At 38.2% G+C, this 113,231-nt stretch overlaps 3 protein-coding genes across 3 annotated transcripts; 1 reads left to right on the forward strand and 2 right to left on the reverse strand.

Annotated features, from left to right (window-relative positions):
- Positions 1-4,001: 4,001 nt before the first annotated feature.
- Positions 4,002-15,755, reverse strand: LOC131927076 (actin-like). The gene is made up of 13 exons (XM_059282734.1): positions 15,717-15,755; positions 12,930-13,073; positions 12,244-12,336; positions 11,654-11,794; positions 11,004-11,064; positions 10,714-10,865; positions 8,158-8,238; positions 7,046-7,238; positions 6,399-6,541; positions 5,863-5,978; positions 5,447-5,593; positions 5,026-5,125; positions 4,002-4,222 (listed from the first exon to the last, which is right to left on the reverse strand). Exons 1-13 carry the CDS (start codon positions 15,723-15,725, stop codon positions 4,070-4,072), a joined length of 1,533 nt encoding a protein of 510 aa, XP_059138717.1. The 5' UTR covers positions 15,726-15,755; the 3' UTR covers positions 4,002-4,069.
- A 1,428-nt stretch (positions 15,756-17,183) lies between these two features.
- On the reverse strand, positions 17,184-89,483 carry LOC131927074 (mucin-2). Its single transcript, XM_059282731.1, has 7 exons — positions 89,344-89,483; positions 87,880-87,934; positions 84,955-85,035; positions 84,423-84,617; positions 83,153-83,173; positions 77,352-79,131; positions 17,184-17,431 (listed from the first exon to the last, which is right to left on the reverse strand). The coding sequence occupies exons 3-7, from the start codon at positions 85,033-85,035 to the stop codon at positions 17,184-17,186; spliced, it is 2,325 nt and encodes a 774-aa protein (XP_059138714.1). The 5' UTR covers positions 87,880-87,934; positions 89,344-89,483.
- Positions 89,484-90,558: 1,075 nt separating this feature from the next.
- Positions 90,559-96,889, forward strand: LOC131927075 (serine/threonine-protein phosphatase 4 regulatory subunit 2-A-like). The gene is given in 10 exon segments (XM_059282732.1): positions 90,559-90,648; positions 90,650-90,698; positions 90,817-90,898; positions 92,898-93,068; positions 93,270-93,363; positions 93,619-93,656; positions 93,768-93,960; positions 94,326-94,448; positions 94,819-94,951; positions 95,347-96,889. Coding segments are annotated over 10 exon segments (2,079 nt in total). The 5' UTR covers positions 90,559-90,573; the 3' UTR covers positions 96,468-96,889.
- Positions 96,890-113,231: the final 16,342 nt, after the last annotated feature.

Genomic DNA, 113,231 nt, shown 5'->3' on the forward strand with positions numbered 1-113,231 from the left:
TTGACCTTTCAACTCTAGGCTTTATATCAGCCACAGGTCAAAGGTTAGCTGCAAGAATCCTAACATTTTTAACTGCTCAACTGGAATGTTAACACACTATGAAATTCATATTCACAGGGAATGTTTTTGAGGAAAAAAATTCAAGCTTTTACATACAAGTGAATTTGCAGGAATTTTTTTTAAACAGATGATTCACAAAATGCCAGTTCAAAATGGAATGAATATTCCAAAAAAATCAAATTCACTGGAATCATTTAAAAAAATATGTTGTACAAAAATACTGGCTTAAATGGAATGTTAAAAACAAGCCAAATTCACTAACATCCTTTTTTAAAATTTAAGCTTTGCAAACAAATTAATTCACTGGAATTGTTTTAGTAGATGTTTCACAAAAATACAAGCTTAAAGTGGAATGTTGCAAACAAACTAATTCACTGGAATCATTTTTAAAAAGATTTTCCACAAAATATATCAGCTTAAAATGGAATGTTGAAGAGAACTATACAATGATTCTGTCTTCACAACTATGCTAATTTTATATGGAATTGATAAAAATTAAGTTTAATCATAAAGGGAGTGGGGGTATGGGTGGGGTAAAGACTAAAAGACTTGAACAACTGAATACATCATAAATGCTCATGTTACGATTTAAAATCAAATAAATGTAAGGAAAATACAGGCAAATTTTTTTTTAAAAACAAGTTTCAGCTGACACTAACATAAGCAGCAGTTTAATTTTGAATGACTAAATCAAAAACAACCACAAAAACTACCGACTTGGTCTCTAACTAACTAGCATCTTTAACTAACTAACTAGCACATTTTACAATACAAAAGTGTATCATCACAAGTGGTAGTCCAAAATTTATTTTACACCCCGCCCCCTGCACATCATGTAAATTATACCCCAAATTGCCACACAATCATTAAAAAAAATGAATTGCTAAATTACATTTGTCATCTTACCCCCCCCTACCCTCCTGCTTTGAGCAGCACAAATCTGACCCCCCCCCCCCTCTTTATCTCCCCCAGACCTGATTTATGCAAGAGCCCAAAGTTTAAACATGTCTGACCACTTGATGTGATACAAAGCAGTAGCGTAGCGAGGTCGGGTGTCACCCGGTGCGGCACTTAATGGTGTCACCCCCCCAGAGGCGTAGCGACCCTTCCAGGGGACAAACTTTCAAAATTTCGATTTGTACCCCCCCCCTCTCAAACTTTCAATTTGCACCCCCACCCTCAAACTTTCGATTTGCAACCCCCCCTCAAGTTTTTCTCTATATATTTTGCTATTTTTTGCCTTGGTGTCACCCCCCTAAATGGTGTCACCCTGTGTGGTCCGCACCCCTCCCCCCTCGCTACGCCTCTGATACAAAGGTTGTGTTTTTATATAAAATAATGTGTTTAAAATACATGACATCATACAGCTGCTTTAAACACATCATATCATAACAACATACAGAGCTCAGGCTTCAAAAAGTTACTTCTGTTAAAGAAAAATATTTCAAGAATTAACCAACTTGACATTAAAAAATATATTTCCTCAAGCAAAATAAATAAAATGTACATCTCAGATCTAAATGCAAGTTTCCATACAAGTTTATCAACAATTAAAATTTTTTTGTTCCATTAATAAAACAACATTGAAAAAAAAAATTTACAATTTTAACAGAAAACAAATTGTTTAAGTAAAACATAGGGTAAAAAATAAATATTACATTTGAATAGAGAAACTTATGGGAGTCTATTGTATGGTGTAAAGACAAAACAACAGAGAAACACACGAATGGATGCAATGCTTGCATTTAAAAGCAAGGTTTTCCAAGTAATTTTGATATTTCAAATTTTATTATATATATACTAGATTATCACAAGTGCCTTCAACTAATCTAGTGCACAAAAATCTGCTTATTAAAAACAAAACAAAGAACTACTGTACTTTTTAAAATAATCTGGTAAACAATTTAAAAAAATTTAAAAATATATTTCTTTTGAAGGATATGAAGTGCTTAAAAGAATTTGGTTCAACAATTTACAGCCCACACTACAATTACATCTTAAATTTTGAACAATAGATGCCAATGTCTGATAAAAGCTAACATTTCTTATCTAGACACCAGGGAACCTAAACACTACCACCAGCCATGGATTAAACCTAATTCACATTTTGATCATTGCAGGTTCTCACCAATGTAAGGGAGATAACTCAACATTTTAATGTCAGCTTGGTATGAAAGTCAATTGTTCTATCAAAACACCTGATCTAAATCAAAATGGGTGTAGCATTAAAGCAAGCAATAAAATATTTTTAAAAAAAACAATCATTAGATATTTAAAAAAAATAACCATTAAATATAAAAAATATATAAAAAAATAACTACCATAAAGTAAGTGTTAGCAGCCTCCAATGTATAATTTAAGAACATTTACACTTCGGACAGAAGACCTTTAGATGGTTAAGACCCAAAACAGTTTAGGTCAATTTTTTACATTTCAGGATTGAAAGGTTATGTGTTTAAAAAAAATAGTACATCAATACAAATATTAATGTTTAACCACGTTAAAAACAAACAAGTTGATAAAATACTTTTTAAGATAAATCCAAGGAAATTAACATAAAAATACTCAGGCGCCAAAATAGTAAAGTCGTTTTCATCAATTCTTTTGACATAAGGCAAATACATCACAACGTGAACAAAAACAATGTGCTTGTCCTGGAGGATGGTTAATGGGTTAAAAGTTATTTATAAATATGCTAGGAATACAAATGCTGAGTTAAAAAATAGCATGAGAGATTCCATAGGCATCAAAGGTAAAAGTTTGTATCACAATCTGCAGGGGATAATGCAGGAGTATCTTTCCAGTTTTTATTTAAATTGGGATTGTAAAATTTATCGTTGAACAATAGTGGAATGTATTAAAAAAATTCTATAAAAATTTGCATTACACAAAAGTAATTTAAGATATATATTTACATGTTATCAAATTAATAATAATCTTTTAACTGGGTAAAAAAAAAATTATAAATCAATTTATTGAGTGTCTAACTTAATTTATTTCTGATTTAACAATTTAAAAAAAAATAAATAGTATCTTTTAAGCTCTAAGTACAAGATAAACCATCTTACCAATAAGGATATGCAAATTAGCTAGGTCGATCAAGCGAGAGGGCTTATATCTTTTATCTTTTTATTTAGAAATCATGACCGGTGAATGATTAGGATAGTGAAGAGTTTAAAACAATAAAGGAAAAAATATGGGAATTATGCTGCCTCATACAACTCAGCAAGGAGAAAACGTAGCTGAACACATCACATCATATGCACCACTTCAATAGCACATCACATCATATGCACCACTTCAATAGCACAACACAACACGTCACATGCACCACTTCAATAGCACATCACATCATATGCACCACTTCAATAGCACATCACATCACATCACATGCACCACTTCAATAGCACATCACATCACATCACATGCACCACTTCAATAGCACCTACAGCACAACCACAACATTCACTTGCACGGTTTTCTATTATTTACATTATTTTATGGGGTTTTTTCCATCACAATCAAATTTTCATCAAAACATCTCCTTCACTTGATATAGAACTAGAGAGAAGATCTACATCAACGTTAACTATTTACATATGTACAATTCTAAGTTTCTATGGACTGTGAGGAATGACAGTGATACAACTAATCTAATGTGAGAAATGAATGTGACACATACACTAAGCTTATGTGGACAACACATCAACCTACTACAAATCCCTTTCAAGACAGCTGCACAAATTTCCACACCAAATTCTAAACTTTCTTCGCACTTTATGCACAACACATCAATCTGCTAATAATCCCTTCAAGACAACTGCACACCAAATTCTAAACTTTTAGTGCACTTTGCCATACATACATTGCTATAAAGAACTAAGTTCCAGTCCTAGCCCATGGCATTTAAACAAAAATTGTTCTAGTCTGTTGTGGATTGTGTTGAGACCATGGAATTTAAACAAAAATTGTTCTAGTCTGTTGTGGATTGTATTGAGATACCAACTGGTTACGATGCAGGCGCCTGCCACTTTTTGAAAGCCCTGACGCCATTCTTCTTCCACTCCTCTCGAGAGATGGCCATGTCTTCAAACTGGGGCATCAGCGCCACGGAGCAAGCCCCGACGTAGGCGGCGTGGTACCTTTGAGGAGCTGCATGCACCTGCAGGCAGTACAACACTTACTTAACACACCTGACATGATATTTTGCTAATCAACGTAGGAAAAGAAGTGGAATATCAATTTTAAAAAAAAAAGTTTAATTTAACAGGAAAGAAAAATATTTATATATTCTTGCACTGTCATCAAACATTTAGCATCGTGCCAAATTTCAACTCAATCAAACAACAGGAAGTGGGTTAGATTAATATTCCAAAATTTGCAGAGACACACACATACTTAAAGAATGTATAAAAGCCTTTAATAAACTGAAGTGACAACTCAAAAGTAGCTTCTTCCCCCAAGTGATAGTCTGGATGGCAGAAGATGCAAAATGCAATGACCTCAATTACTGCGCAATGAGCTAGAGGTTCCGCAATGGGCTCATATTACTCATTTAGCCTTATTCTTAAGACAAAACTGTCTGTACCATGTGATCATGCTAGTAGTCAGGGGTTGAGTATAGTTATAGTACATCTAAGTAAAGAGTGCTAGTCAAAAAATTTAGTATAAAAAATATTTTATTAAAAATCTTTTGTAATAGCCTCTAGTATTTATTTATTTATAGTGTTAATCCCTGTCCCTTCAACACAACACATAGGCCTAAACATCAAACATTTAGATAACAAAAAAAAACCCCCTGGTAATTGTACAGCTATGTGCATCTTCTTCCAGCTAGAATCAGGCTAAACAATTTTTTTGAGTTGCATTTAAATGAGTTATTTCCCTTAGAACACACATACCAGGTTACCTCTCTTAGATCAAGCCCCAATGTTTCCCTCCCTTGATTCAACATCCAATATTTACCTCCACTGGCACACCTGGAGGTGCCAGTTTGGTCAGCTCCTTCTCTAATCTCTCAGCAAATCCTGGCAGCATGGTCAGACCCCCACTCAGGTACACAGCCCTGTAAACAGGTGAGAGGAAACATCACAACCAGACAGGTGGCAATTGTAGCATCACAACTTGGCCCTTTTTACAAGCTTTTATTGAATTCACAACGTCTGTTTGTTTTTTTGTTTGTTTGTGGGTTTGTGGCAAATCTCGTAACTCAATTTTGACCCACTTCTAATGCAGCGATTTCGTTCAAACTTTCCAGATATGTTCCGCTTCAATGACAATACAAGTCTATCTATTTTTTTAATTTAATAAAAATTAGATGTTTAACTAGTCATTAAATTAATTAAACTGACTTAGTCTGGCCTACGCCAGACAGGTAAAGCCCCACCTCCACATGTGCCTCCTGTTGTCCATGGGACAGGTCTGGATGGCCTGGTGGATTAACTTCTGCAGCGTAGGATAATCCATCTCCCACAGGTCGGCATTAAAAAATCCTTCCGGGCTCTTAAACCTGCTCAGGTCGTGCTCAACACTCCTGGGGAGAGATTCAAGGTCAACTTGTTCATCAAGGTCAACATGTTCCTCAAGGTCAACATATTGATCAAGGTCAAAAAAATTAACAGTATGACACAAGTGATGTAATCGAATGAGTAAATACTTTTTTAGTTTTGATCTTGAGCAGATTAAATTCAAACAGTCTATACAGCTTTAGAAAACAAGTTATTTTAGCTAAATAACTAATGAGATTTTCCAAATTCATGATAATCCTGAAATTGCGGTAAAAATCAGGCGCAGACTACTGACATGTAGGACCCGTCAGGTAGACTGAAGGATTTGAACTCTACAGTTGATCTGATGGTCTCAGGGCGACTCCTGCACCACTCCTCTTCCTGCTTGTAGTCCATGGCCACATAACAGCTCTGAGATGGGAGAAGACAAATTAATGGCTTTTACGGTCGTCTTTAGTTGAAATAGTATACAGGTAATGTTCAGGCAAGAAAATTCTACACTCTATTTCCCCAACACTCCTTAGTCATCAATTCCCCTACTCTAAAGAAACCCATCTGCTAATTACAAAATCCACTACCTCAAAGAGACCCACTTGTCAATTAAAACCTCTCACAAAGAAACCTGAACGTTGATTATCACCTCCCCATACCCTAAAGGAACCCATGTAATTACCTACGCTAAAGAAGCCCACCAAATGACCACCCCCCATCCCTAAACCTAAAGAAACCCATCTAATTACTAAATAACCACCTCTCCTAGCCTGCAGAAACCCACCTGCTCCATGATGTACCTGACTAAATAACCACCTCTCCTAGCCTGCAGAAACCCACCTGCTCCATGATGTACCTGACCAGCCACTGTTCCGTGCTGGACATGAACTTGTAATTGTTGCCCAGCAGTGAGGTCGTCAAGGACTCCAGGACCTTCTGGGCACCAAAAGGACAGCGGGACACACCACCCTCAATAACAAAACCTGGGAAATATAGGTTTAATGTGACACACCGCCCTCAATAACAAAACCTGTGAAATATAGGTTCAATGTGACACACCGCCCTCAATATAACTTCTTTCTTCTTCTTCTTCATTCTTAATTTTAGTGTTGGAGTGGATCACCTCCAACACAATTAAGTATACGTGTCATCTAGTTATGCACCATTGAGGCCATTGACTCCGATTTCAGCCTGCTTTTTTTTTGGATTTGCTTCCATAGCATTTGTCCAACCAAGAACAAACTACAAGGCAGCAGTTGTTTGATTTTGGAGTTGTCTCTCCTAGAAGAGTGGCTGTCCCCAGCTAATGAGCATTATCTGCCTGAAGGTTTGAACTTGAGACTTTTCGGTTAAGCAACCATGAGCTTTACTGACTGGACCACGCCGACCCCACCCTCAATAACAAAACCTGTTAATTAAAAGTTCAGTGTGACACAGAACCACTATAAACAACATGTTAAAATGTTTATTGTATCTAAAATACAAACCGTCAAATATGGGCAGTATCTCTATCCTGTGACCAATGTCCACTATGATGCCTGAAGTGGCCTTGTATGAGTACAGGGACAACAAGGCCTGCTGGACCATACAGACACCCCTACTGTTGAGCTGGTCCACCAGCTTCTCCATCAGGCCACGCTTCAGCGCATCTCCCAGATTCTGAGGGGTGCTCAGCATCACCTGGGTAAGTTTGAAAAGGGGAACATTTTAATTTCTGCATACAGGAAAAAATGTTTTATAAAAATCACAATTTAGAAGAGGATTTTTGACTTTAAATAGTCTAAAGTTTATTGAAAGATATTTGCTACTTATTTTATATTGTTTTTATTTTAATCAGCAGAATAGGCAACAATAATGTCTTTTTATGATGACACAGATGTATATTTCATATAATTCTACAAAATAGATATTTGGAAGTTTACACATATTTTTCATTTCGTGATTTTTGTTTTTATGTATATCCTGTTATTAAATGAATGGAATTTTTTTTACTGACAAATAAAATTAGGCAGACGTAAAATTACTTTGAATTAATATATAAAAATAAAGTAAGTCTCCGCGGCTTAGAAAATAATTACATGCAGCCAAGAAAATAGTGTAATCATCATATTTCAAAATACAGGAACAATATATATTAGTCACTCAGGTTAGACAACCAACTTTAAAATTTAAGACAATCTATATATATAATTCTCTTCTGGGAGCCGCTAGAAAACAAGCTGCAAACGCCTAGAAAACAAGCTGCAAACGCCTAGAAAACAAGCTGTAAACACGCGCTCCCTACCTCCCCACCCCTACATGGTTTTAGTGAGCTGTTTTCACTCTAAATGTTTACAAGCAGAGCCAACGATTTTAAACGTAGGGGGGGGGGGAGGGAGGGGGGGGGGGGAAGGAAGGGGGGGGGTTATGGTCCTTAACGAGCTACTTATAGTGTTTTAAAGAAATATTTTCAGTGTCAGCGTTGGTACTGTCGAATTCACAAATTATGAATTACTGAAAATTAGAAACAACTAAATAGCGGTGTATGTTATGCCGCGGGCCGGCTCGTATTTTAATAATGCTGTAGGGAACAGAGCCTAGACATCTGTGAAAAACTTACCCAATAATCAGAAGAATTAATTTTCAGATCCTCCACAACTTTTTTAAAGATCAGCCCCATGTACTGGAGTTCAATATTAAACTGGAAAATAAAGAATCAACACTGAGTTACGTCCCTTTAATTCTAGAGTTTTAAACCAAGCATAAATCATATCAAACCAGAGGTACAAACAACAATTTGGCAGTCACAGAAATGTTGAGTCTGCAGTTTTATAAAAACTCTTCTTGGAAGCTCAATAAAAAATGTTCTAAGTATTTTATTTTAGAAAGCAGTCCCTGGCCCTAGTGTATAGTGCATGTAAGAAATGAGTTATACAATATTAGGCCATGCAAAAGCAAACATAAAAAACTATATAAACCATTTATATGTGTTGCTTGTGCTGTAAATATCATACAAAGTTAAATAGAAAAAACTTGAAACTTTAAAAAAGATTTCAGTAAATCATATTTTACCATCTATAAGCTAAAAATAAGTGAATAAAACATTGTATTTAAACAGTATAGAGCAGGGGTCGGCAACCTTTTGAAGCGGAAGAGCCAAAAGTTACAATTTTCAAAATTTCCCTGGTTTTAAAGAGCCACTAACATTTTTTTATTTCAAATATTTTTTTTTTTATTAAGATTATTAGTATTTGTTCAAGGAGCTGGAGAGCCGCATCTTGATATCAAAAGAGCCGCATGCGGCTCGCGAGCCGCAGGTTGCAGACCCCTGGTATAGAGTTTTATTTAAAACCTAGCACAATTATTAGCATTTATAAAGCAACATAAAAAGATAGTTTTTGAGTGTTTTTTAAATGCAACTATTTGAAAATACAAAATAGCACTTTGACAAAATGATTTGACAAAGCCTATTCACATTAATCTAATTTTTTTTTAAAATAAGGTAATGTTTTACTATCTATAGCTAAGCATGTATCAAAACTCCTCTCCACTAGTTAGACTACTTGGATGTGTATACACATATATAATCCCATATTTCATTGGCTAAAGCTAGCCTTTTAACCCATATATATATCCAACAGTACCAAGTGTAATATGTTCCTAAAGCAAGTTTTAAAACAGAGTTTTAATCAAATTGTCAAGAAAATAACATCTTAAGTAAAAAAAACTGAAAATTAATTATGGTAAAAGCTTGTTCAAATATGGCATGGCATCAATGTTAATTAGCTGCTCAAACCAATCTGCTTCAGAGTTAATAACAAATGTTTAAAAACATTTAAATTTGTGATGTAATAATTGAAATAAATAAAATAATTGTTAAATTAATACATTTGTTAATAACAAATTTTAATCTCTGAAAATATTTATAAATTTAAGGAGGAAGACATAAGAAAAGGGAGATAGGGTGGTTGATGATGTATGAAATAGTGGAGGGAAGTGGGTGTGTTTTGTGGAGGATGGGGGAGAATGGTGTGTTGGGAGGGTTAAAGCTTCCAATTTCTTTACTCAAACTAGTTTTTTATTCAAGTAGTTTTTGCAAGGTAGTACATGCATGTACTTGTATAAACAAACAAAATTTAAATAGTTACATCAAGTTTACTCTAGTTATACGTCACCGTTACATCCAGTTTACTCTAGTTATATGTCACTGTTATATCCAGTTTACTCTAGTTATATGTCACTGTTACATCCAGTTTACTCTAGTTATATGTCACTTTTACATCCAGTTTACTCTAGTTATATGTCACTGTCCAACAAGGCAACAGAACAGACAACCTTAAATAGCGGAGAGAGAACGAGGAAGTGCAGGTGTCACAGAACATAGACCAGCCTGCGGAGCGCATGCTGCCAATACAATACTGCATGGATGCAAAGTTTAAAAATAAACAAAATGTTAAATTAAAAAAACTCACTGGGCGGATAATTGTCTGTCAGGTTTAAACAAAAATTATTGATTAGACTCTTGAGGTAAATAAAGCAAAACAATGATAGACAACTACAACCTGAATTAGAATAAAATATCTCAACTGAATTAAAAGAGAATTTATACATAAACTAAGAAGTATAAAGTGCATCTGAAAAAAGGATTAGTTTTAAAATTTTAACTTCAGGTCTGAAAATATAGAAATAATGTATTTAAATTACATCAAGTAGGATTAAAAAATTGTAACATTAACATTTAACATGGCGTTAACTACGGTAACACACTGCTGAACCGACTCAGCTCTAAACAGTACCTGACCTCAGTCAGGGCACAAAACTTGAGGCTGAACTGTTCTCACTAAAGCAACACGGTGAAACAAATAGAAAGTGATCTCCATCTGCCAAATACTTCAACTTCTCCTAGTCACTTTCTATTTAAAAGATGGGATGATTATAGATAACGGTGTCCGATAATGAAATCTTCTTTAAAAAAGGGGTGTTGGGTTGTTAGTAGTATTGTAATCTCGACTAAAATTATGGTTAGAAATTAGGGTTATGCGTACGGTAGGACCAGGGTTGGGGTTAGTTAACTACCAGTAACCTAACACCCCTTTTTTAAAGAAGAGTCCATTATCAGACACCGGTGCCAGATTTTTCACAAACCCAGAGCCCAAACTAATATATTGAGACTCACTTGATCTACTTTGTTGGACGGCCTGATAGGGTGTACTATCTTACAGTGGTTTCTCACGTCTGGCCTTAGAGCTTCTGGGCCAATGGCCACCACCTTGCCTGTTTCTTTGTCTACGGCCAAAACACTTGGGAAAAATATCTCGGGTAAGCTGGCTATAAAAATAATGAAAAAAAACAGATTGCCTTTATACAGAGTAAAATAAAATCTTCTGGTAAACATTTTTTTCTAAAAATTATTAATTAAATTTTAAGAAAAACAAACATTTAAAATTTTTAAAGGAAATTAGGTACCTTGATTTCCAAGTATACCTGCTCGAATAGCACTGCTGCCAAGGTCAATAACTATAACATTCTGAAATAGAATAAACAGAAACCTCACAGGTTTATACAACAAGCAATTTAGTGTCAAGACACAGAGGGTGTTTTTACTAAAGTGACAATTTAAAGGAAAAATTCATAACATCTGCAAATAAGGTTAGAGAATAATTTTTGCAATACAAAGCAAACAAGGCTTCCATGTCTTTGTACCATATCTATCAGTTAAGAGCTTAGTAATCATCCTAACAGAGTTTTTAGATGTTTGTTTCATCAAAAAATAAATTCATAAAAAAATTACTTGTTTTAGTAACAAATATAACTGTTTGTGTAACATTTACTTGTTTTAGTAACAAATATAAATGTTTCCGTAACATTTTCCTTTTTCAGTAAAAATAATTAATTTGTTCTGTAAAATACTTATTTGTTTCAGTAACAAAATTAATTGTCTCTGTAACACATTTACTTGTTTCAGTAACAAAATGAATTGTTTCTGTGAGTCACTTCTTTGTCTCCTTAACAAGTAAAATGATCTAGAATTTAATGACCCGTTTGAGAACCACCAACAAAAGGCTTTTGCTAGGACTAAAAAAACAAAAACAAGGAAGATAATCAGGAAAAAATACTTTGCTTGAATTCTTGGTGGACTTTAGCACTGGTCGCACAAATGTGGCCCTTGTGTTGTCTGCTGTCTGGGACTCCAAAGCAATTTTCCACTGACCGTATTCCTTCTCAGTCGGACACCTGACCATCAGGTAGCGGCCCCTCTAGGGAGATGGTCAATAGTTTCACTTTGTTAGTCACGCAAAGAGTATAGGTTGTTTGTAAGCTGGGCTATAAGTTTAACTTAATGTAATACTATGATAGAGGGATTTCAGCTTAACTAAAATTTATCTCTAAACTAGAGGAAAGCATAAGTATGTGGACAAAAAAACAAACATGAGATTACATAAGATGAATAATTAAATTTAAATTAAGTAAAGTTAACAATAAAACTTGACTAAATAAGGTAAGATAAACAATACAATTAGACTAAATAAGTCAAACAATTTTACTTAAAATAAATGAGTCAAAAAATAAAATGAATAATTAGGTAAACGATAGATAAGAGTAACAAAAATACAAAATAAGACTAAGTTTAACGATGACTAATCAGACAGTGAGAATATCTTCTACATACAACATAAGCAAGAAACCAACGAGGCTGTTAACTTACCCCATCATCAATGCCCAAAACTCTGGAACCCATGTCATGTATTTGTCCACCCATCAACTGAATGGTCTCACTGGGGTCCTCTCTGTTGCCACTCTAAACACACACACAAGTCATTACATTTTAAAACAACCCACGTCATGTATTTGTCCACCCATCAACTGAATGGTCTCACTGGGGTCCTCTCTGTTGCCACTTAAAACACACACAAGTCATTACATTTTAAAACAACCCATGTCATGTATTGTCCACCCATCAACTGAATGGTCTCACTGGGGTCCTCTCTGTTGCCACTCTAAACACACACAAGTCATTAAAACAAGCCTGATTAAATTAACTAATAATTTTTGGAGTCTGTGGTCAAATCTTGTGTCCTGAAAATAAACCCTTGGAAATTAACCCCACTATAAACCCCATGTGAACCCTATGATAAACCCACTGGATCAAACACTCTTGTCAATAAAATCCATGAACACAAAATAAATAGTTCCACTTACAGACAAGATGATCCAACGCTCATAGTGTGATAACTGACTCAAGACTTTCAAATTATTAATCAAATGTTCTACATCTTAACCACATACCCCTTACTTTAAATTAACTTTACCTCAGTTGGTTTGTATTTGATAAGCAGGACTTGGGTTGAGATGCCATGAAACACTAATAGTGGAGTTTAACAGACAACCTACCTCATAATAATAAAGCCATCCATCTCTAGCCCGGAAAAAACGTCTTTTCCAAGTTTTCAGCAGCGTTGCTTTCTTTTTGTTCATGGGCAGTTTCTCCATCAGACCCTCCATGGTGATAAACTGGTGGGAGATATCTTCTACAACCTGTGTACAGTGTGGTAGGGTGTGAACATGATGACTTTATACAGTGTGGCAATATGTGAACATGGTGACTTTATACAGTGTAGCAATATGTGAACATGGTGACTTTATACAGTGTGGCAATATGTGAACATGGTGACTTTATACAGTGTGGCAATATGTAAACATGGTGACTTTATACAGTGTGGCAATATGTAAACATGGTGACTTTATACAGTGTGGCAATATGTAAACATGGTGACTTTATACAGTGTGGCAATATGTAAACATGGTGACTTCATACAGTGTGGCAATATGTAAACATGGTGACTTTATACAGTGTGGCCAAATGTGAACATGGTGACTTCATACAGTGTGGCAATATGTAAACATGGTGACTTCATACAGTGTGGCAATATGTAAACATGGTGACTTTATACAGTGTGGCAATATGTAAACATGGTGACTTTATACAGTGTGGCCAAATGTGAACATGGTGACTTCATACAGTGTGGCAATATGTGAACATGGTGACTTTATACAGTGTGGCAATATGTGAACATGGTGACTTTATACAGTGTGGCAATATGTGAACATGGTGACTTCATACAGTGTGGCAATATGTGAACATGGTGACTTCATAAAGTGTGGCAATATGTGAACATGGTGACTTCATACAGTGTGGCAATATGTGAACATGGTGACTTCAGTGTGGCAATATGTAAACATGGTGACTTCATACAGTGTGGCAATATGTGAACATGGTGACTTCATACAGTGTGGCAATATGTAAACATGGTGACTTCATAAAGTGTGGCAATATGTGAACATGGTGACTTCATACAGTGTGGCAATATGTGAACATGGTGACTTCAGTGTGGCAATATGTAAACATGGTGACTTCATACAGTGTGGCAATATGTAAACATGGTGACTTCATACAGTGTGGCAATATGTGAACATGGTGACTTCATACAGTGTGGCAATATGTGAACATGGTGACTTTATGTAGTGTGGCAATATGTGAACATGGTGACTTAAGTGTGGCAATATGTGAACATGGTGACTTCATACAGTGTGGCAATATGTGAACATGGTGACTTAAGTGTGGCAATATGTGAACATGGTGACTTCATACAGTGTGGCTATATGTAAACATGGTGACTTAAGTGTGGCAATATGTGAATATAGTGACTTTATATGGTGACTTTATGTGGTGAACATGGTGACTTCATACAGTGTGGCAATATGTGAACATGGTGACTTTATACAGTGTGGCAATATGTGAACATGGTGACTTAAGTGTGGCAATATGTGAACATGGTGACTTAAGTGTGGCAATATGTGAACATGGTGACTTAAGTGTGGCAATATGTGAACATGGTGACTTAAGTGTGGCAATATGTGAACATGGTGACTTCAGTGTGGCAATATGTAAACATGGTGACTTAAGTGTGGCAATATGTGAACATGGTGACTTCATACAGTGTGGCAATATGTGAACATGGTGACTTTATACAGTGTGGCAATATGTGAACATGGTGACTTCATACAGTGTGGCTATATGTGAACATGGTGACTTCATACAGTGTGGCAATATGTGAACATGGTGACTTAAGTGTGGCAATATGTGAACATGGTGACTTTATACAGTGTGGCAATATGTGAACATGGTGACTTTATACAGTGTGGCAATATGTGAACATGGTGTTTTAAGTGTGGCAATATGTAAACATGGTGACTTCAGTGTGGCAATATGTGAACATGGTGACTTTAGTGTGGCAATATGTGAACATGGTGACTTAAGTGTGGCAATATCTGAACATGGTGACTTAAGTGTGGCAATATGTGAACATGGTGACTTAAGTGTGGCAATATGTGAACATGGTGACTTTATACAGTGTGGCAATATGTGAACATGGTGACTTTATACAGTGTGGCAATATGTGAACATGGTGACTTAAGTGTGGCAATATGTAAACATGGTGACTTCAGTGTGGCAATATGTGAACATGGTGACTTTAGTGTGGCAATATGTGAACATGGTGACTTAAGTGTGGCAATATGTGAACATGGTGACTTCATACAGTGTGGCAATATGTGAACATGGTGACTTCAGTGTGGCAATATGTGAACATGGTGACTTCATACAGTGTGGCAATATGTGAACATGGTGACTTCAGTGTGGCAATATGTAAACATGGTGACTTCATACAGTGTGGCTATATGTAAACATGGTGACTTCATACAGTGTGGCTATATGTAAACATTGTGACTTCATACAGTGTGGCAATATGTGAACATGGTGACTTCAGTGTGGCAATATGTGAACATGGTGACTTCATACAGTGTGGCAATATGTGAACATGGTGACTTCAGTGTGGCAATATGTAAACATGGTGACTTCATACAGTGTGGCTATATGTAAACATGGTGACTTCATACAGTGTGGCTATATGTAAACATGGTGACTTCATACAGTGTGGCTATATGTAAACATTGTGACTTCATACAGTGTGGCTATATGTAAAGATGGGGACTGTCTAACTGCCAGAAACCTATGTCCTCCATGCCAACTCCCACCAACCCATCTACCAACACCCACCAACCCATCTACCAACACCCACCAACCCATCTACCAACACACAGGACAAGTGAAGAGCTTACCTCATCCATTAACTTGATAGCATACAACTTGGAGATGACTGGACTCTGGGGAATGAGTTTTCTGTTACTTTCTCTCTACTGGCCATACTAGCACTTATTAAGATATCATTCAATTGGGATTAAATCATTATTAAATTAACAAAAAACATACAGACTGTTGGGGATTTAGTGAAATATTTTAGTTGATATTGAAATATGAAAGAAAAAAGGGCTGGTGTATAATACTACAGATCTAAACTAGACAAGCATTTGCAGGGAGGACACAATATTCTAACTTAAAAGTTTTAGAGATCAAGTGAGATGGAGGTTAAGGGTGATGGAATGGCAGCATGGAGAGAATGTTGAAAGTTGGGAAAGTTCTGCTCTAGGTTACTTAAAGACGCCAAGAAGAAGAAAAGCCTTAAATGAACTTAAAATTATGTATATAGGTAGCTGGCAGTTTCAGTAGAATGAGATAAAGGAATGGAAAACAAGGTAATTAAAAAGTCTAGTGACAATTTTAGCGCAATTTCCTTATATATTTAAAAATAGCTCTGTCGTAGCGTAAATCAAGAGCAGGGTTAGTAAAACCATTGGTTAGTTATTAAAACGTTTTTAATTAATTTTTTTCAGTATTTTACATGTTTTATTTACAATAGAGTTACATGACCAAAAACCATTGTGTGCCTACTGAACGTGATGGCACAGCCATGGAACGCGATGGCGCAGCTATTGAACGTGATGACGCGTGTGGTGTGGTTGGAAAAAATGCCTACTAATTCGTTCCAAATTTTAATTAATTCAAAATTTTTTTTGTGACCGAACGAAAGGATATTTTTGAAAACTTTCTTCTGCAATATTGTTCTAAATTATGGCAGGAATCGATTGGTACATGTTTCAAGTTGCTTAGTGGTCTGGTTGCCGAGATATGGGCCAAAAACTGCATTTTTTCGAGGTTTTTTGGCTTTTCCGGAAAATCCATGAAAGAAACCCGTAATTTTTATGGCCTATGTTCATCCTCGTAACTTGCTTAACATAATTGCTTTTGGAACTAGTCATCGATATTGCTTTGTTGAGGAGGAGATACGACTTAAAGCCCGGACACACATTCATCCATACATTCATCCATCCATTCCCAGAAATGACGAGTTAATAAACGCAATTCTCCAAAATGGAAATTGCGCTAAAAAAATAACAAAGGCACAGAGGGTAGAAGTAAAGGAAAAGTAAAAAGCAAATGGAAGAAACAAAGAAGTAAAACTGAGAAGGAAGTAAGAGGAAAAATATAAACTGAGAATGATGTTAGAGGAAAGAAGTAAAACTGAGAATGATGTTAGAGGAAAGAAGTAAAACTGAGAATGATGTTAGAGGAAAGAAGTAAAACTGAGAATGATGTTAGAGGAAAGAAGTAAAACTGAGAATGATGTTAGAGGAAAGAAGTAAAACTGAGAATGATGTTAGAGGAAAGAAGTAAAACTGAGAATGATGTTAGAGGAAAGAAGTAAAACTGAGAATGATGTTAGAGGAAAGAAGTAAACTGAGAAAGAGACAAAGAAAGAAAGAATAAGGGGGAGATGAGGTATAACGAGAACTGACTGGGTCCCAGTCTCTCAAGTTCATCTTGGACAACTGCTCGTCGTCCTCCACGTCACTCCCCCCATAGGCTGGATGCTGCGTCTTCTCAGGCAACACAATGCTGGACTTGATGGGGAAAGATCTGCTGCCATCTCCAATCTCTGGAAACAAAAAAAGGTGGTCTTTAAAGCCGTGGTAGAGTGGTAGAGATATGGATGGGGAAAGATCTGCTGTCATCTCCAATTCTCTGAAAACAAAAAAAAAGTGGTCTTTAAAGCCGTGGTACAGAGGTAGAGATATGGATGGGGAAAGATCTCCAATTCTCTGAAAACAAAAAAAAGTGGTCTTTAAAGCCGTGATTGCATAGCATGGTAGAGTTGTAGAGATAGGAAAAGATCTGCTGCCATTTCCAATCTCTGAAAACAAAATCTCAAGTTCAGATCCCATGCTGGTGTCTGTAGGCCAGATCTAAGATGACTCAGCTCATATGAGTACCTGGCAGGAATGCAGGAAAGTAAATGGGGCTAGGTAGGATGCTGACAGCAATTCTTTCAGGTGCTAATGGCAATGTTAGGATAAAATGTTTACCTTAAGGAACATCACTTTTCTAAATCTCAATGGGATATTGTTGTTTATTTTCTAAGGCAAATAATTAGTACAATAACTTAGTTCACTAAAAGTCTTGAAGTTTAGTCAAATAGTTAGTATGGTAAGAGCTTTCTAGAAGTTTAGTCAAATAGTTAGTACAGTAAAAACTGTCTAGAAGTTTAGATAACTTGGGGTCATCTGGTATCAATTTAAGGGGGGACGGGGACTGATCAGTAGTGTGTTCCCTTGAAATCTAACATTAACAGGATATGAAAAATAGGCAAAAACTTATCATTTTGATTTATCATTTAACACTGGGTTGTAATCTAAGCTGCTCCAACCAACTGAACTAGGGGTGGAGGAAAGAAAGTCTCACTAAATATTTTTTAGTAAATAATTTTCTAATTTAACAATTCTTTACAAAGTGAAAAAGTAAAAGTAAATAATCTTCTTTAGACCTAGCCATCCATTTTGCAGATGAAGTAGAGTTCATATTTTTCTCGACCTCAGCACATGAAGGGAAGGTGAGGTCAGCACTTTGCCCATCTGCCTTTACTTTCCCAAACATGAGTTAGGTACCCATCAGAGCTGGGTGGACTCAGGGACATTCTACTGACTTGAACCCAGCTTTGAACACGGAATCTTCAGGTTAGCAGATTAGCGCTCTAACTCTTAGGCCATGTCGTCCCATCCATTATAAAGTATATTCATTACAAGTTGACAAAATAAACCATAATTAAGACTCTAACTAATTTAGGGCCTTTCAGCAACAAATTATTACATATGCTGTTTTTTTTTTGAGTTTTTTTTATTGAGAATATTGGGGATAGCAATATGCAAAACCTGGTACAAACACACATTAAACTAAGCATTCACAAGTCCTTGAACTGATTTTTTAAATTCAGCTAAGTCTTTACTATTTAAACTAGAGTCTAACAATAATCTAAAATTTCAGAAGTATAAAGATTAAACCAACAACACAAGTAAGGCTTTTTATTATTTATGTTTCGTAATAACAATAAACAAGTATCGCCTTTTTATTTAATTACTGCACGAACTATTACAATTTTAATGAATATTGGAAAAAAATTGTTAAATGTTGTTTCCCTTGGTTGCTGTGAATTTATAAATGGGAAGTAACTAACACAAATTAATATTAAATTTTAACTTGAAAGAAATCGATGTGAAGTTTAAAAATAAGCCTTTAATTCACGGGTTCCCAACCTGGGGGTCGCGACCCCCCTGGGGGTCGCGAAGGTCTTTCTGGGGGGTCGCCAACTGGTATACTAAACCTTAGTAATTTGAAACGAAACATAAATATTTAGAAGAATTTTTGAAATTCGGCTTCATTAACATCACTGGAAATGTAATAGGAGAAGAAACAAAGCGCACTGTACAAAGTTGTTCTCAGTCACAAATCTATAAAATCTTCGAAACTAAAACGTCATTTGAGACGAGTCATTCGGAACACACCAAAAATATATGGATTTCTTTCGTCGATAAGAAGCTAGTTGCAAACGCCAGAGACTTGATCGAACAGGAAGTTTTCACCAGCATTAGTGCAAGCGTCAAATAAAGTCGCGATAGAAAATGCCAAGCAAAAAAAAAAAAAAAAAAAAAACAATAGGAGAAAATCTCATCAAACGCTGCATGTACGTAAATGTTAAATAACACATTTTTATTGAAATTAAGCTTTCACCATTGTCTGCTTTTCAAGTTGATAAATCAACAGACGTCAGTTCGTTTTGGCAGTTGCTGGTCTGTGTCTATATTCATGCGGATGATAGCAAAGATAAAAGAGTAGCTCTTTTGTGAAGACAGCATGGAGAAAATAAATATATTTTTTGAAACTGGATGATTAAAATGGGTTAGAACGGCTGTGGGGGTTTGTACGGATGGTGCGCCATCTATGTTTTGCTTAAAATCGGGCTTTCAGAAAACAGAAAAGATTTCGCTCCCTAACCACTGCCCTAATCAATCGACATCAAGAGTCCATTGCTAGTATAAGTAGTAAATTATATAAAATCTGGAGCCTTCAAAAAACTGAGCAAAAACATTAATATAGATCACGAGGTTTTGCTCTTCTACACTACAGTACGCTGGCTGTGAAATGAAATGTTGTAAATTGTGTTTTTGAATTGAAATCTGAAATCAAATTGTTCTTGTGAGTGCAAAAGGAAACAAGACTTTTTGGTATACTTAAAACGACATAGAGTGGTTGGAGAGAGTATCATACCTAGCAGATATGTTCGAACATCAAGATAAGCTTAACCTGAAGCTTCAGGGAATATGAACGAATATTTTCACTTTCCATGATAATCTCGGGGCATTTTTATCAAAGCTGCAAAATCGGTAAAGAAAACAAATCTTTGGAATATTGTACATTTGAGAAACTCTGCTGTGTGGTAGATGAATCTGATTGTGAGATAATTAAAATTTTGAAAGAAGCGATTTCTGGGCATCTTGAATCTCTTGAAAACGAACTGCATCGCTATTTCTCTGAGCTGAAAAAAGAAGAATCTGCATTTACGCCTTACCCATTCTCTTCTTCCCTTGATGTTACCAGCATTCCCGATGAATTACAAGATAAATTCTTTGATTTGCAGAATGATTCCGTGTAAGATGAAAAACTGCAGGCACAATTTTGGTGTAGTATTCACCATTAATACCCAAACGTAAAATTGATTGACTTTTCGAGAATATATTTTCAACACTATTCTTCGATTAAAAACAAAATTAAGATAATTATAATCACATAGGCTGGCGTTAACAAATTTTTTTTAAAAAATTAAAAACTTAACCACGAAGGTTTAGTGAATAGTATGCAATTTTACTCATGCTATTAAAACAGTTATCAAGAGTATTTCATATTGAAAGTCTACTAGAAAATCTTATTTTAGTGCTTATTAATTTCCATACTAATTTCGGCTTTTTAATTCTATGGGGGTCGCGGGTCACTTACTTTTTATAAAAGGGGGTCGCCACTCGAAAAAGGTTGGGAACCACTGCTTTAATTCAACAAGATATACTTTTAGGTGTAAAGTTATAAAATTATTTGATAAAAAAGAAAACTGACACACCTTAGCTAAAAACCAATTCGTTTTCGTTTTTTTTTTTTAATTTTATTTTTGTTGGTTTTCACGTTTGAGCTTGAATTAAAAAATTGCTACTTGAAATTTAAAAAAAAACAAAGTAAAAAATGTTGACATAATTATAATACTTTGCTATTTCAAAAATTTAATAATCTATAATTCTTTTTTTTTTGCAAATAGCCCCCCTCCCCTCCACTTAAAAAATCCTACGCTTTGACAAAAATATGCATCTGTCCAATTCACTGGACAGCGTTTTATTTGTTTGCGAGCGCGCATGTGTGTCTGTGTCGGGTGTAGAGGGGGGGGGGGGGTCTTAAAGCCAGACAACCAATGAATTTCTAATGACGTGAAAAGCCGAGTGACCAGGGAGCCCGGCCCTCACTCAGTGACCCGGCACGTGCCGCGGGGATTGAGTTCTCTGAGTGGCCCCATCTGTTGGGTCAGTGACGTGCATCAGCCTGCTCTGCTGGGTAAATAAAGACGTGCATCAGCCTGCTCTGCTGGGTAAATAAAGACGTGCATCAGCCTGCTCTGCTGGGTAAATAAAGACGTGCATCAGCCTGCTCTGCTGGGTAAATAAAGACGTGCATCAGGCTGCTCTGCTGGGTAAATAAAGACGTGCATCAGCCTGCTCTGCTGGGTAAATAAAGACGTGCATCAGGCTGCTCTGCTGGGTAAATAAAGACGTGCATCAGCCTGCTCTGCTGGGTAAATAAATCAAGCACGTGCATCAGCCTGCTCTGCTGGGTAAATAAATCAAGCACGTGCATCAGCCTGCTCTGCTGGGTAAATAAAGACGTGCATCAGCCTGCTCTGCTGGGTAAATAAAGACGTGCATCAGCCTGCTCTGCTGGGTAAATAAATCAAGCACGTGCATCAGCCTGCTCTGCTGGGTAAATAAAGACGTGCATCAGCCTGCTCTGCTGAGTAAATAAATCAAGCACGTGCATCAGCCTGCTCTGCTGGGTAAATAAAGACGTGCATCAGCCTGCTCTGCTGGGTAAATAAATCAAGCACGTGCATCAGCCTGCTCTGCTGGGTAAATAAAGACGTGCATCAGCCTGCTCTGCTGGGTAAATAAAGACGTGCATCAGCCTGCTCTGCTGGGTAAATAAAGACGTGCATCAGCCTGCTCTGCTGGGTAAATAAAGACGTGCATCAGCCTGCTCTGCTGGGTAAATAAAGACGTGCATCAGGCTGCTCTGCTGGGTAAATAAAGACGTGCATCAGCCTGCTCTGCTGGGTAAATAAAGACGTGCATCAGGCTGCTCTGCTGGGTAAATAAAGACGTGCATCAGCCTGCTCTGCTGGGTAAATAAATCAAGCACGTGCATCAGCCTGCTCTGCTGGGTAAATAAATCAAGCACGTGCATCAGCCTGCTCTGCTGGGTAAATAAAGACGTGCATCAGCCTGCTCTGCTGGGTAAATAAAGACGTGCATCAGCCTGCTCTGCTGGGTAAATAAATCAAGCACGTGCATCAGCCTGCTCTGCTGGGTAAATAAATCAAGCACGTGCATCAGCCTGCTCTGCTGGGTAAATAAAGACGTGCATCAGCCTGCTCTGCTGAGTAAATAAATCAAGCACGTGCATCAGCCTGCTCTGCTGGGTAAATAAAGACGTGCATCAGCCTGCTCTGCTGGGTAAATAAATCAAGCACGTGCATCAGCCTGCTCTGCTGGGTAAATAAAGACGTGCATCAGCCTGCTCTGCTGGGTAAATAAAGACGTGCATCAGCCTGCTCTGCTGGGTAAATAAAGACGTGCATCAGCCTGCTCTGCTGGGTAAATAAAGACGTGCATCAGGCTGCTCTGCTGGGTAAATAAAGACGTGCATCAGCCTGCTCTGCTGGGTAAATAAAGACGTGCATCAGGCTGCTCTGCTGGGTAAATAAAGACGTGCATCAGCCTGCTCTGCTGGGTAAATAAATCAAGCACGTGCATCAGCCTGCTCTGCTGGGTAAATAAATCAAGCACGTGCATCAGCCTGCTCTGCTGGGTAAATAAATCAAGCACGTGCATCAGCCTGCTCTGCTGGGTAAATAAAGACGTGCATCAGCCTGCTCTGCTGAGTAAATAAATCAAGCACGTGCATCAGCCTGCTCTGCTGGGTAAATAAAGACGTGCATCAGCCTGCTCTGCTGGGTAAATAAATCAAGCACGTGCATCAGCCTGCTCTGCTGGGTAAATAAATCAAGCACGTACATCAGCCTGCTCTGTTGGGTAAATAAAGACGTGCATCAGCCTGCTCTGCTGGGTAAATAAATCAAGCACGTCCATCAGCCTGCTCTGCTGGGTAAATAAATCAAGCACGTGCATCAGCCTGCTCTGCTGGGTAAATAAAGACGTGCATCAGCCTGCTCTGCTGGGTAAATAAATCAAGCACTTGCATCAGCCTGCTCTGCTGGGTAAATAAAGACGTGCATCAGCCTGCTCTGCTGGGTAAATAAAGACGTGCATCAGCCTGCTCTGCTGGGTAAATAAAGACGTGCATCAGCCTGCTCTGCTGGGTAAATAAATCAAGCACGTGCATCAGCCTGCTCTGCTGGGTAAATAAAGACGTGCATCAGCCTGCTCTGCTGGGTAAATAAGCACGTGCATCAGCCTGCTCTGCTGGATAAAAATATCAAGCACGTGCATCAGCCTGCTCTGCTGGGTAAATAAATCAAGCACGTGCATCAGCCTGCTCTGCTGGGTAAATAAAGACGTGCATCAGCCTGCTCTGCTGGGTAAATAAAGACGTGCATCAGCCTGCTCTGCTGAGTAAATAAAGACGTGCATCAGCCTGCTCTGCTGGGTAAATAAAGACGTGCATCAGCCTGCTCTGCTGGGTAAATAAAGACGTGCATCAGCCTGCTCTGCTGGGTAAATAAATCGAGCACGTGCATCAGCCTGCTCTGCTGGGTAAATAAATCAAGCACGTGCATCAGCCTGCTCTGCTGGGTAAATAAAGACGTGCATCAGCCTGCTCTGCTGGGTAAATAAATCAAGCACGTCCATCAGCCTGCTCTGCTGGGTAAATAAAGACGTGCATCAGCCTGCTCTGCTGGGTAAATAAATCAAGCACGTGCATCAGCCTGCTCTGCTGGGTAAATAAGTCAAGCACGTCCATCAGCCTGCTCTGCTGGGTAAATAAAGACGTGCATCAGCCTGCTCTGCTGAGTAAATAAATCAAGCATGTCCATCAGCCTGCTCTGCTGGGTAAATAAAGACGTGCATCAGCCTGCTCTGCTGGGTAAATAAATCAAGCACGTCCATCAGCCTGCTCTGCTGGGTAAATAAAGACGTGCATCAGCCTGCTCTGCTGGGTAAATAAATCAAGCACGTCCATCAGCCTGCTCTGCTGGGTAAATAAATCAAGCACATGCATCGGCCTGCTCTGCTGGGTAAATAAAGACGTCCATCAGCCTGCTCTGCTGGGTAAATAAATCAAGCACGTGCATCGGCCTGCTCTGCTGGGTAAATAAATCAAGCACATGCATCGGCCTGCTCTGCTGGGTAAATAAAGACGTGCATCAGCCTGCTCTGGTGGGTAAATAAAGACGTGCATCAGCCTGCTCTGGTGGGTAAATAAAGACGTGCATCAGCCTGCTCTGCTGGGTAAATAAAGACGTGCATCAGCCTGCTCTGCTGGGTAAATAAATCAAGCACGTGCATCAGCCTGCTCTGCTGGGTAAATGAAGACGTGCATCAGCCTGCTCTGCTGGGTAAATAAATCAAGCACGTCCATCAGCCTGCTCTGCTGGGTAAATAAATCAAGCACGTACATCAGCCTGCTCTGCTGGGTAAATAAAGACGTGCATCAGCCTGCTCTGCTGGGTAAATAAAGACGTGCATCAGCCTGCTCTGCTGGGTAAATAAATCAAGCACGTACATCAGCCTGCTCTGCTGGGTAAATAAAGACGTCCATCAGCCTGCTCTGCTGGGTAAATAAATCAAGCACGTGCATCGGCCTGCTCTGCTGGGTAAATAAATCAAGCACATGCATCGGCCTGCTCTGCTGGGTAAATAAAGACGTGCATCAGCCTGCTCTGCTGGGTAAATAAATCAAGCACGTCCATCAGCCTGCTCTGCTGGGTAAATAAATCAAGCACGTGCATCAGCCTGCTCTGCTGGGTAAATAAAGACGTGCATCAGCCTGCTCTGCTGGGTAAATAAATCAAGCACGTGCATCAGCCTGCTCTGCTGGGTAAATAAAGACGTGCATCAGCCTGCTCTGCTGGGTAAATAAAGACGTGCATCAGCCTGCTCTGCTGGGTAAATAAAGACGTGCATCAGCCTGCTCTGCTGGGTAAATAAATCAAGCACGTGCATCAGCCTGCTCTGCTGGGTAAATAAAGACGTGCATCAGCCTGCTCTGCTGGGTAAATAAGCACGTGCATCAGCCTGCTCTGCTGGATAAATATATCAAGCACGTGCATCAGCCTGCTCTGCTGGGTAAATAAATCAAGCACGTGCATCAGCCTGCTCTGCTGGGTAAATAAAGACGTGCATCAGCCTGCTCTGCTGGGTAAATAAAGACGTGCATCAGCCTGCTCTGCTGAGTAAATAAAGACGTGCATCAGCCTGCTCTGCTGGGTAAATAAAGACGTGCATCAGCCTGCTCTGCTGGGTAAATAAAGACGTGCATCAGCCTGCTCTGCTGGGTAAATAAATCGAGCACGTGCATCAGCCTGCTCTGCTGGGTAAATAAATCAAGCACGTGCATCAGCCTGCTCTGCTGGGTAAATAAAGACGTGCATCAGCCTGCTCTGCTGGGTAAATAAATCAAGCACGTCCATCAGCCTGCTCTGCTGGGTAAATAAAGACGTGCATCAGCCTGCTCTGCTGGGTAAATAAATCAAGCACGTGCATCAGCCTGCTCTGCTGGGTAAATAAGTCAAGCACGTCCATCAGCCTGCTCTGCTGGGTAAATAAAGACGTGCATCAGCCTGCTCTGCTGAGTAAATAAATCAAGCATGTCCATCAGCCTGCTCTGCTGGGTAAATAAAGACGTGCATCAGCCTGCTCTGCTGGGTAAATAAATCAAGCACGTCCATCAGCCTGCTCTGCTGGGTAAATAAAGACGTGCATCAGCCTGCTCTGCTGGGTAAATAAATCAAGCACGTCCATCAGCCTGCTCTGCTGGGTAAATAAATCAAGCACATGCATCGGCCTGCTCTGCTGGGTAAATAAAGACGTCCATCAGCCTGCTCTGCTGGGTAAATAAATCAAGCACGTGCATCGGCCTGCTCTGCTGGGTAAATAAATCAAGCACATGCATCGGCCTGCTCTGCTGGGTAAATGAAGACGTGCATCAGCCTGCTCTGCTGGGTAAATAAATCAAGCACGTCCATCAGCCTGCTCTGCTGGGTAAATAAAGACGTGCATCAGCCTGCTCTGCTGGGTAAATAAATCAAGCACGTGCATCAGCCTGCTCTGCTGGGTAAATGAAGACGTGCATCAGCCTGCTCTGCTGGGTAAATAAATCAAGCACGTCCATCAGCCTGCTCTGCTGGGTAAATAAATCAAGCACATGCATCGGCCTGCTCTGCTGGGTAAATAAAGACGTCCATCAGCCTGCTCTGCTGGGTAAATAAATCAAGCACGTGCATCGGCCTGCTCTGCTGGGTAAATAAATCAAGCACATGCATCGGCCTGCTCTGCTGGGTAAATAAAGACGTGCATCAGCCTGCTCTGGTGGGTAAATAAAGACGTGCATCAGCCTGCTCTGGTGGGTAAATAAAGACGTGCATCAGCCTGCTCTGCTGGGTAAATAAAGACGTGCATCAGCCTGCTCTGCTGGGTAAATAAATCAAGCACGTGCATCAGCCTGCTCTGCTGGGTAAATGAAGACGTGCATCAGCCTGCTCTGCTGGGTAAATAAATCAAGCACGTCCATCAGCCTGCTCTGCTGGGTAAATAAATCAAGCACGTACATCAGCCTGCTCTGCTGGGTAAATAAAGACGTGCATCAGCCTGCTCTGCTGGGTAAATAAAGACGTGCATCAGCCTGCTCTGCTGGGTAAATAAATCAAGCACGTACATCAGCCTGCTCTGCTGGGTAAATAAAGACGTCCATCAGCCTGCTCTGCTGGGTAAATAAATCAAGCACGTGCATCGGCCTGCTCTGCTGGGTAAATAAATCAAGCACATGCATCGGCCTGCTCTGCTGGGTAAATAAAGACGTGCATCAGCCTGCTCTGCTGGGTAAATAAATCAAGCACGTCCATCAGCCTGCTCTGCTGGGTAAATAAATCAAGCACGTGCATCAGCCTGCTCTGCTGGGTAAATAAAGACGTGCATCAGCCTGCTCTGCTGGGTAAATAAATCAAGCACGTGCATCAGCCTGCTCTGCTGGGTAAATAAAGACGTGCATCAGCCTGCTCTGCTGGGTAAATAAAGACGTGCATCAGCCTGCTCTGCTGGGTAAATAAAGACGTGCATCAGCCTGCTCTGCTGGGTAAATAAATCAAGCACGTGCATCAGCCTGCTCTGCTGGGTAAATAAAGACGTGCATCAGCCTGCTCTGCTGGGTAAATAAGCACGTGCATCAGCCTGCTCTGCTGGATAAATATATCAAGCACGTGCATCAGCCTGCTCTGCTGGGTAAATAAATCAAGCACGTGCATCAGCCTGCTCTGCTGGGTAAATAAAGACGTGCATCAGCCTGCTCTGCTGGGTAAATAAAGACGTGCATCAGCCTGCTCTGCTGAGTAAATAAAGACGTGCATCAGCCTGCTCTGCTGGGTAAATAAAGACGTGCATCAGCCTGCTCTGCTGGGTAAATAAAGACGTGCATCAGCCTGCTCTGCTGGGTAAATAAATCGAGCACGTGCATCAGCCTGCTCTGCTGGGTAAATAAATCAAGCACGTGCATCAGCCTGCTCTGCTGGGTAAATAAAGACGTGCATCAGCCTGCTCTGCTGGGTAAATAAATCAAGCACGTCCATCAGCCTGCTCTGCTGGGTAAATAAAGACGTGCATCAGCCTGCTCTGCTGGGTAAATAAATCAAGCACGTGCATCAGCCTGCTCTGCTGGGTAAATAAGTCAAGCACGTCCATCAGCCTGCTCTGCTGGGTAAATAAAGACGTGCATCAGCCTGCTCTGCTGAGTAAATAAATCAAGCATGTCCATCAGCCTGCTCTGCTGGGTAAATAAAGACGTGCATCAGCCTGCTCTGCTGGGTAAATAAATCAAGCACGTCCATCAGCCTGCTCTGCTGGGTAAATAAAGACGTGCATCAGCCTGCTCTGCTGGGTAAATAAATCAAGCACGTCCATCAGCCTGCTCTGCTGGGTAAATAAATCAAGCACATGCATCGGCCTGCTCTGCTGGGTAAATAAAGACGTCCATCAGCCTGCTCTGCTGGGTAAATAAATCAAGCACGTGCATCGGCCTGCTCTGCTGGGTAAATAAATCAAGCACATGCATCGGCCTGCTCTGCTGGGTAAATGAAGACGTGCATCAGCCTGCTCTGCTGGGTAAATAAATCAAGCACGTCCATCAGCCTGCTCTGCTGGGTAAATAAAGACGTGCATCAGCCTGCTCTGCTGGGTAAATAAATCAAGCACGTGCATCAGCCTGCTCTGCTGGGTAAATGAAGACGTGCATCAGCCTGCTCTGCTGGGTAAATAAATCAAGCACGTCCATCAGCCTGCTCTGCTGGGTAAATAAATCAAGCACGTACATCAGCCTGCTCTGCTGGGTAAATAAAGACGTGCATCAGCCTGCTCTGCTGGGTAAATAAAGACGTGCATCAGCCTGCTCTGCTGGGTAAATAAATCAAGCACGTACATCAGCCTGCTCTGCTGGGTAAATAAAGACGTCCATCAGCCTGCTCTGCTGGGTAAATAAATCAAGCACGTGCATCGGCCTGCTCTGCTGGGTAAATAAATCAAGCACATGCATCGGCCTGCTCTGTTGGGTAAATAAATCGAGCACGTGCATCAGCCTGCTCTGCTGGGTAAATAAATCAAGCACGTACATCAGCCTGCTCTGCTGGGTAAATAAAGACGTGCATCAGCCTGCTCTGCTGGGTAAATAAAGACGTGCATCAGCCTGCTCTGCTGGGTAAATAAATCAAGCACGTACATCAGCCTGCTCTGATGGGTAAATAAATCGAGCACGTGCATCAGCCTGCTCTGCTGTGTAAATAAATCAAGCACGTCCATCAGCCTGCTCTGCTGGGTAAATAAATCAAGCACGTACATCAGCCTGCTCTGTTGGGTAAATAAAGACGTGCATCAGCCTGCTCTGATGGGTAAATAAATCAAGCACGTGCATCAGCCTGCTCTGCTGGGTAAATAAATCAATCACGTGCATCAGCCTGCTCTGCTGGGTAAATAAATCAAGCACGTGCATCAGCCTGCTCTGCTGGGTAAATAAGCACGTGCATCAGCCTGCTCTGCTGGGTAAATAAAGACGTGCATCAGCCTGCTCTGCTGGGTAAATAAAGACGTGCATCAGCCTGCTCTGCTGGGTAAATAAAGACGTGCATCAGCCTGCTCTGCTGGGTAAATAAATCAAGCACATCAGCCTGCTCTGCTGGGTAAATAAAGACGTCCATCAGCCTGCTCTGCTGGGTAAATAAATCAAGCACGTCCATCAGCCTGCTCTGCTGGGTAAATAAATCAAGCACGTCCATCAGCCTGCTCTGCTGGGTAAATAAATCAAGCACATGCATCGGCCTGCTCTGCTGGGTAAATAAAGACGTCCATCAGCCTGCTCTGCTGGGTAAATAAATCAAGCACGTGCATCGGCCTGCTCTGCTGGGTAAATAAATCAAGCACATGCATCGGCCTGCTCTGCTGGGTAAATGAAGACGTGCATCAGCCTGCTCTGCTGGGTAAATAAATCAAGCACGTCCATCAGCCTGCTCTGCTGGGTAAATAAAGACGTGCATCAGCCTGCTCTGCTGGGTAAATAAATCAAGCACGTGCATCAGCCTGCTCTGCTGGGTAAATGAAGACGTGCATCAGCCTGCTCTGCTGGGTAAATAAATCAAGCACGTCCATCAGCCTGCTCTGCTGGGTAAATAAATCAAGCACGTACATCAGCCTGCTCTGCTGGGTAAATAAAGACGTGCATCAGCCTGCTCTGCTGGGTAAATAAAGACGTGCATCAGCCTGCTCTGCTGGGTAAATAAATCAAGCACGTACATCAGCCTGCTCTGCTGGGTAAATAAAGACGTCCATCAGCCTGCTCTGCTGGGTAAATAAATCAAGCACGTGCATCGGCCTGCTCTGCTGGGTAAATAAATCAAGCACATGCATCGGCCTGCTCTGTTGGGTAAATAAATCGAGCACGTGCATCAGCCTGCTCTGCTGGGTAAATAAATCAAGCACGTACATCAGCCTGCTCTGCTGGGTAAATAAAGACGTGCATCAGCCTGCTCTGCTGGGTAAATAAAGACGTGCATCAGCCTGCTCTGCTGGGTAAATAAATCAAGCACGTACATCAGCCTGCTCTGATGGGTAAATAAATCGAGCACGTGCATCAGCCTGCTCTGCTGTGTAAATAAATCAAGCACGTCCATCAGCCTGCTCTGCTGGGTAAATAAATCAAGCACGTACATCAGCCTGCTCTGTTGGGTAAATAAAGACGTGCATCAGCCTGCTCTGATGGGTAAATAAATCAAGCACGTGCATCAGCCTGCTCTGCTGGGTAAATAAATCAAGCACGTGCATCAGCCTGCTCTGCTGGGTAAATAAATCAAGCACGTGCATCAGCCTGCTCTGCTGGGTAAATAAGCACGTGCATCAGCCTGCTCTGCTGGGTAAATAAAGACGTGCATCAGCCTGCTCTGCTGGGTAAATAAAGACGTGCATCAGCCTGCTCTGCTGGGTAAATAAAGACGTGCATCAGCCTGCTCTGCTGGGTAAATAAATCAAGCACATCAGCCTGCTCTGCTGGGTAAATAAAGACGTCCATCAGCCTGCTCTGCTGGGTAAATAAGCACGTGCATCCGCCTGCTCTGCTGGGTAAATAAAGACGTGCATCAGCCTGCTCTGCTGGGTAAATAAAGACGTGCATCAGCCTGCTCTGCTGGGTAAATAAAGACGTGCATCAGCCTGCTCTGCTGGGTAAATAAATCAAGCACATCAGCCTGCTCTGCTGGGTAAATAAAGACGTCCATCAGCCTGCTCTGCTGGGTAAATAAAGACGTGCATCAGCCTGCTCTGGTGGGTAAATAAATCAAGCACATCAGCCTGCTCTGCTGGGTAAATAAAGACGTGCATCAGCCTGCTCTGCTGGGTAAATAAAGACGTCCATCAGCCTGCTCTGCTGGGTAAATAAATCAAGCACATCAGCCTGCTCTGCTGGGTAAATAAAGACGTCCATCAGCCTGCTCTGCTGGGTAAATAAAGACGTGCATCAGCCTGCTCTGGTGGGTAAATAAATCAAGCACATCAGCCTGCTCTGCTGGGTAAATAAAGACGTGCATCAGCCTGCTCTGCTGGGTAAATAAAGACGTCCATCAGCCTGCTCTGCTGGGTAAATAAAGACGTGCATCAGCCTGCTCTGGTGGGTAAATAAATCAAGCACATCAGCCTGCTCTGCTGGGTAAATAAAGACGTCCATCAGCCTGCTCTGCTGGGTAAATAAAGACGTCCATCAGCCTGCTCTGCTGGGTAAATAAAGACGTCCATCAGCCTGCTCTGCTGGGTAAATAAAGACGTGCATCAGCCTGCTCTGCTGGGTAAATAAAGACGTCCATCAGCCCGCTCTGGTGGGTAAATAAATCAAGCACGTGCATCACCCTGCTCAGCTGGGTAAATAAAGACGTGCATCAGCCTGCTCTGCTGGGTAAATAAATCAAGCACGTGCATCGGCCTGCTCTTATAAATCTCGTGTATTCGCTCATCTACTTAACCTTTAATAGTAGCTATCTACTTATATGTTGTCCATACATCTCGTTTAGTAGCTATCTAATTATATGTTGTCCATAAATCTCGTTTAATAGCTGATCTACTTAAAAGATGTCTCGTTTTCAGCCGTTAACTTACACGATGTTCCCTTTCGTACCTGCCCGTCCACGGGGTAAGTGAAATAGTTCACCAGTTTCAGTGATCCTAGCATATGAAATGATAGTGTGGTCATCACAATGTCCAGCAGTCTTTACCTTCCCTAATGTGAGCCAGGTACCTATTAGAGCTGGGTTGACTCAGGGACGATCTGCGGGTTAGATTCTTGAACCCGGATTCGAACTCGAGACTTTCCAGTCTGCAGATATATGTTCTACCATTCAACCACGCTGTCCCCTAGACATACATGTTTACAAAAATGTTAGACCCCCCCCCCCCCCCACTAAGCAATAGACGTCACTGAAGTAACCGTCATTTCCAAAGAAAATCAAAAACTTTTCATAAGCTTAATTACATCTATGCGATAGCAGAAGCATGCCTTACACCCCCACCCCCCTCCACATCAAACATAAACCAACCCATCTCCCTAGGTGAGTAGTTATTTATGTAATACGTATTAAAACTAAAAAAAAAAAAAAAAAAAAAAAAAAAACAACCCCAAAACAAATGGAATCAAATGACGCTCTGAAGACAACACATGAAGTTTGACCCACCTCTCTTCATAAAAAAAAAAAAAAAAAAAAAACACCCACCCAGTCAAACCAGCCAATTACTCTTTATATTAGTGAATCACTCAATGGTTTATTCGATTCTCCCTGTCCTCTTCATCCACAAACCCGGTCTATGTGACTCAGACTTAATAATGTGTTGAATTCTTCCTGACCCCCATTCCACCCCCCCCCCCCAACCACCTCGCTTTATGTCAGTAAAAACAGGTCAATACTTTTTTTTTACATTCTCTCTCTCCCCCCCCCCCCCACCCCCTCTTATGTCAGTAAAAATATGTGAATAATTTGTTGCATTCTCCTTGACCTCCCCACCCCCACCCCGGGGCTACCACCAACCACGTGACCCCCCCCCCCCCCTTACACGGGTTGCCCCCACGGTGGCCCGTGGTTTAGGATGTCCCCCGGGACCTGACAAGCTTTGTGTGACGCGGGCAACCCGATCCCCGGGACGGTGGACGACTTGTCAAACTCGTTCAAAAACCTGACCCGTTGATGGAGACCGGGGTGGGGGGGGGGGGGCGACTACCGAACAAGGGGTGACTTGTTTTGTTCTAATGAGCTCACACTAGACTGGTGTAAAATGTGACGGCACCATTGTGAAAAGTGGCTAGAGGTGTCAGTTGTTACAGGAGTTTTTTTTTTAGCCCTACGCCCAGACCCCCTTTCCCCGACCATCGCTTCAGCAGTTACAGATTCGACACAACCCCCCCCCCTCCAGACTCTTATTCTTTAAGCCCCAATTTAGTTGAGAACCAAGTCCATACTCCTGTCTCCAAAATATCCCAATGCCATAAGCCTCCTTTCCCCAGCCATTATTCTCTAAAACTCTCTGTGTTCACATCCAACTCTAACACATTGAGGCCACTAAGAAGCCTACCCTAGCACACCCAGAAGCCTACCTTAAGGACACCCAAAAGCCTACCTTAAGGACACCCACAAGCCTACCTTAAGAACACCCACAAGCCTACCTTAAGAACACCCACAAGCCTACCTTAAGGACACCATCAAGCCTACCTTAAAGGCATCATCAAGCCTACCTTAAGGACACCCATAAACCTACTTTAAAAACACCCACAAGCCTACTTTAAAGACACCCACAAGCCTACTTTAAAGACACCCACAACCTACCTTAAGGACACCCACAAGCCTACCCTAGCACACCCACAAGCCTACCTTAAGGACACCCACAAGCCTACCTTAAGGACACCCACAAGCCTACCTTAAGAACACCCACAAGCCTACCTTAAGGACACCATCAAGCCTACCTTAAGGACACCCACAAGCCTACCTTAAGGACACCCACAAGCCTACCTTAAGGACACCCACAAGATAACCTTAAGAACACCCACAAGCCTACCTTAAGAACACCCACAAGCCTACCTTAAGAACACCCACAAGCCTACCTTAAGAACACCCACAAGCCTACCTTAAGGACACCCACAAGATAACCTTAAGAACACCCACAAGATAACCTTAAGAACACCCACAAGCCTACCTTAAGGACACCCACAAGATAACCTTAAGAACACCCACAAGCCTACCTTAAGAACACCCACAAGATAACCTTAAGAACACCCACAAGCCTACCTTAAGAACACCCACAAGCCTACCTTAAGAACACCCACAAGCCTACCTTAAGAACACCCACAAGCCTACCTTAAGGACACCCACAAGATAACCTTAAGAACACCCACAAGCCTACCTTAAGGACACCCACAAGATAACCTTAAGAACACCCACAAGCCTACCTTAAGAACACCCACAAGCCTACCTTAAGAACACCCACAAGCCTACCTTAAGAACACCCACAAGCCTACCTTAAGGACACCCACAAGCCTACCTTAAGGACACCCACAAGATAACCTTAAGAACACCCACAAGCCTACCTTAAGAACACCCACAAGCCTACCTTAAGGACACCCACAAGCCTACCTTAAGGACACCCACAAGCCTACCTTAAGGACACCCACTAGTTACCTCACCCACATTTCTCTCCTTCCTACCCGTGGAGGGGATGGGGCTATAAGGTGGCCTATTGTCAAGGACAGCAACAGAAGTTCGACACAAAAAGCCGCGCTTGCCCTACAACAATTTATTATGCATACAGTAACATAAAGGAGCACTTGAGACACAGGGATCAAGTTGAGTTGGGGTGAGGGGAGGAAAAAAAAGCCGTATTATCAGGTGAGATTTTAAAACATTTTGAAGAAAAATAATACTCTACGCTGGGGTCTGCATCGCTACAAGGCAGTTGTATTGTCCAAGTTAGCTTAAGCCGCAATGGTGCCAATCGGCCCTCAATATTTAGTTCATGGCACTCGATATTCAACAAATGGCCCTCAATATTCAGTTTAAGGCCCTCGATATTCAACAAATGGCCCTCAATATTCAGTTCATGGCCCTTGATATTCAACAAATGGCCCTCGATATTTAGTTCATGGCCCTCGATATTCAACAAAGGCCCTCAATATTCAGTTTATGGCCCTCGATATTCAACAAAGGCCCTCAATATTCAGTTCATGGCCCTTGATATTCAGTTCATGGCACTCAATATTCAACAAATGGCCCTCGATATTCAGTTCATGGCCCTCAATATTCAACAAATGGCCCTCAATATTCAACAAATGGCCCTCAATATTTAGTTCATGGCCCTCAATATTCAACAAATGGCCCTCAATATTCAGTTCATGACACTCGATATTCAACAAATAGCCCTCAATATTCAGTTCATGGCACTCGATATTCAACAAAAGGTCCTCGATATTCAACAAATGGCCCTCACTATTCAATTTATGGCTATCACTTCAGTGAATCCCTCCTCCCCATATTCAGTTCATGGTCCTCGCTATTCAGTTCATGGCCCTCGCTATTTAGTAAATGGCCTACACGAGACCATTAGACCAGCTGAGAATCTCTATTATAAATTACCAACAAAACATATTCAATAATACAATACGGGAAATGGATGTGATCAATCGTTTATTAGCAATACACACTGGGCAAAAGTCGATATACAGTGCTTCAGTGGATTCATGGAGAATATATAAATGCAGCAAAATAACAAGCATACACATTCACAGCATCAATGATAGGCTAGTCTGATTACATATGTTATAAAATTAGAGGAATTATTTTTAAACACAACTCCAACAACAATTTAAAAAAAAAATAGAACATAGGCCCTACTTTAAGGAATTCCCATGTGTTTTGCGTGTGTTTTTAATATTTATTTTTGGAAGATCGTGTAAGTAAAAAAAAAAAAGAATCTAATAAACTGTATGGCCATTAATATTAAATTAAAATATTTAAATTAGAATGAAACATGTATTTAAAGAACAACAATATTCTATTTTAACTTATGCGTAATAAGTAAAGCGTAACGTAAAAAAAAAACACATTCTATTAATAACCCAATCGGGGTTTTCCGTTGGACTACCCCGGGAGGTGGGGGGGGGGGGAAGAACAAAGCCAAGTGGAGATGAAAGAATATTGACGCGGAGCGTGGTGGGGGAACAGGTTTTTCTAGGGAACAATCTGCTTTAAACAAAAATTACAATTATTAATTTAAGCAGCTCCAGATGTCTCTATCACGAGCTGTCGCCGGTCTATTTTTAAAACACGGCGTTTCGGGCAAGTATAATTCTATAATTAGAACTAGAATCAACAAAGAATTTCCCTTTCTTTTTTCCACGATGTACAATTTGTAACAATTGCTCTTTAAGTCACAGGACTTCATTAAACTGGGCAGATTAAAATTAGAACTATTATAACCAGCAAAAAGACAATTTGTGTTCCCGTTTCGTCACGTCTGCTGAGCGCGGGTTTCCCACCCATTGAGGTACACAGCCGAGGTCTACGCTGTGTATGACTCCACTAGTGAAATCTGACATTTAACTATCCACAAGATAATCTCCGACCCGCGAAAACTGTGCTCAAAGGCCCCGAAAAAAATGAAGGTTCAAGAGATTTTTCTTGTCACAAGCTCCCCCCTCCCCCCCCCCCCACAGGCGTCTGTCCACCCCCACATGTCAACATAGGTCAGACCACAGCAGACAGCGAGATAGCCCTCTTCATGAACTAGGTCACCAGATTGAATGACAGTGGCTCTCACGGTTATCGCTCTTGTCGCTGGTGTCTTCATGGTGTATATGGCCTGTCTTAACTTCATAATTAATCGTGTATCAAATCTGTCTTAACTTCATAATTAATCGTGTCTCAGACCTGTCTTAACTTCCTAATCAATCGTGTCTCAGACCTGTCTTAACTTCCTAATCAATCGTGTCTCAGACCTGTCTTAACTTCCTAATCAATCGTGTCTCAGACCTGTCTTAACTTCCTAATCAATCGTGTCTCAGACCTGTCTTAACTTCCTAATCAATCGTGTCTCAGACCTGTCTTAACTTCCTAATCAATCGTGTCTCAGACATGTCTTAACTTCCTAATAGATCATATATCAGACATGTCTTAACTTCCTAATCAATCATGTATCAGACCTGTCTTAACTTCCTAATCAATCGTGTCTCAGACCTGTCTTAACTTCCTAATCAATCGTGTCTCAGACCTGTCTTAACTTCCTAATCAATCGTGTCTCAGACATGTCTTAACTTCCTAATAGATCATATATCAGACATGTCTTAACTTCCTAATCAATCATGTATCAGACCTGTCTTAACTTCCTAACCAAATGTGTCTCAGAACTGTCTCACCACCCTGCCACTGATACCACCAAATGGAAGTGTTACACGATGTCCGTCCATACAAGACAGAGGGGAGAGAACCAGGAAACAATTACTGACCAAGTACCGCCATGTCTAGCCTAATGGCCCATTCTGCTTGTCCAGTTACTGTAGCCGGGGGCAATAATCGATCACAATCAATCGATCACGTGCTCATACATACCGTCACAAAAAAGTAAGGGGCGTTACTACAGAACCGACATGAACGCTCCAACCTACTACAGAACCGACATGAACGCTCCAACCTACTACAGAACCGACATGAACGCTCCAACCTATTACAGAACCGACATGAACGCTCCAACCTACTACAGAACCGACATGAACGCTCCAACCTACTACAGAACCGACATGAACGCTCCAACCTACTACAGAACCAACATGAACGCTCCAACCTACTACAGAACCGACATGAACGCTCCAACCTACTACAGAACCGACATGAACGTCCCAACCTACTACAGAACCGACACGAACGCTCCTACCTACTACAAAACCGACACGAACGCTCCAACCTACTACAGAACCGACATGAACGCTCCTACCTACTACAGAACCGACATGAACGCTCATCCGACAGAACCGAAAGTCGCCAACTACATAACCGACCACGAACCTTCCTCCTAGTACTTCACAGTTAAGGCATCGGGGTAAGGTCTCGACCTTGACAATCTCTGATTTTCTTCTTCTTCTTCACATCCCAGGTTGTGTATGCCAATACTCAAAGACAAGCAGCTCTCCGTCCTAACGAAAAAAAATTTTAAATACTGTCTTTCTGTAATATCATCTGCTATAAAACCTTTCGTCTCTTAAAGCCTGTTATAATAGTCTACTGTAGTGCCAAAGTGCCGCTCCCCCCCCCCCCCCCCCCAACATTAGCACTGACAGTTGTCGTTACGATCAAGACGAGCCACTTTAATGAAGACTGGGGCTAACTTTCTATTCCCACAGCCTGTGTGGCTAATTTCAATCATTCTCAATCAGGATTAATTGGATTATTCTCAATTTGAATTCATTTAACTAGACCACCCCCCCCACCCCACCTCTGAACCCCGACACATGAAATAGTAATGGTAATAGCGTATAGTTAGCAGTACACCTCCCCCCCCCCCTCTCCGCCGAAGTACATGATAGCCCTTCTAGCAGTAGTATATTAGGTCACTTTTGGGTAGTATGGGTGAGCAGGAGCAGGAGCAGGAGCAGGAGCAGGAACAAAGGCTATATAGGAAAATACTCCCAGCCTGGGTGAGCCGCAGGAACAATGACATATAGCAAAATACTCACCCACCAGGGTGAGGTGGGTGATCCGCAGGAACAACGAGATATAGTAAAATACTCCCTGGGTGAGCAGGAGGTACACCGACATATAGTAAAATACTCACCCACCTGGGTGAGGGTGGGTGAGCCGCAGGAACAATGAGATATAGTAAAATACTCACCCACCTGGGTGAGCAGGTGGGTGAGGGTGGGTGAGCCGCAGGAACAACGACATATAGTAAAATACTCACCCACCCTAGGGTGGGTGAGCAGGAGGGGGAGTAGGTCAGTAGGTCACCACCGGTGACCTTGTGACGTAATTAGTAACATTATGACGTAATCATTGACCTAGTTACGTAATTTTAACGAGTTTTTTAATTAGTTTAATGAGTTTTTAAAATTTTAATTAATTTTTTTTTGACCTAGTTACGTAATTTTAATGTGTTTTTTAATTAGTTTGAATTTAATTTTTAAATTTTTAATTAATTTTATTAACGAGTTACGTAATTTAATGCGTTTTTTAATGAGTTTGAATTTAATTTTTAAATTTTAATTAATTTTTGACCTAGTTACGTAATTTTATTGTTTTTTAATTAATTTGATTTTAATTACTTTGTTTGTGTTTTGTTTGTTTATTTTTAATAAGTTTAATTAATTCGATTTTTTATTTATTTTGTATTTGTTTGATTTTAACTTTTTAATTATTTTTATTTTGTTTATTTTTAATTTAATTATTTTATTTTTAATAAGTTTAATTAATTTGATTTTTATTTATTTTGTATCTAGTTACGTAATTTTAATTTTATTTTATAATTAGTTTGAATTTTTATTGACTAGTTATGTAATTTAATTACTTTGATTGTTTAATTAGTTTGTTTACTTGTTGTTTAATTTAATTACTTTGTTTATATTGTGTAATTTTTATTAACGAGTTACGTAATTTGCTTATTTGTTTGAAATTTATTTCTTTGATTTTAATTACTTTGTTTAATTTATTTTATTTGATATATTTCTTTTCTTTGTTGTTTAATTTGTTGGTTTGTTTATTTGGTTGTATGTATGTTTTAAATTCTCCCCTACAACGAACGTGTACAAAAAAACAGGTTAAATTCTCCACCACAACGTCGTAATTTGCTTTTAATTAGTTTGATTTTAAAATTTAATTTGTTTATTTGTTTAGTTTAATTGTTGTTTGTATGTTTTTATTTAGTTGATATATTCTTTTCTTTGTTGTATCGTGTTTAAAATAAAAAGACTAACACTAACGTGTTCTTTGTATAGGGGTCATTATTGACAACTGTTAGTCAATATCCCACCGTTTCTCTCGACTACAAACATACATTAACAACACCTGTTACTCGCTAATGGCACCCCGCACGTATCGATTCACCAGCAAAGTTTTTCTTTTTGTGAGGGACCGTACACTGTCCGAGTTAATTTTGGTCACACCCACTGGACCATCATCAACTTGATAGCCCGCCTAATTAAATTTTGACACCCGTCATTGATTAATGGGGTTCACTAAGTACCTCTCCGCGAAGCACTTAGGTCATTATACAACAGCTGTGTAATATTAATCGCACCCACTGACCATCAGTATGATTGCCCACCTAATTAAATTGGTCATGCATCGTGGATTTACAGTGGTTTACGAATAGCATTGGCACTGGTGCACCCTAGGTGGGATATGCCTGTAGACTACCTCTGTCCATTAACTATGTTCACATATCGTACGGCCGGTCATTCTTTGATCAAATTAAAATTATTGTTTCCACATGTCCTACGAACCGTCGCTTGATATGTATGAAAGATTAATGGTCGGTAACTATTCGGTTATAGCGATGGTCACCGAAATCAAAATATATTTAAGGGTTGGAATTTTTCTACCAACCACCGTTAAATCACGTTTTGAGACGAATCGAATTCAAAATCTGACATCCCCTGCTCGCGGAATAAAAATGGGTAAGTAGAATTTTAAACAGTTTGTTACACTTTGTAATACGGGTGTAATATAATTCAGGGCCATTATGTTATATACTTTCTACCTACAACAATGCAACAAGAGATAGAGTTTTTATTCAAAAAGCGAGTCTCATGTCTTTAAATACCGAATATTCAGAAAGATTATCTAAAAAGTTTAATTAGCTAACTAAACTCAAACTATTCTATTGGGCGGGAATTTAGTAATAACTTACCAGAAGTACTGAGTAAAACTCACTACATATATACGCAATATACACACTATCACTAACAAATTTCAATCAATTACTAAATAGTGATAATTGTTTTTGAATATTAGCAGTTTATAATTTTAGCGGATTTAACTATATATTCAATTTTCGTTTTCCGTTTTTTGTAATGAGATGATTGTATTATTTCAGAATTATTTCGGGACTACTACACCGTGTCGGAGGAGTGTTATTATCTGCATGCATCTGGAGCAGATCCCAAGGAGATTACGGTAAGCTGTCCAGTTGATGTATTTAGATATAGCTGATATATTTTCGGTTCCAAATTGTATTTTACTTTTGTGCTTGATAAATTACCATAGATTGATTTGGACTTGTAAAGTTCTGATGCTAGTTTATTCGTGGGACGCGTGTGATATTATTTAGTATTTAGGGACAACTCCCTTAACATCCAATATTTTGACACATTAACATATGTTTTGTATTTTTATATTTCTTTTCCCTACTACAGAACATCGAAAGGGAAGAGTATGTACTGACATCTCAATCGGATGAATTTGAGGCGTGTATCTCAAACAGTGTCTTCACATCTGATGTTAGTATAAGTAATCCAGAAGACGGTGACATGCCGCGTGTCGAAAGGAATACCAAGGAATTTTCAGAAAGTGATATAAGAGAAACTGAGAAACAAGAACAGAAGACCGAAATTAAACAGGAGAATCAAGATATTCGAAACAAAGTGAAAAACCAATCAACCGATATACGGGAGAACCCACGAAACAACTTTGAGTATTTATGTGTTCTTAGAGGATTTTATTTGTGTTTAGATTGTAAAATGAAGTGGCGCGACGAGTGTTTATTTTTAAAACATATTTGGGAAAAACATGCTCATAATGAAGGCTTTCACTGCTGCCCATCAGGATATAGTTTGCAGTGTGAGAATTTAATATACATTTTAGAGAACCTCAATTTATGAAATAAATTTTAATGTATATTAGTTTTTGTGTTTACAAATTCGATGTGTGTGTGTGTGTGTGTGTGTGTGAGAGAGAGAGAGAGAGAGAGTTTAGTTTGACTGTAAAAGTTTAATAGAGTTTATACTAGGGTCGCTGACATTTTTCAGCGAGGTATGTTTCAGAGTTGTTACATGTGTGTGTGTGTGTGTGTGTGTGTGTGTGTGTGTGTGTGAGAGAGAGAGATAGAGAGTTTAGTTTGACTGTAAAAGTTTGGTAGAGTTTATACTAGGGTCGCTGAGGTTTTCAGCGAGGTATGTTTCAGAGTTGTTACATGTGTGTGTGTGTGTGTGTGTGTGTGTGTGTGTGTGAGAGAGAGAGATAGAGAGTTTAGTTTGACTGTAAAAGTTTGGTAGAGTTTATACTAGGGTCGCTGGTGTGTGTGTGTGTGTGTGTGTGTGTGTGTGAGAGAGAGATAGAGAGTTTAGTTTGACTGTAAAAGTTTGGTAGAGTTTATACTAGGGTCGCTGAGGTTTTCAGCGAGGTATGTTTCAGAGTTGTTACATGTGTGTGTGTGTGTGTGTGTGTGTGTGTGTGAGAGAGAGAGAGAGGTTAGTTTGACTGTAAAAGTTTGGTAGAGTTTATACTAGGGTCGCTGGTGTGTGTGTGTGTGTGTGTGTGTGTGTGTGTGTGAGAGAGAGAGAGAGATAGAGAGTTTAGTTTGACTGTAAAAGTTTGGTAGAGTTCATACTAGGGTCGGTGAAGTTTTCACCGAGGCAGGTTTCAAAGTTGGGTGTGTGTTTTTATTTGTATATGGAAAGATTGAAAAGTTTGGATGAGAACATTGTTACTTGTGACAGTAAATGTCAATGTGTTTAGGAAGGGGATATTCATTGGGGAGTGGTGTCTACAAGTTATGTATACCAGTCTGTTGGAGTGGTTTCTAGGGGGTTGTGATATTAGTTGAGTGTAGATAAATGTAAGATTGTCCTACATCCTTTGTCTGTCCAAGGAATAGTGTGGGTAGTGGTACGATCTGTTTATCTATCGGTTGGTATTGAGCTTAGGGATGGGAGAAGGGGGAAGGGGTTGCTGACAAAGGGAAGGGGAAGGGCGAATTGTGATAATGGTTGGGGCACCGATCCAACTCGGATCCAGTATTTTAAATGGTTGATTTTGATTCCAGTCATACATCTTATACAGGATACCGAGTTACATAACTTTCAGGGACAAGTAACAAAACAATAACACACATAAAAAAATCACAAAAGACCGTTTATATAATAAATTTTTATTGAATAAAAAACAACCCCATCAGCATACCTTCATGGTTCTGTCTTATTTACATATTTTCATTAAAGTCTCGTTAAAGTCACGGTTGCTAAACTAAAAGGTCTTATATGTCTAGGGGAGATGTTGTCACATTGTCTGCGTCTACTTGTGTAAAAGTAAGAAAGTGAGTTTCTATGTTGGGTGTATCTGAAAAGTCATTCTATGGGATATTCGTTGAGGTGATAGAGAAAAAAGGTGGTGGCTGGTATGACCTCGACCGCGTATTTTGTATTTGGCCTAGTATGTTGTGCGTAGTTTAGTATGTCTGCATTGTTTAAGTGGTGTAAAAAATCTTTAAAATCTTGTCTATTGTGAATTAATTTAGGAAGCTCAAGGACGCATGCATTATTATTACTCGAATGAAAGAACCTATATTCCCCTGTTTCTTTATGTTTTAATATGGTGTGATGGCTGTAGTTGATTTTGAAGCGTTTAGTTTGTGGAGTAAATATTGTATCTGTAAGTTTTGAACTCCAGTCTATTGGGGTAGTGTCTAGTGGGTTATGAAAAAAATTGAATGTGGATAAATGTTTGCCTGTATTAGCGTGTGTCTGTATGGCATCCCAATTGTCAATGTATATGGTTTGCAATTCTCTGTTTAGGTTACAAAGGGTGTCAATTTCGTCTAATGGTAAGTCAATTTCGTTTATGTCCTCTAAATGTAGGTCTAACGCATCTCCCCTAAGGTCGTCTACATGAAAAATATCGGTGTGTGAATTAAGGTTACTGTCGTTGTTGTTAACTGTACTGTCTGTTAGGGTCGCTGCTGGGAGTTGTTCAGTTTGTGTATCGGACGGTGATGGGGTGTCGCTCAGTAATGTTTGGTTGGTGTGCGCTTTCTTATAATGATTCATTAAATTTTCTCGTCGTGTAAATACTTTCCCGCATGTTGTACAGGGATGTCTTTGTCGGCCGTGTACAGTGTCGTGATGTCTTGTCAAGTGTTGTTTAAGGGTGAATACCCGTTCACAGATCTCACATGTGTAACGGGTCATAGTTAGCTTATCTATAGGTATAATAGGGTTGCCTAAATTAAGGTTACTGTGATTGTTGTAAGTCTTTACGCGTTTGCTGTTTGATATCTCGTCATACATCGTTTGTGGTTTTAATGCAATAGTGTTGGTCGCGGTACGAGCTGTTTGGGTCGCTGATGCAAGTTGGTTAGTATATGTATCGGTCACTAATGTGGGTTGGTGTGTTTTTCTATCGGTCACTGCTGAGGGCTGGATGGTTTGTCTGTCAGCCGCTGATGGGGTGTCGGTTAGTAATGTTTGGTTGCTGTGTGCTGTGTTATAGTGTCTTGTTAAATTACTTAGTCTTGTAAATACTTTCCCACAAGTTGAACATTGATATCTTCCTCGACCATGTACCGTATCGCGATGCTGTACTAAATTGTCTTTGCGGGTGAATACCCGATCGCATATATCACACTTGTGACGGGTCATGGTTGGTTGGGTGGCTGGGTGGGCGGCTTCCATTATTGACGAAGTGTCTAGTAGTTGGATGACTGGGTAGGTCGTTGGCTGTAAAATAAAAATAAAATAAAAATTAAAGTAATTACAAAAATAAAATACATGTGTCAACTTTTTAAATAAAAAAGATTGAAAATGAAACGTACCTATGGGGTGGTTTGAACTTCTAAGCTGAACGTGAAGTTAACTGTAGGTGGAGAGCCGAAGTGGTGTAGATGGATGTAGTTGGATCCTTTGGTTCAGTGGATGGATCGGAGATGGTTAGGTAGTTCAATTGGTTCAGTGGATGGATCGGCTGCGTCGCGGGGTCGGTTGTACACTAAAAAAGAAATACGTGTGCCTACTTATTTAGAAAAGAGTTATTTAAAGGATATTTTAATAGGGTTATCTCCCTTAAAACAAAAAGTACTATTAACCTTACCTCAGTGTATACTAAAAGGTAAATTACATGTGACTACTTATTTAGAAAAGTCTTAATTAAAGGGTATTTAAATGGTTTAGCACCTTTTAAACAATACATACTATTAACCTTACCTTTAATGTTAATTGCGAAGGTTCTGTAAACATGCACACAGGCTGTGGTCCGTGGTTGTTTAGGTAGATGTGATGGTTGGTAAAGCTGGTGTGGGTTTAGTCTCGGGGGTCAACGGTGGTCTCATGTAGGATAAGTCGCGGTGATGCTTAGTTCGGAGTGTGAAGTCGAAGAGGATTAGAACAAAATTTTTGCGTTCATTTATATTGTTGGTCGGCCTAAGTGTGGTACCAGCTGTTGCACAGCTGTTGTATAATGACCTAAGTGCTTCGCGGAGAGGTACTTAGTGAACCCCATTAATCAATGACGGGTGTCAAAATTTAATTAGGCGGGCTATCAAGTTGATGATGGTCCAGTGGGTGTGACCAAAATTAACTCGGACAGTGTACGGTCCCTCACAAAAAGAAAAACTTTGCTGGTGAATCGATACGTGCGGGGTGCCATTAGCGAGTAACAGGTGTTGTTAATGTATGTTTGTAGTCGAGAGAAACGGTGGGATATTGACTAACAGTTGTCAATAATGACCCCTATACAAAGAACACGTTAGTGTTAGTCTTTTTATTTTAAACACGATACAACAAAGAAAAGAATATATCAACTAAATAAAAACATACAAACAACAATTAAACTAAACAAATAAACAAATTAAATTTTAAAATCAAACTAATTAAAAGCAAATTACGACGTTGTGGTGGAGAATTTAACCTGTTTTTTTGTACACGTTCGTTGTAGGGGAGAATTTAAAACATACATACAACCAAATAAACAAACCAACAAATTAAACAACAAAGAAAAGAAATATATCAAATAAAATAAATTAAACAAAGTAATTAAAATCAAAGAAATAAATTTCAAACAAATAAGCAAATTACGTAACTCGTTAATAAAAATTACACAATATAAACAAAGTAATTAAATTAAACAACAAGTAAACAAACTAATTAAACAATCAAAGTAATTAAATTACATAACTAGTCAATAAAAATTCAAACTAATTATAAAATAAAATTAAAATTACGTAACTAGATACAAAATAAATAAAAATCAAATTAATTAAACTTATTAAAAATAAAATAATTAAATTAAAAATAAACAAAATAAAAATAATTAAAAAGTTAAAATCAAACAAATACAAAATAAATAAAAAATCGAATTAATTAAACTTATTAAAAATAAACAAACAAAACACAAACAAAGTAATTAAAATCAAATTAATTAAAAAACAATAAAATTACGTAACTAGGTCAAAAATTAATTAAAATTTAAAAATTAAATTCAAACTCATTAAAAAACGCATTAAATTACGTAACTCGTTAATAAAATTAATTAAAAATTTAAAAATTAAATTCAAACTAATTAAAAAACACATTAAAATTACGTAACTAGGTCAAAAAAAAATTAATTAAAATTTTAAAAACTCATTAAACTAATTAAAAAACTCGTTAAAATTACGTAACTAGGTCAATGATTACGTCATAATGTTACTAATTACGTCACAAGGTCACCGGTGGTGACCTACTGACCTACTCCCCCTCCTGCTCACCCACCCTAGGGTGGGTGAGTATTTTACTATATGTCGTTGTTCCTGCGGCTCACCCACCCTCACCCACCTGCTCACCCAGGTGGGTGAGTATTTTACTATATCTCATTGTTCCTGCGGCTCACCCACCCTCACCCAGGTGGGTGAGTATTTTACTATATGTCGGTGTACCTCCTGCTCACCCAGGGAGTATTTTACTATATCTCGTTGTTCCTGCGGATCACCCACCTCACCCTGGTGGGTGAGTATTTTGCTATATGTCATTGTTCCTGCGGCTCACCCAGGCTGGGAGTATTTTCCTATATAGCCTTTGTTCCTGCTCCTGCTCCTGCTCCTGCTCCTGCTCACCCATACTACCCAAAAGTGACCTAATATACTACTTCTAGCAAAGTTGTAGTGATTGCGCTTAATGCAATGACCCTCCCGATCCCCACAAGTACTCCATAACCTTCACATCATATTTGTAGTGGTTGCGCGTCTCTATGACCCCCCCCCCTCCCCACAAGTACACCATCCAAACCCCCACCACTATTAACCACGTGTTTCCCATACCAGACGATACATTGAAGAAGGAATCAGTCCAAGAGTCACCAAAAGATTTACGACGATAAAGTAAACTAGGCCACGAGCAGCTAGGGGAAAAATTTATTCACATCAGCATTCCATTTGACGAGGGGGAGTAGGGTTAATAAATATTTGATCAAAGAACAGAGCCGTTCTGGGACAGATGTAGTAGAGTAACAGTATAGTACTCCTTATGGAAGGTACTAACTCATACATTATAGCAGTTTTACTGTAACAGATCCTTCTTATTTTATATGGTGTTAACCCCTACATAATAGCAGCATTGCAGTTACAGTTCGTACTTATATTGAATGGTGCTACACACCTATATAGTAACAGCATTACAGTAACAGTAATGTACTTTATTGGATGGTGCTAATCCCTACAAAATAGCAGCATTACAGTAATAGTTAAGGTACTTGTTTTGGATGATCCTACACCCCTAAATAATAGCAGCATTACAGTAACAGTTCGTACTTATGTTGAATTGTGCTAGACACCTATATAGTAGCAGCATTGCAGTAACAATGTGGTACTTGTATTGGATGGTGCTAACCCCTACATAATAGCAGCATTACAGTAACAGATCGTACTAAAATTGAATGGTGCTAGACACCTATATAGTAGAAGCATTGCAGTACTTGTATTGGAAAGTACTGACACACTAGGTTTTTCTAGAACATAGAACTTACTACAACAACATAAACAATTGTGTGAGAACTCAGAATTGCATGTCAGACAACCGAGCCATTTATTACATAATTATGGTAGCAACACAACTAGAGTATAAAAACACACAACAAATTGTAAACACAGCAATATAGTTATGACTTAACACGGTAAAACTTAAAATATACAGACATAATAGGCTACATGGTGAAAACAGATACAAGTAAGTGGAATTTCAGAAGTAAATTTCATTTCTATTTACTACAATTAAAAATCGTATATAGATTTGCAAGGAGTTTATAAAAATTAACTTTTTTTAAAAATTATTCTATTTCTAAGCAGTATTTTAAATATTTTCTTAGTAATTTAAAATCAATGCCTTAAGTTTATTTTTTAAAAATCTCCGACTAAACAAAACACTGACTACCTATATACGCCATGTTGCAACAGACATGACGTCACTTAGCGCCATGCATAACTGTATTATATAGATCCAGTTCTAATAAAGGCTTTATCCGTGTTCACAACTAAATGTACTAGATTTATTATTTTGGAAAAAGGGAGACAACTGCACAAGGGAGTTAATTTTTTTTAAGTTTTTTTTTTCCATTAACGGGAGGGGGAGAGGGAGAGAAGGCATCAATTAGTTAACAGAACATGCATAACAAAAATGAGGCCGGACCATTATTTTACAGTAAATGCAGAAACAGGTTTAAAAAAGTATCGGTATAAAATATCAAGCACAACCAGAGCAGAATATTGTACACCAAATTAAAGAGTTTAAAAAATTTACATGTTGCGTTGTTGAGAATTTAATTTGAAATGTAGCTTTGTAAACAAGAATTTTTTTTTTTAAAATCTGCCTTTGCCAGATTTTACAAGAACTTGCTGCTAAAAATATTTCAACAGTATTGGTCAGATATACAATGTGGTTTAGGGTTTGTGGAATGTTTGAACTTGGATAGAACCCCTCAATGTGCTGCCCAGGAAAAACATACGCAGGTATAGGAATGCATTTTTAAAATAACTTTCACCTTACTTTAAATAGTTGGCATTTATTTTTAGTTTAAAAAAATATTTAGTCGTGGAATTCTATGTTTACATTATTTTTTTTTTATTCAGGGAATAATTCTAAAAAGTTAGCATTTTAAAAATGTCAAACTTGATTATTTTTAGAAATAAGGTAAAAAATTTTTTTAAATATCAAACCTGGTTAATTATTTTTAGAAATTCAGTACATATTTGTGTATAGGTAGCATTTTAAAAATTCAAACTTGGTTGATTATTTTTTAAAATTCAGGCAACATTTCTATATAGGTAACATTTTAAAAATATCAAACCTGGTTGATTATTTTTAAAAATTCAGGAAACATTTCTATAAAGGGAGCATTTCAAAAATATCAAACCTGGTCGAACATGCCAAGAGGAACAGTCACCACTTTACAAAAAGATCCCATTGTTATGATTCACACTCAAGCAGAGGAAGAACACACAAGAACATTCTATATCATGTAGGAAAATTACAAAATCTATAAGAGATAGCTGTACCTAGTTCGTGATGGAATGTGTTTGATGTTTGACTGGAATAAAAACGTTATAATTAAACTATTTCAGTAGCTTGTTAGTTGTGTTAACTGCTGTAAAACTAAGGTAATCCTAGTTAGTCACTTTCTACTTTTTATGTTGTTTTTTTTTACGTATTTTGATTATTTTTTCAAATGTGAACAGAGTTCATGTGTCCTATATCTTGGTGTGTCAATTCAAAATGTCAACAAGTTCACTTGTCCTCCACCTTGTTGTGTCCGTGTCGCAATCGGCCCAAGAGGGCGGTGTCAATCTCCCCCTGGCAGATGTCCAGCTGTTCAAAGACATCAGACAGCGCCGACATCTTGTCCGTGGCCTGGCTGCTCAGCTGACCCACGGGGGTCTGGGTGAGGGAGGGCGCGCTGACCTCTGAACTCTCCCAGCCGGAGGAGCTGTCGTAGAAGACACTGGACACGCTGGAGCCCGAGAGCCCGCGGGTGGAGGTTCGAGACCTGCCGTGGGTGGTGGGGCTGAGGACAGATTCCGAGAGACTGGAGTAGGCGCTGTCCGCCCTTGACCTTACAGAAGCCAGGCTGTGGTTGCTGGAGTACGGTGATGATGTGTCTTGCGGCTCCAGGCTCTGCTGGCTCCTGATGGCGCTCTGACTAAACCTGGGCTCACCCGCGCTGAAACACACGTCTTTACCTGCAGGAGCCCGCTCCCTGTGTGGGCTCGCCTCAGGAGAGTGAGCCATTTCAGAGACACAGCCCAGCTTGGTCAGGAAGCGAAGGATCTTCCTGCCCTTCTTCCTTTTGGTGTGGGACTTCTTGAGGAACTGCTTGAACCTGTACGTGCACATGTTGTCGTCCTCCACCACGATACACACATGGTTCTGCATTTTCTCCGCGTCTTCGTTGGTGAAAGCTTTATACAAATCCTCGTACTGCGTGGATTGCGTCCCTTCAGAGGGTTGTTTAACAAAATCAAACTCAGTGATCGCCCCTGTTGGAGATGTTAAAGCGTCAAACTGTTTTAAAAGTTGATCGAATTTCTCCACCATGAGATTTGTGGTTGTTTCAGGTGCTTCTTCAAAAGATGTCTCAATTTTATTTTCAGAAGACACAGGGGGGTTGTCGTAGTCGAAATAATTTGTCTTGACCTCAGCGGTTCCCGTGGAGGTATACATCGAGGCCTCGCTGAAATCTGAAGGCGTGGGGCTGCAACTGGAGACGATGGAAGCGTCGAAGTCGCACAAGCGGGAAGACCCTTCACTGACCAGGTCATCCGTCCAGCTGTGGATGGACAGCACGTCCTTATCGCTGACGTCCTTGTGGACGGAAACTTTATCCTCTGAGGACATGGAGAAATCGTGGATGGAACCGCTGCCGCAGAACTGTTCCAGCGAGGCTGATAACAGGTCCAGAACTGACGCCCCATCCTGTTGGTTCTCTACCGGAAACTGACCACTGTGATCTGACCTCCAGGATGATTCAGGACTAAATTCCTGAATCCCGAATAAACTTTTATCCTCAGAATTCACAATTTCTGAATGTTCATTCTCGTTCACAGAAACCTTATCCACAACACTAAAATCATTATCTAACTTTTCTCTACTTTGTACGACAGACGAACGGTCGGTGGATTCAAAATCAGAGTCTGAATCAATCGTCGTTTCTTCCACAGACAGGGACGACGTGCTCATGGGTTCGCTACACCCGGGCTCCTTCCCTGCTTCAGAGTCGAAATCCCCGTCCCAGAAGTACGACCCTGCCAGGCATTTTTTTGGCGAGGATTTGGGCGTTTCCAGAACACTCTCCGACTCTTCCTGCAGCGTCCACAGACTGCTGGCTCGCAGCTGGCCCGACTTGAGCAGCTGGAGCGAGTGCCGGCGTGGTGTGTAGCTGGGCACGTCTTTCGTGGCGTCATAGCTGTAACAGTTATCGCCGGACGCGTCTCTGGTGACGTCGTAACTGTAACAGTTATCGTATTCCTCCCGCTCAACGTTCTGGGTCGGCTCATCGCTGGCTTTGACAGTTACCGTGTAAGAATAGTAGGTGCATCTCTCCTCCATATCCTCGAATGAACTGTTCAGGCTTTCACTATCGCCGTACACATCTTGTTGTGTGCGGGACGCTTCACCGCTTTCATGCCAAGCCGGGTTGTCTTTCCTGAACACAGTTGCGTGCCCCTGCGAAGGGGGGCAACTCGTAATTTGTGACAACTGTGCTTGGAGATTATCTAATGGATTACCGTAATGCATGGCTGGAGAAGTCGAACGCGTGTTGAAAATGGCGGGAGATTCGGTGAAGTGAAGCGCGTGGTCCCCAGCAGACGACGCCCCGGTAGAATGGCGGGCGTGGAGCTTTACGAGATCACCTGGCACACCCCCCTGTACAGGTGAGGCCCGGTAGATCGGCACACAGGTAAGGTTCGTGTCGTCGGCGCGGATCACCTCGTGTTGTAATCCATCACGCCCGGCTCTCTCCTCGTTCAAACACGCAGTCAAGGCCGACCCGGGCCGGGCGCACTCCGCGGGGATACTCGCTGTTACACTCGTAACGGCACCAATGTCCAACACATCCGATGTTACACCTGTCGTAACGGTAACACTGTCCAACACATCCGATGTTACACTTGTCGTAACGGCAACACTGTCCAACACATCCGATGTTACACTTGTCGTAACGGCAACACTGTCCAACACATCCGATGTTACACTTGTCGTAACGGCAACACTGTCCAACACATCCGATGTTACACTTGTCGTAACGGCAACACTGTCCAACACATCCGAAGTTACACCTGTCGTAACGACAACACTGTCCAACACATCCGATGTTACACCTGTCGTAACGGCAACACTGTCCAACACATCCGATGTTTCACTTGTAACAATACCACTGTCACACGTGTGTACACCCAATGTTACACCAGTAACAGCACCACTATCCAACTGGTGTGAATGCCAATCCCCAACCACAGCAGCAAGCACCGCCTGTGAATGATTTCTCCTGTACGTTACCAACGCACGCTCACGGCACAGAAAGAGTTCAGCCCTCTCCACAGCGGCGTGAGTAAAACGTCCTTTGTCGTGGCACGGTCCGAGTGACTGATCAGCCGATCTAGAATCATCGACCGCCCCGCGGCTTACTACATCCTGTTGCCCGCTGCACGCTTCTGTCACAACACCGCTCACCGCATGCCAAGTAATCGACTCCCTGGTATCGTCGTTTCTCTCTCCAACGTTTCGATTACTACCAGAATAATTCTTTACAAGTGAATCGATTATTTCACTTTCTAAAACCTTTGAGTTATCTATAATATCAGAAAGGCGGAATTGTATTTGCATAGGATCGTTTTCCGTGGAATCGACTACAAGTTTAGAATCAGTCTGGTGGGCATATTCGAACTCGCCATTAGCTGGACTAAAATTCCGTATGACGCCAGCACGTGCGACCATTGGAGGGAATTCCCGGTTTTCTGACGCGGCCCAATCAATGTAATTATTCATGTGGGTATTTCCTCCTTCCACACCAGTTTCAACCAGCTCGTGGGTGAGGGCCGGGGCATTACTCACGTTGTGTGGATCGATCACTGGCCCTTCTGTCGTGGCGAATACCACGTGATCTTGACAACTGTTGTCGCAATCACCACGGGACGACGGAGGGAATTTTCCGCTTCTATTTATAGCGCTCGAATCTTGCTCACCCTCGGCTATCCCCCGTTCATTGGTCCAAATTTCCGAGTTATTTATAGCGCTTGTAACTTGCTTGGGAAGATCTAAATTTAAATCGTCATCTTTCTCAAGCGTAATCGATTCTAATAACTCAGTAAACACATCGCTGTTGTTTTGTTTCATATTCATGTTCTGATTATCTGTATAACAGTAAAAAGAAGTATCGATGTCTTTGTTTTCATGTGTATTCGATACCTCCAAGTGTCCACGATGTGAATCTTCTGTGGCTTTTAAAATAGATTCCCCACAAACCGATCCCCTCCCTATTTCGGCACTACCGCTGTCACCTCTGTTTATTTGCAGCGAGGTCAGGTCACCCCAAGCGAGGCCACTCAGCTTGAAGTTTCCGCTGTCGATATCCCATTTACTTAAGAATGACTTCCCTTTGTTTACACTCTGCGGGTCACCGCCACTTTCTCGGTTGTCCGCACCGAGAAAAACGTTGGCAACTGTACCCTCTTCCCCTTCTAATCCTCGCAGATTATTGCGTTCAAATAGGGATTTTTGCTCTGAACGTGAATCGTGTGTTTGCACCGGTTCAAGATTCTTACCCACATCAAACGGGTCGGGATTGTGTAAGTGTGAGGGGATTGTAACCACTGGCAGGGTTGGGGACTGTGGTGGGGAGGGGGACTTTACAGGAGAGGGGGACTGCGGAGGGGAAGGTGTGGACTGGGACCTGTTCCTTAACTTCTCCTGCGCATGTTTTCCCGCGTTTATCAAAGGTATGTTGACCTTTGTGGGGCTGGCGTTGGCCTCGGTCACGTGACTCGGGCCCCCCAGTTTCTCGGCCCTCTCACGGGCTGACCCGATGTTGTACACAGCGTACCATTCCCTGCCGCTCAGCTGTTCCTTACCGCCATCTTGACCAGCCCCGTTTAACCCGGTGGGTCTTCCCTTGACGACCCCCGCACTAGAAGACATGGGCGGACTACTCTCTGTGAGATGAGAGAAGCTGTCCGTAAAACAACCCGAGTCGGCGTGGCTTGTGGTAGAACTAGACGAGTGGAGTTCAGACCGAACCTGGGCGGTTTCGACCTTGAGATGACGTGAACCAGGGGAGACAATCGACGAGATTGAAATATCCGAGTAAGCCCCCTCTGAAGAGCTGTTGATGTCTGTGGCGTCAAGCAGATCGAAGCCGGATAAATCGTGGTTAAACAAAACCCGGGCGGCTTTCGGTCTGGTCGGATCCTGCGCGTCGTCTGCCGGATCATCAACGTTCCAGCAGGCTTTGATAGAGAGCTGATTCTCCCTGTGGCCCCTGGGACTGACGTGTGGCGTGGACTGGGCCAGCGGGGTGGAGGACACCTCGTATTTGACGTGGTCTTTTCTCGTTTTCGTGGTGGCGCCAGGAATTTGAATTTTCAGAGCTTCGAAACGCGACTGGATTTTATCGAAATCTCCAGCGTGTGCGGACATCAGCTCGTGTTTCCTGGCCTCCGTGTAGGAGGCGGGGCTGGAGCGGCTGCTGTCCGAGCTGTGAAAATCATAACTGGACCGACGCTCGAGTGGTCGCCATTTCAGCCGGAAATCCAGTTCATCTTTACCATAACCATCGGCGGTTCTCTCCCTTGAATGTCCGCCATCTTGCCCGCTGAAATCGAGCTCGCTGTCGATGGTCATGTCGGCACCGGAACTGGCGTAGGAATGCTGGGAGGCGTTGTCGTCTTCCACACCAAACACGGACCCTTCTTCGCCCACATCCACGCCGCTCTCACTCGGCGTCACATCCGGGAAGAAGGGAGTCTTGTGGTAGATGTCCTCGCAGCTGACGACCCCATCGCTCGGCTGGTTGGGTCGTTTAGAACTCGAAAAAAGATCGTCCAGTGATGAGTACACATGGGAGGAACGTAAATCAGAGGCGGATAAACTTCTCGTGGATCGAACTAAATGGTGGCTCTTTTTCGAGGAGATGAGGTGTATGTTGTACTTGCGGCTCGGGGATGGGGATTGTTGTAGGTGTTTGTAGTTGATGCCGCGGGTCGGGTCGCCGTCGATGTAGCTGATGCGAGTTGCGGGTTGGGAGAGGCAGCGCATAGACAGCACGCGCCTGGCGTCCAGACGCGGAGATCTGGCAGGGGACACGGACTGGTACCGTGGTAGGAATGGCACGCTGCGGCTCAGGGTTCTGTCCATGGTCTTCTGTGGTGGTGGTTGTTGTAGTGGGCTGAGGTTGTGTGTCTAGGGACGAGAGCTAAAGAAAAACCAACATCATGTGGCGGGGTCCAGGAGGTGGTAGCTGCACCAGTAGTACAGGCAGCCGGGCGTGAGCATTGTATCAGGTCTGTGAATATAAGGGTGGAGAAATGTAATGGTCATCGTACAACTGGCAAATGTTAACACACTCGTGGGTCAAGCTGACCACTGAAAAATGTATTCCACATTATCTGGGTTGTCAATAGATCACCAAGTCTTTTAATACTCAACGCGTTAACTATTCATTATTCCGTGTTTCCGTATATATCGTTTTATTTACAAGTAACACAAACAAAACTGAGCATTAAAGCTATTCAAATTTAAATATCTGAAGTTGGCTTCATAAAGTAGTTTTTGAGCTCATATCCCGAAAGACGCAGGAAAAAAAAACTTACACAAAGAAAGTGAATGGTTTATGTAAAGACGGGCAGACTTTAAGAATAGCATAGAGTTTGTTCCCAAGTAAAGTGGTTTATGTAAAGGTCGGCAGACTTGTAGAGGATAACATAGGGGTTTTGTTTCCGGAAAAACACGACATGCAGCGTCGTGTAACAATACATTAGAGATGAGACAGATGACGCATGACTGACGGCTAATGAGTGACGGCTGACAGCTGGAGGTGGATTTCAAGGTGACACGGGAAAGGTCGGCAGTGGAATTAAATTACAGGCACTGGAGTCTAACAGGTGAAAAGTGGTCAGCGTTGGTATAAAAGTTCACTTTTTAACCTGAAAGTCCTATGGGACAGGTAAAGTTGAGCTCACGAGTTCGAGTGACTTGGACATATTAAAATTATGTATGTACACGTTAGTATAGGCCTCCATGTGGATGATGGGGAGATGATGATAGTCGAAGAGGGAGTGTTGCCGTGTGCTGGGGGGGGGGGGGGGGTAATTGTTATATGTTGTGGCGGGTATGACCTGTGTGAGTGATGGTCAGCGTGAGATTCGCGTGTTTGGATGTATCAGGAAGAGACAGCAGAGGTCACACCGCGCAAGTAAAATAAAATGTACTTTAATAAGTTGTTGTATCATTTGAGACATCAACCTTCTCTCCCCCTTAGCCCACGCATTAAGGTTTTGTCACAATAGCTTCTAATCACACGGACGTTAAAAACACTAAGATCCTCACGAAATAATATTATCTTCTCTCTCTCTCTCTCTCTCTTCCCCCCCCCCCCCCCCCCCCCCCCCCCAGCCATCAAGGTTTCGTCACAATACCTTCTAATCACACGGACTTTAAAAACACTAGATCCTCATGAAATAATATTACTATCACACAGTCGACGTTCTGTTAAGTCTGGGGTTGACAAATACTCTGAGAAGAACACCGGGCGTATGCAGCAACGTTCATACAATGCAACAACAAAACCATAATAACAACTCATACGACTAAAATAAGAGGGAACACAAGAAAGATATACATTTGTATAGAACTCTAAGTCGATGGTTGTTACTGACACAAATAGCGGCGCCAATTAAACAAGTACAAACATAGACTTTAATTTGTATTACAGACCCAAATAGTGGCACCAATTAAACCAGTGGTAACATAGACTGTAAGTCTGGGAATGTACCAATTCAATGGCCCATTTCTGAGCCATTTATAAACATACTTTACGTACGGAACTCTCTCAACCGTGACCTCAGATACGACAACATGACTACTACATCACTCAACCGTGTCCTCAGATACGGCAACATGACTACTACATCACTCAACCGTGTCCTCAGATACGGCAACATGACTACTACATCACTCAACCGTGTCCTCAGATACGGCAACATGACTACTACATCACTCAACCGTGTCCTCAGATACGGCAACATGACTACTACATCACTCAATCGTGTCCTCAGATACGGCAACATGACTACTACATCACTCAACCGTGTCCTCAGATACGGCAACATGACTACTACATCACTCAACCGTGTCCTCGGATACGACAACATGACTACTACATCACTCAACCGTGTCCTCAGATACGGCAACATGACTAGTGCATCACTCAACCGTGTCCTCAGATACGGCAACATGACTAGTGCATCACTCAACCGTGTCCTCAGATACGACAACATGACTACTGCATCACTCAACCGTGTCCTCAGATACGGCAACATGACTAGTGCATCACTCAACCGTGTCCTCAGATACGGCAACATGACTAGTGCATCACTCAACCGTGTCCTCAGATACGACAACATGACTACTACATCACTCAACCGTGTCCTCAGATACGGCAACATGACTACTACATCACTCAACCGTGTCCTCAGATACGGCAACATGACTACTACATCACTCAACCGTGTCCTCGGATACGACAACATGACTACTGCATCACTCAACCGTGTCCTCAGATACGGCAACATGACTAGTGCATCACTCAACCGTGTCCTCAGATACGGCAACATGACTAGTGCATCACTCAACCGTGTCCTCAGATACGACAACATGACTACTGCATCACTCAACCGTGTCCTCAGATACGGCAACATGACTACTGCATCACTCAACCGTGTCCTCAGATACGGCAACATGACTAGTGCATCACTCAACCGTGTCCTCAGATACGGCAACATGACTACTGCATCACTCAACCGTGTCCTCAGATACGACAACATGACTACTGCATCACTCAACCGTGTCCTCCAATACCACAACCACACAACCCAATACTACCATTATAGCACAGCTCAACAGAAACCCTATCTCATCCAATGTTCCCATAGAACAAATATCCAATGACTAGATGGGGTTGTCGCTACATACTGGGATCTCTAAGACAATGAGGGCTCCTATGTCAGAGTCATACAAGACTAGACACAACTGATCCAATTACTTGTCTCTGGTAGAGCAGCACAATACAATTTACCGCTACGATCTCCACAAGAACAGGGTCAAGGGGAGATAAGCGTACATAATCACGAGAATCATGGGGGACAACTGATCAGATAAAGTTACCAGATAATGTCCCCAGTTGCTAACAGAAAGATTAACAGGAGCTTCCAGAACTGACCAGCAGTGACCAGATGTGATCTCTCAAGAGATGGCACCGCGCTAGGAAGATGGGACTTAATTGGTTTAGTACTGACTCTGCTTTAGGGTTAAACATTGTTACGTTGTAAACATTATAACACCCAGTAATGGGATTTATATCTAAAATAACCCATCTCTAAAGATGTTAATTTAAATACCAAATTAAAAAAAAAAACAAAGATGTTAATTTACACACACCAAGTTAGATAAGATCGACCAACCCTGTGCCTATAACCACAAGAGAATACAAACCTGCCCTCATTTTGTGTACGATCTGAACTATTAATAGAACCGGCATTCAAGCTTTTAAAACCAAATCTTACAAATTCAATGATTAGCAATGGCACTTGTCAGCTTTTGAGACCGGGTATTCCCGCATTGTCAATACATAATGAAGGGCTGTCGAATATCATAGACGAACACACACACACACACACACACACGACGAATTCATACGATATATCACCATAAGGTGTCGCCAAAATAGAATGAAAATTCGCACCTCTATAATAATAAGGGGACTAAGCGCAGTTAAGGAATCTAAATTATGACACAGCTAAAATCAATAAAATATAACATGGTGTTAAACCTTAACCCAAACCATGACATGAGTTAAATAGTGTAAAAAGAAATGCATACGACATCTAGATTTTAAAAAAAAATCGGTAATTTTTCAGTACAGTTCAATCACTGTTTTTTTAAACGAGAATTAAACACTCGCATGATCGTCTGTAATATTACAGAAAATGTTATGAATCATGTTTTAAAAAAAAAAATGCAAAAAAATGGGTTGGCATTTTTATATATTAAGCTTGTGTACAACATAAGAACAAAAAAAAGATAATAAAATGTATTTGCAGACTCCAGCGGTACCGGATAGAATCAATAGCAGACTAAAGAGAGAACTGCTAACTATACCAAACACTTTGATGAGAGAAATAAAGTAAATACGGGCGTGGTTTATAATACAATTACTGCTATTTATTCGTTCCATTTTAAGAAGGGTGTATCGTAATTAGCTTGTTATTTACTTAAGATTATTACATGGGGTTTTAGAATGGCCCCTCAAAGCTACACTTTTCCTTAATCAAAAGATTTAATAGCCATTAAATATAATGACATTTATTTTTGGAAGAAGGCTCTAATGACATGACCAGGCTCTACAATTTGACATGCGCAGTGCAGCTGCGCATTAGTGGGCACGCGATGCGTGTGGTGTGGTGAAAGATAGAACAATTCACATCAGTAGTGGGAAGGTCTGGGTGAAAGTTCTAAAGATAGAACAATTCGCATCAGTAGTGGGAAGGTCTAAAGATAGAACAATTCGCATCAGTAGTGGGAAGGTCTAAAGATAGAACAATTCACATCAGTAGTGGGGAGGTCTATGTGAAAAGTCTAAAGATAGAACAATTCACATCAGTAGTGAGATGGTCTATGTGAAAAGTCTAAAGATAGAACAATTCACATCAGTAGTGAGATGGTCTATGTGAAAAGTCTAAAGATAGAACAATTCACACAAGTAGTGGGAAGGTCTATGTGAAACGTCTAAAAATAGAACTATTCACATCAGTAGTGGGAAGGTCTGGATGAAAGGTCTAAAGATAAGAACAATGCTCAAAACTTTTCAGAATCAACTTCATAAAAGTATACTGGAAACAGCCCATAGACTCTCTCTCTCCTCTCTCTCTTCACTCCAAGACCTCACGCTGTTCATACTGTAATAATCACAACAAGGTGTATATAATTAAAATGACGTCACGTGTTAATAATGAAACTCGTATCATTAGATGTACACTTATTGTATCAGGAGCACGTGAAATAAGAGATTAGGCTAATCCAGAATAATCCAGTTCGTGGCGCCTATTTACGAAAACAAAAAAATAGAACAACCCTATTTTGATCCGATTAATGGAATTGATTTTTTTACCGTGATTAGCCTGGTAATCGATACATCGGTTCCAGCGTCAACCGATGGCCGTACGTTGAAATAAAGTGACGCTTCAGTGGAGCAGAAATTCTCTGATTTAAAAGCTGTCTTAAAACCTGATCAGTCACGGGCAGTCATGGTTTTATGACTGGAGGTTGCAGTCATGGTTTATGACTTGAGGTTCTGAGGTCGGCTTGGATCCCAGGAATGTGTTGTTGGGTAAACAAGGATACCAAGTACAGGGATCCTCAAACCACGAGTCAGGTGTGGCGTTGAGAATTCATACGTGAGTGTCTTATCGTGAGTTTTACGTGAACATGTTTGCTGACAGGGGTTCTGACAATGATGGTAATTTGATGAATGACAGACAGCGGTAGCGTAAGGAATGTTGTCATGTGTTTAAAAAAATATAATTTTAACTTCGTTTACGGTGTGGTTATTTAAGAAATTGGTTTTTCGTGGCTTTATTAAAGAGGGTCCAGCCTTTTGTGACTTGTAGATATAGAGGGGTAGAGATAAAAATATGTTTTAATTTGGTAAAGTAATTTATAAAGACACCCCGCCTTGCCTATAAAAACATTCGAACATTATTTATGAGCCTATGTGAACAAAAACACTAAACACTTTCTATAAAGAATGGATCGGGTCGCCTGAGGTCATTACTGAATGAGATACTAACGTTAGAACAACTGAGATGGTAATAGAAACCTAAACACACCATCACACACAAAAACAATTACACCGGATTCAGTTCCACTGGGCCTTAGTTTCAACATAATGAAGTCGTACAAATGAACTAGCACTACAAGCCTAAGCTTCAAGGACATGATTTGGCACCATGATTTTATATATATATATATATATATATATATATATATATATATATATATATATATATATATATATATATACTCAATGAATCAGTACCTCACGCCCCAATCTCACCAAAGCGTAGTTGAGTAATATGATATTGATGCAGAACACATGCCCAATGATGTGTAATAAAACAATCCTCGGTTTTCCTATACAGAGAACACATGACCTGATGACGTGGTCCACCGTTAACGCCCATATGAACTACACATGGGAGTGAGTAGCCTAAATAGAATCCGTCAAACAAATGTAAACAAAAGGATCTAAACCAGACCCGGTTTACGTGACTCTACCTCCCACACTTTCCTCCAGTAGAATCACGCCGTGTTTAGGGAGGTGAATAGTACAGATTATTTTATTCGATATCAAGTCCGAATTGAACTCGAGACATTCGGATTTGTAATAGTGTGCTCTAGCTAACGACCATACTCGTCCCATAAATGGAGAGTTTTAAAATGTGCAAACAGCTTGAAATTTAATTTAAAAATTCACAAACCTCTTAATGTTGGTTTTGGTTTGTTTGTTTGTTTGTGTGTGTTTTTTCCTTGTTGAATAAGGGGCCGTGCTGAACATGGAAACAAAGGTTGATAACGAATCAATATATTGACTACATAGATGAGGTATCTGGTACTTTATAGTTTAGCTAACAATAAGGTACAAAGCATGCATGGTGTTTGTGTTGTTTTTCTCACTTTCGAATAGAGTTAAACAATTACAAATAAAATTCAATAACTCGAGAACTACATGTTTTAGTTAACATATACTCTGAACAGAATTTTTTTTTATTGAAATCTAAGCGGTTTAAAATCTTGGTTAGGTCTTGTTTGTGACTGTATGACGTCCCTGAGCTCACCCAGCTCTGATGGGTACCTGACTTAGGTTGTAGAAAGTTAAAGCGGCGTGGCATACTCATCATCATTTCCCGTTCTTGCACAAGTCACATGGGGTAGATGAAGTAGTGTTCATCTGCTTTAGAGATCTCGGCATAAGAAGGGATAGCATGGTCAGTACTATGTCCAGTCGCATTTTGTTTTCCTAGTGTGAGTTAGGTACCAATCAGAGCTGGGTGAACTCATGGACGTTCCACTGATTTGAAACAACTCGAGACTCTCGGGTTAGCAGTCTTGCTCTCTACCGCTAAGCATAACACTGACCAAATAGCCCCTTCAAATGCCGATGTCAAGAACCATCGTATCTTTATCAAAAGCACCAACAAGAAAAAGAGAGGACAGTGGTGACCCTGGGAACAAAACCCACGCGCCCATTGCGCGAATGTTTCATGACACAGGCGGGCACTCACCACAGCCGTTTTGTGTCAACACGCTGTGTCAAGGTCAACGGGTGTCAACGGGTGACACACACGTGTCAATGTCGACTGGTGTCAATACACACACACTCGTGTCAACACACACACGTGTCAATGTCGACTGGTGTCAACACACATGTCAATGACGACTGGTGTCAAGACACACGTGTATCAATGGTGACAGGTGTCAAGACACACGTGTATCAATGACGACTGGTGTCAAGACACACGTGTATCAATGGTGACAGGTGTCAAGACACACGTGTATCAATGGTGACAGGTGTCAAGACACACGTGTATCAATGACGACTGGTGTCAAGACACACGTGTATCAATGGTGACAGGTGTCAAGACACACGTGTATCAATGGTGACAGGTGTCAAGACACACGTGTATCAATGGTGACAGGTGTCAACACACCATTCACCGGGACGACCTCCCTTACCACGGTGGATCAAAACAACCCATAGAAAACAACAGGTGGTGTGTGGAATTAGATATTAGGCTAGTTACATTTTTATAAGCACAGTCTCGCTATTGAACGACTAAACTCTATACACAAGTCATCGATCTAGATATTAACGAATACAGTACGTATATATATATATATATATATATATATATATATATATATATATATATATATATATATATATATATATATATATATATATATATATATATATATATATATATATATATATATATATATATATATATATATATATATATATATATATATATATATATATATATATATATATATATATATATATATATATATATATATATATATATATATATACTATAATATAATATGATATATATATATATATATATATATATATATATATATATACTAAATAATATGTAACACTATTCATGTACAAGACTCATGCCAACTTTCAGCTCTAGATAGTCGTTGCCAAAACCATGATCCTATTGCAAGAAACAAAACAACTATGAGAAGTATAGTGTAGCTCTATGTGTTAAATATAAGAGCATAAAAACGTGGTATCTTTGTTGACGATAATACCATAATACCGTAGTACGACGCGAAATAAATAATACACGGTCACAACTAGGAACGATTTCATTTGAACACGATTATAATGACGCGTCACCTCCAGTTAAAAAAATAAACTTTAAGTAACTATAAAAACAGTGTGATCTGATGTATTTCTCAGCCTTGGTGAGCAGCTTGACAACCCAGTAAAAAGTATCATCACCCTAAACATTAAACAAAACAATCCTAACAACAATAACATTCATATCCCTAAGTATCTAAAACACCACCTACCTGCCGCCTAAGCAGAAAAAAAACTCTCACTTAATCAAACCTTATCGAACACAGCAGTTGAAAACACTGCTACATGGACTAGCCAACCAAACTGCTACCTCGCCTGGCCAAAGTGCTACCTCGACTAAACACCTACCGACTGTCCCCAGCGATAGAGTACAAATCAAGCTTGTAACCTGTTTGCTGGCCATTCGCCAGGCCCGGACCAATAATAATAATCGCAGCAGATCGAACGCGGGACGCCGATCGGAGGAATCAAACTTACCGATCGGGTCACGCCTGACGTCACGCGCAAGTGGGTGGGTCTTCGCTCTGTCTACAACTGTCAGACTTCTTTTGTTACAACTATCTGTCCATGTAGACGGGTTGCTAACTATCTGACCATGTAGACGGGTTGCTAACTATCTGACCATGTAGACGGGTTGCTAACTACCTGACCATGTAGACGGGTTGCTAACTATCTGATCACCATGTAGACGGGTTGCTAACTATCTGATCACCATGTAGACGGGTTGCTAACTATCTGACCAGGCACTTGAAGTAACACAACGTAACACGAGTCATCAATGTGTTAACAGTTCACGTGTAAACGGGAGCATCAGCCAGATGCTACAGGATCCCCCCCCCCCCCCAGGTGTGGCGCATTGATCGTAGTCTCTCCAGTATTCAGAAAAGTTTTGATGTAAACTATACCAGGTGTTGTCGTGTGCTCTAACATGTATACTCTATCGTGTCAAATGTATAATTTACTGTGTAACATGTATACTCTATCGTGTCAAATGTATAATTTACTGTGTAACATGTATACTCTATCGTGTAAAGTGTATAATCTATTGTGTTAAATGTATAATTGATTGTGTAAAATGTAAATTTTATTGTGTAAAATGTATTCTCTATCTTGTAAAATGTATACGTTCTTCTTCTTCGTTCTTAATTTTTAGTGTTGGAAGGGATCGAGCCTTATCTGCCAGAGGGTTTGAACTCGAGACAAATTTTAACCAAACTTTTCGGTTTAGCAACCATGAGCTTTACCGACTCGACCACGCCAACCCCTCATGTATACTTTAATGTGCAGCATTCATACTCTATCGTGTAAGATGTATACTTAATCATGTAACATGTATACTATATCCTTTAACACAACATCTGTGGACCAAAACTCCAATGGACCAAAACTCTGATGGGCCACAACTCGAATGGACCACAACACTATGTTAAACGGGTGCTGGAATAGAAATATGCACCAAATAAAAAACAACAAGGCCAAACGACTGGTCCATTGAGTTTGATCTAATTACCGAAGGCTAATAATACCGTATGTACAACTACGCTCACGGAAACTAGGGGGACGGGTGTGCTAATTATAATCATGGATGTAATCCCTCCCCAACACTACACGCACTTAAAGTACCCTCTAAAGTTAGGTTTATATTAATGTGTGTAATATACTTACTTTTAGTTAATCACCTTAAGCTAAAAATATATCTTGCTGAATCCCACTGCATACAAAAGAAAATGTAATATCTACTATTATCTACATCGAATGAAACCACAAGTTACTTATTAACAAGATTTGCACAAACTCCTCAGCCGTAATAAGCACTCAGTGAAGGTGGCAACAAGAACAGATTACAGAACCTCACATAAAATGTACAACAGTCCCATATTTTCTACCGGAAGACGGCGATGCATGGAGAAAATAAAACACAATTGACCTTGACCCAATACTTCAAAAGGTAGTTTCAACCCCCCCCCTCTCCCCCCCCCCCCCCTTCCTATAACAATTGAAGGTGATTTCAAATTTCGCCTCGCTTGCATTCAAAAGGTAAGTAAGAAATGGCGGAATAATGTATGCGTGGCCGGGCACAGCTGGGGGGGGGGGGGGGGGGGCTGACTGCTGGATAGCTGACACTCACAGTTTTGTTCAACGTTTACTAGAGCTTTATCTCCTTTAGCTGTAACTAAACATTCAACACGTACAGTATTTCCTTGACAAGAAACATTTGATTTTAATACACAATGCGTATCACAAGGAACTTGTTTATGACACACAGCAATATAATCGCGCATATAGAGAAATATAAAAAGATATTTTTTACGAACAAAGTCATATCCTCTACATACAATATTAGTATGCAACAATATTCTCTTTACATACAAGAATTCTTTCTATATACCCAGCATAAAAAGTAAATTTCCCTTTCGAACATGAGGGTCCATGGGGCAAGTTCACATGTTTCTATAACCTCAGCATTTGATAGTGTGGTCTGCACTATGCCCAGCCGCCTTTACTGTGTATGGACAGAAAATGGCAATCCACCCTTCAAAGATATTTTCTCTAATGGCAATAACTTCAATCTTTATTCCAACCAGCTAGACAAGTGATTGTATAGATTACATATTTAATCTACTTTCTTTACTTGCTATGTGTGACAGCAAATGTTGAAAGCATTAACAGAGATGGGTCAAACATATTCCACTTCACACCCACCTAAGAAAAGTTGTCCAGAACTGTCCACAATTTCCATCACAATAGAAGAGAAATTTAAAACAAACAAAAAACTGGTGTCGTGTAAAATTATGTCAATACTTATTCGCGAGGCGCCCCTGCCTGCTTGAGTCTGATCAATCTTTTAACAACTGACAGATTGAAAAAAAAAACTGACACTAATGTCAGTGGTGGTCAATGCTGACCCCAATACAAAGTGGTCTTCTGTGGACGACACTTAGGCCTGGATTTCTTGTGACGGTTCTTTATAAAGTTTAAATGGGACGGTGTTTGGGTGATATCTGAATACACTGGCCATGAAAAGTCTGGGCCATGTCTACATTGGCCATAGAAAAAAAAAATAGATCAGTTCAGAATACACGGGCCATAAAACATTTGGGCAATGAAAAAATGAGGCTTTGTCTGAATATACGGGCCATGGAAAAGTGGGGCCATATCAACTTAAGGCAATGGACATATTGAGCAATGTCTACAAGGGCCATGGAAACATTAGGCTTTGTCTCAATATATGGGCCATGGAAAGTTTGGGCCATGGAAAGTTTGGGCCATAACAACATAAGCAATGAAAAGTATGGGCCATGTCTGAATACACGGGCCATGGTAAGTATGGGCCACACAACACCCGTGCCACCTACACTTTCCCGGTGCCTCTGCCACAACTAACAACCCAAACATCATAAACAGAACACCGCTACGCCCTTTTACCGTTGCTTAGCAACAAAAGTTGAAGACACTGGTTTATGGAATAATAAACCAGGCATAGTAGAAAATAGATGACACTGCACATTTCACCAGGAAAGCTAATTACTTCATTACCCACTGACTCGTTAATTGGTGACCCCTGGTATACATAATTAACCACAACGATGCTCCGACTACATTACATCCCTGCCAAAACATTAGCCCATTCTGTTATTTCCATTCTCCCGGCAAGCAGCCAAAAATTCACTTAACAGTTGCATGCAAAATTTAATTAAAAGCTTCCTCATTAATACAAAAATATTTAAAAACTGAAACAAAAAGGTTCATACTTTTTAAATAAAAAGTAATATATTTTATCTGAAGAAATAAAGATGCACCATAATTATTTTTTAAATAATTTTGTAATGTGGACTTACTCAACGATCTCCTTTATATCCCGTTTCTACATTTAAACATTGACAAGTTCGTTGCCTCAACATGTATATGTCACTCACATTAAAGCCCCACACTCCTCATTGAAAATAATGACTTTCAAGACTTCAATATCTATCCAACAAGACTTTAATATCTACCCAACAAGACTTCGAAATCTATACAATAAATTAAAAATCAAATACACGGTTTAAAAATACAGACGTAAATCTAATTACGAAGTGCAAATCACCCCCCCCCCCCTCTATTTTTCCAACAACCTCAGCAAATATTGACGTATATCAAAAATTTTCCTCAGTATACACGACGTAAATCGAGACGTCCATCTACCACTCAATAACGACGATACCAACCAAGATACGCCGAGATTTAAAACACAAACACAGATGTACCGTGTCCATACAACAAGAAATATTAAAACAAACATCTTATCTATGCGCTCAGTCAGCTTTCATACAATATTTTTTTTAAATAAACGAATGTTCTTCGTTATCGATTTAAACCTGATATCTAAACGCCCCCGATAAGTTACCTCATTAATGAACACGACTGAAATTCTATTGCACTGCTATTTTTATTTTTTAGTAAGTAAAAGTTTGTTACGAAAAAAATCCTGAATGGAAAAAAAACTGCCTAGTATAAAAGGGCGATAAGCACGTACACAGGGACAGGTAACCCAGATGAAAGGGCAATAGAAGAAAAGACGTAATTTGTCATCAGCGTTTTGACAGTGAGGGGAGAGAATTACTCAGCCATTCTCAAACGTTTCAACTGGGATATTTTTTTTTTTTACCAGGGACGAGATGTAGGCCTACTCAATAACACCGCTGAATTGCAATACACAAGCTTAACTTGATGAACTTAATTAGCAACAAAAATTTAAAAAAAAATATTAAAACAAAAGCCACCTAGCAGAGACCTGTTCGTTAGAAACCCACGTTTAACTTCATGAAAACTTGAGAACCAGTGCTAATCGTGCTCCTAATTCCACTCCACTATAATTTTCCTTGTTTTCCCTTCTTTGGTGTCGTTTATTCACCAAACATGACTTTCGTTTTACCAGTCTACGCGCACACGAAAGTAATTTTTATTTTTTTGAGGGGAAGACAAAAAAACGAGAACAACAGATCCATTTCACACTCTGGATTGCATTTCACCGAAATACAGCGTATATATATATATATATATATATATATATATATATATATATATATATATATATATATATATATATATATATATATATATATATATATATATATATATATATATATATATATATATATATATATATATATATATATATATATATATATATATATACATATGTAGCAAGTTGTCGATTTATAAGTAGTTGATGTGATTCCCAAATTGTACACTAGACATTTTTAAGTCTTCAGCGAAAATCTTTATAAGATCGATTTCTTTATTACCATGACATCTTTAAAATAAACAAACGGAATTTTAATTTTTAAGTTAATTTCAAATTGAGAACAACGAGTTAATTAACAAATGTCCCGCATTGCTGCAACACCTAAAGCGTTCAAATTATTACCATGGCAACGGCGCATCAACCGAAATCGAAACATCAAAGTACAGTTGCTTAGGAACGCACTGTCACGCAAAACACAACCAAATGCGCATGTCTAACAAACTGCAGTTCCGGTACCTGCTGAGTGATAGAAGCGATGTATTGCGCGAAGTGGCTGTGATGTAACGATCAACCATGTGGAGAGTTGCTGGCATCGCTCCAAACAGTAGGAAGAGGGATTAAAGATTCGAACGAAGTGGGTGAAGCTGATGGATTAAAAGATTAACAAGGGGGGGGGGAATGTTTTGCCAACAGTGCATGTAAGAAGGTTTAAACCTGATACACAACAGAGCTCAATTTTGAGAAATGTTGGCATATTTTTGTACAATTTTTAAAATTTAATTCCCCCCCCCCCCCCCCCACCAAACGGTGTGTCAGACACGGAGAAATGTTTGTAGCATAGTGTCCGTCTGTAGATGAAAGTTGATTCTTTTTCTGATAACCCGTCCCCTTAGTATATATGAATTCTACATTTTACACGTTTATTTTTATTTTATAACAATACGAAAAACACTGCACCGAAAAATTAAGGTGTAAACTCCACGGCAGAAATATAATAAAAACGACAACCAAATGACCAAAAACATCACTGCTCAGGGGTGACAACTTCACAGCACAAAAATCACAGGGGCGATAACTAAAAAACAAAAACGTCACCTTCTAGGGGCGACAACTTCATGGCACAAAAATCACCACACAGGGGCGACAACTTCATGGCACAAAAATCACAGGGGCGATAACTAAAAACCAAAAACGTCACCACACAGGGGCGATAACTAAAAACCAAAAACGTCACCAGACAGGGGCGACAACTTCAAGACAAGAAAACTGATTAGTTCTAACTTCAGCCTAATTACGACCACTCCGAGAACTGACACTCAATGCAAACAGGCGTCTATTAAAAATAAAACAAAAATCAATAAACCCCACATTTAAAAAATCTCAACTCGTGTCATCTTAATCGATACCTAGCAGACCACACCTCACACAATCAACACCTGGATACCATCAATATTTCCACCTGTTGCTAATGTCAATACACGTCTCCCTCCCCCCACACCCTACCCACACACAGCCCCAGACGTCTGCAAGTTCTGCTTTAAGACATGCGTGGGTCGTGTTGCAAAACCGCTTGTCAAATTTCAACGTCAACTATCAGGGGCGTCTTCTTCAGACTAACTAGACAGGGGCGTCTCCATCAGACTAACAAGACAGGGGCGTCTTCTTCAGACTAACTAGACAGGGGCGTCTTCATCAGACTAACAAGATGGGCGTCTTCATCAGACTAGCAAGACAGGGGCGTCTTCATCAGACTAACAAGATGGGCGTCTTCATCAGACTAACTTGACAGGGGCGTCTTCATCAGACTAACAAGATGGGCGTCTTCATCAGACTAACGAGACATGGGCGTCTTCATTAGACTAACAAGACAGGGGCGTCTTCATTAGACTAACTAGACAGGGGCGTCTTCATTAGACTAACAAGACAGGGGCGTCTTCATCAGACTAACAAGATGGGCGTCTTCATCAGACTAACGAGACATGGGCGTCTTCATTAGACTAACAAGACAGGGGCGTCTTCATTAGACTAACAAGATGGGCGTCTTCATCAGACTAACGAGACATGGGCGTCTTCATTAGACTAACAAGACAGGGGCGTCTTCATTAGACTAAATAGACAGGGGCGTCTTCATTAGACTAACAAGACAGGGGCGTCTTCATCAGACTAACAAGACAGGGGCGTCTTCTTCAGACAGGGGCGTCTTCATCAGACAGGGGCGTCTTCATTAGACTAACAAGACAGGGGCGTCTTCAGACTAACAAGACAGGGGCGTCTTCTTCAGACAAGGACGTTTTCATCAGACTCACAAGACAGGGGCGTCTTCAGACTAACAAGACAGGAGCGTCTTCAGACTAACAAGTCAGGGGCGTCTTCTTCAGACAGGGGCGTTTTCATCAGACTCACAAGACAGGGGCGTCTTCAGACTAACAAGACAGGAGCATCTTCAGACTAACAAGACAGGAGCGTCTTCAGACTAACAAGACAGGAGCGTCTTCTTCAGACAGGGGCGTTTTCATCAGACTAACAAGACAGGGACATCTTCATCAGACTAGCATGACATGGTCCTTTCTTCCTGAATGTAAAAACAGGACCGTTACTCTCCTTCTGATTGACAACACGCGGCCACTTATATCCTGTTTTTTCCCCAACTTTGATTGGCAGCTATCAGGTTTCTTTAGAGGCCATACATGTAGCATTAATGTCACGGAATGGCTTAACATCCATCAAAGATTGAACCCGTCTTGTTAAAAAAAGATAAATAAAACATTATATTTATGTATTGTGTTTTAACATATTTTGATAAGGGGAAGTGGTGGAAGTGGTATCTATATAGATAACAATACGACATATATACACATTAATATGTAGGTATATATATATACATACACATACACACACATATATATATATATATATATATATATATATATATATATATATATATATATATATATATATATATATATATATATATATATATATATATATATATATATATAATTTACGCAAAGCAATGAAATGTTATTTGCTGTAACACTTTCAAGCTGCATTGGTTTATTACAAGCTTTTATTTAACTCACTTCCTCGTCAGTCGTCAGTCTGTCTAGACCGAAACGCAGGAGTGGAAATTCGGACAGTTCTACTTGACCGATGCGATTCACATTTGGCACGTGTGTCAAGACATGAAGACAATGCAATCTGAAACTAAATTTGACTTAATTGGATGCCTAATTAATTTTTTATGAATTAATAAAAATTTGGACCGAATTAGTAGGCATGTCTAGCCAACCACACCACACGCGTCATCACCTTCAATAGCTGCGCCATCACGTAATGGCTGCGTTCAAAAACCATTGCGCGCCTACTGAACGTGATGTTCAGTAGGCGCGCAATGGTTTTTAGTCATGTAACTCTATTGTAAATAAAACATGTAAAGTACTGAAAAAAAAATTCATAAAAAACGTTTTAATAACAAGCTTTTATGTAATGATGCACTAAAAAGTAGAAAATAAATTATAGACTACTATTTAAATAACTATAAAGAAAAGCGTGGGTGTCTTCCTTAACATTAGTAAAGGTATCCAATAGATACTAAAGTGACCCACGCTTTTCTTTATAGTTATTTAAATAGTAGTCTATAATTTATTTTCTACTTTTTAGTGCATCATTACATAAAAGCTTGTTATTAAAACGTTTTTTATGAATTTTTTGAATGGTGACACACAAAATGCACATACAGGTAAAACTCTTCCAGCTGAGAAAGACAGAACAGACCGAAGCTGTTGTCAAAATGTATAAAAAGGTGCCAGTAAAACGGGTCATTTGACCTGTCAGGAATGCTATTTTACCTGTTGACGACACGGTTACGGTACTTAAGGCGAGGAATTTACTGTTCATTGAGAGCCAGCTATATTCATTTTTTTGGTGGTGTTTTGACCTTTGACCGAATTGTGTTGTCTTTTTTACTTTGTTTAAACCGACTTATCGAAATCCCCTATATATATATATATATATATATATATATATATATATATATATATATATATATATATATATATATATATATATATATATATATATATATATATATATATATATATATATATATATATATATATATATATATATATATATATATATATATATATATATATATATATATATATATATATATATATATATATATAATAGAATGATGAACGTGTTAACACTAGACAAGAACGAACGATGTCTTGGGTATATATTGAGCTAGGCTAAAGAAAGCAGCCGTCTTTCTAAAGGGGTTTTAGTGGAGTGTGTAGTACATAGACCGTTCACCGTGAACAATCTGCCCCAGTAGACTGGATTTAACGGCACGGTTATTTCATACGTGACACATCAAAGGCCTACCAGAAGAAAAAAATGTAGTCTTACATTAGGAAAATATGTTTTTGTCCCGATGAATAGATGTAGAGTTAACAAGCACGCCAGAGGTCACGAGGGTATATAATGTTATCAAACATATACTTACATTTTAAACTAATGACCGCGGTTTTATTGAAAAGGGACGCGACGTGGTATGCTCTCCCTTTATATTCTCTCCCCTTGTTAATTATATTTTCCTTGTATCGCTATTTTATGAGTCTTGTGCTCAAAACATTAAATTTACGTGATTTCAAAAGAAAACTTTCAGACTTTTCAGATCAGTTTTTTAAAGATTTATAATGAAATCACGAGCGTAAACCTTGTCTATATTCAATAATTGGCGCGAGTGTTCACTCATCAAAGCCTACAACATGTTGTGACTTGTGATCTACTTCAGGTGTTTTAGACAAGTCTGGCACTGACAAATAGCACAACACCTGACATCACGTGGTGACCTGTGCTCTACTTCAGGTGTTTTAGACAAGTCTGGCACTGACAAATAGCACAACACCTGACATCACGTGGTGACCTGTGCTCTACTTCAGGTGTTTTAGACAAGTCTGGCTCAGACACATGGCACAACACCTGACATCACGTGGTGACCTGTGCTCTACTTCAGGTGTTTTAGACAAGTCTGCCACAGACAAATGGCACAATATCTGACATTCAAACAAAACGACAACGAAGATTATGTTGCCCAGTTCATTTTTTTTTAAATTTCTTTATAACAAAAATATTTTTTCACTTTTAATATTTTCAGAGGTGAAGGGGTATCATGTGGTACGTAAAAAGATGAATAATTTTCTAAAAGGTATTAGGCTAATCAATTAATCAATAAAATGTTTTGATGCTGTAACGCCATAAGAATGTTGGCAATGAACAAACATACAGTGGATACAAATATCGTATAAAAAGAAAATTTCCTGCAATGTATTGTGCTAATTTTGCTAATCCTATTAATACCTAATAAGGGCCTAAAGCAGTAACAGCATAAGAACCGTTGCCTAACACCAACAAAAATACCAGTGGATACACATATCAGCCCGCAGAGCCGTTAACTATAAACAACCGATCATCGATCGTCAATACGACAGAAATACCTCCACCAATCAGCTCAAACATGCCCAACACCGTACCCCATGACAAAAGATCCCTTACCCACGCCAAGAATTCTGGGAATGCGCAATCAATAACTGATACATTTATCACCGCCACGATAAAACCAGTCAGTCCTCGGCACTAGTCAGTCAATTTTGGGACGGGGAGGGTGGGGAGGTGATAATGAATCGCGGGCGGTGGAAGAAAGTTAACTATCCAAACATTTATAAGGCTGCCAGTCACATTCTTCAATATACAATATCGGAGGTTCTCAAATGAAACTTCACAGCTGATGCTGTCGAAATTTGTTTTAACAAAACGCTGGCATCATTTTCTAGATTCACTTTGATTGCATTGGTAAATGGCTGGCTAGTTTTTTTTTAAATTAGTGTGATAAAAACATTCTTAAAGACGTAATCATTACACAGACCTCATTTAAATATCAGTTAATTGTACAGGAGTTGAGTTGTTCGGCAGTTCTAACGTTTTTGTTAATAAAGGGATATATATATATATATATATATATATATATATATATATTATGTGCGTGGGTGTGTTTGGAACTAAATAAATGCTTCAACAGAGGTACTAGTATATACAAGTTTGTCAACAGAACGATGTGACTGCCGAACAACTTAACGGCTGTACAACTGACTGACATTTCTCCCAGAAAGATGAAGTGGATACTGTAGAGTTTGACTACGTATCACAGACAAACGGTGTCACATCATATGACATGACTTTATATATCGAAATATGTTGTTCTCATCATTACGCGGACTGCGTGAGTTCAAAGACTTAGCGGTTTAGAATCTTAACCCCATCCGTCAATGCCTTGACGACACAAGAAATGTAATCAATCAGTCCAGTCCCATTAGTCGCTATCGACCACCGCACGTTATATAATTAGTAAAGTAATTGAACTGTATATGGTTTCACCAGGACTGACTGTGGTTATCGATTGGAACACGCACACGTACGTTCAGATTACAAAAACACCATGGCATGCAGTTTTTTTTTTAAAGTGTAAATGAGGTCAAACGCTAAGTATGGTGGGAGGGGGGGGGAGGGGGAAACTTTTGCGACTTTATCCTGCGAAAAGTTGGAGAAATAACATTTATTTATTTTTTTTATTTTTTTTATTTCCGCTAGAACCACGAAAATTGATGTGGAGGAAGGGTAGTGTGTCATGGTATAAGGAGTTAGGCCGTCGGGTCATTTGTAGTAAAATATTCGCTGATCAAATCGTAGGATGGCCGAGTCGGTCTTGTTTCAATGACGCTGCACATTCTAAAAGTTTGTCATCAACATGTATGAGATCCACACATACAGGGATCATGGGACTATACAGTAGACTGGAACTAACTACCGCCATGCAGTGTTGGATAAACTGAGAATATGGGATCTTCTACATAGAGGAAAACGTGATATATAGGGGCAATAGCTCTACTCGGGAGCAACTAAAAAAACATGAGTTCCTTACATGTGTATGCTATCTTTTCTATACAAAACATGTGCATTATCATCTTTTTTTTAAATGAGCTAAGACATTGAATGTTAAAAAACACAGAAATATTTCAGCCACCAAGCAAATTTATTTGTATCTTCAACCAAGCAACCACAAAGGGAGATAAAGTAAAAGGTATCAGTTACGTCCCTGACATATAGCCTCCCCTGATTGTGTGTGTGGTGTGTTTGAACGCTTTATATATATAAAATTATATGATTAAACATTTTAAAGGTTAAAACCCATAGCAATGAGAAATGACTGGCATATTTTGTCTGGTCTAGCACTTGACGTTCTTCAGCCAAATCAATGACACAAATGGCAATGTGATAAATATAGAATAGGCTCAGTGCAGTCCCCTTAAATCATGTATTAACTGCTCAGTACTCACCCACCCCATGAATCATCACATGAACACACACACATACACACATGAACAAAATGTATACTGACACAGAGACATCAAGTGCATAGACTAGAGCACAATATGTATACACATAAATCATACACAACTTACAAACAGAACCACACTCAAAACAACATGGTCTAATACCCACACCATACACTGATCCAGTACAATCATACAAACATTCCATATACACAGTACACACAAATCAAACCCAGTACATACACATTCACACTATATACATCCCGCAGCAACACACACACCCAGCAGTAACATGCACACACCCAACAGTAACACACACACACATCACATGCATTCCAGAACACATGCATACTCATAACTAAGTTGCATAAACATGTGTGTTAGAGAGATGTCTAACATCTGTTGACTAATTCCATCATCTATTGATTCACACCAGTCACACAACCCTGCCTTGTTGATCTTATTACAGTATTAGTTTCTCTTTCCTCACAATGGCCTTGCTGGGGTTGGGTTAGGTGTGGTTGTCTCTGTATCATTGTTAGGGTTAAGTATCTTTGTTAATGTTACGTGTGATTGTATTGTTAGCATTAGGATAGGCATCAATGTTAGTATTTTGAAATGTTTATTGTTAACTTAAATATCATTATTAAGGTTAAGGAAGGCACTATTGTTTTGTTAGGCTTAGGGTAGGTATTACTGTTTGGTTTAGGAAAAGTTTAATATTAGGGTTAAGATAGACATAATTGTCAGAGTTCAGGTAAAGTATTGATATCAGCTAAATTGATTTTGTAATGCCCAATCAACCATCAAAGGAGTACATATTCCTGTATGTTGTATATCATCAAGAGGATCACACTTCAACTGTGCATGTTCAGTGAGCAAAGTAACTTAACATTGCCATCTACAAACATACACACAGTAGATTTGCAGGTGGGGGTTTTCAACATGTAATTTTAGCATGGAAATAAGTGCAAATGTGTTCATAAATATAATTTCAAGAAAAATAAAGGGAAACAATTCTTAATAAAGACATAGACAATAATTATTTCTGAAATAATTTAGCAATTTATAATTGAGTAAAGGGAATCATAGCAATTTTTTTTACACATATTGAGCAGAAAAAGACAGCATTTGACAATTCAAAATAAATGGAAGTGCTGAATGGAAAATGTGAGATGTGTGTGTTAATTATGATGTATCTGATTAGCTTTTTCCTTCTGGTTAGCTATTTCTTAGTTTATTTTCTACAATGAAAAATTAAAATTTGTTTCATGAAAAAATTTAATTACATGAAATAATATGTTTATAATTACTTAAAGAATTGGTTTTTTAAAATAAAAAAATAACTGTTGTAAGGATGTTGCGTTGGCTTAAATTGTACACAATAAATGCAATAATGCTTTCATATTGTATTGATGAGATTACTTCATGATGAATTACAAGGAGCAAAGAAGGATTTAAAAAAAAGATTAAAAAATCCTACCTTCGTTGACTAAAGAAGGCATGGACTGTGACAGCTTGGACATGGCCCTGAAGTTGCTCTCGGTGTTGTCGTAGTCGTCTCTCCTCCTGGCCTCAATCTGGCGCAGGAGGAGTTCCTTACTGAACACCTGCGGGCTCTCCTGGAGCTCTTCCTTGGACTTGCTCCTCCGCATGTTGAACGTTGCCGTGGAGACGACTCTGGCACTGGTGCCAGGTGTCTTGGAGGGGAGAGAATTGTTTGTGGCATTGCCGACCCCGACAGCTGTATTCGGCGTGAGATTGTGTCCCTTGGTTAACTGGTGAGGTAGATCTGAAGTGGGTTTGTTCTGAGAGTTGCTGGACTTTAGGTAAGAGGGTTTTGTACTGCTGGTGCTGTTTTGTGTGGGAGGGGTGGATGTAGGCCTCAGATTAGCCTTGGAGTCAATTTGTGGATTTGATCCGCCGCCTACTCTAGAGACGGAGGTGGAGTTTAAATAGGCAGTGGACGCAACTGTGGTCACAGCACTAGCAGGCCTGACGGCGGAGCTGTCTTTTTTTTTCATATAAGTCCCAACATTCAACTGCTTCCCGTTTGTGTCGCCCTGACCTGCTGAGCCAGGGACCATAACTTGGGAATTATCCTGGCTGCTTGAAATCTCAGCGTTTGTAGTTACCTCCCTTGCTGGCCTGTTTGTTTTCAGTCTAAGCCTGGCCAGTTCGAGCTCGCTAGGCCCACTGTTTTGGGGAGTGCTTTGCACCTTTCTGATAACCGGCTGCTGCTGAGCCATCCCGTTCACGACCGGAGTTTCTGTTTTCTCAGCGCTGGTCGTCACAGGTTGTCCCTTAGAGAGGAGTATAAGGCCAGATGAGTGTGGTTTACTGGGGCTGGTAATGGACACACTGCTGTAGGACCTTACTACACCTTTACCATCATACAGGTTGGACTGGCTGCCACCAAAGCGTGAACCAGAAGCTAAGGATGAGCTCACATTCAAGGCGTTGGTGCTGCCGAACGACTTGGCCAACAGCTTGACGCTCGGCAGACCACGGTACTGGCGGGGTTGTGGTTCCGGGTCAGCGGTTACCTGAGGTTTACTTACCCCCTGGTTGGCGCTGGTGGTTTGCAAGGGGTTGTTGGCATGCGTGGGGGGCTTTGTTTTTAAAAGGTGAGTGTCGTTGGTGTTAGCGTGCTGGGGGGTTAGTGCAGGGGAGGGGGTAACTACAGGAGTGCTTGCAGGGGTGGGGTTGGAGAGTTCATGCACGGGAGAGAAGCTGCTAGAGCTAAGTGTGACAGTAGTCGTTACTCTTTGCACCTGCGCAGGTTTGCGTTTGACGTAAAGCCCAGTGTGGGACGAGGAAATACCTGTTTGTCCATCACTCCTGGCTGGGTTGTCATTGGCAACAGAAGCTTCAGCATCTATCAAGTTGTTGGTCTCGTCTGCTCCTGATAGTCTTAAATTAACATTACTTTCTGGTTCCGGTCGGATGATTTCCTTCTTCTCACTCAAAGCCAGCGCCTTGATATTTGCAGTGTTTTGATTAGTCCATTTCTTATAATCGCCGGAAGGTTTCATGATAACCGGGGCTGGTAACTGATGAATGTCCTGCAACAACTGACCAGAGGCTTGAGCCTGGGATGTTTTCTTTGGGGATGGACTAGAATTCTCATCCGGCTGGTTAACACAGTGGAGAGAGTGGCTGCGCTGGATGTTGGTCTTTGAGGTGGTGATGTTAGGGTGGGGGCCTTTAGCTGAGTTTCTACGTTTAAGAGGTGAGGCTTCACCATTGTGGTTGGCGGTTTGCTGAAGCACACAATGATGAGGGAGAAAGGGGAAGGAATTGGGGGTGAAAGGGAGAAAATTAGTACAAAAATGTGACTTTTTTTTTACGACTAACAAAACAAGCAAACAATTCTATCTTATTTACTCAAATTTAACATATAGTTTTTAAGAAAAATATTTCTTTTATGATTGATTACAATTTAAAAGTTGTGTAACTCTTTTTATTTCAATTTATCTCAACAATTTATGCTTATTATTGATCACTTACTTATGATAAAAATAGTGATAAGTTAAGAGATCAAATTGCTTGCAATAGGTTAAGAAGGCCAACTATAAAATCATGCCACATAGAACAAAAAGCAGGAAGGAAAGCAAAACAATAACATAACAAGGGGAGAAAATCATGCATGGTTAAGGGATTCAAAGAAAAGACAACTTACTGAATCTAAACTTAAGATTCAATCAACTTTATTAAAATGGCCTTACAAAAAAAAAGCTTAATAAACTCTAATTTTTTTTAATGTGAATGTATAAAGTACATTATTTTTATAAATTTAACAAAACACACACTATTTTTTTAAAGAATCTTCTTAGTATTAGTAAAATAATGCAAAGTTTGTTGTAAAATAGAAAATTCATTATTGTTATTAAAAAAACATTTGATTAATTACTAAATTAGCAAACACACCTTTAAAAAATTCTGAAATGCTAAAACTTAAATAACTAAAATTTAAAACAAAAGAAACAAAAAAAATGCTGCCATAAAGTAAAGATTGTTATATCAAGAACTATCTTCATCAAAGTTTCAATTTTAAATCGCCAATTAATGAAACAAGATGACACAATTCATAACACTAACACCACACTAACTTGGCCACAGAAAGTTACAACTGGCAACATCAACCAAAACAATCTGGCACACCACACAACAGTATCAGATAACAAGAGACAAGACAAAACATCAAGGATCAGGTTACTGGCTTTATATAGGGAAAAATTGTACTAAGGTCTTACTCAGTGGTAGAAGAATTAACCCTATATAAACCTCAATCATGATGCAGTAAAGGACAGACTTAAAATCAAGAACAGGGTGATTTAGGTCTTACCTATGTAGTAGAAACTCAACAAAATTTACCTAGATTATACTGTAGTAAAGAACAGACTAGTGTTATTTGGAGACCAATAGGGCTTAATGACTATTAATTGATAGAAGTCAATTCAAATTAGCTTAAATAAAGCTACATTAATGGGCTGACTTAACGGTAGTGGTGACAATATATAAATAAAACTTCATGGGCTGATGTAAGTGTACTCTATGTGGGCTTAAGTCTTACCCTATGTGGGCTTAAGTCTTACCCAAGTGGCAGAAGAACGAGACAAAACTTACTTAACACTGAGATCTAATTATCTCCTACATACAGCTATCTATTATCTTACAGTGTATGATAGCATCAGTATTATCTTTAACATTTTTTATTATTGATAGAAAGTGGAGAAAGTTTTAACAAAGGAGTATTTATTTGCTACAGTTAATTAGTGTGATTAGTATTTGAAATGTTTCCAAATAACACTACAGTGGTTGTGTTAACTTCTTTTAAAAAGTTTCAATCATACAAAAATCAAAATGTAAAAGGCATATTTGATTAATAAAAGTCAAATATGTATTTTACATCTTGATTAAAGAAACAAAACTATTAATAGTTATTTAATTAGAATTTAGAATTCCTTGAAGTATATTTTGAAATACTATGTGTTTTATTACTGTAATGAAAATCATTTTTGAAAATTAAAATTAAAAACGCCGACATATGCGGAAAAAATAAAAAAAATAAAACTTTTTTATTTGTATTCTGTTGATCTCATTCATTCTAATCTAATAGTTTGTATATTTCATGCAAAATATTGTCTAACGCAATGCCAACATTGCACGCAATCACCAAAATATCTAGAATCAACAGAAAAATACTTAGGTTCTTCTTTACCAGGGTACTACTAAACGCAAATCATCCAGAGACTTTGATACTGTGGCTCTGTTAAATGAACCAAACATTCTTATCTTAAGATTACTTTTTAAAAGTAGGGCAGCTTAAATAAAATTTCTTAATCAGTGATTTATAGAAACTGTAAAAATCAATAGTTAATGTGCTGCAGTCGAAAAAAAATTACCTGTTTTTATTTCTCAATTAAACATACCAACAGTAATTTATAAATGATCAAACACAAAATAGTGAAACCTATCTCTTGGAAATCTAACATTCAGATGCATTTAATATAAAACTAACCTTTTTCTTCAGCACTATTTACATAATACAGAGGCAATTTTACATCGTCCGCTTTAAAAAGTAACAATACAACAAAACACAAATTTTAATTTAATTCTTTCCATTTCACTCACTCTGAAATGCTAAAAGTGAATTCACTTAATAATGTCCCCAGCACTGTATCCAGTTTATGAGCACACACCCCATGTCCAAGTACGGAATCACAAAAAAATTAAACACACTAGACTAAGACCGCTGGACACATGTGTAATGAAAATATCTGATAGCAAAAAGATATCAGGAGTTTCAATTTGATATAAAAAAAAATTAACTTTGAGATGGTGTGATAAAGAATGGAAGATATGAACCAACAAATCGACAGATTATAGTAGATTACAGTTGTTGAAACTGATAGTAAAATGTGTATTGATTTCTCATTGATCACTTTCATTGTGATAGAAATGTAGATCTATGACAAAATGGTGTGTGATCATTTCTGTTTCTAACAAATCAATTTAGTCAAAAGATGCAGTCAAAAAAGTATTTAATTATTAGGAAATTCAATTTTTTTGTAAAAACAAATATTTGGAATTAAGTTTGAAGAAGTGTGACATTAGAAATTTATTTTATCTAATAAATAATTAGCATTTTCTGGTTTAGAAGTTGACAATACTCAAGAGCATAATTATCAGTGTTTGATTACAAATTTTCAAACAAATCAGGAATGGTTTAGCCCAGAAGTCATGCAGAGTGAAAACAGTAAGTACCATATCAATAGGTCACAAGTTCTACAATGTTTACATGCATTGCTGTTTAATAGTCAAAGTTTAGCTAACAGTGTTACATAACATTTATTTTTTTACAATGACATTAAGTCTGAAGTGGTTAAAATGTTAAATGTAGAAGATGGAGAGAATTAATAATATGACAATTACCTTTAATACAGGTATTTATTAATTTATTTTTGTAAGGTTTTTCTAAATTTAGCTTTAAGAACATTAGTTTACCTGGAAGAAAATTTGGCACCACAATGGTTTTAAAAAGCTTTCTTACAAAAGTAAGCGCAAAAAACATATGCATTACTTTTGATAACAGTTTGATAAATTCTCCCACATGCGCAACACCATACGAGATCTCATATTATTTGTCGTCTAGTTAATTAAAGCTAAAGCTTGTACCTTATTTTTTAAGTATATAAACATTTGCTCCTCTAAGTATAGTGGCATGACCCCCAAACTAAGCAGCAACCCATACTATGAGAAGCATTGCTGTATTTAGTACCAGACGCAGTTCCTAATTGTGTCTTATATAAAACATTTCGCTGCATGATGAGTAGTTTATTATTCGACTATAGTATTCATGCAAACAATACTGACTGCATGCTATACAACAAAAAGTATAGTTAAGAATATGTATGCAAAGCTATTTTTACTGTGGTTTACTAAGAAGCACATGCTTACATCATTTTATAAATAGTTTTGTAAGTGACAAATTATTGACTAATCAACTTTAAAATTATCCAAATATTATAATAAAAAAATTTTTGTGACATCCATTTTTTTTAGTTCATTTAAAAGCTGTCATGCGAAATTATTAGAATTTTACTACTGTAAATAAAAATTTGCATAATAAAAAAAAAGGTGTACCCTCATTTTTAGAAATAATTATCAAGCAGCTGAGTTGACAGAGATACAAAATTAAACAGTTACTATTAAATTTCTCAAGACAAAACAAGTAATTTTAAACAGACAATAGCAACCTCATAAGACAATGTGAATTACCGTTTCTTTGATGTCCCCTATCTATGTGAACAAAAGACAATATGAAGGGATTATGTGTGAATGTGAGTGGTGATAATGTGAAGGGGAGAGTATTCTTAAACAAAACACACACAGAATACACAAATTGTAATTTATCAGTAAATTTATGAGTAAAGTGAGATTTAAAGAAAAATGATAATGGTGACAAATTGAAAAGAAATGAGTGCTTCAAAGAACATGGCCCATTGAAATAATATTTTTTTGTACTTAATACACTATTATTTTTGCAAGTATTGCTACTTTAATCCTAACCAACCATAGCCCTGACCATAACAGCAATACCAGCAGAACATCTCTGGCAATATCTTAAAGCTCTAGGGAAAAAAAATTCTAATGTGTCGCATAAGAACAACAGTATCATAAAAATGTATAAAATATATGTTCTACAGATTTGAAAAAAAATGCAAAGAAAATATGCTGATGCACTCTAAAAATGTGTGGGAAAAAATATAAGAAAAAAATACCAGCAAATGACTAGCAAAATTATTAATGTGAGCTTTCTCAAAAATAAATTGCCTACATATTCAAGAACATACCTTATTAACTACGTTTTTCTGTTCATGAAGAATAACAGAAAAAAAACAGCAATCAAAGGCTAGTTAATACAATATTACTACAATTTGGAGATGTATAAAAACTACTAATAAATTAAGTACGTCACATTCACTAGCAGTGTAAAAATTAGGTGTGCATGAGTAATGACAGATATGCCAGAAAAAAAAAAATAGATTTATAGTAAATAAAACATGGCTGGTCAAAAATATATAAACTGCTCTTACATGTATTGTATGATTAAAGCACTAGCAGTGTTAAGAATTTAGGGTACTCAAATCTGGACCTTTGAGGATGGTGAATAATTTAATAGCACACTGGTTTATATGAATGGGGGAATCCTATTAAAGAATTTTAGCTTTAAAAGATGACAGTAATAGGTGGTGGGATCTTGAGATGGCTCCAGTAACTTTTAATTTAAATTTACAGCCAATGCATAATTGCTACAATTTAGAAATTTGTAGCCATCACATAAATTTATAAATTTAGTTTTATGAAATGCAGGGGACTAGTAGGTGGGATGTTGTGTGACATCTTTAGTAAGATTTAATTCATCGTTTACAGAGAGGAAATTTGTGTAAATGTTTCCTAATTGTACAAATAATAAACATTACCAGCTGTGTGATAGAATTTGGATGTATAGGAATAATGCCAGCCAAATGCCAGCTTGTTTACTTACCTGTGAAAAACACTTCATGCTTCTATTCATGAGGAGTGTCAACCTCTGCTGGGATGTGGTTAAGTCCTTTGAGATTTGCTTGGACTGCCTAGAGTTTCGTTCTTTTCTATTCTGTAGTTCGGCACTTAATGAGTTAAATGTTTCTTGTTCTTTGGCCATTTCTTTTTGTAAACTGGATATAGTTTCCATCAGGTTCTTAGGGGGAAAAGTATAACAGAACAATTGCAAACGACATAAAATTATTGATTTTGAAGTCTAATTATGTTCACATTTTAAAATGTTACATATATTTGTCCATCTATAATTTTGAAAAATAAAATTTTCTAAGAACTCCATTAAAAAATGACTATAGATGTTGTGATTGTGTAAACTTGGATCAAATCATCTTTTAAGAAGAAAATTATTTATTCTTTTTCTACAAGGTTAGTTAATAGTTTTTGTAAGCAGCCCATGTTTTCTTTAAAGATTTCATTACATTTACCACTGAGAACCTGAACTACACTAAAACAACTTTAAATGGAACCCAGATCACCTTCATTGACATTTCTTTGATGGACTTGTCAAAATCTTCCTCATTGGCTTTTAAAAGCTCTGTTATTGTCTCTGAAGCCATCTAGGAATAAAAGAAAGAGGAGATAACCACACTGAAACAAAACTGATAGAAAGAACACATTTTAAATAAAATATATTATTTCTGACTAGCTTTTCTGTTTTTATTTCAGCTAATTTGTTTGTAAAGTACCTTACTTATATTAGTATAATAAAACCCAAACAAAATAATACACTTTTTATTGTTTTGAATTTTAAAAATTGCTAGTAGGATACAAAGGTTTATTATTCAAAACATTTTTTTTTTCACTTAGTTCAATTAAGCATCTATTAGTTACATTATCTACTGGTTTCACAGTGAAACAACTCCTTGATACACACACTTTCTTTTTTCTACTTCAAATATACTAAAACTTTAAAGCTTTGTAGAAAAAAAAATAGCAGACATCTTTTTAAAGATATAAAGATACATTTGAGTTCCACTATTTCTTCTGCTGAATTATATTCAGGTGTCAAGAATTTCATAGCCTTACCTTCAATTAATCTAATTCAAATTTTCAACAGCTTATATGTCCAGTAAATTATTGAAAAGGCTAACTACACACAACCATTTTCAGGCTGGATTAATCAACTGCATTAAGACTTAATTAGTTCAACTGTCTTTTTTAATCTAATTACAAAGTCACAACAAGCTTATTTATTCTGTAAGCTATTGAAAAGAATAGCTACACAAAATCACTGTCAGGTTGCATTGATCATCTGTATCAAGACTTTCATGGTCTCAATGTCTTTTTTAATCTAATGAAATGCTTTCAACAAATGTTCATTTATCCTGTAGTTCATTGAAAAGCCTAACTACACACACCCATCATTAAACACACCTGAGAAAGCAGGTGAGTTTGAGTGAAAACAATCACTTCAAAATGTCACCAGCACAGAATGTCAACCCTCCCTACTTTAAATGAAAAGTTACTAAAGACCCCACCTCTTACATTCCCTGCACCTTTTAAAGACTCAAATTCTTCAACAGAGGACCCCCCCCCCACACACACACACACAACACCACCATCTTCCCCATTCAAAGAAACCACTGTGTTAGTTAATTACTGCAGCATCTTCAGCTATGCCCAAGCCAACTGTGCTACACAAAAAAAAAGGGGGGGGGGGGAGAAAGGGGGGGGGGGTCCCCCCTGCCTGTTATGTCACAAACATGTTGCAGGTGATTCTCAAATGTTTGCTCAACAGGCAGCCCCAGTTACCTGGGCCCTTGTTACACATTTCCAGTTTTGGATTAGAAGGTTTTTACAATGTAACATTATCTTGTCTATTGGCTGGACCAAGTCACACTTTCAAGCCTTAGCAGTAAAAAAAAAAAAGGTTGGCTAACCAGCTAAATAATTATTTGACTAGTAACTTTAAAAAATTTGGACAGTTTTTTATAGACATTTTGCCCTATTCTAAAAATCAGGTTATCAGTCTACTGTAAATGGAATGCAGAAAATATTACAATGTATTACTAAGTATAATTCATTGAATTTGCAGCCCTTTACTCCTCAGGATTGAGTAAGTCATTTATTGAATTAAGACAAATAGATAATCTATATTAAATAATTGTGTAAAAAATTATAATCACAATATTTAATATAATTCTTCTAAAATTCACTTCACTGATACTCATTAGTTGAGTGCAAATTTTGAAATTGTCACAAAAAGGTACAGAAAATACTTAGTTCTATTCTCAAGAGCAGCTAAGAGTTAAAAACGGTTACACTCTGTTACAATTAAATGGGGTTAAAATTAAATATAAATGTGGACAGATGTGTAATCTTTATAATCTTTAAGATCTTATTAAGTAGAAAATTAAACATACAGCAATATAATAGGCCTACTAAGTCAATAATCAAATGATGATGTCAAGGTATACAAGCTAAAAATAGTCATTATCTACTGATAACAAGCTTGATTTTTTTTTTAAATTAGCTGAAAACAGAACAGAATTTTTGGTGTCATGCTTTTTAACATTATTTGTTTTGTTTAAAAATCCACAGCTAATGTAACCATAAAATAGTGCAAAAATTTTAATACAAATTTATATTTGTAAAAAATATTGTATTTAACTAGAGAATTGGTACACTATATAAACTCCTTGTTAGTAATTTAACAACTAAATACACAAATTTGAGCTAATAATTTTTTTTTTAAATTACTTTTGCCAAGAAACAAACAATTATGAGTTTATGGGGGAAAAAAACTTTAGATAAATTAATTGCTTAGTTTAGAGTAAAGGCCTTCTTTTTTAAAAGGCAATCTATGAATGATGATACATTCTTTCTTTTTCTTCTTTGTTCTTAAATCTAGTGTTGAAAGGAATTCCCTCCAACACAATAAAGTATTGAGTGTCAACTTGTTAATAGCGATTCAGACAGTTGACTATGATTTTAGCCTGCTTTTCTTTCTAGATTAGCTTCCATAGCCTTTGTCCAACCAAGAACAAACTACAAAGCAGCAGTTGTTTGATTTTGGAGTTGTCTCTTATAGAAGAGTTGCTGTCTTCAGCTATCAAGCCAGAGAGTTCGAACTCTGGACTTTTCGGTTCAGCAACCATAAGCTTAACCTATCCGACCTCATCAACCTAAATTCATTCAAAAAGGAGGTTATGCTGTAAGACAAATAGTCATAAACTAATCTTACTGCATGTTTCTTTAAAACACCAAGCTGGCTATTACATTACCTACCCTAGACTAAACCACCAAGTTAAGTTGTTGCATTTTAAATACAAATCTGACAAATAAAGTCAATCAATTACAAATGGACAAATGTAGTATTGGAATATTAGAGTTTATAAGGCTCTAGTCCATTTTATAAGCTTTTTACTTAGGTAACCACAAAAAAATAAACTTCGACTTACTTTTAATCCAGCCCTTTTGTTCAAACTTTTTAGATCAATTTGTATCCAATGACAACTGAAAATTGTCAGTGTTAGATGTTATTGTATTACATTTTTTAAAAGGGGAAGTAACAAGATAAATTATTTTTTTAAAATAACAATACTTGATAGGCAAAAAAAAAAAAGAAAACATTGCAAAACACGCTTTGGACTGGAATCCCCAGGGAAAAAGGAGGGTGGGCCGGCCAAGGAAGACATGGAGAAGAACGGTTGAAAAAGAGGCAAAAACAGCTGGGCTCACATGGGCACAGATAAAGGGAGCAGCCCAAAACCCGTCCGCTGAAGATGTGTGGTTGCAGCCCTTTGCTCCCCAGGGGCCACAAAGGAATGATGATGATGATAGGCAAGTGAGTTGTATTCACTGATTTCACATAACTGAGAACTGACCACGGACTCTGCTTGCGGGCAGATAAATTTCATTTGCTAACATTAAGAGCTTCTAATCATGTTTTAAAGAAATTTTTTTAATAATCCTTAACTTTCCAAAATTTAATGCACTAAAAATTAAAGAATAGACCCTAGACTAGTCTAGAGACTATCTAGACCTGCCTTAAGGCCATACATATTAATAATAAAATAGTAATAAATAATTAATAAGCCACTCTCTCTCACGCTAACTTTTTGTAACTAAGCCTCTGGCTCCACCCGCTACCCTAAGCGTTGTCAAGTGACACGTCTTTAGACAAGTCATACCTGGACCACTAATGAATGATGGTTGCTTATGTACTTAACTACTTATGTACTTAGATTTAAACTTTAAATATGTATTATTGTAGGCCCTAGCCTATAAGTAAATTTACTAAATTAGTAAAAGCCTTAAGAAGACTTAAGAATTAGAATCTACTTAAGATGAGATTAAGTTCAACTTAATCATTAAAATTAATCTAGAAAAATCTATAGTGACTATAGGGCACTATAGGCCTATCTATAAATTATCTAATTTAATTCTAATCATAATCAGTTGATGTCAGTTGATGATGATCTAGAAGATCTAATCTAGGAACTTGTACTTTTAGTAGGCCCTGAGTAGAAATCTAGTAGATCTAGATCTAGATCTAGAATCTAGTACTCAACTGTAGTATTAAAATATTAAAATTTGACTTGGATCTAGATCTAGATAAGTAATAAGTAAGTACTAGATCTAAGTAGTCTAGATATATCTAGATCTAGATTCTAGATATAAAATAAAATTGGATTCTAAAATTTAAAATAGGTAGGCCTAGAGAAATCTAGACTCTATCTATAGTCTATAGGCTAAAAATAATTTTTAAAAATACTTAAATTTAGGCCTAGACGGCCCTAGACCCGGGCTAGTAGAGGCATTGTATTTATTAACTTTAATTATTTATTAATTAACTAGGCCTAGTTATTAAGTTATTTATAATATTTTTTAGGCAGAATATAAACAAGAATTTAGATCTTGACCTCTGTGGTCAAATCTTATCAATGAAATATCATCAGGCGGAAAAATAAATAAGCTGGCCTACTGTTTTTGTTTCGTTTTTCTTTTCTTTATTTTTTTGGGTTGTTATTGTTTAATGCAGGTGCCCTCTTTCTAAACTTCTTTAGACCAAGTAGATCTATCTATTTTTAATTTTCGATATCCAGGTACGTTTTATTTAGAAAGCCAAATTAATTAGAATTTTTTTTTTTACAAACTCTTGAGAGTTAGTTAATAAAGATAGGGTGATACTAAGAGACATAATGCATTTCTGTTATATAGATTGTACAGTTGTTTTAACTTGGATAAATATTATATGTATATATATATATATGTATATATATATATAATATATATATATATATATATATATATATATATATATATATACATAGGGGCCTATAAATATATATATATATATATATATATATATATATATATATATATATATATATATATATATATATATATATATATTATATATATATATATATATATATATATATATATATATATATATATATATATATATATATATATATATATATATTCTTCATTAAATTTTAATTACTGTTTTAATCTCCTGCTATGATGTGTTTTATACTTGTGACTTTAAATCTATGGAAATTACGTGACTATTGTTCAGAAGCGTGCGACCCTTCCCGGCGCCCGGGGACAAAATTTCAATTTGGTGCCCCCCTCGGGAGCAAATTTTCAATTTGCACCCCCCCCCCCCCACCCCACCCCTCAAACTTTCGATTTGCACCTCCTCCCCTCAAACTTTCAATTTCCACCCCCCCCCCCCAAACTATTTATAATTTTTTTTTCCAACCCATTTTGGCGCCCTCTAAGGTGGGCGCCCGCCGGGACATATGTATCCCCACCCCACTACGCCTTTGCTATTGTTTCCAGCCAAGTAACAGGACTTTTTTTTTAGAAAAATGCTGTGTAAAACCGTCAGTAGATCTAAAATCCAGCTAAAATCTAATACAAATTTAGTCCCGCCCATCCATCCATAAAACATAATTTATCCCCCCAAAGTCACATTACCGAATGTGGTTGTTTTCAAAAGGTTGTGATATAAGAAAATAGAAGGTAGGATTTAGAAATGAAAAATGTGAACAAACTATAGAATAGATCTAGATCTAGGCCTAGATTTAGTTTCTAGTATGCCAGCAAATATTTTTTATTGATATCTGGGTCATGTTAATACGATGTTTACAGTGGCTACAGTATGGATCATTACGTCACTTCCGCAATCGCCATATCTTTTCTCGACCTTTGTGGTGTTTGTCTGCAGACATGGATAATCAGGAAGAATATTTAGATGCCCTTACTGGTAATTGTTTTAACTTTTGTAAATATTTTACTGAAACTCAGTAGTAGATCTAAGCTACATACTATCATTAATGTTAATTGTTTATAGGCCTATATTATTTAATCATTTTAAATTTCAGCATACTCAAGGAATCCGACGCCGGAAATCCCTCAAATTCTCGAGCAATATTTGAATGGAGTGGCGAAAAATGGCGAAACACTGTCAGTAAAATATTTAAGAATTTACAATATGCCTAGATCTAGATTATATAAGTAGCAATATCTAAAAAATAGATGCTAATTTAATTTATAATTTTTTTTTGCAAGGTAGGCCTAGAATCTAGATTCTAGCTTTTAGCTGGGTCTAGGCCTAATTAAATTATTTTTGATTTTGGTGTATAAAATCGCCTGCAGCTAGTTATGTATTATGTACTAGTACTATGTACGAAAAAGTTACCTCATTGTCAAGGCTTTAATAGAAGTATATTGTGATATATTTGTGTCAAATATTATAGATAAATGAATAATAAACCTAAATTCCTAAATCAATGGCTAGCCTAAATAATACTAAATAAATAGATACCTATATCAATACAGGCAAGAAATTAACTTTAAACAGCAGTGGTTGCGAGCAGGATTTGCTATATAAAAAAGTGGCCATCTGTAAGTTAGAGTGGCTTCCCCTGAATCTTGCGCTATAAGTTTACAATAAAAAAAAAACAAGATGGCTGCTATAGTAAATGAGCATGGTTGCATCTGTTGGAAACATCGCTAGTTTTCGTTTATTACTGAAAAGTTTTAATTCAGTTGTTTAAAAACAGGTAGGGGGCCTACATAAATGAATCAAGGAAACATTTTTGTATTTTTGAAAACATAAATCCTCCTCAAAATGTGAAATAATTATTAAAATTTAAGGAGTCCCCTGTTTTTCATATTACTAGTCGCGGGCGATTTTACATACCTAAAACAATAGATTACCCTAATTTTTTATAGGCCTAGGTCTAATTATACTAATTAATTTATTAGTTTAATTACTATAATTAGGCCTAGTTAGTTGTAGAATGTAGTACAAACACTGCAAGCATTATTTTGGACCTGGGCCCATCTCTAGTCAAATTTGTGGCATTAGCCTAACCTAAGTCTGATGAGCTAGTCTTACTTAGGCTAACTATAATAAATAATAATTGGACCAGCAGCATAAATCTAGATCCAGCCTAGTAAGAGATTAGAAAGTAGTTTAGTTGGGCCTACCACCCTTTTGACCAATCCATTGAAAAATAAGCAGGTGCAGTAGATTTTAGTGTGGTCAGAACTATGTCCAGCTGCCTTTCCTATCCCACTGGGTGAACTCTGGGATCAGAATTTCCAAGTTAGAAGTTATGCGTGGGCTCTACTGTTTAAAATCAACTGTGTATGACCATGTTGTCCTTTTAATAATACAGAAGTAAATTTAAAAAAAAAGGGCTAGCCTACATGACCCATTTTTTTTAAAAATTAGGTAGGCCCCTATGTATTCCTCCCACGAATTTACACTACAACATTTTTCATTAATTTCATGTATTGTTTACTGGGATATTACTACTTTATAACACACCCCCATTTATTGGAAACTACAGGCCTAATACCTGAGTACCTTACTTTAATTATCTGAAAGTGGTTGGGACAAAAATCACCAATGCTATTTAATTGCTTGGGGGTCATCCATAAATGATGTCACGCTTTTTTGATGATTTTTACCTCCCCCTCCCCTCCGTCACACATTGTCACAAAAAGCCAGACCCCCCTAAAATGACACACCTCAGCCTACAACCCCCCTCAAAATTGCAGTTGAATTTTTCATAAAACATATTTTTCCAAAATCTTGTCTGAACCCTGTCAAAATGGTCTTTTAATCAATTCCTATTGTAATTTATGAAAACAGTTTTCTAAACCGCGAAATAACGGTAAAAATTATGTTTTCTAACATTGCTTTAATATAATGCAAAAGTGTGACGTCACACCATCTGAACTCCCCCCTCCCCCTCATCACACACCATATCAAAATTACAGACCCCCCTACGAGTGTGACGTCATTTATGGACGACCCCTTGTTGTATTACAGATTTTAAAAAAACAGTTCTGGTAAAGGTATCCTCCCACTTTGTCCTATTTTTCAAATAAGACATAGGTTGGTAGGTTTAGACAAGTGTTTTAATTCTAGCTTTTTGTTTCCTTTGTTTAGCTTTCAGTGGCCGTTGTTAAAACCATTAATTGTTGGTAAAATGGAAAAAGTTATAGGTGAATTGAAAAAAGGATTAAGCTCTGAAAATATTCCCACAAGACCCAATGTAGAGAATGTGCGTTTTGAAGTCATGCATTCTCGCATCATGGATGCATTGCAAAAGTTTAATGGGTAAGCATCAAAGCAATCTATTATAATAAAAAAAAACTTTTTGTTTCAATGGTTACAAAGTTTGATTTAGCTGTTTAGTTTAAAAATAAAAATTCATAGAATAAGTAACATATTAGTTTTTTATTTTAAAAATACTATATTAATTTAAAGCACTATTAAAATAGGTTTTCATAATCAAAATGTTTTTGTATTATGTTACAGAGCTCCTTTTACAATACAAAGGCTGTGTGAGCTACTCATTGCCCCTAAGCAACATTATAAACGTAGTGACAAATTCTTAAGAGGACTAGAAAAGGTAGCATCATTTTCATAAAAAGTCTTTAAATGCTATAACATTAATAAATTAAATTCCCTAGTATAACAACTTTGAAAGCATTCATTCTTAATTTTCTAATAGTTAAATAATTTTGTACTAATTTGTTATAACTCTAAAACTCTAATCTGTAAATCCTTATTATCTGTATGAGGCTTTTCTTTATTTTTGCTCTGACTAGGTAATTATTAAATATTGTAATTTTATGAATGCTAATAGTATTTTAAAATTTTGCAGAATGTTTTGGTTGTGAGCACTGTAGATCCATTTGGAAGGTAAATTTTCACTAAAATAGCTTTTAGTCAAGTTTTGAACAATACTTTCATTCTCTTTTTTTCTGGCTATGTTAAAAAAAATTCTGAATTTATTTGTTTATTATTTTGCAGGAAAGTTGTTTCAGAAACCTCTAACAAGCATCTAGTCAATGGGATGGACACCAATGGGTCTCCTTTCTTTCCCAGAGACTCCAATATTACTTCTAACCTTCCACCAGTGCCTGGGTGGATAACTTCTTCTGTGACAACAAGACCAACCACAAATAATACACCTGAAGATACAACAGAAGAAGAAAAAACTCAGGTAGTTTCCTGCTTAATTTATTTCTTTAAATAAGCAATAATTTCCTGGTGTTACATTTTGTCTTCTCTAGATTATAGATATTTTTAGTAGTATCCCTCAGATGTTACTTTTAAAGTCCTTTAACTCTTTTTTTAAAGTGCTGCAATTTTCCTTTCCGAATTTTATTGTGACTAGTGGATTTTAAAGAGACAGCTGTTACTGAACATCATAGTCTAAGGCTTGATGATTTCTTTTGGGTTTAACATTCCATTTATTTCAACCAATTTAAATGAATGGCGTCTCATTGGCATGAATGTACATAACTGAAAGCTAATCTTACAAGGTGTCCCTGTCATCTAGATTGATTGGGTTTGTATTGTTCTCAGACTGCTCCTCAAGATACACATGCAACTAATGGTGTAGCTGGTGGTATAGTCAGCTCATTATATGGGGATAATGGAGAACAACCAATGGCTATACATGCTGAAGAGGTTGTTGAAGAGACAGTGGTAAGACCTCTCTCTTGCATGTGACTTTGCTTTCTTGGATATCAGCCCTGTTGTGGATTAAGGAGGCAGAGCTGTCAACTTAAAGTTGATAGGTTTCAAAGCAACGAGATTGTATTTATTTTAGGTTGCTTTTTTTATCAAGTGTAGTGGCTTGAAGTTATCTTTCTGGATATTTTGTCTCAATATTTCTATGCAGTCGTGTAATAATTTATTTGGGTTTATTTCCCTTCTCGCTGTACAAAAAATGTTGCACTAACTGTTGTCATTTTTCCAGAAGTCAGTTCAATATTTGTATTGCTGAGTTGATGGCTTCACTTCATTGTACTATAACTTATCCTCCTTGCATTATTAACACAAAAAAATGTTCCAGGTCACCATGGATACAACGGAAGGAGGACCTGTCGCAACTGATGGTGGAGAGGCTATGGCAGATGATGACGGTGATGACACTAATACTTCTTCTTCCTCATCATCCTCTGAAGAATTAATACCTTCTGATGGAAGTAAGTGGCATTGGTTTATAGTAGTGATTTTAAATTATTAGTCTTATGGTTCTATTTTTCTAGGTTGCACTGGAATTCCAGATTCACTAACTTAGACTTAAAATGTTGGTAGTTGAATTTCAGGATGCACTTTAGCTTGAGTGGCACCCATTATTCATGGACATCTAACTGTTACATTAGTAACTAAATGTATTCTTTTTTTTCCAAAGTTTTGTTTACACTTATTGAAATAATGGAGATGTTATTGTTTTTATTTATTGGTTTTGATCATTAAATTATGATATATCTTAGTTTAAAGCATAGTAAGAAACTCACTGTGAGGGTTTTTACTATAATTGCATTCTTGTATGATTTTGTTTTCCATTTAGGACCAATATGCCATTATATATTTTCAGATGAAAGTGCTGGTGTTTCAAGTGATGATAGTCGACCCTGGGCATCAATAACAAAGGATTTGGAGGATAAGAAAGAAAATCCTGAAATTGTACCTACCATTAATGACTCGCCCGCAACATCAGCCACTCAACCCACTGACACATCAGATTCCTCTAAAGAAACAAAACAAAATTTACCTGAATCTGAGAACAGTGAACACCTGTCAGATTCCTCTCAGTCATCTTTGAATCATAGTTTTGGGTTTTTAGCTGCTGCTGAAAATCCACCATCTTCATCGACTGATTCAAAGCTAGACATAGAATCTGATGGTGCCGATTCATCCCATACAGACAGTGCTATTGACACAACACCTTCAGAGTCTGAGAAAGTTCGCACTTATGCTGAAGTTGTATCAACTTCCAATTCTAGTCATTCACCACCAGGTGCCAGCACAGAAGAATGTGACAGTGTAGCTGGTCTGGAGAGGCTAGTGGAGTCGGTGGAGCCAGAATCATCCACCCAGCATCAACCATCCCCTTCCTTAACCCCTTCAACCCACCAGAGCAGCGAAGCTGATCATTCTGATACCTCAGATTCTGATGAGCCTCGTGCTAAGCGTATGAAACTGTCGCATGAATCTGTGACCTCACATGAACCTGACACTACAGATGTCCTACAATCTGATATGGCATCTTCACCTGTTCATCCCTCTAGCAAACCATCATCATCCCCGTCACCTTCATCTGAAATGAATTCAGTTGTGACACCTGAAAGCTCAGAGGTTATTGAAGAAGAAACAAGGGTTACATCTGGGTCTGATTCAAATTCATCCATAGTACATAACTCTGACACGGTGATGGAAACTGTTTCTAGTGGTAGTGAAGAAACAGAATCTCTCACACCAGCCATGGCTACACCTGAGATTCCAGGTAGTGATAACGTGAGCAATGATGATGAAAATGTTACATCCCCACCTTCTCATTTATCTTCATCAAGTGACAGTCAGGGGTTTGATGTATGTGGAGACAGCCTCAGCAAGTACAATGCTGACAGTAAACAGACAGCAGCTGAGTGTGCTGACAAAAAAGATGAGGAATCTGGTACTGATAGTCCCAAACAGGAATCAATGGATCAGGACTGACTTTTTTCCAATGGCCCAAAACAATAACTTAACAGTTGAGTCATGTCACTGAATCTTAAGCTTGTCAGACCTGCATGTCAAGTATATTACTTGACTCTATTCAGAGATGCATTTAAAATCAGGAAGCTTAATAATAATAGCTGAGGTGTGCTCTGAGACCTACCCTACACATTTTGCAAAAATTAATTCAGCTGTTTAATGCACTGCCAGAGTAATTAAACTGACTTTTCTTAAAACAGGACAACCATTGCAAAACAGGCGTAAGGTTATTGATTGGTAAAAATTTTTGTTCCATAGTTTTAAACTTTTTATCTGGTTTCAGTCTTGTAGTTGCCATCGGTTTATTTTTACTGTATTTAGTTTGACCATCAAATTTGTTGTTGTAGATTCAAAATTATGGGCATTTTGATTAAATATCGATAGATTAATTTTGTCTGTTACTAGTTTTTTCAGCATGTTTGATTTGTTTAAAATTATGTAGTGAAGTGTTGTTGTGACCTCAAAAGAGATGATTAAGAAAGTTCATTTACACTAATGCTAGAAGACTTGGCAGTAGTAAGCCTCTGAATAGTAAAGATATGTTTTCATAACTTATTTTGACCCATGATTATTGTAAAAATTCAACACTTCTTCAAAATTTAAAACAATTTATTAACTCATCGCATTTAGTCATGCTATACAAAACAAACAAAAAAAGAGTTAGCCTTTGAAAGAATAAAAGCCTTGTTCGATTTGAGATCTGAACCTAAATCGACAGTGCTAATTCACATTTAAAATCATAATATAATTTACACAAAATCGTTACATATATTTAAAATTTTGCATTCATGTTACAATATTTGATACAAATCAATATAATCCAAATGATTTAAAACTGCACTTTCCCCAAATTGAATTGTCATCTCTTGTAGTGTTAAATAATCCAGCTATAACTTTCATTATTTATATATATTAAAAACCGTTAAGTTTGTAAACAAAGGCCCAATGTAGAGACCACAACAATTACTTTGAATGTATGGCAAACCAAACAACATTAATCATAATGACTAGAAGAGCAGAAAGAGCAAAACTAGCCAGATAGCTGGAAGATTTGAAGTGCTAAGTCCCACTTTTGCTTTGCATCCAAACAAGGCTTCGTATGACGATTGTTGGATTCCTTGATGAAAAGAAAGGTTTTTCATAAATTTAATGAATTTGAGACTCAGTCCATTGAGCTGATTCATTTGTCTGCATTCATGTCATTATGTTTTGAACATCTTGGTTAGTATGTTCATCTGAACCTAGGCTTTGCCTTGGTTTTCCGTGAACTAGTTTTAAGTTCAGGCCACATGTTCTTTAGTTCAGAAATATTTAGGTTGCCATCTGGTAAATCTTGGCCTGACGGCCTTTTTGGTCCATGTCGCCTTGCATATAGAATGGTATACAAACAATACGTTACTCACAATGAAACCGCACCCAGAATAATGAAAACGCGATCACAACTTAGTCTAGATAAGACATCCCGGCCAGTGAGCGCATTGGCCGGCCAAGATACGAAATTTGCTGTTAACAGGGTTTCCGCGGCCTCCTGAAATTTCTCAAAAAAACGCATGTAAATTTATAAAGTACTAATAATATCCCGCACTATTACGCACATTTTATTAGGCGTTCACTTGGTGTGCAATTTTTTTTTCGAGATTCTATTCTATTATAAAAAGTTTAAGTAATTAAAAATGGATTACAAATATTGTCTATGTCCTGAGTTGCCATCCCTCGTAGTTTTATATTACAATATTCGAGAAAGTTTAGGGGAGATCCAGTAGCGTACGCAGGGGGGGGGGGGGGGGGGGGAGCAGTCGCTCCCCCTCTGGCCATTTTCAGCAAAGTGGCGCCTTTTTGGAAACTTTTTAAACTCAAAGTTTCAAACTGATATTTGTGAAAAAAATATTTTTGGTCGGCACATCTATGTTAATCACAAGATTTCTTTTCATGCAGCAATTAAGCATTATTGTACTAGACAGTGGCGTAGCCAGGATCGTCTCAAGGGGGGGGGGGGTCCAATTTTTACCCGGGGACAAACTTTCGATTTGCACCCCCCCCCCCTCAAACTTTCGATTCGCACCCCCCCCCCTCAAACTTTTGATTTGCACCCCCCTCAAACTTTCGATTTGCACCCCCCTCAAACTTTTGATTTGCACCCCCCCCCCCCTCAAACTTTCGATTTGCACCCCCCTCAAACTTTTGATTTGCACCCCCCCCCCCCTTCAAACTTTCGATTTGCACCCCCCTCATACTTTTTATATATACCGAGGGGTCTATGGGGGGGGGATTATGACCCCCCCCCCCCCCCTGCGTACGCCACTGGTACTAGCCTAGTAGTGTCTACGTTTACAACACGTATTAACAGCTGAATCAGTTTGCCATTCTTAAAATAACCATTACGATGCATTGCAATGTTTAAAAATTGCAAATGTTTATGAAACAGTTACAACCCCCCTCTCCCATGGACCCCTCTGTAAAAAAAATATTGTCATAATACTACTGCTACTTATTTAAATCTATTTCTGTAATATATTTTTGTGTAATATATATGTGTGTAATATATATGTCAGGGGCGTAGCGAGGGGGGGGGGTGGTGCGGACCGCATCGGGTGACACCATTTAGGGGGGTGACACTAGGCAAAAAATAGCAAAATATATAGAGAAAAACTTGAGGGGGGGGTGCAAATCGAAAACTTGAAAGTTTGCCCCCGGGAAGGGTCGCTTCTCCTCTGGGAGGTGACACCATTAAGTGCCGCACCGAGTGACACCCGACCTCGCTACGCCACTGATATATGTATGTTTAGAACAGTCATCTATAATTATCATTAAAAAAGTTTTAAAAAACCCACGTTTTCTGATTGAACTAAAAAGTAGAAAATAAATGCTATACATCACAATAATGCAAGCGATCACTCTACTATAAGCGATGAAAAACGTGGGGCGCCGAAGTAAAAGTTTTTTATCGGTCATTGTTAATATAAGATGTAAAAGTTATATTACTATTGATTAGATAATACTATTGACTTTTATTAGGGAGCTTGTAGAGAGTCAACAGTATTAGAAACTGTAAGAAAATCACGGCGCCCCACGTTTTTCATCGCTAGTAAAAGTGTATGTTTACTATATAAAATCCATCTTGTTCGGGGGGTGGTGTTAGTTCAATCAGAAAACGTGGTTTTTTTTTAAACTTTTTTAATGATAATTATTTTCTACTTTTTAGTCTTTGTCTGTTTGCATTAAAATATTGCTATCGATTTTATCTTTTCGCATTCATTTTTTTTGGGTAAACGAAGACAACTCGTAAAAAACACGTGCCTTGAACCCGTGTCGAGTCGGTTAGCAATCGTGTGCCCAACCACTCGACCATATCGTCTCCCCCATACTGGCCACCAGTTGTTACGTTCTGGTTGTTTGTACACAAACACCGCGTGACAACTACTCAGTAAGCAAAAAGAGGAGAGTACCGAACCTTGTTTTCATCAAATTACAATTACTGGGTTATTTCCCTTTTCCCCCACGTTTTTTGTACAATTATATAGCGGTCTAAAATGATCACTAAAATGTTTCCATGGATCAATTTAGTAATAATAACAATTGAATATTCTATTGTCATCGGAAACAAAGCTTCCCTGAAAATTTCAGCGCGCTAGCTAACTGGGAAGTGCCCGAAATTTCGATCGCAAGATTTGATTGGAAAGACGCGAAAGCAAGTTAAAGAAAACGGGAAAAAACTGACGCTATGTTCACTCTGAGTTGGTTATCTCCCCCCCCCCCCCCCCCACACACCTCACCACCACAATTGTGTAGAGCGACATTAATGTCACACCTAGGTATACACTGGGTTGGATAATTGACCTAAAGTAGACGGACAGTGGTGAATAAAGTTGACCCCCCCCCCTACCCATCCCGAACTGATCTGTTAAGTAAATGTAGAAAAACGCGTAATGATGTACCAAAGTACCATGCCGCCAGAAAATTAGTTTTTTAAACGTAAAACAGTGTGAATATTGTTTTTGCAATTACCAGTAAAAGGTGTGTGATCAATACAGTGATCTAACCCATACCTATCACTATGTTACAAAATGATCTTTAAAGAACACAAAGAAGCAGTAGTTAATTAAAAATATATGATCTGAACTAAAAGACCAATATTTAGTTAAATGTAGGCTGTTATTCCGATTGTTTTACTATTATATCGAAAAGCGTGGTTTTATACCAACTCTGATTTTAAAACTTTCATTATGCTGTAATACTTTAGCATTTATGATGACGATATATTAAATTCTGATTATATACAAAAACATTTTGTAAACACGAATAGTGTTAAACAATTTTTTTTTACAAGAATTACAAAACAGAGTGTGTTACGTTCATTGTTTTTAGTTGTAGTCAGGGGCGTAGCGAGGGGGGGGGGCGGGGGTGGGGGGGGGGTGCGGACCGCACCGGGTGACACCATTTAGGGGGGTGACATCAAGGCAAAAAAATAGCAAAATATATAGAGAAAAACTTGAGGGGGGGTGCAAATCGAAAGTTTAAGGGGGGTGCAAATCGAAAACTTGAGGGGGGGGTGGTGCGCATCGAAAATTTGAAAGTTTGTCCCCGTGAAGGGTCGCTACGCCTCGTGGGGGGTGACACCATTAAGTGCCGCACCGGGTGACACCCGACCTCGCAGTCTTATAACCAAGAAGTTCTATGATTTACTAAAATTGCACACCTGTCGAAATGGTGTGCGCGCGATGATAGATCTATATAATGAACAGAGTAACATTTATTTTCAAGTAAAATATGTCCGCAGCTTAAATCACTGTTAATAAGCTATTGCAGTCATTTGGGTCAAGTATCTGCTGATCTTTTTTTTAAACTTAAAGTTAAATAAACTGTGATAATGTATACATTTTAAAAATATATATCAAACAAATTACCCTGTTTAAGCGTACATTTATTCATTAATTCAATTACGGTAATAATAGTAGGCACGAATGCCTTTTTTTCTCTCTCGTATATACGAAGTATGGAGAAAGTATTGTAATCGTGCAAAAAAAAAAAATCGAGATTTTTACAAATCTAGACGTTTTACACCTCACTGATACGGAAAAACATAATTTTGCAATCTTGTCCGTATGTCTGTGTGTGTGTCTGTCTGTCTGTCTGTCCGTGTGTAAACACGATTACTTGAGTACCGTTACAGCTAGGTTGATGAAATTTCATATATAAGTATTTTATCAAAATCGTAGATCCGTATCATTTTTGAGCGATTTCCGATAACCGGAAGTGGTACTTTTCCTACTTTAAAATTTTCAAAAGCCTATAACTTGAGTACTATTTCAGATAGATAAATGAAATTTCACATGTAAGTAAAAGATCTAATTCTCTACCTTCTGTTAAATTTTGAGTAATTTCCGTTGACCGGAAGTAGTAATTTACGCTACTTCCGATTTCTCAAAAAACTAATGTAAATTTTTAAAGTACTAATAATATTGCGCACTATTATGCGTTTTTTATTTAGCGTTCACTTGGTGTGCAATTAATTTGTCTACGAGATTTTATTCTATTTTTAAAACTTTAAGTATTTAAAATGGATTAGCCAGAGTTCCCATCCCCTGTTATTTTATATAAGAATATTCGAGAAGGTTTTGGGGAGATCACTCCCGGTTTATTTACATTGGCCGTTTTAAAATAAACAAAACAACAATTCAATAACAACAATTGCATGGTAACGACATAGCAGTAACAAAGCACTAAAAATGAGGAATATAAGAAATAATATTACATAGTTATAATACAAAATGAGGTTAAAAAAAGAATATAATAGATGAATGAGAAATGTTTCAATGAGTCAGTTAGAGAGGTCATAGCTAATTGTTGTTTTAGTTTAGATTTGAAAATATTTTCAGATCTAGATAGCTTTATTTTATTAGGAAGATTGTTCCACAAATTAGAACCAGAGTAGGCGAAGCTATGCTTTTGGAAAAAAAAGTTGTATATGGGAACGGTAAATTAAGACGACGATTTAATTTAATGTTTAAAGAAAATAGGTCTAATAAGTAAGAGGGGGCTGTTTCGTGGAATATTTTATATTAAAAATTGATTTAGTATATCTTATATTTTTATTTAATGGAAGTATTTTAGTTGTAATAAAAGAATCCAGACTACTAGACAAGCCAGTAACCAGTTTTATAGCCCTTTTTTAACACGTTTTTCTTAACTCAGCTTCGCGTTTGTGGATTTGTTTGTTTGTTGTTAAAATTGACATCGAAAATTAGCCCACTTCTGATTGCTCAATAGATCTGAAATTTGGCATGTAGGCTACTTTCGCCTAACAATTTCAGATGCAATCATAAAAACTAGCAATTAGAGACCGTAATTAGCTTAATTTAATTACGCCCCAAGGACCATAAAATTGAGGACATGATTTCTAAAGATACCGACAAGACTGGAGGCCTATTGGCACAGTTACTTCGGCCCCAATCGATGTGAGCGCGCTGGCCGTGATCGTATAGTGGTTAGTACTTCGCGTTGTGGCCGCGACAACCCAGGTTCGAATCCTGGTCGCTCAAGATTTTTAGTCCGTGTATTTATAAACACTTAGTCAAGTCATACTTAATCAAGTCATTAGATATAGTAGCAAATAAACTATATAAAAAAACTTTTTTAAAAACAACGTTTTTCATGTGTAGCAACGGACTAAAAAGGAGAAAATAAAATACTTAAAAAAACTTTTTTAAAAACCACGTTTTTCTTGTGGACTAAAAAGTAGAAAATAAATTTTGATACATTTGATGACAAAAAACGTGGGTCGGGCAGATGGGTCGGGAAATTTGATGGTGAACGTACCCACGTTTTGTGTCATCAAATGTATCAAAATTTATTTTCTACTTTTTAGTCCACAAGAAAAACGTGGTTTTTAAAAAAGTTTTTTTTAAGTATTTTATTGTAAAGATAGAAGAGGACGCTGCTTAGTTATAAAGCTGCCGCTCTTCACTACAGAAGCATAATCCAACCTAGATTAAAAGCCTCATTAAAAAAAAGTAGCCTGCTCCTATAGTCCAGATAGTTCTTTATCCTTGCTAGTTGAAAAGTTGTCTTTAATAAAGACATTCTTAGAAGATGAATATGATCGGACCAAGTGAGCTTGTGATATATAACCAATCCAAGACATTTGTAACTGTTAACCTGTTCAATGTTTGTATTGTCTCTATAGTAATGCGTAACGAGGTGGATAGAAGACGAAGGCGTTTCTGATGAGTTGTGATAATCATGGACTTGGTTTTATCGGGGTGAAGTTTCATTTTGTTAAATTTTGTCCACGTAGCAAGCTGACTGGCACATGTTTGAAGTTTGTAACTGAGTGACTCAGCACTGTCTGCAAAGACATGTAATGAAGTATCATCAGCAAACATCTCGCACTGACCTGCGGCGATTTGCAAAGCAAGATCATTAATGTATAAAGAAAAAAGTAAAGGACCTAAGATTGAGCCCTGTGGAACCCCTATATTAACATATTTCTGTGAAGAGATGGTATTAAGGTGAAACACGCGTTGAGATCTGTTAGATAAAAAGGAGTGAAGTAACTTAACTGTAAATTCGTGGAATTTGTATGGAATTCGTTTTTTAAGAAGTATGGTGTGATCAATAGAATCAAAGGCTTTTCTGAAATCGACGAACAGCGAGCCACAGAGTAGGTTTTTGTTAATATTTTTAAGCCAGTTTTCATTCATCTTAATCAGAGCAGTGTTACAAGAATGAAACTTTCTAAAACCCAGACTGATTACTATGGAAAAGCTTATGCTTTTCTAGGTAGTTTGACATGCATTTGTTTATATGTATTTCTAGTGGCTTGGAGAGGGAAGAAAGTATAGAAATTGGCCTGTAGTTATTAGCATCTTGGATGTTACCTTTTTTGCGTAGTGATTGATTGTTTTACCACCATGTTGGTTTGAAGAAAGCCCAGCTCTGGTGAGATATATAAAATAAAATATTTCTTGTCTTGATGTTTACACCTTAACTTATGTGTTATTAACTAGTGCTTTTTTAGGCCTATTTATATGTAAAACACTGTAGTCTCTTGCAGAATATAAATAATATACTTGCATATGGGAAAGAGCGCATTGGGTAGAGCGCATGACTTCTAAACATTAAAAACTGAGTTCGATTCACGCTTTCCAGACCGCAGTATGTCTCTGAGCTCACAAATTCTGAAATGTGCCTGGCGGGTGTCTAGGAAAAGAAAAGCGGCTGGGCATAAGGTCGTCAAGCTTTTTCTTGACGATTCTGATTTCCCTCAGTGTTTCTTCCAGACTTTTTTCTCCGGGGGGGGGGGGCACTTGAAATTTTCGTTGGGACGGTAGAGTTTCTTTGGGGAGGCGGACACTGTTAAAAGTATATATTTTCTATATAAATTTCATTTCGGCGGCAGACTTTCTTCGAGGTGAGGGGGGAGCATGTCAGTTAAGAGATAATCTTTGGGTGTCGTTAGATAACTGAACATAGCTGGTGCGAAACAAACAGCAACGTTATCAAGAACCGAGCATTTCACAGAGCTATTGTAGACAGACGCTAGACACGAGGGTTTCTATACGACTTTTGCCTCCAGTTTCAAATACGACATCTTGCCACCTGGTTTTGAACGTGAGCGACAGTTTGGTCGTAGGATGACCTGCGATCACCAGGCCGGGTCCCGATCTATCAGTTTAGTTACCGGGCGTACTACATACTAGACCACACTGCCCAGTTGTGATAACATTTAACAAAAGCTTCGGGGTACAGGGTCTGGAGAAAACGCCTGGCAACAATGAGGATAAGCTATGGATGGGGGAGGGGAATGTGTGTAAAAAATAGTGACTTTATTTGTGGACGATAAAGGGCAGATTCAATTCTGTACCACGTTTAGAATAGCAAAAGGTACACCAAGACTACAAAGCAAACTTTTCAACCATACTTTACATACTTTCAACTTCATTTTTAGATGTAGTATTCGAAAAAATCAAACACACTAACTTAACAAAAGCAACTCAATTAGTACCCGACTCAAAGGTCTTTAACACAGGAAGTCTCCCCCCCCCCTCCTTATACAATCGTTAGTTGAGTGTGAGTGGGTATCAAGCAAATAAATATAGGCCTTTGTTTACAAGGGTATGTTATATTCTTTAGCAAGATAAACTAATGGGATATGACATAAATAAAGACTATCAGTGTACACATTCAGCGTGTTACAATAGAATGAACACACTCGTAAAATGTTGTGTTTTTAACTAAAATTTCCTATATTAATAAGATTTGGATCCCGCACAGTCTACTTGGTGAATTTAATCAACCATTGTTCAATTAATAATTTCCACCTTTGGTTTATAATGTTTAAGACAGCCTGGATACTTCTTTATTTTACATTTTAAATAGACCTAATGGCCTAATAATATAATACAAATATAACGGAATAGAAAAGCGGAGAAAGGTCAACGGTCAGTGTTTCTTCCAGGCTTTTTTCTCCGGGGGGGGGGGGGGGGGGCACTTGAAATTTTCGGGGGGGGGGGGGGGGGTAGAATTTCTTCGGGGGGGGGGGGGGGGCGGACACTGTTAAAAGTATGTATTTTCTATATTAATTAAATAATTTTCATTTCGTTAAGGGGGGGGGGGGGGGGGGGGGGGCGGTAGAATTTTTTTGCCCCCCCCCCCCCGAAGAGATGCCTGGAAGAAACTCTGCCTACGGTTCTATTTTGTTAGTCGGGTTTTACAGCTTTTGAACGTCTGAAAAAGAAAGAAAAACATTTGTGAAAATAACATTAATAAACCGGGAGTGATCTCCCCTAAACTTTCTCGAATATTTTTATATACAATAACAGGGGATGGGAACTCGGGCTATAGACATGATTTTTAATCCATTTTCAATACTTAAAGTTTTAAAAATAGAATAAAATCTCGTAGACAAAAAAATTGCACACCAAGTGAACGCTAAATAAAAAAGTGCATAATAGTGCGCAATATTATTAGTACTTTAAAAATTTACATTAGTTTTTTGAGAAATCTGAAGTAGCGTAAATTACTACTTCCGGTTAACGGAAATGACTCAAAATTTAACAGAAGGTAGAGAATTAGATCTTTTACTTACATGTGAAATTTCGTTTATCTATCTGAAATAGTACTCAAGTTATAGGCTTTTGAAAATTTCAAAGTAGGAAAAGTACCACTTCCGGTTATCGGAAATCGCTCAAAAGATGATACGGATCTACGATTTTGATAAAATACTTATATATGAAATTTCATCAACCTAGCTGTAACGGTACTCAAGTTATCGTGTTTACACACGGACAGACAGACAGACACACAGACAGACACACAGACAGACACACAGACATACGGACAAGATTGCAAAATTATGTTTTTCCGCATCAGTGAGATGTAAAACGTTGAGATTTGTGAAAATCTCGATTTTTTTTTTGCACGATTACAATACTTTCTCTATACTTCGTATATACGAGAAAGTAAAAATGTACCGACTCCCACTAAATTCAAATTAAGCCTGAATGTTTTCTTATTTTCATTGATCTAAATACCAACTATACATTAGAGATAACGCTTTTCTCGATTTTTAGAATTTAAACCTCTACTATAATGCATTAAGAAAAATAGTAAGGTCTTACTCAAATCGAACCCAGTGTCCTTTTTTTTTTAGTTTTAAATCATTCTATATATAACTTAATTTAAACTTTGTGTTGAGTTATCGTATGCCTAATTCAATCATTAGTAGCACGTAGTACAGGCCGCATAATATTAGCTCAATTAATACATTTTTTTACTATTTTAAAAAGGTTAATTTATTATCTTTGAATTTACTCACTTACTAGTTTAATTATAAAAATTATTTCAGAAAAAAATGTATTAAAATTGGTGACATAATTCCTATAAAACGAAGGAACATGAAAATGCTGTATCGATACCGCTAATAGGGTACTTAGTTTGTGAGACATTTTGTAAAGATAATCCCGCTAAAACAGAGTTAGTCTCCATGTTTTACTATTTTAAGTAATTTTTGAAAACTCACCATTTTAACTCAATATGAGATTAACACAAACATTGAAATAAAAACTATACGGCAGTAACGGTAATAACCGCTGCTAATCAGTGTTTCTTCCAGACTTTTTTCTCCGGGGGGGGGGGGGGGGGGGGGCACTTGAAATTTTCGGAGGGGGGGGGCGGTAGACTTTCTTCGGGGGGGGGGGGGGGCGGACACTGTTAAAAGTATTTATTTTATTATAAATTACATAAATTTCGTTCGGGGGGGGGGGGGGCGGTAGAATTTTTTCGCACCCCCCCCCCCCCCCCCCGAAGAGATGCCTGGAAGAAACTGCTGCTAATAAGGAGGGCATATATGATTGGAATCATAATCGCGTTCCATCGTTTTTTCAACGGCTAACATAGCAATGCTAACGACTATTTTGAACTAGATTTTTTTTGTTCACGAAAGGTTTAGAGCCAGTGATGTCATATTTTATTTACTTGCGCAACTAGCTACTATAGGCCTATATAAACATCTTTACTATTGACTGTGCATATTAACTACAATATTTACAGTGATTAAAAAGGTTTTGTTGAGTATTCTTAAGTAATGATAAGTCAATTCACGATCGGGGAGAAGGTGAATCAAAATTCTAATAATTTACGATGAAAACGATGCTTTTTCCACATTCATTAATTGGTAAATTAATAAAATGGGAGGGGTTACATCAATTGCAACTATAATATAGGCCTATGTAGATTTTATATATATATATATATATATATATATATATATATACAGAAACAGAAGCCTAAAACCTGAACCTGAACCTATACCTATACCTATACCTATACCTATACCTATACCTATACCTATACCTATACCTATACCTATACCTATACCTATACCTATACCTATACCTATACCTATACCTATACCTATACCTATACCTATACCTATACCTATACCTATACCTATACCTATACCTATACCTATACCTATACCTATACCTATACCTATACCTATACCTATACCTATACCTATACCTATACCTATACCTATACCTATACCTATACCTATACCTATACCTATACCTATACCTATACCTATACCTATACTACCTATACCTATACCTATACCTATACCTATACCTATACCTATACCTATACCTATACCTATACCTATACCTATACCTATACCTATACCTATACCTATACCTATACCTATACCTATACCTATACCTATACCTATACCTATACCTATACCTATACCTATACCTATACCTATACCTATAACCTATACCTATACCTATACCTATACCTATACCTATACCTATACCTATACCTATACCTATACCTATACCTATACCTATACCTATACCTATACCTATACCTATACCTATACCTATACCTATACCTATACCTATACCTATACCTATACCTATACCTATACCTATACCTATACCTATACCTATACCTATAACCTATACCTATACCTATACCTATACCTATACCTATACCTATACCTATACCTATACCTAATAACCTATACCTATACCTATACCTATACCTATACTTACCTATACCTATACCTATACCTATACCTATACCTATACCTATACCTATACCTATACCTATACCTATACCTTATACCTATACCTATACCTATACCTATACCTATACCTATACCTATACCTATACCTATACCTATACCTATACCTATACCTATACCTATACCTATACCTATACCTATACCTATACCTATACCTATACCTATACCTATACCTATACCTATACCTATACCTATACCTATACCTATACCTATACCTATACCTATACCTATACCTATACCTATACCTATACCTATACCTATACCTATACCTATACCTATACCTATACCTATACCTATACCTATACCTATACCTATACCTATACCTATACCTATACCTATACCTATACCTATACCTATACCTATACCTATACCTATACCTATACCTATACCTATACCTATACCTATACCTATACCTATACCTATACCTATACCTATACCTATACCTATACCTATACCTATACCTATACCTATACCTATACCTATACCTATACCTATACCTATACCTATACCTATACCTATACCTATACCTATACCTATACCTATACCTATACCTATACCTATACCTATACCTATACCTATACCTATACCTATACCTATACCTATACCTATACCTATACCTATACCTATACCTATACCTATACCTATACCTATACCTATACCTATACCTATACCTATACCTATACCTATACCTATACCTATACCTATACCTATACCTATACCTATACCTATACCTATACCTATACCTATACCTATACCTATACCTATACCTATACCTATACCTATACCTATACCTATACCTATACCTATACCTATACCTATACCTATACCTATACCTATACCTATACCTACCTATACCTATACCTATACCTATACCTATACCTATACCTATACCTATACCTATACCTATACCTATACCTATACCTATACCTATACCTATACCTATACCTATACCTATACCTATACCTATACCTATACCTATACCTATACCTATACCTATACCTATACCTATACCTATACCTATACCTATACCTATACCTATACCTATACCTATACCTATACCTATACCTATACCTATACCTATACCTATACCTATACCTATACCTATACCTATACCTATACCTATACCTATACCTATACCTATACCTATACCTATACCTATACCTATACCTATACCTATACCTATACCTATACCTATACCCTATACCTATACCTATACCTATATTACCTATACCTATACCTATACCTATACCTATACCTATACCTATACCTATACCTATACCTATACCTATACCTATACCTATACCTATACCTACTATACCTATACCTATACCTATACCTATACCTATACCTATACCTATACCTATACCTATACCTATACCTATACCTATACCTATACCTATACCTATACCTATACCTATACCTATACCTATACCTATACCTATACCTATACCTATACCTATACCTATACCTATACCTATACCTATACCTATACCTATACCTATACCTATACCTATACCTATACCTATACCTATACCCAGTAGCGTACGCAGGGGGGGGGAGCAGGGGGAGCGGCCGCCCCCCCTCTGGCCATTTTCAGCAAAGTGGCGCCTTTTTGGAAACTTTTTTAAACTCAAAGTTTTAAATAATGATATTTGTTAAAAAAATATTTTTGGTCGGCACATCTATGTAAATCTCAAGATTTCTTTTTATGCAGCAATTAAGAATTATTGTACTAGTCTAGTAGTGTCTACGTTTACAACACTTATTAACAGCTGCATCAGTTTGCCATTCTAAAAATAACCATTACGATGCATTGCAATATTTAAAAAACCGCTACGCTTAGTACCACTTGGCAACTGTATAATGTATTTGCTAACGAATATTTGAATTAGAAAATGTTATACATAAAACTTCACACATAATTACTTTATACATACAGTTTGAATCGTGTGATTAATTAACAAAAATTACAATACAGAAACAAATACAACTGATGTGGCACCTCTATTTAAATATACTTATGAGCAAACTGCGTAGTGGTGGGGAAATTTGACAAGGTCAACAACGTCATCACGATGAAGTAGTAGTATTCTTACAGTTTGGGCGATAATGATTACGATTACAAATTATATGAAACAGTTACAACCCTCCTCCCCCATGGACCCCTCTGTAAAAAAAATATTGTCATAATCCCACTGCTACTTATTTAAATCTATTTCTGTAATATATATTTGTGTAATATATATTTGTGTAATATATATGTATGTTTAGAACAGTCATCTAAAAACTCTGAGTTGGTCATCTCCTAAACCCCCCCCCCCCCCCCACCCCCCACAAACACACACCTCACCACCACAATTGTGTAGAGCGACATTAATGTCACACTTAGGTATACACTGGGTTGGATAATTAACCTAAAATGACCGGACAGTGGTGAATGAAGTTGAACCCCCCCCCCCCCCAACCCACCCCGAACTGATCTGTTAAGTACATGTAGAAAAACGCGTAGTAATGATGTACCAAATTACCATGCCGCCCAGAAAATTAGCTTTTTAAACGTAAAACTCTGTGAATATTGTTTTTTGCAATTACCAGTAAAAATGTGTGTAATCAATACAGTGATTTAACCCATACCTATCACTATGTTAAATAAACCGGGAGTGATCTCCCCTAAACTTTCTCGAATATTCTTATATAACTTGGAATGTAGACATGATTTTTAATTACTTAAACTTTTAAAAATAGAATAGAATCTCATAGAAAAAAAACATTGCGCACCAAACAAACGCCGAAACAAAATGTGCATAATAGTGCGCAATATTATTAGTACTTTAAAAATTTACATTAGTTTTTTGAGAAATCGGAAGTAGCGTAAATTACTACTTCCGGTCAACGGAAATTACTCAAAATTTAACAGAAGGTAGAGAATTAGATCTTTTACTTACATGTGAAATTTCATTTATCTATCTGAAATAGTACTCAAGTTATAGGCTTTTGAAAAATTCAAAGTAGAAAAAGTACCACTTCCGGTTGTCGGAAATCGCTCAAAAGTTGATACGGATCTACGATTTTGATATAATACTTATATATGAAATTTCATCAACCTAGCTGTAACGGTACTCAAGTTATCGTGTTTACACACAGACACACAGACACACACACACACAGACATACGGACAAGATTGCAAAATTATGTTTTTCCGTATCAGTGAGGTGTAAAACGTCGAGATTTGTAAAAATCTCGATTTTTTTTTGCACGATTACAATACTTTCTCTATACTACGTATATACGAGAAAGTAAAAATGATCTTTAAAGAACACAAAGAAGCAGTAGTTAATTAAAAATATATTATCTGAACTAAAAGACCACTATTTAGTTAAATGTAGGCTGTTATTCCGAGTGTTTTACTATTCTATTGAAAAGCGTGGTTTTATAACAACTCTGATTTTAAAAACTTTCATTATGCTGTAATACTTTAGCATTTATGTTGACGATATATTAAATTATGATTATAGACAAAAACATTTTGTAAACACGAATAGTGTTAAACAATTTCATTATATTCTAAAGTAGTTATTTATTTGTTTTGACATTTATAATTAAATGTGTAGATATATACCTATTTATATTAAGCGAGTGATTATTTCCCCTATTTCACTTGTCTTAATAATTTCCCAGAAATTATCATGTAAGAATTTTTTTTTATAAGAATTACAAAACAGATTGTGTTACGTTCATTGTTTTTGGTTGTAGTGTGAGTATATTTTTGTTTAGATTGAGACAATTTTTGTTTTGTCTGCCTACATTGTGTGTTTTTTCTTATTTCTTCAGAGTGCTACTTTCAATTTATTTTACATCATAGCGAAGTAATGACAGTAAAAAAAATATATATTAAATACACGTATATAGAACGTGTTAAAAATTCGACGCCTTTTTTTTTTACTTTTTTTCGCTCCCCCTACAACGAAAACCTGGATACGCCTCTGCCTATACCTATACCTATACCTATACCTATACCTATACCTATACCTATACCTATACCTATACCTATACCTATACCTATACCTATACCTATACCTATACCTATACCTATACCTATACCTATACCTATACCTATACCTATACCTATACCTATACC

This window comes from Physella acuta, unplaced genomic scaffold (assembly GCF_028476545.2).
Source record: "Physella acuta isolate Inbredline_101_S28 unplaced genomic scaffold, ASM2847654v3 ptg001370l, whole genome shotgun sequence".
Taxonomy (NCBI): domain Eukaryota; kingdom Metazoa; phylum Mollusca; class Gastropoda; family Physidae; genus Physella; species Physella acuta.

What these genes read in the sequence shown, in the direction of transcription:
- LOC131927074 (XM_059282731.1), bottom strand. Translation starts at nt 85,035, where the DNA reads ATGGCTTCAGAGACAATAACAGAGCTTTTAAAAGCCAATGAGGAAGAT. An exon ending in TCAAAGAAATGTCAATGAAG is followed by an intron (nt 84,618 to 84,954) that starts GTGATCTGGGTT and finishes TTTCCCCCTAAG; the next exon opens with AACCTGATGGAAACTATATC. An exon ending in GCATGAAGTGTTTTTCACAG is followed by an intron (nt 83,174 to 84,422) that starts GTAAGTAAACAA and finishes TTGTTCACATAG; the next exon opens with ATAGGGGACATCAAAGAAAC.
- LOC131927076 (XM_059282734.1), bottom strand. An exon ending in CCACCAAGAATTCAAGCAAA is followed by an intron (nt 11,065 to 11,653) that starts GTATTTTTTCCT and finishes ATTCTATTTCAG; the next exon opens with AATGTTATAGTTATTGACCT. An exon ending in AACAGGAGGCACATGTGGAG is followed by an intron (nt 5,126 to 5,446) that starts GTGGGGCTTTAC and finishes ACCTGTTTACAG; the next exon opens with GGCTGTGTACCTGAGTGGGG.